We start from the raw sequence: 139,530 nt of genomic DNA, 5'->3' as shown, positions 1-139,530 counted from the left end.
GATCACAGAGCAGTGAGGGTCAGCAGAAGAGGTCAGACGTTGTTGAAAAAAAAAATTGTGACAGCATGCCAACCAGAAGAAATAACAACGACAAAAACAACAACTCTGAAATCAACGTGAGGAAGTCAGTCTTGTGGTAACACACACAGCCGACGCTTCCTGAACAAATTGATAACATCGAGGTTCGATTAAATTAATTTAAATGAAGTATTCCTGTTTAATAACAGCATATTTAACCAAAAATGAAGTACAAAGCACATACAACATGAAGATTACATAAGTTGTATGTGTCTACATCTGGTCTATTGATTTATGTGAGGCTACTGTTAATCTTATTGCTCATCGAGTAAGAAAGTAATAATACAATTAACTTTTTTATTTATTTGTATAGCGCTTTAAAAAGTGCTCAAGGCACTTTACATGGTGAAAACAGAAACAATAGAAGCAATAACAATATACACAAGAGAGAATAGAAGTAGGATTGTGGTAGCCTATAGAATAGTATAGTATAGCATATAATTACTACAGGCTATATTAGCCGATGCTAAACTAGCTAAAGCCTTGTGGAAGTACTCCTTCCTAGTGAACTGTTGCCTAGCAACGGCAGGGATTCTGAGGTACAGTAAGACAGTAAGTAACATTAAATTATATTTCCTGATATTTAAAACATTAAATTAGCTATTTGGGATAATTAAACGAACAATTGACATATTTATATATATATATATTTTAGTGACATATTATGTGTCCAGCGGTATATCAATTAACGACCCGTCTGAATTCGGGGCAAGCAACACGTCAAGTGACGTTGACTTTAACGCGAGATCAGTGAAAAGGTGAGACAGGAGGTGAGCCTCCGCTCAAACTACTTTTACTCATTATGTAATTAAAAACGTGGTAAATTAGTGTAATTATTCCAACAACATAACGTCGGTGAAACGAGGCAGTGACGTCAGCTAGTTAGCATAAACCACGGGACAAAACTTCGGTTTACGAGCTGAGCGCAGCCGCAACGTTTAGGACGCCTTTGAGTCACACGTAAACACCGAGATAAAGTGTAATATGAACTATGACTAATCAAGATATAGTTTATATTCTCAAACAAACTGTTGGTTGCCACTCCCTGAAGATGTATTAACAGGCAGAGTGCACTGTGTTTGTTAGGTACGACAGATTCTATGGCAATGTCGTAAAACCATAAGCCTAAAAGGCCTAACATTGTGGCATTATATGGTCTTTGCGTGTTATGCAGTTTTTTCCGGCCAGCCTGTAAACTTAAAAACACTTTTACCAACGTCACTGCATCTGCAGTCGCTGCTCTCACCCTTTGTAGGCCAGCAGAGTACAATTTAGTATGGTAGAGTGCACAGTATTGGTCCGACCGTGACTGATCCGGAGTCTGTTTTAAACGCAGTCCCAGTGCATGAAACACTTGTCCCTTCAGCCCAGAGTTGTTCATCATGGTGGCTGCAATGTCCTCCTGTCCCTGTTGCCACTTCACTGCCCTTTCTGTGGGGATCTCACCCACACACAGCTGCTGCAGTGATGATGACAGGCCCGGGTCTTGAAATACCAGGCCTGAAATAGGCCGCCTTGTTTATAATTATGCTGAACATGCAGGATGGTGGCCCTGAGCGGGGAAATCACACGCAACGTAGGCACACGGTGTATCCAGAACACACGCCTCCGTCCCAACCTAGGTTAATCAGCAGGCTAATGAGGGGTGCTGCTATATAATGAGTGAGTACTCAAAAAGCACATGAAGTATTTGGGGATGAAGGGCATATGTGCTCGCCAACCTTGAGGGGTAATTGCTGGGTGGAAGGATAACATTGCAGGAGCAAAAGGGTGGAGCTGAAGAATGAAAATAACGTCTTCGCTTCCACATTCGGATGTCTTTTCTCAAGCAAGCAGGCCCGCTGTGTCTTTCAGGTGTTGCTGCGCGAGTTCTGTCAACGAAATGGACACGAGAATGAGATTTGACTTCTTGGTGCAGAATAGTTTTCAGAAGGTGTGGGCCAAACTGCAGACTCTCCCACAGGCCAGTTCCCTGGAGCTGGGGGCCTTCTTTGTGATCCTCCTGTTTATTGGTGAGTTTTTTGTCTAATCAGCAAAAAGTGTTTGACGAAGATGCATTTCGCAAATGTTTAATGAAAGAAGCTAAAATATTTGAAGGGGGTGGACTGCAGGGTCATTTGATATTTCTCTGTGGGTTCGTTTCACATCGGACATTTGCAGTTGACCCCCTCCTCTTGTCTCCCCTCTCAGCCACGTTCCTGTTCTTTATCATCATGTCCTGCGCCCACTGCTACTTCTATAGAAAGCCAAAATACCAGGCCTCCAGAGTACAGCCCGTCTGAGGATGAGACAGAGAGCAGACTCCCCAAGTAAATTCAACCTCGGTCCTTTTCCCCCCTTTCTTTCGTGTAACCATCCCACACGCACAGTTACAAAACTGGAAATGCTCTTTCACAGGTTGTTTCTTGGAGGAGAAGGTTGGGGACATGACGTTTCCAGCAACCTGGGATGAAGACTTGGATCCTCATCCGGAGAGCCATGCCACGAGGAATCCTTATAAATCAGCAGAGTGGCATTACTCATCAACATTCATCTCAGACCAGGACAATGAAATACTGTGTGGTGGCCTTTTCCCCAACAACAACAAAAATCTTCCAGTGGAGCGGTGGATCGAGAAGATGCGGCGAGAGAGCGGAGTTGGGTCTGAATGTCGCAGTAACTCAGTGAGCTATTACAAATGAACCGGTTTGCTATCCTGTTAATATTCGAAGGGAATGTGAAAGACAACATGTAAAATGTACAGACATTCCAACTTGTGTATATATAGAAACTTGCCAGTGTAAAAAAGACAGAGCGCCCTCTGCTGGCCAAAATAAGAGCTTATCTTTCTTTTTGGGGGGGTATATGAGCTGTTCATTGTTTGACATACAACTGTTACAGATGTTTTCTTGTTTTATTACATAGTTGTTGATTTTTCTTTGTCTGTTTTTTTTACTGAGGCATTGCAATATTGCATTTGTGGATATAGCTGAAATGTAAAAAAATTTCAATTTATATAAAAAACAAACAAATTTAATACGGACTTCTTTCTTATTACACCATCAACTGTAAAGATTGAACTGTCTGCCAAAGCATCTACTTTGCTCCAAGACGAGCGTTGATCTAAATCCCACCAGTAAAACACTGCACTATTGTATGTATATCTTATCACCAGTCAGTATATTTAGAGTAAACATTAACCCGGGGCAGCTGCTTTTACTTTGCCCTGCCCACACAAAGGCACCGAAGGTGTCAGAAGAGTTGGAGCCACTGGAGTTTTTTACGGAATGCCTCAGCGGTGCACAAACCGGTGGTAAACTGTAATGTTCGGGACGGTTCCAGTGGATCGGAAACCATAGCTAAAACCACCTGCTGTGACACATAGTGCACTCGAGCACTCTCAGGTGTCACCGAGCCTTAAGAGCACCACTCAGCGGGACATGGCCGTGGAGAGGTGAGTTCCCAAACAGGAACTGTGATTAACTTCCGCAGATTTCTGAGGAGCACGCCAATAAAAACATGTCAGCTTTTGAAAAGGAAAGTCAAAAGGAGCTCAGACATTTTATCAGCAGCATATGAAATGGGTTCTCTAACAGCATTGTTAGTGGGCAGTTGATGGCATCCAACAACATTACCTCATCGGTCTAATGTCCAGATTCTCGATTTGAGCTATTATTTTGGTTTCCCTGCGCAGCGTTTCAGAGCAGCGGATCCCCGCAGGGTCGCCCGAGGCCTGGGCGGAATGGTTCCTGCACCGAGTGCACCAGGAGCCGTGGGCGCTGGGCGGTGTGGTGGTAATCGGTGTGTTTGTGCTGGGGATTCTGTTACTGGTCGTCTTCGCTCTGCTATACGGATGCTGCTGCGGCCCAGAGGAGAGACAGAAGAAGAAGAAACAGAAGAAGCGGAAGAAGAAGGGTGGGGTGATCTAACGCTTTGAAGAGAACTGACTCACGCTGTTAAATGACCGTTTGCCAAAATGTATCTTGTCCACTTTTGTTGTTTTGTTTTTTGAGATGTATTGGAGATGGGATCGATTTCTCCGCTGTTTTCCATTTCTGTATTTGTGCCGGGTGACACTATAAAGAGAGTGGGAGCGCGTCAGTGTGATGAAGTCTTCTTATCGTTTAATTTCACATGAATTTACAGTATGTGTTGTCAGTTAGCTTCATCATGAGCTCTTCAGCCACCAGGCTTCAGTATTATGTGGTAGCTCCAAACAATGGCAAGAAGTGATATATCAAAAGGGTCTAGATTTGACTAAAGTATATGAAACAATATTACTTTCCTATAGGCCCATAGTAAAATAACTCTTTATGTCAAATCTATTTTTCAAATAGAATAGTTTGACTTGTTGCACTTGATATGAATTTACTCATTCTCAGTCAAACACTTAAAGTCACACACAATATCAATGATTGTTTATTGTTTCTTTTAATTTGCCTACATAATATATACTCCATGACCTTCAGACAACCTTCTGGAACTTTAGAAAAAGCATACAAATCACTGATTACATGCATTCCAGGGCCACTATATTGCCATGTAGTTACTGCGGCCTGCTTCACACTGAAATGCAGTCAAATGCTGCAGTTAAAACAAAGGTTATAACATACTCCAGCATACAGTCATCAAATCAGTGTCTGCTCAACAGGAAGATGATATGAAAGGCCAAAGTGAAGCAGAAGATGAGGCTGGGTTGGTGCATGGATGGATGTATGGATTTATTTATAAATATGTAACAACAGAAACTGGACAAACAAAGCTAAGCTCAACCAATGGTAACCAATTTGAGAAATTGGTACATATTATTGTCCTTTGGCAACCACTTTTAACATATATAAATAGGGACAGAAAACAGCTAAACATACACCTTACAATAATAAAAATATACAGATATTTGTTACATTAATGATATGGAAAAAATAACCCCAAAATGCTCCTTGTGAGTTGGTGCATTCACGTGAAGAGTTCAACAATCTGTCAACATCAAAATACAAATATGGGAATTAGATCGACAAACAGCCAGGTGATACTGAGAGAAGAACAACAAGGACATGTGTAAAGTCTTGGGAGGAGTATAAGTCCAGCATCTTTGAGCTGGGTGGAACAATATACTGCAAACAAAGCATTTAAAATCCATACACATGACACCTATATGTGTCACGTTTTCATTATTAAGCTGACGTATAACTGCATAGCATCTTAATTACTCAAAATACAAGTAGACTGAAAGTGGCAACTACTTTCAAAGGTAATGTTGACACCTGCAGAACAACTGCGTATTTTATAAAGATATGAGAGTTGTGAGCACGTGTTTTCCTATCAAGTTAATTCTGAGGAGCTTTGGAGCTTCTGAAAAGATGAGTTTTCTCCTCTTGTGTACTCTTTTGAGTGGTTCCTCCCCACACACACATAGAATTTTTTTATTTTGTTTGCGGAGGCTAATTGCGGTGCTTTGGTTGTTTCGGAGAAAATTTAATGCTTAAATGTTGCTCATTTATCAACAACATTAACATTAAAAGAACATTGATGTGTCAAGCTTAACACTTCCCCTTGGTTAGCCACACACGAGGTTTTCAGAGTCGTTTTCAGCGTCGCCAAATAAACTCGAGGACTACATCTCCCAGTGCCGCGCCGTCTCTTACGCGGTACGCTATCACTGACGTGTTTACTCTGCGACCGGGGGTTTATGCGACGCACAAGGCGACGCAGCAATGGCGAGCGGCAAAAAGAGTGCTCTGCTTTCCTCTTTGGCAGACTATGGAGACGATTCGGAGCCCGACTCGGGGTCCGACTCGGAAGAGACGGGTATGTTATATGAAGTGTAATAGTCTCGTTGGTCCTATGTGGCTACGAAACGCTGTGTTATGTTGCTATGCGAGGCTTACCCCGGATGTTCATGTGGGAGCTAACGTTAGCTTCGAGCTAACTTAGCTAGTTTAGAGACAAAGTGTCGAATATATTCAAGATTTCTTTGTAAAAAACAAACAAACATTAACATACGAAGTCCAACAATACAAAGTTATTTCAACGAGGCCTTGTTGGTTTTGTTTTGGTCTTGTTGATGTTACCTGTAACGTAATAATAAGCTTTGAACAACATAACTTAGGTCTTTTGTTTTCCCGTAAAGTTACTGGTTTCACTTCTGGACTCCAAGGCTCACAAAAAGCGTGTAATGTTAGGATTTATTTGTATTATGTGTATTATATATTACTGCCAGATTTATCAATGGAGTATGCTTCGTGGTGTCTTCCTGTGGCCCCGATGAACTGCGAGCTAATGCCTTTTGTAGTTCTCTGACATTTTCTGTCTCCCTCTCTCTCCCGCCCCTCTATATCTCTATCTCACCAGGGGCGCGTGGAAGTGGCCTGGTGTACAGCTACGGGGACGATGACCTGAACCGGACCGAGAATGCAGATACAGATATAAAGGTGTCAGATGAAGAAAGCAGAGAGAGCCACTCGGTCAGTACTTGAGTTCCCCATGTTTTGTGTTGACTATTCAGTTGTATTACACTGATGTTTTGGTTGAACGTTTTATTTAAGTTACAGAACAAGCAGAGCACTGGGTGTATGGTGAAAGAGAATATGATGCTTGTTGACATTGTTCATTATTAGCGGGATGTAATGCTACACATTTGAATCTTCACTGAACTCTGGGAGGAATGAAAAACTTGAGAGGATCGCACCAACCCTGTTTTGAGATCGGCGTGCTTTTGCAAAGAATGTGTAATCATCAACTTGTCTGTGCTCCTAGGGCTGGGCGGAATGGCCAAAAATTCATATCATGGTATTTTGTAAGATTCTGAAACCGGTCTACCGGTTGAACATAGGGCTGTGCGCTATACCGGTTGAACCGGTTTACCGCACAGCCCCTTGACGTTAAACACAGCTGGTACGAGTGCTGCAAAGTATTTAGAAAATCATACAGGTTGGATTTTTTTTCCCATGGTGGTCTTAATCGTAGCAGTCTGTTATTGCATATGACCAGGGCTGTACTTTGTTTTAAAATCAGGGCTATTTTGTTCCACATTGATATTTTTGATTTATTATTGCATTTATAATTGTTAGAGTTGGCTCTCTAGACACACATATCCGAGTTTAATTAAACTTGGACACCAATATCTTTTAACTGTGCCTACATTGAAGGGCAACCTCATTTTCCGATATTTAAGATATAATCAGTGATCCAACTGTAAACAAAGGGGTCCCCTCACTAGAAGTCTAATTCTAGGTTTTTTTATATTAACTCTATTAATCCCCAAAATTTGACAATAATTTAAGTCTAGCAGAAACACAATGCATTTTCTGTGTTTATATATTTGTAATGTGTATATCTTTTGGTTTTGGATTGTTGGTCAGAGAAAACAATACAGGTTTTTAAGGATATCCTCTTGGAAATTACACATGCAGTGACTATTATGACAGAGGACCTACATTTCATGTCATATTTACTTGTAGATCATAACTCTCATATCCTACTTGTACTTTTAAACGCATATAGGTTAACTATAACATGGTTGGTACGGCCTAAGTACCATGTGCCCTCTCTGCATGCCTGCTGAACTGTACACAGAGTGGCCAGACAAATGAAAACCTCACTGTGACGTAATGCCCTGCATTAGTCTTGCAGTAAATACTGCCTTTATGTTGAAGTTGTTTGTGTATTAACTCAATTTATTTATAGCTGAGTCTTTCATGTGTAATTTTTTGTATTGGACTATTATATAGACAGATGTTTTTATATTCAGTCCTTGTCATTTACATATATAAAGTGGCAAAAATATTAGAAACACCATGCAATATAATGTATCAATCCAAAACAACAACAACAACAGCATAACTTTCTCCTCAAGAAAGAAACATATAATTGCAACTCTGACACAGTTGTACAACGCTGGGTTTGAATCTTTCTGGTTGCTTAGTATTGACGGTCCACTTTTACCACGATGTGCAAAGCACCAGTCTTGTTACAGTGCCACTGTAATGCTGTTCAAAAGCTTTGTTTACAGGCGGTTTAGTATTGACCTTTTGTTCCAAGTATGGGGCATGCTCCAAAAGCACAGACTCCTGCCTTAACCTTAATGCAACTCAAGTCTCCTAAATACTAAACACTGTCAAACCCCTTGTGTCCGCGGTTGGTTACACAGGCCTGCTGCTAAAAAAAGTGAGGTCTCAAGTCAAGATGACAGTCAAGACATCTTCAGTGTTATTTTTCAGACTCCAGAAAGCTCCTCCCAGAGTCCTAAGATATTATACAATTGACTATCTGACTAAATTGGTGGACTGCCTTTTTTCACTTTACTTTTGAGCATTCCAAATAAGCATTTGTGGCTTTTTGTGAAAATACTTAAAAGCATCAAAACCCCAGGTGTTTGTAATGTTCCTTTAACTAATACTTTGTAGGATTGGAATCAGTATAAATCATCAAATGGGTTGGACAGTTTTGCAGCCTGTTGCTCGGTGTCATCTGGTCTGTACTGCTTGGCCCCCCCTGCTCTGATCTCATTTTGATCCTTTACTGCATTTTTAACCTTCTGCATTTTTTTTTTTTTTTTTCCAGGAACTGGAAGACTCCGACGAGGGGAGGGACGCAGATGATGTTGAGGTATTTGAACACCCACCTGTTGTGGGATGGATTGGATTTGGGCAAGGGTCCCATTTGTTTTGTGAAGGGGTGGCACATGTAACGCTGTCCTCTCGTGCTATGGGGCGACTGTGGCTAAGTGGTTAGCATGCCCTTCTTTCTTGTCAGAGGGTTGGAGGTTCAGGCCCTGGCTCTGCTAGTCCATGTCGTTGTGTCAAGACACTTAACCCCTAATTGCTCCCTGTTGCTGTGTCTGTGGTGTATAGAGCAACAATGTAAGTCGCTTTGGATAAAAGTGTCAGCTAAATGAAATGTAATGTTATGTAATGAAGGAGCATGGTCACCAGGTGGCGCTGTGGGTTTATGTAATTCAGATGAACGCTCTAATATCAAATAAGTGTAACCAGGTAGCATAATAAAACCAGGTCATGTGCTTAATCTGAGTGTTAAACCTCTTCTTCTGAAGTGAAGGGCTTGAACCTGCACACCATACTAACCACACCCTGTTTGTGCATGGAGCTTCCTGCAAGCACTGTTTGTTACACATCAGTGAGAGTGAGTCACAAACCGGACAAGGAGAAACAATACAAATCGGACAATGTCTACTTTGTCTGAGGCTTTGCTTTACAACCTGTCTTTGATTGATCATAATCTGATAGGCTGTGGTTTTGGGAGAGTTTTATCTTTTCAATATGCCGTGGTGTGAAGCAAAGATTACCGCGCTGGTACTGTATGGGTTTTGTGATATTAAAATTGTGATGCTGCGTGTCATAATGTGATTTCACAATAATACGTGATCGCATATGTGGAGCTTTATTCTCATGAAAGAGAAACAACATTTTAAGGAAAGAACAATGTGGTTTAATTTGAAGAAATCTTATTCAACAATTTATATATTTACGAGGTTGTCATTCAACTGACTGACATCTGTGATATGTATTGTAGCTAGGGCTTGGTGATATGGCAAAAATCTCCTATCTAGACATCGGTAATTTCCGTCACAAGACTCAGGCAATGCAGAGACATTAGGTAATGTTATTAACAAAGCCAAAGAGTACATTTCATTCCTTGTTTTGGTTACAAAGATTTATTCTGCTTTCCGTTTAACTTCTTTCGCTCTCTGGGTAAACTTGCATTATGCTATTTTATCACTAGTATCAGTGGCATAAATGGTCTTAAATTGACAGGCCAAAACCGCATTTGTTAAATGAGAATACATGCTATATCATGATATCATTATCAAAATAGGTAGAGGAAAACGCTGCTGTTTATTCTGGCATCATCTTGGCGAAAGTGTTAGTGACATTCTTATGTCAGCACAATGGGCAATATCAAGATCAGCAAAAATATTCAAGGTCCTATCCATATATCGTACAATAAGTAGATAACATAAACATGATTGAGGTCATCATGTCCATATATCGTACAATAAGTAGATAACATGATTGAGGTCATCATGTCCATATATCGTACAATAAGTAGATAACATGATTGAGGTCATCATGTCCATATATCGTACAATAAGTTGAAAATGGTCAGATTCTGATGTATTAGTTGACAAAATGAGAGTGTGTATATTAGCTCTCATCCTGTCCTCCCACTTTATCTCCCCTTGCCGTTATCTGCTGCTTGTGAATGGCAGTTGGTGTTTTAATACAGTTCTAGCTAACTGTAGATAAGAAGGTCACCACACAATACCTGGATCTTCTTCAACCGGAACGAATGGATTCTCGGCAAATCTCCAACATATTTCTATGGCCTTCTGCCCGGTTACTTTGGGAAAGAGCTTTGTTGCTCATATATTATTTACGGGGGTGTTTGGAAGCGTTTTAGTTTTCTTAGTTAAAATATTGATGCTGAGGGAGTTCTCTGCTGGATTGCGGATAGTGGTTTGTTCTCGGGGCCCTTTGTGAAGTATTTGTCTTGTTGATATAGTTGCCGTTGTATTGTAGTTGGGCATCATAGTGAGCACTAGGGACATCTCCCTTTTAAGCTGAGTCTCGGAGTTCCTGTGTCCAAATGGCCAAGCATCCGCCTCTATGGACGGCAGTATCAGTCCGTCGGTCCACAACTTTGATCCAGATTAGATTTCTGCCAGCAGGCTCTGCTGTCTTTCTGTCTACCCCTCCTCCTCCTCTTCCTCCTTGTGATTTGGCCAACTTCAGGACAATTCTTTGATGTGCCCGGCAGTTGCTAAGTGACGACAAGTGAATACCAGTGCTGTTCCTTTGTGCTGAACCTGTGTTTTGCCCACAGAGCTGGCACAACATGTAGCATATTTCAGAGGCTGTACAAGACTCCTTCTCCTCCTCCTCCTGCAGAGCTCAGGCATTCCCTGGAAGCTGCCTAGATTTACTATTCTGGTTTATATTACGTCTTCAAAACTATTTCAGCGTCCATTCGGTGCAGTCTATTGCATTTAGCATCTGTGATTTGTAGCTTTCAGGTACTTGTGGAATGGGCTTTTGTTTCCAGCTCCACATCTTTCACAAGAACGGGCAGTTCACCCCACCAACCCACTTGTGACCCACTATGTCCAAGCTGGGAACATGGTTTGATAAGATCTTCTACTGGTGCTGTTGATGGTCACATTCTCCTGTCCAAAGATTTTTCTAATATCCCACGTGTCTCACGTCTTCCCCTCTCTTCCCTCCTCTTTTTTTACAGATCCTAGAAGTAGAAAGAAAGGACCCCAATGAGTTAGTTGGTGAGTTAACACACACACACACACACACACACACACACACACACACACACACACACACACACACACACACACACACACACACACACACACACACACACACACACACACACACACATTTGACCAACTCCCCATGTGTTATTGTTTGTGTATCAAAGCACAAATTCCTCTGTGCCACAAAGCTCCATTGTTGTCTGAACATTATAATAATATATAATAATATTATAATATATATATATATATATATATATATATATATATATTACATTACACCATAACCAGCTAATCGTATAGTTAAGGCATATCTATAACCGTATGGAATGACACCCGCTTCTGGATCCGTACGTATGTATAATAAAAAAAAAAGTAGTGCGCGGCGTATTTTATTGTGTCGGTTGGGTGTTGGTGCACTGTGAACATATGACTCACTAACTAGACCAGGGTGAGTTATAAAAGCCTCTTTGTCCACTGGCTGACATGTGGGTTATGACCCAGGAAGCCGGCAGCGGTTAGTGAGTAACGCCTGACCTGCACAGGTGTGTAAGCGGGCGTCCGATCAGACAGGATGTGAGCAATGCAGGGAGCAGCACTTTTTTCCGCACACCGCTCCGAGAGACGCCGCAAACAGCTCCCACTGCCGTTTGTTTATTACAAATGCCCGTATATGCCAGCTGTGCAGATTACGTAACGTTGCACTCCACCTCATCCAAAAATACCACCAGGAAGCGATACAGTAATAGTAGTAAGAGTAGTAATGTGTTTCAGTGAGGAGGGAGCGCTGATGACAATAATCCAAATGAACCTCACAGAGAAATGGTTTTATTTTGAAAGGGAATGCCTCAATGATGTTGGAGATGATGTACTACTACACCCTGTGTAGTAAGTCCATCCATAAAGTGTACTTAAGTAAGAAGCCTTTCTTTTTGGAGGGACAGCACTTGGTGGCTTCGGCCCACGGATCATCACCACTTTTGCAGCCATAGAAAAGAGAGAAGTCTCATAGAAAATGCTCCAGAGCAATGTTTAGTTTTGAAAAAACAGTCCCCCGTTGGCTGTGACTCACAGCCCGGCTTGGCTCCTCTGTGCCGCCTGTCAGTAAATGTCACAGTGGCTCTGGCAAAATGCCGCCCGTCAGCAGGCTGAAGACGGCCCTTTGTCCGCTCACTGAAGACATTGTCCGTCTGTCTGAAAAGTGCCCTGCGGGGCACAGACTGTGACTTTCTGTCTGTTTTTCCTCGAGCACAGATGGTCATTCTACATAATCTTTTCTCTGTCTGTTTAATTGCTCCCCGTCACTGCACGCTTCCTGACGTTCCCCTCGCACTGATCTGAAATTAGAAACAGGGATATTTATCACACTTCGCTGTGATTTATTCCCACTTCTTTTGCTACTGCGGAGGCTGCAGACTTTATTTAGGTGTTTTTAAACGAGAGTTTGTCTTTATATTATCATCTAAATCTCCCGATGTCTGGAGTAGATTAGCGGGCTTCAACGTCGCTGAGCTCCCTGTTGCAGCCACAGCGCGTAATTGTCTGTTCCATGAGAGAGTTCAGTGAAATACCAACCTCACACCTAATGCCTCTGACTCAGCAGACTTGCAATGTCAAGCTTTTTATTGTTAGAGGCTGTGTTATATTCTGCGTTTTTAAAATATGGGTCGTTTAGACCACTTGAATGTATGGAACATTCATCTCCATGTAACTGTATAGCTGCTCATTTTTTCTATTGACTGTTACATGACTGAAAGGGCATGCTGGGTACAGCTCTTAGCTGTGTCACCACATAGGCGCTAAACTAGTTCTCATAAAAGGTCACATTTTACAGGCTTCTTGTTAAAAAAAAAAATCCAATTCTCAATTATTGATATCAATATCTGCCTAAAAATATGTAATTGTTCTACCTAAAAACAACCTACTGGCCACTTTCCACCACAGATTGCTGATCCTCCACAGCGTAAGAGGAGCTGACTCAAATTTTCCTCTTGTGTTTTCTAAGATGGAGTGTTCATCAAGGCTAAGCTAAAAGACAGAAAATGATCTTCTCGTGGCCCCGTCAAGTTTTGACTTGTCGACGATCTGCCAAAGAAAACCAGCAGAGCCAAGCTCCTACACACACACACACACAAACCTACACACAAACCTACACGCACACACAAACCTACACGCACACACAAACCTACACACACACACAAACCTACACACACACACAAACCTACACACACACACAAACCTACACGCACACACAAACCTACACACACAAACGGCACACAGCTTGCAGCACTTATTCAGAGCGTGATTGACGGCTGCTGAATGACTGTAAAGACTATGTGTCTGATTGGGATGTCGGGTGACACTGAAGAATGCCTGGCCCGCAGTCAGAGAAAGCAGAGTGAGGCAAGTCAAGCAGGGAGAGGAAAACAAGGGTTTAAAGGGAGGGATGGAGGAGAGCCTCCCTTCTCCTCACAAGCCCAAACAACTGCCACTCCCTGGCCTGTGAACGTGCACTCCTCATACTGCACTGTAGGGGTGGGAATCACCAGGGGCTGGTATTTCAAAACTTGTAATCCAGATCAGAATGATCCGGATAAACAAATCCCCCTGTCCTCAGCCACGGATCAACCTGATCTATCCCGGTATTTCAAAACTTTGCCGGATTGGATCAGAGTGATCCTGATACCGACAGATTGGGATGCCCAAATCCGTCCTGCCCCCTGGATCACAGACAGGAAACAGGAAATGGAGCGAACATTTTACTGAAAAAAAGGAGAAGCTAGCACAACTATTGTCTCTAAATGTTAGTATAATCTTGGTCAGTGTTGATGCGTCCTAAGACTAGATGAAAGGCAATAATTATATTGAGTTAACAAATTACGTAAATTAGCACAAAGTTGAAAAGAAAAATACGCGTTGATGAAACAGCAGTGAAGCGTAGCTATATCTGTATCAAACAAGGAACTTTGGGAGCAGTTACACTTAGGCTGTTCAAACCTTTACATGTAATCCTGATTTTTAGGATCAAACTGATCCAGATTTCCCACTAAAGTTTTGAAATACTCAACAGCAGTTTTTTTTATCTGGATCAAAGGCAGGATTGGATTCCCGAATCTGAATCTTCAGGATCAGATTTGATTTGAAATACCAGTTTTGGGGATCTGATCAGGATTTAATCCAATCCAGAAGGATTAATCCTGTGGGATCATTTTGAAATACCGGCTTCAGAGGTCCCACGATACGATATTATCACGATACTTAAGTCCCGATACGATATTATCACGATACTGCGATACATTGAGTATTGTGATATATTGCGATTTAATACCTTTTTTCAACCGCAAATTATACTTGGCTTCCGTGTACCGATACAATATCGCCACGCAAACTATCGCGATAATATGCTGTGTTGATATTTCCCCCCACCCTTACCGCACTGCCCTATCAAACCACTGGCATACACATAATGAACAACAAGGATGCTCAGGAATTCGTCAGCAATGTTTATGCCCCTCGTCTGATCAACTGAGTCTGCTCTCTCCAGTGCATAGCCACATCCCCCCTTCCGTTGATTCAGATGCTCAAAACAGGAGTACAGCGAAGTGAAAACACACAAGTCCTCACTTTTTTTTGTCTTTTCTGTCTCCCTGGCCAGCTCTTTTCTCGGAGAAGGTGAGGAACATGTCACCCGACGCCATCAGGATCCCCCCCGAGCCCCCTGGACGCTGCTCTAGCGCACTGCAGGTAGACACGCCTCCACCCACTGTTGTTACGGTTACTCAAACACTTTCACATTGCCACAACGGTCCTCTTGAAGGCTACACTGTTGTATTACACTGCTGGCTTTCACAACGCCACCAAAAGGCCACAGTTGTGTCTGCTCATCAGACCAGAGGGGAGAGTGAGGGTGTGTGAGCGTAGCTCAGGGTGTGTGGGTTTTTCTGCGAGCTTGCTGGAATGGTCCTGGTTGTGTTTTAACATGTCTGCAGGCTTGTTTTGTGTGCTCGAGAACCACTTTCCAGGTAGTACATTTATATTACCAAAGGGTGACGACTGGTTTCATAAGACACACAGTAAACACTCTCTCCTCCCTTTTTGGAGTCGGGAGTTCACCACCACGAGTTCAAGTTTAGAGCTTTTTTTCGGTATTGATGCACTCAAAATAACTCGTTCCTTCACGGCAAGTGAGCAATCTAGTCCCCCCCCACCCCCATTGCTCCTTCCAAGGGGTTTGAAACGCATTCTGGTGGCAACATAAATTCTGAGTCTCTCCCCTGTCATTAAAGCAGCACCCAGTGTCATGTTCTGTCGACTAAGCGTCACCCAGCGCTGCTCTCGGCCCGTCTCACTGCAACCGGGTTTGTCGTTCCTCCGAGGAGCGGAGGCAGGTCGAGACACACAGCTGACTTGGCAAGCGCACAGCTCGGATGAGCAGCTAATGATTCACCTTCACCTGAGCAGCCTGGATATCCCTGCCCCGAGGGACATGGGGGAAACGTGTGCTTCGAAATATGTTTCTCGCAGGTTTATTTTTCTACACTAACGTAAACCACCACTGTTTTTGCGACCGTGCCCCGACCTTGAGGTAGCATTTCCCTTAAAAAAAAAAGAAAACAAACCAAAGTTGCCGCATGAAGAAGTTGAAGTGACGTGGTGCCTCCTAGGACGGAAGTTCAGGGAGATGGTTGGGGTAACAAAGCGTGTTCACTTCCCACCAAAACCTTTTGTTGCTGGTTTTTGTTTCAATAAGCGGGTAAATCCTTGAAGTCCTTGTCTCTCATTGGACACTGATGGGATGGTAAAGTAAGATATAAGGAAACAATGGCCACGAGTCAAAGGAAGCACAACAACAGAAAAAAAAAAAAGATTCTCGACGTACACCTGACTTGAGATCTGTTTTCTTTTATTGACGCTCATAAAGAGAAAAGTGTAATATTTCTCACTGACTCTTCAAAGCCCCCAAACATGGTGACGGTGCCTAAACCTGAGCAGATCGCTATCGCAGTGGTGGCAGATTTAATAACAAGCATCAATCTTCTTTTTTTGTCTTAAACCTCATCATTTGGGTAACAGCAGTCATAGCCTCTACTACGAGCCACATTCCCGCCTTCCATCTAGTTCCATGTTGGCCCTCATTTATCAGCCCTGGCCGCACCTGCCAGCTCCTTGTGGCTCAGCGGAACCTGGTTGTCAAATATTTCCCGACGGTATCAGAAAACCCTTCGACACAATAGCTCCATTCACACTGACGATCATGTACAGCTCTGTTTATTCTGTGACACTGACGGCCAAGTGTTCGGGTGTGGAGGAAACGGCGATCTGCAGTCTGCTCACGTCCTTTGTTGATTCGTTTATTTATTTATTGCAACAGGACAAGATCCATAAGCTGTACGAGAGGAAGCTCCATGGAGATTTTGACACAAACAACCACATCCAGAAAAAGAAAGAATTTAGAAACCCGAGGTACGCACACACGGAGTGCTACATACACCTGATGTCAGAAACACTTTCTGGTGTAAACACTTAAACAGTATATCTACCTACAAACACAACAATGTACCACAAAGTGTCTTATCAGCTTTTTCTTTTTCCTTTTTTTTTAAAAAGCATTTACGAAAAGCTCATTCAGTTCTGCAGCATCGATGAACTGGGAACAAACTACCCGAAGGATATGTTCAATCCTCACGGCTGGTCAGAGGACTCTTACTATGAAGCTCTAGGTAAGCTGCTTTTACTTTGACTTCTCCCTTGCAGCTCAGTTGGAATAAAACTTGACGTGTGTGCGTGTGTGTTCCTTCCAGCCAAAGCCCAGAAAGTGGAGATGGACAAACTGGAGAAAGCCAAGAGGGAGAGGACCAAGGTGAGTCTGACAATCCCAAGAAAAAGCTGTCCGATCTCTTCTCAGTTGCGTCGAGGGCAAGTCTCCACCAGCTTCACTTAATTTCTACTGAACCTCCTACACCAGACACGCGCAGAAAACTGCATTGCCAAGTTCACTGCAGCTCAGGCCCAAACCCGGCAGAGCTTTACAGCTGAGCCGTGCCCATTCGTGTTTTTCACAGTTTTTCTGTCGGAGTGCACTTTAAAAAAAAACAACAACCAAAAAAATCACCTGAGTGTGTCTTTCTTTGCCAGCTATTTTTGCTTTTGGTAGTTATGCTGAATAATCACTCCGGGGTGATACATGCTGCTACGATCAGCAGCATCGTTCCAGCAGCTGCGCCCTAGTTCAGAAACCGGACTTGAACGAACACGTACCCCACAGGAGCTGCTTGATTATTCTCACGGAGACGGAGGGAACGAGTCACCCCACCCCCGCTCTCCCCTTCGTTTGCAAATACTGTCGCCGCCGATGTGCCCCCTTGAGTTGACGAGCAGCAACAGGCTGCGGTTGTTGGGTTTTAAAGGAACATCCAACAGCGCCGGTAAACCGTCTAACGTTCTGTGCGTTTTCACAGATTGAGTTTGTCACAGGGACTAAGAAGGGCGCCATCCCCTCAAGCACAGCCACCTCCACCACCAGCAGCACCGCCACCACCACGGCCACAGGTAAACGTCCGCCCCAGGCGGGGGGCAGGAACTTCTAGTGGGTCATAAGTGAGGATGATTTATACTCCGTTTTTACACCGTTTTTGGGGGGAAATTCTAAAATAATTCTATTCCCCCTTAATGCTAAGGCTATTTGATATTTTTTGTTATTCATATAAACACCACTTGATCATTGCAACTCCTATCCGTAATAATCCTGTCATGATTAAATAGTTCTTATGCTACATTTAAGGAACAGAGATCTATGTTTGACTGTTAAAAAGCAATTTCTCAAACAGACCTTAGGCCCTGTGGAGTTAACTTGATTTTATTAACAATGTAAATAATAATAATTGCATGTTTGCTAGCTAGCGGTCTTTATTTACACTGCCTTGTTGGGGCATAGCTACCTTTCCTACCCCAATTGACCCTTCGCTAAGCCGACCTCTCCAGGTCATGAGTACCGATATTACACAACGTTCCCCCGCGAGCAGCTCCAAATCCACAAAATCAGCCGGACGATGCAGACAATCTGAAACCGTTGCGTGAGAGCCTGTGGAGCGGAGCCGGATAGTTGTCGGACCCTGCTTTTGAGCTTGCTTCCAGGTACGCTATGATTGGCCAACCTGGGTTTGAGGGGCGGGGACTTAGAGAAGGGTCAATCCCGGCGGAATAGTGTGGAAGCCTGACATCGGGATTGGCTCGCCACGTGTCCACGATAATGTGCGTGCACGGCAGAAACTAAACTAAAACGCACAAATGCTCCACAGCGCTCCTAGTGGTCCAAACTCCACTGGGGGCCTTTAACTCGGCATTTTCTCACCGTCGCCCTGTTTACCCTCCTCAGCAGAGGCCCAGAAGCGGAAAAGCAAGTGGGACTCGGCAATCCCCGTGACCCTGGCCCAGCCTGCCCTCATCACCACCACGGCCACCCTGCCGGCCGTAGTCTCCGTGACGACCACCGCCAGCGGCACCAAGACCACCGTCATCTCCGCCGTGGGCACCATCCTGAAGAAGGCGAAGCAGTGATCCGTCTGCCTTTACGTCCGTCAATGAGAGCAAGTGAAGCGATGACCGCGCACGCAGCTGGAAGACCTGTGCTGACCTGTGCTCATTATATATATATATATATATATATATATATATATATATATATATATATATATATATATATATATATATATATATATATATATATATATATATATATATATATATATATATATATATATATGTACCCCCCTCTGCTACACATGGACTGACCTAAAGACTTCACTGCCGTCTTATCTCGGGATTACATCTGCACTGTTGCCTCATGACGCCAAATTTGCAGTTGAGCAAAAAAGATCCTCTATAAAAAAAAAAAAAAACTGAAAGTGTGGCACACGCAGATCTCATGCTTATAAAACATTCATTACTTTTTTCTTTTTTTGTATATATTTGTTGGAAACAGTTGTTCGTTTGTTGAAGAGAACAATGTTTGCATAAAGAAAAAGGGTCCCAAACAGACCTGGTAGATAATATCTGAAAACGTGTATATATTTTCCCATCCATAGTTTTGGTTCTGTATTTCATGCATCCTGCAGCAGTTGTATGTTCTCGGTCGACATTTTAACTTTTTTTCCCATCATTGGCAAATTTACCGACTATAAGGCAAGATATGTTTTACACTTGTAAATATGTATTGATGATAAGGGGAATAAATGGATCAGATGTCTTTTCAGTTGGCCAGATTTTTCATGCCAGATGAGGACCCTAAAAAATCTCCTGTTTCACCGTTTTTATTAAAGGTTTACGTGAAATGAAGACTGCAGGCGGACTGAAGAATCTCTCTCGCTCTCTCTCTCACACTCTCGCTCTCTCACTCACTCACTCACACACACACACACACACGTTGGTCTTTCCTCTACAGGGAATGCATGTGTGCACCAGGTGGAGTTTTGACTTGTGCGCTTCCTCACCTCTCCAGTCTCCACATCTGACTTCTATTGGGTGGAGAGGGGGGGGGGGGGCGGTAAGAAGTCGGCGTACTTCTGAAGCAGCACTCACTCTACAGGGTTAAAGTCCACAGTGCGAGTCGGCCAAAGTTCCCCACCGAGTTATCTAAAACTAAGAGCTTGACCCACTTGTTTACTGTAGCCGTGAATATTTCTTTCGTGACCCTTTCACACCGTCAGATAGGGAATGTGGGTGCAGCCTTTTGATTAAACGCAGAAATAAAATCGCAAAGATGACTTATGAGATGAAGAAGGTTGCAACAAAGAAAAAGGGATCCAAATTCTCTAGTGAGATTTGGGGTGTGGCACTGCACCCTCCAGGGTTAAGGAGGGTTTAGAGAACAGATTGTGGCATCGCCCTGAGTAATTGATGACTGAGCTGAATCATACCGCCGCTGAGCCACGAGGTAGTCGTGCGTTTGGTGCAGGAGACGAACAAAATACCTGTGTTGTTGTTCCTTGACATGTTTCTGCAGAGCCCCGGAATTCAAGAAGAGAAACGCAGCGCCGCTTCAAGACCCCGTCTGATGCGTTGGGCCTCAGGTGCCGTCCACATCGGCAGGTTTAGGATTTCCCTCCCAGCTGGATTGATTTGAGGATGGAAAAAATACAACGCGGATCAGAGTGTGCTTGATCATTGAAGGTCAATCACAACGCACACATGTAGAATTCTTACAAACCACAAAAATAAACAATAAAAAAGTGACATGTATAATATACTGGTGTCTGGAAAACAGATGTTTATTCTCCATATATTATTAACGCCTGTCTGGTTGCATTGATGTGAAGCTATGAAACGATTAATACATTCACGAAGATGTAGAAACTACTGCATATCATTCTGTATACTATTCAGGTTTGTTTGGTATTTTTTTTTATACATTTTTAAATAAGTCCACAAATTGAAGTGTATAAGTTCCAGTAGAATATGATATTATGAGCCTATACGGTGTGACAAGATGATTCACCGTTATGACATCTGCAACACTGCAAGGTTGTTTGTGTGTTTAATTCAATTCCTGTGAGCGTGCGCACCTTTGCAGGTGAGCCCACGAGACACGCCCAAATGTACAACTTGTACTGAACAGGTCGCAACTTTCCCCTCAACGAGCTGCCCATCTATCCGCTGACGTCACGCAGAGTTGACTCAGGTGTTTATGCAAGACTTATCCAAAATATATTTTAAAGTATTGTTAACCTTTACGGTAACTAGGTAGGCCAACTTAATAAATAAGCCATCTTGCAGGCCTAGTTAGCCCTGCATTATGCTACTCTGGTCTTTTCATACGCAGCCCACTAACTACACAAACACTTTGCTTTGTCCATTTGTGACACTTTTTTCTTCTTCATATTAGGCTTTAGTTGGCACGTTATTCTTTTCCAGACATTTCTTTACGATTTGCAATACTGTATCTTTTTTCTTTTTTTTCACCCTGAAATGGCGCTGGTGTTCCTCCGTACTGTGTCTCTACACTGGGACAGATTTATTGGAGGGGGGGAAGAAGAAAAAAAAGGGGGAGACTCCATTATATGCAGTGAATGAACTCACTGATCCAAAAAAATGTGCACTTTTTGTCATGTAGATGGGCGAGGAGTTGGGCACAGACTGGACTGTGGAAGAGAGAAGGGAAGACTTTCTTTCAGGGATTTTACTCTGCATCCCAAAACATACAATATATACAATTCTTCTTTATTTACTTTTTTTTTTTATTCTTATGGTTTGCCAACAGCTTGTGTGTCGACCGTCATTTGTGCTGACGAGGTCCGGTTCCCCGCTGCAGAACCTTGTTCACAGTAAGTGAAGTAATCCCACAGCTGTGGCTACTGTCTGTGTGTCAGGTGGTAAATAACCAATCTAATTTCACAAAAATGTCTATGGCCTGAACTGAATCTTTTATTTTGGGTAATTACACAGTGAGGAGTTCCCTGTGGTCGGGTGTTGGCTCTATGGGGATTCTTAACACTGCACTGATGTTCCAGATTGTAAAAATCATTCATTCAACGTCGACGTTGCTCTATGTTTGAGGTTGGAAATAAAATGTGGATATTTACAGCAGCGATGGCTTTTATGTTGAAACAAAAAGCCATTGAATTTGCATTGTTTAAGGGTCACGTTTCACTATTGAAACATGTCATCAACATTGTCTCAATGGGCCCATTTCCCACCAAATATTTTAGATCAATTGAGGACTGGGTAACGTGCTTGCGTGCGTGCATGCACAACGCAGGAGAGAGAGAGAGAATCAGTATTGATTCATTGTCAGTGCATGATTAAACATAACGAGCACTTTCAATCTGGTTTCAACGTGGCCTCATCATCATACAATGGTTTAAAATCTATTTTACGAAAAGTTATTTTTCATGTTTCGTCCGTCCATCAGAACACCCCTGCAGTGCAGAACTTGTTGTTTAGGCAACAAAACTTATTGGTGAGGTTCAGGGAAAGATGTGGTTTGGCTTCGGATGGAGTATGTTTATTACGCTACCAAAGAGTGTGAAAATAAGTTTACACCAACCTTTGCTTTTACGGGGGACACAACCGTCTCCTGGGTGGAAGTCCTGTGTTTGTTCGACCCGTTCACCCATCGTCCCTGTGCCGCCCTTTATACTACGTCACCTCAGTTACGCGGGTTGGATAGAAATGTCAGTGCGGTTTAAGTGTAAAATAGTGAGTCTGTAATATTTCGGCCTGACAATAATTTACTGTTCATTCAATCATATTTTGCTTTCTGGAGGTAGAAACCTGTGTGGTATGATGCATTTTATATTATTATAAAGTACAGGTACAGATTTAATTATTTTTTCCTACATTTACAGATAAGACATTTAGAATATGTTTCCCATATTGCTCGTACTAACTGCTGGGAGTCATTATGTTTACTGAACGCTCAAGTCCAGCCTGAAAAGTGCAGGATCTCTTCCTCGGACTAGAAAAATAATAAAGTAGGTGGGCCGCTCCCTTCGGCTCCTCCTTCAACAAGTGAAAGGGCTGTTTAGACTGGCATCACTGCCAAAGTGTCAGCCAAGAAAGCAAGAGAGAGGGGGAGGGGGGGAGTTGTCTGCAGAGGTTTTGTGTCCCCCCACCCCCTCCTCGAGAGAAGTTAGCCATTGTGTCAAACCAGATCTGGTTGCTAGGAGCTTGACTGTGTACGTCTCCCGTTGGTATGTACAGTGAAGAGGGAAAAGGGTTGTTTTCCACTCTGAGTCACGTTAACTCCTTAAGTCCCACATTAGTGTCACTTGTTCACCACAGGGTCTGTGTGTGTGTGTGTGAGTCCAGTTATGAGGTGTGCGATGGGGTGTTGCGCGACCTTTTAACACCCGATGTGTGGTCTGCTGGAGACGGGAGGAAAGGCCTTTCCAGAGAAATAACTGGAACCGCTCACACTTGCCCTCCATCTGGAACTCCTACTGCTTCCCTCCGAGGTTGCAACACAAAGAAATGATCCAACAACCAAAATAGATTAAGGTTTTACTTCCAGGAAAAGGCTGGATTAAAAGAAGGCGATTACCGAGAGCAAACAACGGGAATTTCGTTTTTAGATCGGTCGGGTCATTTATGTGAATCCTTACCGAAACCCCCAAAAAGACCAAAAATAAAACACGTTACCCCTTGTGCTCAGCGGGTAAAGGAATCTGTGCTAAGTTGATTAAATGATAATTAATTAAGGGATAATGTGAGCAGGAAAATGATGTTGTATCATCCACACGTGTTGTATAATCAACGCACTGAACCAATTCACTAATGGGTCTGAGTTCACCAGTGGGTGGTGAAGACATGCACATCTGGGTGTCATCTGCATAGAGATGAGTATCAGCTGGGTAGACCAAACCGCCCTCCCATGGATGGATCCACGAGGAGGTTTCACAATAGCAGTTATCAATGCCTGAGGGAAATCACAAATGATTCACCAAAGCTCTGTTTCGACACATAATGAAGAGGAATGTGGCTCGTCAAATAATTACTTTGAGTTTTGGGGCAATAAAAAAGGCTATGTTCATGGTTTGGAGTTGAAATTTGGGAAATATCTGTTTATGATTGGTATCATTTGAACAATAAGTGTGTGTAAGTATCTAACTTTGATGGAGGGCACTGTGGTTCACATCGCATCTCCAATCAACAGTTACATTCTAACCGTGACCTCAATCTAGAATGGTCTTGCATGGTTAAAACTGCATGGTTATAACCATGCAGTTTTAGTTATTTTCTAACTTTAGTTACTCTCCAGATTCAGATCGAGAATACAAAATATTATAAAAATACTAATCAACAAATACATTATTTGGATCAATAATAGGTTATTGATTCCTGAGTGGATATCTAATTTAAATTAGCCAGCTGCAATATTGAATATTAAAGTGTAAAGTAGTACATCAGACATATTAGCTATTTATAATCCAATGATACAAAATGTGTACTTTTACTTTGGATACTTAAAGTATATTTAGATTTTATAGTAATTTTACATTGCGACATTACTACTTTTACTTCAGTAGAATATCGGAGTCCCTCTACCGAAGCTTCCTAAACCCAACCTGTGGTCCTTTTAGTTGTGGGCTGGTCTCCGCAAGCTTGCAAGTGTCTTTACTTCCATAATGCGGGAGAAAAGATATGTGGCAATCATGATGTTCAAACTGAAATATTTGACGAGCAGAAAACGTGCCCGCCACTGAGAGCATGCGATTGTGTGAACGCAAGAGTCACAAAGCCGTTTCCCATAGCCTGCAGGCAGTGTTCTGCTCTGCGTGCCACTCCCAAGGGGAGGAGGCCACGGGGAGGCGGGGTATGCCAACCCGGCCTCAAGCCCACACAGGTGAACTCCTGTTGGGGTGGAATGCAGCAGGGAGGGAGGGGGGGCTGACACACAGAGGTGTGGAGCTTTTTTAAATTTCTAACAGGGTGGGGAAGAGATAGCGGTACAGGAAGGGAGTTAACCCTCTCCGTCACAGCCGCTCACCTGGAAAAGTAGGGAGAGAGAGAGTGTGTGTGTGTGTGTGTGTGTGTGTGTGTGTGTGTGTGTGTGTGTGTGTGTGTGTAGAAGCTAAAGGAGGGATTAAGTCACAGCACACACAGTCATTTTCACTCGCTTGCTCCGGGTCTCACTGTCTCTCATATCTCTCTCCCGTACACATAACAACTCTTGCAGAGAGACACACACACACACACACACACACTTGACTCAGCTCGGCTTAAGGAAAAGTAAGTCAATATTTTTACTAGACTTCAACGGACTGTACAGGAACAAAACCATCTCCTCTTTTTGGAACTTTGAACCTGAGCACGAGGACTTGGAGAAAACGTTTTTTTCTTTTTTTCTACAGGTGGATACAAATTTTACAGGAAACTCTTGGGTCAAACAAAGCAACAAGGAATTAGTTATTCTTTTCTTATTTATTGTTGGACTCTTGGACTTGGACTGGACGAGAGAGAGAGAGAGGGAGGGAGCGCAGTAACAGGTTTGTTTGCTCAGTAATCTCTTTGTGTCCAGTTGTACATTTCCTAATGGCGCCATTGTTTTCAATTCCCTTTACCTTAAATGTCTTCTTCTCATTCTCGTGAACCTGTTCTGATTATTCTGCCGGCTCACATTTGTTCAACTTTCGAGCAAGGTGGTTGGCTGTAAAGAGCGCCTTGTGCCACTTTATGTCTCACCATGTGGTTTTAGAATTGCATGACCGAAGGCTCTGGACAGATTTATTTACATTTTTGATTCACATCAAAGTGCAGTCTTCAATGCAACACAGGTGAAAGAAAACTGGACCTGAACAAACAAGGAGAGAAAACGGTGTTCGCGTGAGCCAGTTTGCTGACGTCTACAGATTTATAGTTTGCTTTGTGTTATTTGTGTCTGTTGAGGTGGGAAGAAGCAACCGCTTCAAAGGCTAGGATGTGTCTGCAGAGACAACATCTACGACTTTGAACTCAGGAAGAATGTCCTCTGTCTGTCTGTCTGTCTGTCTGTCTGTCTGTCTGTCTGTCTGTCTATCAGTCTGACAGACCAAAAAGACAAAAAAACTGCATGAATGACTCAGTTCTATTTTCTGTCTCTTGGTTGCTGTAATTTGTGTCTCCCACGTTATTGTCGGAGTCATAAACGCCTGCGTGCCTATGATGATTTTTGTCTGGAGAAGTGAGGGCAAAATTACAAAGTGCTTTTTTCTTTCTTTCTCCACTCAGCTCATTTATTTCGTGACTGGCGGTCAAGTTGTAGTGGATAGGAGCTGCTCTGTTCTAGTCCACACACACACACACACACACACACACACACACACACGCACACACACACACACACACACACACACACACACACACACACACACACACACACACACACACACACACACCTGTAGTCAGCTCACAGCGAGGTGCTATGGTGCCTTTCCCATGTGTTGACAGACTGTGTTTTTAAACCATTCTCTCGCCTCGAGTTGAAATTCCTCCACCGCTGTTGTAAACACAGCACAAATCATCCTTATTCTGTTATCTGCCCACTGAGACAATTACTGAGACATTTCCATGCCACATAGTGCCCTCTGTTCACTTACACCTTCAGTCTATAGTGGAGATCTTTTTTTTGTAGCTCCCTTATTTTCAGATTGCTTTCTCACCGAGATTCTAACACAACAATCTAACGTGGTTTTATTGTGGAGAGTCAACACAGCGTGCTGCCCAGAATATCTCCAGGTCCCACCCTGCATTGGTCTCTTCATGTCTTTATACATTTTTTCATTATGTCTCAACAGGCTCTTTATAGTTGGGCTCTATCTGAAATGAGCTCTAGCAGATGCACCACCAAATACAAAACTATATTTAAATTAAAAAGCGCTACTTATAGCACTTATATCCAGACATAGAGAGCACGGTCATATATATTTTTTTAAAGGTCTGGCGCGACCCTGTTACTGTGTTATTGACAGACGGTGATGTTGAACAGTTTTCAAACAAGTTTACTTTCATTGTACTGTAGGCAGAAATCTCAACAGATGTATATATCTCAAAATTTGAGAACCAAACCTGTCCATACGGCTGGATAGACCCTTTAAAATGGTATGTAGGTCACTATTCATGCCTCTACATAGTATATATATATATATATGTATGGTATGCAAATAATATTTATGTATTTGAGAATAGAATTGGCATATTATCGACGAGGGAAAGTGTTTGAAAAGGTTTCCCGGAGTGTTATTTTTTCTGAGAGTGTCTGAGTGTCTTTCTGGACTTCACCACTCTGTGTGGAAGGTAGAGGGGGAGTGTTTGGGCCTGTTCACTTTCTCCAGGGCTTGACTGAGGGAAAGTACAGGTGGTTCAAGTTACACCTTTAGTCTGCAGAGATATGTCATGGGGAGAAAGGTCCTCTCTCTCTCTCTCTCTCTCTCTCTCTCTCTCTCTCTCTCTCTCTCTCTCTCTCTCTCTCTCTCTCTCTCTCTCTCTCTGCACCAGTGGGTTTTATCTGTACACATGTGCGAATGAGAATGTGTGTGTTTGTGTTTGCGTCAGCAGGATGGAGATGGGGAGATGGACGCTACATCTCTCAGTGGGGCTCGGGCTTCTCGCCGTCTTGTTGACCTGCTGTGATGCTGAAGGTGAGTAATTTGATGTCACTACAAGCTATTTATCCACACGATATTTTGCATCCAAGCAGGTGCCTGAACCCACCATATTTTTTTGCTTTAGGTTTAGAGAGTGAAAGTTAAGACGGTGGTTTGTAGGAAGCGGGTCATGAATGATTACTTTAAGTAATTTATCAGAGAAGGTTCCTGAAGTCTGTGAAATGGTCACTGTTTATACAATTTGAAGACTTCACCTTGACCTCGGGGGAGATAATGTTAATGGGTTTTGTCACTAGCTTCTGGAATTATGTAGACTAAATTATTGATTGACCCCCCAAATATAATAAACTTAAACTTTATTATGTTCGTCATATTACATATTTTTACATACATACATGAAATTTGGTCTCTGCTTTTAACCCATCCATATCATATCTCTTTTGTATCAGTGAAAGATCCTCTCGATTGTAGTTGTGTGTCTTATGTACGGTCTTGTTTATACTGTATCACTGTTGATTTAGTCTGTAACACTATTGAGAAACAACCAGTCTGTTTAGTGTTACTGCAGGTGTTCTAGCTATGCTGCGTGAGATTGATTCTCACTTTGAACCCCCCCCAGTGAACCACTGCTTCGCTGCCAGGGCCAAGACCTGCTCAGAATGCCTGCAGTCGGGTGTAGGCTGTGCCTACTGCATCAATGAGGTGAGAACACAAAACAGCTGGAGTTTCGCTGCCATTTTCAAGTCCCAAAATTCATTTTAATTTTGCATAAAACGAGCAGGATTGTCATATGAAAACTCTTCACGTTAGTGTCATGAAAGCAGAATTCTGATCAAACTTTCCGTTTGCTCAGAACTTTAATGGCCCTCGCTGTGACCTGTTCGAGAACATAATAGCCCACGGCTGCAGGAAAGCAGACATTCTCCGAGCTTGGAGCGCAGCGACGAAAGAAATTGTAAGTCTTCGGCACTTTCATTTCTCTCCCAATCGTTCCCTCATTCTCAAATCCCAACATATAAAGTCGTGAGTCGTGACCCCTTTCCCCTCTCCCCTCTTTGTGCTTCCTCTCCCTTCTCGCTACTCAGAAGAGAACCATCAACACGAATATTCAGCAGTCTCAGGTGTCTCCAGAGCAGATCAGCATGAGCTTTCTCCCAGGAGAGCAGAAGGAGGCGAATGTGGAGGTGTTCGCTCCAACCAAAGGCCCCCTGGACCTTTATATTCTGATGGACTTCTCCAACTCCATGGCGGACGATTTGGACAACTTGAAGAAGATGGGCTCGCAGCTGGGTGAGCCTCTTTGTATTGGCGACTTGTTGTGCCGACCGCCGAGTGACTTGTCGCGGCAAAGCTGATGGTGAATGTATTTCCAGCTACGTTGGTTAACGACCTGTCAGATGACCCCACCATCGGGTTTGGAAAGTTTGTGGACAAAGTGACCGACCCCCAGACGGACATGAGACGTTCCAAGTAAGCGTCAAATAAACACGTTGAATACAGTTGAGCACATCCATACCATAGATGAACCTAAATGCCATTTCCTCTTTTCTTTCTACTTTTTTGTCCATCCTCCTTCCACCTTCTCAGACTTGAAACGCCGTGGCCCAACAGCGACCCGCCGTTCTCTTTCCAAAACGTCATCCCGTTGACCAGCGACACCAATTCCTTCACCAAAGAGCTCCAGAAGGAGAAAATATCTGGCAACCTGGATGCTCCTGAAGGAGGTTTTGATGCCATACTGCAGGCTGCAGTTTGTGGGGTTAGTAAGAATGTTGCTCTGGGGGCAAACACATTTTCTTAATAGTGTTACTTTTGGCCACAATGGCTTCTGCTCAGCGAAGGTTGCATCTCTTTTTTAATCACCCATCTCTCCGCTCTCGTTTTATTGGTATTCTTACTGTAGGATAAGATCGGCTGGCGTAACTATAGCACACATCTCCTGGTTTTCTCCACGGAGTCAGCCTTCCACTACGAGTCCGACGGCGCCAACGTGCTTGCGGGCATCATGGCCCGCAACGACGAGGGCTGCCACCTCGATGGAGCAGGCAAATATACAAAGGATGTAGAGCAGGATTACCCTTCAATACCCACACTGGTCCGCCTGCTGGCCAAACACAACATCATCCCCATCTTCGCGGTCACCAACCACTCCTACTCGTATTACGAGGTCGGTGGGCTTTCATTGAAACAAGGAGTCAGGTTTGAGGTCAGAGTTGAGGTCCATGGATTCATTTTTGTGTTGTGCGTGATTATCTGTATAGAAACTCCAAACGTACTTCCCCATTGCGGAAATCGGTCGGCTGGAAGAAGACTCAAAGAACATGCTGACCCTCATGAGGACTGCCTTCGAGGTAAAACGTCACCTCATCTGACAATTATCCGTCGGAAGAGGAAGTTTTTTCGTGTTTTTTTTGGCGTAGACAATTGAGTCAAATGGCTGTGCAAACTTCTGCTTGCTGATGTTTTAATTTGTCCTCACAGAGTATCCAAAGTAAGATGAGCATCCGTGCAGAGGACAAACCCAAGGCTTTCGAGGCAGAGTTCTTTCACACCAATGGAAGCCTTGCGCAATACGGGGCCTTTGATTTCAAGCCTGGCGCAATAGTAAGAATTAATAACTGAAAAACACAAACATACATGGAGTTAGAAAACCAATTGTTGTTGTTTTAAACCGATGGTCCTTACTTAGATTGATATTTTGTGCTGACATCCAATATATTAATTATTTTCTGACGGCAAATAAATTTTACATACGTTTTTCATGCACTGGTCAATTTTGATCTTTGGGCCTCAAAAAAAAGAAAGAAAGAAAACATCCAAATATACATATTTAGGAGTTTTCTTTCTACTTTGTCTAGTTGTGTCTCCAAAGTACAACTGTACTCAAATAGTGTTGGATTTGGAGAAATTTTGAAATATAAATCATATGTTCCATCAAATTTAGTAATTATTGTCTGTCTATACAAAACAGCCATCAAATGAATAATTAGTTCACACAAAATGTTGCCCAATTAAACTAATGATTGAAATTAGTTGTTATGTCAGCTTTTACAGGCTCTTTGATTTTATTCACAATAGTCCAATTTTGTCCTAACAATTGTTGTGTTTGCTCGCTCGCTCGCCAGGGCAAGTTCAAGATGCAACTCAAAGCCCAGCGAACGATCGATGGGCAACCCGTCTGTGAGACGGCTTCGAACAACAAAGAGGGGACAATCAGAGTCAAATCTACAACCTTCAGCACTGCCGTCAAAGTCAAGGCCTCGGTTTTGTGTAAAACCTGCGAGTGTGAGAAGGTAAACACACACATTGACACCGATGCGAACAAAAAGTTGACGCACCTGTTTGTACAGCGGACTTATCCCAGTGTCTTTTACCTTTCCCTCCAGTCGGCCCTACCTAATGCAGACAGGTGCTTTAACAAGGGAGACCTTGTGTGTGGGAAGTGTCACTGCTATGATGGCTGGTGAGACTTTAACTATCATTTCTTCCAAATAATATTTCTCCTGAGGGACTGTGCCAGGCCTCTGGGGTTCAATGAGGTCTTTGTTTGTCTCTGCGTCCCCTTTAGGGTGGGCACCTTCTGTAACTGCTCAGCAAGTTCTTCAGCTCTGTACAAGAGTCAGTGTATGGGCCCAGGAGTAAAGGAAGCATGTTCAGGCAATGGGGAGTGCTTGGAGTGTGGAACCTGTCTGTGCTACAACCCGGATCAGTTTGAGGGGCAATACTGTCAGTACGACAAGACCCAATGTCAAAGATACGGTGGCTTCCTCTGCAACGGTACGTCAGTGTGTGTTTGTTTACCTGGTGATGTCTGTGTATGGTGTCACTTTCACCGCCCCATGTGTGTTCTGTTTCTTTGCATAACCTCAAGGGCATGGGGTTGGTTTCAGAAGTGAATGTATGACTTGTTTCTGCTGCCCACAAGTGGCAAAAAATGACTTTAAACATGATAAGATCCTTTTTGTGTTTTGAATTCTCTTGTGACGGTTCGTTCTCTTTTTTCCCCCCCAAAATAGTTTTAAACGAATCATATAACACACATTATAATAACTTGATAAGCGGTGTCAATTTATAACAAGTTCCATAACTGTTAAAATAAAGTTTTCTTTCAAAAGCTTTTATTGTAAAGCATTATTTTAACAATAACAATGCATGGTATTCCTTGCTCCTTTCCCCCCCAAAAAAGTTAAAAGACCCAAGAAGAAAAAAAAAGAAAAAGAAAAAGAAAAAAAAGATAAAGAAAATTGGAAAACATGAATGACTTAAAAATAATAATAATTACAATAATTAATTAATTAAAAACATGCAAACAACATTACTAATAATACAGTTTTCATCATGCTGCTTTTGTTTTATTTTAATTTTCTGGATACTATTAGTAATTTATGGTTGGACAACTTACCAACCCCCATTTGTCCACACGTCACTTACCGCTGGGAAAATACAGTTCAATATGATTCTTCCTTCTCCTCAGACCGCGGCTCTTGCATCATGGGTCGGTGTGCGTGCACTCAGGGCTGGACGGGGAATGCCTGCGAGTGTCCCAAGAGCAACCAGACCTGTCTGGACAGCAAGGGCGTGAGTAGAGTCAACCGTTTGTGTGAGCGGATGATGTTATCATGTCACCTTCAGGAGCCTGACCGTGTCTTTGTCTGCGCCAGGGGGTCTGCAATGGGCGAGGTAAATGTGTCTGCGGCCGCTGTGAGTGTCCCAGCACTGATATCACAATGACTGCAACCTGTCAGCCCAATTTCCAGGTGAGTGGATGTAATGCAAAACGTCGGCTCCAACGCTATTTCTCATCGTGTCTTTGCTTTTTCAACTTCACCCAGTGCCTCATTCATTGAGTCTTCTTTTGGTGTGTATGTGTGTGTCTAGGCCCAGTTGGGCGCCTGCGAGGGGACGAGGTCTTGCGTCCAGTGTCAGGCCTGGAAGACAGGAGAAAAGAAAGACAAGGAGGAATGTGCCAAGTGCTCCTTTAAAATTGTCTTGGTGGATGAGCTCAAAGAAGGTGCGCACATCTCAGTGTTTTTATTGAATGTTAAGTTATCCACCATACTGTGCACATCATCGTCTTCAAGGTTGGGTGTTGTGTGTTTTCAGCGAAGAAGGTGCTTGATTCGTGCAGTTTCCGCGACGAGGATGACGACTGTACGTACTACTACACTGTCGAAAACCCCAAGGATCCCAGCGTTAACAACCTAGAGGTCCAGGTGCTCAAAAAGAAAGGTGAGCTGCATGTATATGTCTCACATATGCTCCGTGCTCCCATTTCAGCAGCTGATGTGTCGTTAATTGAAACACTTGACACAGTATCATTTTGTGCTCTGGAAGGAGTTTTCTCTGAATCAAGCTTTATTGCTCAAAGTGGATCTCAATACTTCCACTCCCCCGTCTTACCACAAGCAATAGAGTCTTACATGGACACACAATGCTGGGTTTATTTCTGTGTTCAAAAGGTGATTTCAAAGGGACATTTGAATCAAAATTGTGGGGTTGTTTACTTACATTTTGAGTGTTAAACTCTCAATAGACATGTAGCTTGGTTTTCTTTCTCAATTTGATTGAGGCTCATTAAGGTGTGTATATTAACGATACAGAGAAAAATCCAACACGTGAAATCATGTGTTTGGGAGCTTTAAAATAATGTCCCTGCAGTACATTGGTGTGAGCAATGGGACGTGTACGGCCTTGTGCACCTCCATTGTATTGGTGGTGAAGGATAGATATCTTAAAACCTGAACAATTAACACTCAAACTATACACATAGTGAGACACAACCGGGAGTGAATAGCGGCGGCAACAACTCGCTGCCTGAAAGCAGCCGAGCTGGAAGCTGCACAATTGAGAACAGGAGCGATGTAAGCCGTACTCTTTGTGCCCCACCTTCAGATTGCCCCGCCGCCAGCCTTCTGTGGCTGCTCCCACTCCTCTTGTTCCTCTTGTTGCTACTGGCTCTTCTGCTGCTCTGCTGCTGGAAATACTGCGCCTGCTGCAAAACCTGCTGCCAGGTATAAACACTCACATTTACACCCATCGATGATGAGTTCTCATGAAGTCTCAGTGGAAGTAACACCTTCCGTCTTCTCTTGCCACAGAGCTGTCTTGCCCTGCTGCCTTGCTGCCGGAGAGGTAGGACTCACACGTGATGCTTCATCCTCCCATCTGGGCCCGCGTTGAATTCTAGTCACCCTTTTCTTGTGTTCTCTCCAGGTCGCATGGTTGGCTTCAAGGAAGATGAGTATTTGCTCCGCCAGTCTCTGCTCACCTCAGACCATCTGGATACGCCAATGGTGAGGACCGGCCCACCCAAAGGAACCGATGTGGTTCGCTGGAAGGTCACAGATAACGTACATCGATCGCCCAATCACCCCCAGGCTCTGATAAAGCCCAACCCGAAAGAGACCAGTGAGTGCTCAGCAACTATAAATGTACCTGCTGCATGTGAAACAAAAAGAAGTTAGGGGCAAGGATGATGCTGGATTTAAAAATTATTGTTTTCATGGTTCCTCTCTCGCCTTGTAGTCCAGTTCCCGATGTCTCTCCGGCTGAACAGGCTGTTCTCTGAGAACCTATCTCGTCCCGAATCCAGAGATGCCGAACAGCTCCGCAAGGAAGTTGCCGATAACGTGAGTGTGTTTTCATTTATCTGTGGCCACATGATAGTGTATGAATGATGACTGCATCACTGAGTACTTCATTTGTTCTTCTGTCCAGCTAAATGAGGTGTACAAGCAGATTCCCGGCGCCCAGAAGGTGCAAAAAACCTCTTTCAGGTAAGATGTGTGAAACTACGTGTCTTGTTACGAACAGTATGTTCCATAAAAATAAACCTTTTGATGTGGATGATAAATATTGTGAGATATTGCGAGACAGCTGAAACTAAAATGGAACTTAAACGTCTGTTCTGCACTCATCAACACCTGTCTTTGATTCTTGCAGAATGCAGAGAAATGCCGGGAAAAGGTAACATTCTGATTGATACAATACAGGGCATCACCAGAGTTCAGTGTCTTCTGAAGGACGCAGAGGTCATGCATGTATAACCTCTCTGCCCCCTCCTCAGGCAGGACTACGCCATCATGGACACCATTCTATCTGCTCCTCGCAGCAGCTACCCTGATATCGTCAAACTTACAGAGAAAAATGTCCAGTCTGGAAACGTACATAATCTCAAAGTGGTGCCCGGCTACTACACTGTGGCCACAGACAGAGGTGATTGTTAACTATTTCCGTGTGGGGATGAAATAAAAAATTCAAATGTTCAGTTTGTGGCGAAGTTAAGTGAAACGATTCCCGATCTCTTGTGATAAATCTCGTCGTCCCATCTGCTCTTCGCTCTGCAGAGGCTGCAGGAGCCATAGAGTTCAATGAAGGTGTGGAGTCGGTAGACGTCCACGTGCCGCTCTTTGTCAAGGAAGAAGACGATGACAAGAAACAGCTGCTGGTGGAGGCCATTGATGTGCCACTGGGCATTGCTAAGATTGGAAAACGTCTGGTCAACATCACCATCATCAAAGAGCATGGTGAGAGCACTCAGACTTCGTACATTTGCACTTGAATATCCAACTTTGTGTGTCAGAAGAAGTGCATAGTCTTCACTGTTGATTGCTCTAATGGCGTCTCCTCGTCCTCTTTCCCAGCCACCAGTGTCTTCTCGTTCCTCCAGCCGGCCTACACCTACAGCAGGCAGGACGGAGTAGCCAACATCCCGATCAGCAGAGAGATCATAGAAGATGGACGCACACAGGTCACCTACCGCACACGGGACCTCACAGCCAAGGATAAGAAGGTGAACCGATATCCTGCCCTACATCTAGCGTTGAATCCTCATACCTACAAGAACATTTGGGCTTGCGATCTATAGTTGGCATTTGTGAAGTGAAAGGGATGAAGCCAGTTTGTGATGACTTGGATTGCATTCCTCATCTGTTCTTTTTGTGTATTTCAGGACTACGTTGCTATGGAAGGAGACCTGACCTATGGTCCTGATGAGACCCAGAAAATGGTGCCTGTTCGTCTGCTGGAGATGAGTGAGAAAGATGGCCTCCTGGAAGACAAACCGGTCAAGCAGTTTGTCATGGATCTCAGCAACCCGCGGCAGGGCGCCAAGCTGGGACGCTACCCGAGAACTACTGTCACCATCACAGACCAGCCAGGTGAAAAAAAAACGCAAGAGGCTTTACATCAGCGCTGCATACCCTTGTTCCAACCCAAAGCACTGATTGCTAAGGTTTCTTATCTTCCTTTACATGATCTTGTTTCACCCAGAGCCCAGTGTGATGATGTTCAAAAAGGGTGCCCAGAACTTCAGCACATCTGACCCAACCTACACCATCCCGGTGGTCCGCACTCGCAACCAGGACAGCCCCGCCACAGTAAAATGGCGCACCAAGAAGGCCCAGCGCTTTGAATTGTCCGGCCCTCTGAAGTTTAGTCCTGGAGAGACGGAGAAGAACATAGTGATCGACCCGAGGGCCCACCCTAGCCCAGTCCAGCCAGAGACCATCCAACTGGAGCTGTTTGACCCAAGTAGCAACGCTACTATTGGAGACAGGAAGACCACCCTTGTCAATGTCACTGACAGAGGAGGTAAGCATTCGTTGCAAAAACATGGCAATTTGTGGAGTTTCTGGCGTTGTGGTGTTTCATATTTCATATAACGAGAGAACATTCTAAAGAAGAGTATCTGGTAAATGTTTGATTCATCCTGTCACTTCTTCTACTTCTTTCCTATCCCAAATCTCCAGAGATAGCCCAGATGCAGAAGATGGGCTTCGTAAACCCGAAAGCCATGTCCCCTGGCGGTCGCCTTCCTGCCCCAGCAAACCTTAAGGCCAAAGCAACTGGACCCAAAAACATCCGCCTCAACTGGGACCCAGCATCTGGTAACCCCATGGGGTACAAGGTACAAATCCAATCCAATCTACATGTTGAGAAGCTTCAACTCAGGCTCACAACCATCATTCACAATTGGCACTGTATTCTTCAAACGCTGAATCTTATCTTTCCTTGTTTGTTTTAGGTAAAGTATTGGATCTATGGCGACCCAGAGAAAGATGCCCAGATATTAGATGCGAAGACTCCTCAAGCTGAGTTGATCAACCTGTACCCCTATTGTGACTACGAGATGAAAGTGTGCAGCTACAACACAATGGGAGATGGCCACGATTCAGACATTGTTACCTGTCAAACTCTTGAGGATGGTAATTACTGACAATTCAGTGAACTGCTATAGTTTAATGTTGCTATCTTTTAGTTAAATATGTTTACCCTATTCACCTGTAGTGTCTTAAAAATGTATCCTTAGTATCCTAGGCTCTCTAAATCTATTTTTATTCTCAGACTCTGAGCCAGACATTTCGACATCAGTAGCACCTACAAACACCAAACTTTTAAGTTGCATTCCTATCTATATTCTGAAGGTTTTTATTGAGGGATTTGGTCATATATCATTCATAGCCTGATATATAAAGCCTTTTATGACTAAAAGTATGGCAAAAAATTTTTTTAGGACTGTTGACAGTATTTTTTATTAAGGAGTGATACAAAGACATATCCAAAATTCCCTCAGTATAAAACTAAATGAAACAAGAAATTTGAACCCGGCTTTATCCAATGTTCAGATTTGTGTTCTGAAAAGTTAGCAAATTAGCACATAACTAATAACACAATGCTTCTCATGCATATTTAAACACCTGTAGTGTCTCGTTTTAAAAGCTACTGTTGGAAAGACGTTGGTCTAAATCTGTTGCTTGGAAACTTGTGTGAGTGTAGTGCTTACTATGTAGACATGAAGTCAATGCATCACAATCAGTAGTAGCATTACTAGCATAACTTCCACAAATTGCAACTTTTGGGAAACAAATATTATATTAAAGTGAACTGCCAATCCTTTGGAATACTGTTACATCCATACATCCAAAAGTTACACCTGGCAGTTACCCCATGGTAATGTTTAGTAGCTCGTATCTACATGATAACTAGTTTGTGTGCTGCCACCTGTTAGAATTCAGTGACGAGTGAAACTCCTCTTCGTAAACACTTCCGTTATACCGAGGCTAAAAATCGCTCCCTGTTCCGTTTTTCCTCCAGTGCCTGGTGAACCTGGACGTCTGGCCTTTAATGTCATCAGTCCGACTGTCACTCAGGTCAGCTGGGGAGAGCCTGCAGAGACCAATGGCAACATTACGGCTTACGAGGTCATCTACACACCCATCGATGACGAACTGAGTAAGTCCGCCTGAAAAAAAAAGGAACCGCTGCACAGATGTTTGCTTGATGTCATTTTCACCCTCTCGTAACGCTCTCCTCACAGAGCCGGAGGGCGCTGCGAAGAAAGTAAAGATCGACAACCCCAAGAAGCGGATGCTGTTGATCGAGAACCTACAGCGCGCTCAGACCTACCAGTATAAGGTCCGTGCCATGAACAGCATAGGCTGGGGCCCCTTCAGAGATGCCACCATCAACCTGGCATCACAGCCTACGAGACCTCTGTCCAGTAAGTCAGGGAGGAGCAAACACTCCTCTGGAACACTTCCAGTCAATATGTAGTTCCCTGCAAAGTTAGTAATTGTCCTATCTTTCTGCCTCTGCAGTTCCCATCATTCCAGATATCCCTATTGTGGATGCCGAGGCAGGAGACGAGTATGACAGCTACCTGATGTACAGCAGTGAGGTGATGAAGTCCCCCGCAGGCTCCAAGACACCCAGCGTCTCTGGTGATGGTGGGTACCCAGAGCCAAAACCACAAGCTACTTATAACAGCTGACGGTGTGAACTCATTGTTCTAGTGCTCGATATTTAGTCGCTCTGGAAAGATGGATGTCAGACTGAGTGTGGGCTATCACGACAATACGGATCCAATTGTTTCAATCCACATTCTAAGTGCTCTCGGGCATCTTGGTTAGTTCTTGTGGCCAAGTGCCCACATGTTTATGCAGTTTGCGCTGTGGTGCTGTTGCTTTGGCAGAAGGAGAGGGAAGGAAATGTTGGCCACAGCTCGTGAGACTAATTTTTGAAAACCTCAGGACTTCTGGCTCTTTCTCATTTCTCAGTGTTTTCTCTGTGACATTAATATTCTACTCAGGGCCAGTCTCATTCTCGCGTCATCTGGCGGGCATTTTTGCCCCCAAGCAACGCTCCCGCCAGACAGCAACAAAATGTGCTTCCAATATATCCCCCCAATATATTCCCTCGTCAAATCTGCTGTCACCCTCCGCTTTCTCCAGCCGTTTTGTTGTGCTCTTTTCTCTGGAAGTTAATGCAAAGACAGGTTGGACTTCTGTGACATAAACCAACCTATATACTACCATAGTGTATCATGCAATCCCATTCATGTGTTTGATAGCTTTTTCTTTAAAGTAATGTACAGTAAAGCCAACCCTTGACACTTCTCCGCTGCAAATCTATCCTCCGCCTGCTTGCTTCTCCCCTATGACCCCGAACACAAGGCTGGAAATATGTCAAGTTGGTGGGGTCCAACCTGGATCTCCGTCAGGTGTCGTGGAAAAAGCGGGTGGACGTCATCTCCAGTCGACTCAGCACAGACACAGAGACGAGCTCTGAAGAGGCCCCCCACCCCAGCTACGCCCAAACGCCCCTGCCAGGTGAAGACCATTCCATCAGAGCCAGAGATAGACAGACAGGCAGCTAGCATGCCAGCTAGCATGCCAGCTATGGTGCACGGCCAGTCAGGTGCCCGGCAAGCCAACCCGGCGTTTCTCTCTGCCTTTTCGTGATTTGATCCTGTCAGAAATATCAACATTTGTCTAATCATGTCAATTTCGGGCTTCAGTCCTTGTCCCCCTTGCCCCCTGCTGGCACCTATCCCCGTCTATATTCCCACCACCTGCCCAGAGAGGAGCACTGGCATCAACTGCCTCACCTCCAGTTGATGATCGGGGAAGGCGGGGCAGGCTTTTCCAGGTCTCGCTGTCTGTCCTGTCTCCATCCCACTGGGGAGGTAGTGATCTGGAGGCATTTTGTCGGGTGTGTGTGAAGGCTTAGTTGCTGTGCGGCTGTATGGAGCTAACGGCTTCTTACTCAAATACAGTCTCATCACTGCAGCGCAGTTTCAATGATGGCGCCTTTCCTCGCAGCTGTTAATTGTTTTTCCTTGCAGCTATATTCATATTCATTTTGTCATGCACAGCACCATATGAAACTGGTTTGTAAAAACATCCTGATCCTCATGCCAAAGTAATAGCAGCAACTGCTTAGATCTGTGGATTAAGACACGTCGATGTCGCCACCTACATGCTATGAAGGTTTAAACTTTTTTCAAATGTTATCACTTGGGCCACCCACAGAGTAGCAGCTGCTTTTTAGCGACACTGGAGGCGTGGTTTAAGGGATGGCAATGCCAGTTGGTAAACCACTTTAGTGCAAACTGAAAAATCTGTATGGACAGAAAATCTTGGTCTCAAGTGGATGAATCCTAATGACTTTGGTTATTTTTTCCTCTCGTGTCATCATGAGGTTTACATTTGTGAGGTATCAACATCTGTTAGGTGGATTATTGTTCAATTCCAGACAGATATCCATGGCATTCATGGTGATCTCCTAACTTTTCAATTAGCGCCATCACCAGGTCAAACTCATCCAGTCAAACATTAAATGCGGTACAGCTTTTGCTCAGACATTACCATCAGTGTTAATGGTGGGACAACTGACACAATTCCAGAAGCTAACTACTTTCCTTGCCTGTAGTCTAAAATGTTGCTGCTGTTTCCGTGAGTGGCAGTAGGACCGGAGCTGCAGGTCTCAAACTGCTGGTGCTTCCTCTATAGATTGGCCGAGCCTGGTTTTGGGTGCTTGGCATCAATGTCTCTGTTTTGTTCCAATTAGTGTCAGAATGCTCGAATGCTAACTGCTAAATTGCCTGTATTCCATCTGTTGAATCTTCTGGCTCTTACTGTGGTGTTTCACAGATTACACCATTAATGGGAAATGGGACCAGAACTTCCTCTTTCCGGGGGGATCAGGGACGCGCAACTTGTCTTCATCGTCCTCTCCGATGTCCACCCTGAGCTCAAACTACAGAGGTGGGGCAGGCAGCTCCTTCCTCACTGACACATCCACCACCTACATGTCGGGATCAGGTAGGAAGGATGGCAGCGATGGCGTCGAGGGGGGAAAAAATGTGGACAAAAGGTCAAGATTTTATTCGTCTTTACCTTTGATCCGTCTCTGTTTCTAGTAGGAGGCTCTCGCAGAACCGACATGATCGGAGGAGGGGTACAAACATCGGAGGTCATCATGAGGAAGCGCTCAGAGGTTCAGGGTTACGGGGACGAAAACATCCGAGATTCTATCGTCATGGGAGACATTTCAAGCACGTTCCCAGATCTAGGTAAGCATCGGACCTTAGCGAGGGGTTTGAATGTATTCCAAAGTAAACATTAGATGACCCATGTCTCTCTGGCCGAAGAGAGATGCTACTCCACAGTGCAATATTTGAGATGCCTCGGCAGGTAAACTGCTAGCGCATGGAGGCCGACGGCTTGGACATCTGTTAGCGGGGTCGGGGCTGTTGGCTGCACAGCAGGCTTATCCACACAGACTTTGCAGGAGCTATGCTGACTATCGCTGTTTTTCCCTCCCTCCCTCCCCCTGTCTCAACTCTGCTCTATTTGTTTTATTTTACCTCTTTCTCCACTTCACTCCCGAACCTGCCCACCTCTCCCTCCTACTGGGCCCCTCCTGTTCGTCTCCTGTGCCTCTTCTCCTCTCCACCCCTTGGCCCTCCACCCTTTGCCCTCTCCCCTGCTCAATGCGCTATCAGGTGGGTTCGGCTACACTGGGACGCAGAGCAGCTCTCAGAGCCAGTTCAGCTACAACCTGTCTACGGGCCCGAGGGCCAGGACCGAGTCTTCAGACGTCAATGACGCCCTATACAATCTGGACAGGGTGCTCCAGGGTGAGTCCGTGGCATACAAGCATGGAAGCAGTGGATGTGTTTGTTGGGTGTGACGCCTAATGCAACCCCCCTCCTCGTTCATCTTTGTTCCCGCCTCTGTGTTGGTCTCATACTTTGTCTTCCTCTCTGATCTCCTCCGTAAAGATCTCACCTGCTGTTTTATGTGTCTTTGACACCACAAATCACTCATATTTACAATACCGGCAACCATTTTATAGACCAAACCATATGTTGTTAGTTGATTTTATGCTTTTTAGATAGTCTTTTGTTTTCTTTCAGTCCTGTACCCGATGAAAATTAAAGTTTTTTTAATCCATGTTGGGTTACATTACATGGTAATGCAGTGGGGTAGAAAACATCTATGATGTGACATCAGAGATTTGAGAGTTGATTATGAAAGCAATGTGTTCACAAGATATGCCGTTGACAAACTAAACCCAAAACAGTAGGCGAACATGGTTGTTGTCCAAAAGCATTATGTTAATATTAAAGCTGAGAGCACAGTTTAGCCTCTTTCAGCTCCTTGTTACGGAAGCCCTGAGGAGATGGGGAAAAATAATCCTGGTGATCCCTTTTCTAAATCCAATCTAAATTGTTTTCCCACCTGTGTTTATGAATTAAAACAGGCGATTTGGTATTGTAATATTCATTTTGGCCACACAAGGCTGAGGTGCACCGCTACTGGAGAACTAAAAGCATTCATGTTTTCTTCCAGGTGAATTTGTATTCCTACCTGCACACACAAAATCACTCAGATCAGATTTTGAAAATGGATCAACAGCATTATTATTCATTGTTTTCTTTCCTGCCCCCCAGGGCTTCCACACATTGTTCAAAGAATCAAAGAATATGTTCTGCATTGGAAGATGGTTCAGAAGTATTGCAAAGTGCAATTTGTATGAATAGGCTCAATATAAACTTATCTGTCTTCTCACCCTTTGTATTCAGAGTCTAAACAGAGATAGACCATAGTTCATAGTGATCATGTCCAACAATATTATTACTCTGCTCTGTCCGTGTCACCCATTAGATGCTCGGCTGTCTCCGGGTGTACCAGACACCCCTAGCAGACTGGTGTTTTCTGCTCTCGGCCCCACTGCCCTGAAAGTCAGCTGGCAGGAGCCCCGCTGTGACAAAGACATCCTGGGCTACTGTGTTCTCTACCAGCTGCTCAATGGAGGTAAATGCAAGGACCTTTTGTTTTTAATCGTTTCTGTAACATATTTTTGGGATTGTTTAATGCCGATGCTAAACAGCCTGTGTCCTCTCCTGTAGGTGAGGGGAAACGTATTAATGTGACAAACCCAGCGGAGAACTCTGTGATCATCCAGGACCTGCTGCCCAACCACTCCTACCTGTTTAAGGTGAAGGCTCAGAGCCAGGAGGGCTGGGGCCCAGAGAGAGAGGGGGTCATCACCATCGAGTCCGCTGTCGACCCCAAGAGTCCCCTCAGCCCGATGCCAGGTACTGATTCTGTGGGTTTTTTGTCTCACAAACGTCTCGACACAATGTTTTTTATGTCTTTTCTGATCTACAGTGTCTCTCTTTTTATTCTGTTCTCTTGTTTTGTCTTTCACCGTAAGGCTCGCCGTTTACTCTGAGCACTCCCAGTGCCCCGGGTCCCCTGGTCTTCACTGCACTGAGCCCCGAATCCCTGCAGCTCAGCTGGGAGAAGCCCCGAAAACCCAACGGAGACATCCTGGGATATGTAGTCACCTGCGAACAGCTGCACGGTGGAGGTGAGGCCTCTTTTAGAAAGAAACAATCTATGTTTGCATAGTTGGTTTGTGCATTTTCCGAGCTGTGTTTCTGTTTTCCCCCAGGAGACGTACGTTCCTTCGAGGTGAACGGGGACAGTGCCGAGACCAGTCTGACCGTCCCAAATCTGACTGAGAACGTTCCCTACAAGTTCAAAGTTCAGGCTCGAACCACACAGGGCTTCGGTCCTGAGAGGGAGGGCATCATCACCATCGAGTCTCAGGACGGAAGTAAGAAGAATCCTACCGACAAAGCATTTGATACCAATGAACCTAAAAGCCTCACGATGGCACTAGAAGAAAGACCACATGGTCCTAAAACAGGACTGTTTATCACATAGGAGCATGAATGTATTTAAACTATGGGAAAGGGACGCTAAAGCAGAGCTTGTAAAGTGTTGAAAATGGAAAGTGTTCATCCTCTCAAAGGCCTAAATGCGTTCTGTAAATTTCAAAGTAGTTGGAATTGTTAGCCTGACGTTGGCACCAGAAAAAACACCTTGGGGATTGTCAATATTTGCAGCAAGTTTTATGAAAATCTGTCCTATAGATTTTTTATATCCTGTGCAAAATAACTGGCAAAGTGACCTGAGCACGCTACTTAAAGGGACAGTGTGTAGGATTTAGTGGCATCTAGTGGCGTTACCGCAGTTTCACAAGTGTGTCTTAGAACTACCGCGGCCCCTCACTAATGTTATAACACGAAAGGTTCTCTCTGGAGTCGGTGGTTGGTTTGTCCGTTCTGGGCTACCGTAGAAACATTGCGGTGCGACACAGTAGACTCCGTGAAGAGGACCTGTTCCCTTTCTGGTCATGACGGGCTCATTCTAAGATCAAAAACACAACTTAGTTTCAGGTGTTCATACACTGATGAAAAGATAGTTATGGCTATTGTATTCCATTTTTGCAACAAACAAAAAAAGATCCCTCTAAATGCTGCAGCAAAACTCCAAGGTTCATCCTCTGGGAACCATGAATTTCAACAGTAAGTTGTTGTGGAAATATTTTTGTGATCATTTAGCTGACAATATTCAAGTATTCATCTCGTTTCTCTCTCCGCGTAGGCGCTTTGTCTCAGTACAACAGCCAAGCCATGTCGAGGAGGGAAGTTTTCCAAATGCCAGCAGAGGTTAGCACGCGGACCAACGTCTCCACCACCATGATCCAGGACCCCTTCTTCTCAGGTACAGATTAGGCTTCAGTTTCACTTCAATCATAAATACTATACATTCACACATTAATACCGATGGATTCTTCTAACAGATGGCACAATGATGACCACACAGCACACCGAGACCAGCGGCATGGTGACCCGTCAGATCACAAAGGAAGTGGTTCAGAGGAGCGTCATGGGAGGAACCACGGTCACAAAGAAGATGTTTTACGAATCGTAAAGGTCTCAATTTAACGACGTGCAAAAATGAACCGGCCACAGGTCCACCGCGACGACGAACCGTGCCCGAGATTCTCTTTTAAAAAGAGCCAGCTTTAGATTACTGTGTGTGTGTGTTTTGATATGCGCATGGGGATTCTGCAACCCACAAAAGATTTCACTTCATAAGTAGACGGAGAGGAGTGCGTTCGCTAATGTCTGTTACAAACCATGGCCACTTTCCCTCCATAGATAAGAGTCATTTTAACATTTACATTCATTTTTACGGTCGCTTTTGATGTATTTCATTACTTCACCCGGGGGCCACTTTTGCAAAAAGACAATATGTCAGGGGCCAGTTAAAAACTTTTTTTTGTCTATTTTTATGTTTTTTTTAATCCTCTCTGGCAACTTATTTCCATTTAAAGCACAACAAAACATCCCGTTGTTATTAATAATTAGAAAAATGGTCGTCTCTGTACTCGCGAGTCGTAAGCTGAGTATCACTGACTAAGCAAATACTTTGGTCTCAGACTCCGCCCCCCTGTCGGTGGAGGTCTGGTAACACTGCAACTTTAAATCACGGGCCAGTAATCTGACTGGTTCAGTAATCCAGCGTGACCTTGCCCCCTCGTCTCCTGTCCTCCACCTGGCTGACATGTTTGGTCTGTGTGCAAGGCGTTTCGACTGCTTCAGGCTGAACCCACCAAGTTTCAACTTCACCGTCTTCTTTAGACGTTGGAGAAATTGTCTTGAAATCGCTCCGGATGTTTCATAAGGTCCATCATATTATTTTTTACCCCAGTGATCAAGAGAAAATGTAAAAGTGGTGGATTTGGGACTTTTGTTCATAGATTTGTATTATATCAAAGAGTGATTTATGAAAAGAAAAGAAGAAAAAAAAAGTTCAAAGCATATTTAATACTTTTTAAGATTTTTACTTCAGAGAAACATACTGACGTTACATGTAATGCCAAATATAGAGGGATTGTCTCAAACACAGGATGGCGCTTGTGTTGCTCATTTATATGCATGTTTCCTTACTGACAAGCAGGATTTTACAACAGACACACTTACAAAAAAAACACTATTAGATGTAACATGTTTCTCATGTTTGTTTGTTTTTGCATTTTGTATTTTATACTCAACAATGTGGTACACGCAGCTTCAAGTTGATACTTTTCATTATGCTTCTTTACTCTGCAAGGCCAGAGATCAACATTAGAACAAAGAGATCTTAATATTTTAGAGAAATAAGACGGAAAGATTGTATTTGCTTCCATGCAAGTCCTATTGTATTTTGGCTCCACGTTTTATATAGTTAATGCTTATGTAAAACGTATTTGGAGAGGATATATGTTTGTCAGAAAAATCCTGATGTGGATAAGTGGATGAACCTCTCACCAAAAAACACTTGCAGTTAAGTATTCATGTGCTTTTTGCTCAGCATGTATCATATCAGTTGTATTGCAGAATAAAGATTTGGAATAAATACATTTGTACAACATTTGAATATTTCTCTAGATCTGCATCTGTGACCACTGACGACAAGTTGGAGCATTTGCAGATCATTTATTTATATGGTTTTTTTTGGGGGGGGGGGGCATCTTAATAATGCAGGAGACAACGAAGCAAACAGAGCGAGTCTTAACTCATCACATGCATCAACCCAGACTTTAATTACGTTACCAAGCCCACAGGTTCACTGCACTGGCGCTCTAAGTAGCTGGCTGCACATCCTTTCACTGTGCCTTGTTTTGTGAAGCTAGTTTGCAAGTTTCAACTCTAAGTAATTTAAAAAAGTTTTTTTTTAAAGACATCCATTTCTGCATTGTAGGTATGAGAACCTTTGCAAATACAGTTTTGATGTTGTGTTTTCGCTTAAAATTAAAAAACTGGTCTTTGGGCTGATGACTTCTAAATCCTCTTAAAGCTCATTGGACGGTGTGGAGAAGATATTCACTCTCACAATACAAATAGTCAAAAGTGTGTCTCCGTGAAGGCATAGAAACAGAAAGAGTACGGTAATGCAGAATGATGAAGGTTCTTGCCCCCCGTGGGACCTCACATGGCAACCCCTTGAGGGGGAGTCCGACTTTTGAGTCCAGAACCAGCACACAAGGTTAAAAAATCACTATGACAAACTTGAATGAAAAGCACAGACTCTCTGGGCGACTGAGGATCAGGTCTGAGGAGTGACTTGAGCAGTTCAGTTCCAGAGGCAGGGCCCGGGGCAGAGGCACGGCTGTCTGACATCTGCAGGTCTTATCACCAGGTCTTTGACCACCTCCACAGTCCCGAACACGGGGTACAGTTCCTCTGTGAACTTCTCGTTGTAGGTGTACAGGTGGGAGCGCTTCTCCACGTCGTAGAACGACAGCTGGCCCAGCTCGTAGTCCAGATACACGCCTACTTTCCTGGGCGCCAGGCTCTGCGGCAGCGGGGCGGCGGGCACCGTCAGGGCCTTCAGATCCACGCCCCTCTCCAGCCGTAGGGTCAGATAGCCCGTGTCGGTGGTGAGCGAGCGGAAGCCCTGCCTCACCGCAGATGCCTTGGCCACGCCAAGCCGCCAGTCCCGCTCGCCCACCTCCACCTCCCAGTAGTGGCGCCCGGAGGCGTAGCCCTCTCGGCCCGCCGCGCACCACCAGCCGTCGAAGCGCCGGCGGCACCGTGGGACCTCTCGCCGCTCCAGGCCGCAGCGCATGCGCTTTTCGTCGTCGGAGATGAGCAGGTCCGCGTTGGCCGAGTCCGAGTCCAGGTTGACCTCCTCTGCGGGGAGGGGAGTATATAACAAATCTGATAACGGATTGAAGCGCGGATAAGAGAGGGGTTTGATTGGGAACGGTTTGTCATACCTGCAGCTTCGCAAATCCAATTCCACACTGTAAAGAAGAAGAAAGAAAAGAAGTGAGCCAACACAAGTAAGGACATCCAATGCATTGGAGTATTTTATTAAAAAAAGGTTATAATCATGTTTATCATCAAGGTCAAATACAATATAGTGTCATGCATGGTCGTTTTTAGATCCTGTCACCAAAGATTGCTCACTAATCAAACTAATTGTTAGTTGCCACTGAATTGGTGATCTAAGTTCTACTCACCACTGTGGGGGATGTAGCGGACGGCGTCTAAAAGCAGAAAAAGGATTACTGTGATTACAAGGAGACAGACAACCAAGAGCTCCATTCATCGGCCGGATCCTCCCTCATGCTGCCCTCCCAGCTTGCTCAGTCACTATCCTTTAATCACGTATCGATCCTGATTAGTTCTAATGAAAGTGACTCATCAAGTTTCACTGCTGCTAAAGAGGCTGATTGAAGTTCACGCACGCACGCACACAGACACAGAAAGCAGTTCACACATAGTGGTCGGCTTTTCAGCATCGTCAGTGCTGACGGACTTCTTTAGAGCTTGGTTTTGTTTAATGCATCTTTTATCTTTTAACAGTTTCCCTGAGTTAACAAGAAGTTATTTGTAACAAACTCACCGATCTTCTGGCTCCTCTGCTTTCTCACCAGCCATTGCTTAGTCACGTCCTCCTGGAAGCGCACACGCATGAAGGCAGACAGACGACAAAGACAATGCAGGCCAAGGTGGGCACATAAACATTATACTGTTCACACCTCTTCTTTTTTTTAAAGTGAATTTGCACACCGCTCATCAATGGTACTAGATTCACGTGGAGGAAAGAATGTTCAACACCAATACACAACAATGGGTATGTTGAGACAGACATCCAGACCTTAACGGGGCTGTCGGCATTCATCACGGCCAGCATGACGAGCTCCACGGCCGGGAGCAGGTTGGGGAGATGGCCCCTCTTCCACTGGAACTCCAGGTCGTCCAGCATCATGAGCACGGGCTCGCCTGGCCAGACGGTGGGCTGGAGAGGGAGCAAGTTGGAGACAATGATCAGTGTTTACTCTCAGCTCCAGCACGCTCTTGAGTATGATGGGCAGATTGTCAAGGGCAAGGTTTAGCGTAATCATCTTTATCAGAACTGGGTCACACTTTAATCACCGACCAGCCTCGTAGTCGCAGCAGGGGGAAAGAGCTGTCGCACGTCACCCTCCACCCTCCACAGTCACCTGAGGTCTGCTCTTGATGCCCCGCGTCCAGTCCATGATGACTCTTTTGTGGGGCCCCATGTCGCATTCCCCCCCGGACTCCAGCATGCAGAGGAGGCGTCCCTTCCAGTCTTTCTTCCCTGCTTTCTCGTACTGGTATTCGGACAGGATGATCCTCGGCTGGACAAAGACATCGAAGCAGAGCCGCAGCGATTAGTGGATCGATTAGTGGCAATGAGTTTTGATCATCAATTAGAAGCATTTTGGGGCAAAAACGGCCCCACAAAAAAAGGCTGTTCAGCCTCACATTAAACTGAAAACATCCAGGAAGCATGTAGTTGGTCAACTTATTGATGACATAAACTGTGGACCACGCGTACCTGTACTCTCTTCTCCAACACAGCAGCCCACTGCACGATGAAATCCCGACACACACTGGCCGGCCAGATGTCCTCGCTGGTCCAGATGTGACCGAGGATGTTTGACCTCTTGGGGCACAGACACACAGCACACAATCAAGATGAGATTACCTGCAGATGCATGCTTGTCTGTGACCCGCAGAAAGGTTACGGGGGGTGGGGCTCATTAACGGCTCAACTGGGACGATATATATATCGTATATCGTCTGTATATATACAGAAAGATCTAACTGCTCTACTCCGTCATCTGTGACATAGATGTGTCTCTGTGGTGGAAGGGACTTGAAAAGAGGACCTGAAAAATACAGCACACGGAGCCTCCTCACACACTTTGAACCCACATGTATGGGTGCACTGTTTCCTGCTCTCAGATACACTTGCAACATGTCTTACCGCAACAAACTTAGCTCATTTTACAGGTCTTGCTTTATTTTACATCTTTCTGGCTGCTCTGTTAGCACACCATGGATTGTAGTTCTTATTTAAAAGATTGACAGAGCAATCATGCATTTATTTAATTATACAGCAAATCATTTTATTTTATTAAGTAGCTGTTTCTTATTTTACAAACGCTTAAAGGCCTTCTTCAGGATGGTATTTGTCTTTTTTTAGGGAATAGTTGCCAGTTGAGCAGGTGAAGACTTATGCATTGTACACATAAGGGGGAGGGGGGGATCACCTGGCAAATTTTGTTGAGTTCTCGGGCCAATTCCATGATGAATAACTGACTCTCCACCAGCGGCTCCTTCCGCTCAAGTTTCACTCGCTTACGAGACTCCTGGAGCAAAAAAACACGATATTCAGAAACGTAGCACTTGCAACAACAAATGTGCCATCAGAGGAGAACCCTACCTTGAGTCGGATCTTGAGTTTTTTGGCCGGCTCTATGAGGAACTGCAGGCAGTCCTTCATCATACTGGTTTAGCCAGAGAGGGAGACGGATGCTCTGTGGTACAAGAATAATAATAAAAGAATAATACAAAAAAAGAAAGCTTGAGTACGCTGGCACACACTCTGTCGAGACCCAGAGCTGAAGTGCAGCTGACTGGGCTTGCGTCGCCCAAACAAATCGATGAGGGAGCAGAAATCGGTAATTTATGAGAGGTGGCAAAAGGTAGAGAGAGAGAGAGAGAGAGAGAGAGAGAGAGAGAGAGAGAGAGAGAGAGAGAGAGAATCACTGCAGAACTGTCATCACAGCTCTGCACTGGCAGTCCTCAGAGAGCTCATTATTAGGCACTCTGAGCTATTGTTAGGTGAAGAGGATGGGAAGAGGACCAACACATTGGTAGGAGAGTGAAAAGAACAACCCACCCACTCAACCAGGGGGAGAAAACCAAAAAAAAATGTATTGCACAGTAACAGGATTCCCTGTTTGAATCCTGGTCAATGCATCTTGATCATGGCCTTGAATTTGGAAATGTATTCCCAAGGAGAGGCGAGACAGCAACGCAGAGCACTTTTTTATTTTTTTAATCACTGCGGAGGTTGCAGGAAGGGGGGGGGGGGGGGGGCGTTGGACCAGTTTGCTGTTGATTCAGCAGTCCACCCCTGAACGCCAGTTTGATGGCGCTGAGGGGATTTGCTGTTCCTTCTTGTGATGTAGGGGCGGCAGCTGAGCCAGAGGAGGGCCGGTGTCGACTTCTCAAGGACTGTAGAGAGAGTATGTGGGATGGAGAGTTTTGAGGACTTTGGCAGAGACAACATCACCAACCGGAGGACGGTCATGCAGGACTGAGTTTTTTTTTACCTTTTAGTGAGCAATACTACACCATGCTAGGTCCATATGAACTAAGGGCACGTGATGAGCCAACAAGATGTGCCACTGAGCCTGTTAACTGATTAAGTAGATACTGTAGGCCTATTGCTGGATTTGAAATCTCAGTCAATAAGAGGGGAATATACAAGGCTACCTTGATATTTGGCAATACATGCCCATCAAAAGTCTCCATAGTAACTCCTAGTTAGATTGAGGGTGTTTTGTTTCTTTTTTGGCAGTGAAGGGAGAGCGTGTAGAGAAGTTGGAAGATTTAGAGGAAATCCAGGATTACCTCCGGTGCTATTGCTGTGTAAAGCCAGGTACACACGTTCTATATTGGGACTGAAGGACCAGCATGCGGGTCGGCATCAAAACAAGACTGCATTACACCGCGCGCGACAAACAATAGGGAATATATTGTTCTATAATATCTGACAATGTTCAATGTTCCGTCGTCAAAATATGACATTTTCAAATGCTTGTGCTAAGAATAAAAGAAGCCCTCGTGCGCATGAGACATGTTTTCCAAAGATGTAACACATGCAGACAATTATTATTATATTTAATTACGCCTGCAGGCGGTAACGTTAAGCCGCGTTTTCTATGCTGAAATTAACGTTTTGTGAAGAAAGAATAAATACATAAAATAAAGGTTAAAGTCTGACCTTGTTATGGGGAGAATTCTTCTTTCCGCGGGCAACTTTTGCGCAGCTTCTCTGTGATGATTTTTTATCTCGCGAAACTCGGACTCCTCCGGCGCTCCTTCCCTTTCGGAGATGCACCGCTCGCGACCGCACTCGCCCACTGAGGCGCGAAAGACGGAGCGCGCGCGCTCTTATCTGCCGCCGAGCTTGCAGCTTGGTAGAAGAGCCGCGAGAGGCCGCCGTAGCTTCTCCCAACACGGATGTCTCTTACCCGGTGGTCCCACGATCTCTCCGTTGTATTCATTTTTTGGGGAGGTTATATTTGACTAAACTTAACACCATGGCCAGCTCTCAGTAAACAGTTTGCAGCGTCGTTAGCCAGTATTCATTGTCTATTTCGTGCTAACAATGTCTCGTGACTTGGCGGCTAGATAAAAGTTGATTAAGTAAGTGGGTTAGATCAAAGGCTCTTTTTTTAATTAGCTGTGAATGTGTAGTTAGTGGTGGTGGATAGTTTCTTCTTTTTTTTAACGGTCCTATATTTTTGTAAAAAGAACAAAAAACCCAAATCCTATACAATACTCTTACAACATGTAATAAGCCTATACGCGCTAATGTACGGCATTACAGACCCGAGTCTCTATATATTATACAGAGTCTCTATGGAAGCAGAACAGCAGTCACTATTCAGCTAGTAAACACTTCACATCTACTCAAAGTAAAGTGGTTTATCCAGCTTTCTGTGGCAGGTAGGCCTCCTGAGGAATGGGAGCGTGTCTCGGTATGTTCGGTGAACACGGAAGTGTGATCACAGCGCGCGTCGCCGCGCTTCAATGACAAGAGGCTTCGCGTGCATGTGGACAACGACAGGCAGCCTCTGCTCAACAGCTGGTCCCCATCAAACATGGCACCGAAAGACCCTCTACTCGGCACTCTCAAAGGTAAGGATCCGTCACAATAAAAACAATACTGGATGCACGTTTCAGAGGCAGGCGATTGCTTCATTTTCTCGCGTATTATCGCCAAAATACATGACATCTTCCAGGCCGTTTAATCTTTCGTCTTGCTGATGTGGGCAATGGCGATGGGTGCGCAGGTTGCATGCGGGCCGACAACAGATTGATAGTCAAATCGTATGTTTACCCCCCCACACACACAGTTTGCGTCCTGAACCTGCAGTCGCACGGAGGGGTCGTGTCGGACACCAACCCTCACCTCGCCTCCTGCTGTGAGCTTCTGGAGCTGGTCCTCAGAAAGGGGCTGCAACGTTAGTATTACTCATAATATGTGTACTTCTCAACGGAAAAAAAGAAGCCACATTTGTACATATTTATCTCAACACGATACATATCGCTGGGAACAAATTGCTGTTTTGCAAGCTTGTATATCTGCCGTGCATATTTTGGGATGTTAATAGTTTATGCGTTGGGTGGTTGTAATTGTTGCATACAAATACAATACTACGGGCAGCGTTTGATGTATATATATATATATATATATATATATATATATATATATATATATATATATATATATATATATATATATATATATATATATATATAATAAATCATCTGTGAAGTGCATGTTTGCTATCCTTCCAGAACCAGTTCTCAGTCTGGTACACAGAGACTACTGGCAGTGTTTTGAGCAGCTTACTCACCTAGATGCCTGTGGCAGGTAACAACATTCTGCTCAGATTAACTGGCTTTTAACTTTATACTTACACTGTAACATACATCCCTAATAAAACAAAAATAGCACTATTTCAACCTTGCTATTATCCGTTGTCTCTGCTGATCTGTGTGTGTGTGTGTGTGTGTGTGTGTGTGTGTGTGTGTGTGCGTGTGCGTGTGTGTGTGCGTGTGTAGGCTGTCTGCCCTGTCCTTGGCGGTGGAGCAGACCAGAGTTTGCAAGAAGCTGCTCTCAGCTCAGGGACGGGGCCGCTACCTGCTCAGGCTGGCCCTCAGCCGCAAGGCTCTGCCTCAGTTCATCACACACCTGCTGCACACACCCAGAGTCCTGGAGGTATGGATGCCGCCTTTTTATTTTTCCTGGCACTGTCAGAAGCCCATTGCTGCTGAGTCTCACTAATAAACTGTCTCACTAATAGAGTGACACCGCTTCAGTTCACACTGTCTCTCTCCTGCAGTGGTACAGCCCGGAAATGTCAATCCTCAGGAATGAAGAGTTTGTGGGTGAGGCTTTTTACTTGATTGCTTTCACGTAACGCTGAGCAAAGCTGAGGAAATTATTGTCAACAAAAAGATCAACGCCGCTGTTCTCTTCCTTCCAGAGCCTTTCATGTCGCTGCTGCTGGTCCTCTCTCACATGGAGTTCAAACTGCACATGGAGGTCAGTTCAGCTCCTTTTTGTTTATGCCATTAAAAATGTTCCTCCAAAATATAACATTAAATTGTCTTTCGACTCACTTTGATTTCAAATGGCTCTAAACTAATTACCAACTCTGGTCTCTACACAGAATTGCAGTTTTCTGGACGAGAGCTGGCTTCTACCGGTAAGAATAATAAAAAAAAAACAATGATTGTTTCGGAACACACAGTGTCACAACAATATTAAGAAGGTTTTTAGTCGCAATGAGAACTTTAAGAGATGATGTGATCAGCAGAATGCAAGAGACTGTCGGTCAATCATTTCTATACGTTTCCAGGTGTGTGAGACATATGAAGTGGTGCCCTGTCGGGAGGTGGGGATGGTGTTGAGGTGTGTATCGTCCACCCCACAAAGTACTTCCTATCCATCAAGTAAGTCTACTCAGTCATCTGCTCAACCCGCTGCATCACCCTCCCTCCGCCCCTAAGGTATCTCAGTGGGCGCGTCTTCGTCCTCGAGCTGATGCCCGGCAGTCAGGCTCACGTCGACAAGTTTATCTGTCCCGGTGACATCATTGATGAGATCAATGGAACCTCGCTGAGGAATTCCAAGAATAAACAGGTACCTTCACACTCTCTGCATTATATATTAAAGTCATAACCAGGGAGGTTCATAGACAGCAGCTTCACTATGGTGACACAGGGACGCGATATCAACAGAAGCCGCTACGTCCAATTTAGTTTTTTGAGAGAAATACAGAATACACAAGAAAATGCACACAGCGCCCACAAACGTGCTTTTCACTGCATGCTTGCTCAGAACTGTGTTGGTGTGTACTTATTGCTTGATAGTAGGGATGGACATTTTTAGTAATTCCCATTTTCAAGCAAAACCTAGCACAGTGAGGAAGTACACCAAAGGAACACTGGTAGAAGTAACTCACATGTATTGTCCTATTGATTGAACCCATGAGACACAGGCCAGGCACACCCTTTGACAAACCCTACAAGCATTTGCATAAATTAGGAATTAAAAATACCCGCTGCTCTCAAAATGTGTACATTTGCTGCTGGACAAGCCTTCAAAAGGTTGTTTGCCGAAAGAGATTGTCTGTTCCTCCCAGGCAGGCGTGGTTCTTTCCCGGCTGAAGGGCTGCCCTCTCGCCATCGGCATTCTGCGGTGGCGGGCTCAGGACGGGACGGTGTACCGGCCCCTCATCAAGCTCCTGCGGGCACTGAGGATGGAGAACCCCGCCCTGAAGCTCGGCCCTGCTCCCTCCCAGCAGCCAGACAGCAAGGACCAGATAACCTCTCCGTCAGAGTGTTTTAAAGAGGGAAGGCAAGTTGGTTATCAAATGTAGGGAACACTTGCTGGGTGCACTCTTGACAGACACTGACCTAGCTCTCCTCAAACAGGATTGTGTACATTGTGCAGTTATTGGGAAAAGCAAATATTGGAATGGTAAATAATCGCATTACAATTCAACCAATACTCAGTCTTCGTAGCTATGCCGGTGCTTTCTATAACTGCTGTGATATCTGCCATTATCCTTTCTTAGTTTGGAGGCAAAGAGGTGCTGCAGCACTCCATCACACAAGTGTTGCAGAAAAACATACCCAGCAAGGTAATGTGTTCTACTCGCCGCCTCGGGGCACATTGGGTTGCAACACATGTCAATAAACAGGCTCTGAACATTCTATCCCGCAGGACGTTCTCCTAGATTTGAAGGAAACACATTTGACATGCACAGACAGAAACAGTAAATTGGTAAGCATGCAATGCCTGTCAGTCACTTGTTCACCATGTTGCTTGACAGTGGTCATTATAAACAAACGTCCCCCCACCAGGAGCTGTTTGAGCACCACTACCCAGAGATTTCATGTGTAGGGAGATTTGGTCAACCAGATTACACAACATTTGCATTCTGCACAGCGTAAGTAGTATTTATGCCACTATTGTTTAATTTGCAGTCTCTCTTCCACATAGCCCTATTAGTCATAGGTCTCTTTAGAATGAGTGCTACAACACAAGTCAGTGGTCATTGTTTAGTGATCTCATTCGCACATGTGATTGCGCACACAGAGACTCTCCAGAAAATCCTCAGTCCACAGGCTTCTGCTGCATTGCACTCAAAGCAAGCACCACAAGAGAGTGTGAAGAGATTGTCTATCGTATTGGTAAGGAATAGCAGTTGTGCATCAGAAAGGCAATTTGTTATCCTTTTTTTTTAGACAATAAATGTATTTTTCTTCTTACAGCTACTGGCTTCAAGCATACAGAGTGGTTTGTATGACAACTCTGAAAGAAAACTCTTGTTTTATGTGTAGTTGTGAATAAATGTAATGTGTAAAAAATCCACACTACATTACTGACTTATTATCCAAACATGTCAATCAACTACAGAACACATGGCTTTCTACTCAAAGACCTTTAATAGAAAGACACGCAACAACATGTTCATAAATAGTATTAAATGTAGCTGCCAAGGTTTATGTTGAAAAACATGTAAAAAGCAGTCCAGAAAAATACAGGAGGGGGTGCCATGCTCCCAGTCAGAGAGTGTAGAGTATCAACTGTCACAGCAAATACCAACACTGCAGTGAGACCGGCTGAGCAGGACATGCTGGCATTTTTTGATGAGTGGTAGGTGGGCAAAGAGACCCTGGACCCCCTCCCCAAAGAAGATGTGAAGAATTTATCCCTTAGACAACTCCCATCCCAGGTGGAGCCTGATGTCCACAATGAGCGTGAAGGGTGATACGATGGCCGTAGTAATGACCCCATGATGAACACTAGGCAAGATACTCTTACTGCACAACATTTCCAACTACCTTAAGTGTACTCAGACTTGCGGAATGATTGATCTCGATCTAAAATCCAAAAGAACTTGTAAAAAAAAAAAAAAAAAAAAACCCAAGAAATAACATGTCCACAAAAATGGTTAAGTACGATAAATAGGATAATTTGCCACAATGTCGCTGCTTAGGCCCTCTCTCCCCTTATCCTACGAGCCAGCTGGATGTCTTTGGGCATGATGGTGACACGTTTGGCGTGGATGGCGCACAGGTTGGTGTCCTCAAACAGACCCACCAGGTAAGCCTCACTGGCTTCCTGTTAAAAGGAGAAGAAAGTTTTAGGTTCAGCATAACTACTCCCGTCCCACACTAGTAAATGCACAGAGACACGGTATTTACCTGAAGAGCTCCAATAGCTGCACTCTGGAAGCGCAGATCTGTCTTGAAATCCTGTGCGATTTCCCTCACCAGACGCTGGAAGGGAAGCTTGCGGATGAGCAACTCTGTTGACTTCTGGTAACGACGGATCTCCCTCAGAGCCACAGTTCCAGGTCTACAGAAAGGATGTTAGCGCAATATTAACAATATGCACCAAGGCCAAAAACAAATGGGCAAACATGGGACAGAAGGAAACTATCAAATTAGAGTTTCCAACTTAATGTTACGACAACATACCGGTAACGATGGGGCTTCTTCACTCCTCCCGTGGACGGTGCGCTCTTCCTGGCTGCCTTGGTAGCGAGCTGCTTCCTTGGCGCCTTTCCTCCAGTGGATTTACGAGCAGTCTGCTTGGTACGTGCCATCTCGTCGTACTTGCTAAAAATGTCACATAAACAGTCGAATTAAAAATTGAGACGCAAATACGTTCGTCAACTACGTAGCAGTACCAAACCGTAAGGGCTCGGCATTAATCAACAAGCTAAGCTGCTAGCCCCGCCTAGCACACAGGCTAACACGGTTCCCCTCCCCCTCCCCCAGGTTGCGCCACTGGGAGGCGTTGTGTTCGGTAACGTTACGCGCTACCGCCATAATCAGTGCCACAGCAAGTAAGGCCGTAATGACAAAAACACAATAAACATGGTCGGCGTTAGTTACATATCAGTTAAGAAGAACGTTTTTTTTTTTTTTTTTTTTACACGCAACTGGCGCCATGGTTAATTAACGTTACAACGACCTCCACCACCGCCAACAGCAGCGTCCAAAAAACAACCTCGGTCTCTGAAACGTTAAAGGTTCAGCCAGCGAGCCTTCTCGACCTCGCCATTTTATCATTTTCTCATTTCACCCTCAGTCGACATTGCCTCGCGCCAGCTCGGGGAACATTAGCTCGCACATAATTAGCATATCAGCACGCTTTTGTATGAGATTTCTATTTGACGGTTTAGTCTAGACATACACGTTGTTCACCGGGTCTAGTTTCATTTCATGAGCTAAATATGACGTTTAGTTCAAAACGTCTACTGAAAGATAACCCATTGTTCCGTTTCTAGCTAAAGCTAACGTTAGCATGCTGCCATGTTAGCCAAACAATAACTGTGAACACAAACTCAATCTGCAAAAACACATCACATTATCGACACCGACTTCGCGCAACGTTACAATAACGACACAGCAAACCACTACGATAATTACCTTTAGGCCGTCGGGTCACTGTGAGACAATCGCCGTAGCGTATAATCGGTAGCTGAAAACGATATGTGACGGAAGCGACTCGAGGCCGAGTATAAATACTTTGTCGTGACGTCATGTTGTAAAACACCGCACGTTCATTGGTTCACATTCCACAACAATTACCATAAAGGAAACGATAAACCACAGTTTTGTCCAATAGATTAAAAATAAATCCAGTTTTCTGCATTATAGACACAATACTATTATTGAGATGATGTGAGTTTTTTCTCTCTAACATATTGTAAATACTAGACCCCGTACCAGTTAGTGGCGCTAACGTTTGCCCTCCGCCAAAAAAAAACTGAAAGAAGAAGAACCCACACAAGTGAACATTGCTATTTTCCCATGATTCTGTTTTCTACAACCCATGTGTATGTTATTAATTGTCACGGTGAATGATCTCATATTGTGCGTGTCTTCAAGATCTCCACAAACATTAGTTAAGTTGCGATTTAACTCCTGTGTGTACACCCATGACTCCATGCCCCACAGTTCCGTGTTGTCTCCTTCTCTACTACTTCCGGTTGCCTTGCGCAAGCTCACATCGTTGCAGAATGCGGATTTAGAAGCTAGCAAGAATAGCTAGCCACTAAGCTAAAAACAAGGTTCTCGTTGTGAGGCTTCAAACGTGTAAAAATGTCCAAAACACACGCACAGCCACCGTCATTTTCGGCGGCGACGACGACCGGGGGCCCCTCCTCGTCCTCTTCGTCTTCGCCCGCTGGGGGCTCGACATCTCCCGCAACCGTGTTGAACGTGCAGCCCGAGAAACCTCAACATTACACGTACGTAGCTAGTTTAGCTGGATTAGCTTGCCAAATGTACACAACCTCACGTGTAGCTGCAGCCGCCAAAAGCCCACAGCTAAATTGTGTTTGTGTGTGAGTGACTTATGGACTTCATATTATTTGACGTGGCTGAACCAAGCCTATCGAGCGATAGTGTGCTTATTAACTGCAGTAGGTCTCGAGAAAAGAGGCCTAACGTGTACGTACTCACTGAGAGTAGCGGTTTCTTACGAAGCTGTGTGCCAACAGCACCCTTTTAAGTTCTGAATTTGTGAACGTGCATAAACTTGCGCGTTTAGTGTCATTGCATGTGAGCTTTCCGAAGGAAAACACGTTTGTCACAGTAGCAGAGACATAAGATGAAGAAGAACCAGGGTAAGACAGATAGGATCACTGGATAGATCCCCACTCAGAATGTCAACACTCTATAGAATAGAGTGCTGTAAATACATATTAAGACACTATTACTTGCTAAAGAAACTTTAAAAGGTGGTTACACTTTCTAGAAATATTTTTTTGTAACTCTTCTTCCTCTCCTCTTCCCCTAGATATCTGAAGGAGTTCCGAACTGAACAGTGCCCCCTGTTCGTACAGCACAAATGTACACAACATAGGCCTTTTTCCTGTTTCCACTGGCACTTCCTGAACCAGCGGCGGCGCAGACCCATCCGCAGGCGGGACGGCACCTTCAACTACAGCCCAGATGTGTACTGTACTAAATATGATGAGGGGACGGGCACCTGCCTGGATGGAGATGAGTGAGTGCAATGTACTCGGGCTGCTTGATGTCAACACCGGTTTTGCTTATCAAGATAGGCCTCTCAACAGAGCCTAGCATTCAGTATAAACAAGCTGTGTTTGTGTGTGTGTGTGTGTGTGTGTGTGTGTGTGTGTGTGTGTGTGTGTGTGTGTGTGTGTGTGTACTTTTTTTCACCAGACTGGGTGTAAAATTGCATGTCAAAGGACCGTTTGGGGGGAGGGAGAGACTGTGAAGTGGTGACTGAGGATACACCCTGTCCTCGATTATACTTCATGTTGGAGGACAATCTTCACCTTGAGCATTTAGCATCTGAACAAAGCCATTATCCCACTCTGGGTGATTTTTTTTTTTTTTAGACTGAAACGTGCGGGGCCGTTCTGATCTGTTCGACACCTTGTTGGTGACGAACGCAGACAAGAGGAATGTAAATACAGCGTGAAGGGAACTGGGATGTCTTAGATACGTGCTAACGAACCACTTGGTGGAGCGCTAAGTGAACATTTGAAACAATTCCTCTTTACCATCTGACAGAGTTGAGAATTGTACCCATAGACTCTAATGAAGGAACAGTTAAGCTACTAAAATAGTACTCTGTTTAAAAAAAAAAAATCTGATTCTGGCAAGAACCATACTTTATTTTGTGTTTGTGTACTGTAAATAATTTGCCTCAAAACATCTGTGTGTCTTTATGTTTGTGTCCCAGATGCCCATTTCTACATCGGACAGCCGGTGACACAGAGCGACGATACCACCTCCGCTACTACAAGACGGGATCGTGTATTCACGAAACAGATGCAAAAGGCCACTGTAGCAAAAATGGCTCCCACTGTGCCTTTGCCCACGGATCACACGACCTGCGCAGCCCTGTTTATGACATCAGGTGCCAAAATAACTAAATTTTTCCGCGTAAACAATGAACCTTTGACCTATCAGTTTCTGTTTGCTTGTGTTTGGTGGCGTAGTGGTTTACGGAGTCTCTTCACGCTGCACATTTTCACAGAGAAGTGCAGGTGATGGAGTCTCAGGGAGGCTCGGGGCCCACGGAGGGAGGTGGAGGAGACGGACAGTCGGGACAGGCAGCAAGCACAGCCCTCATCGAGAAGATACTGAGTGAGGAACCACGCTGGCAAGGTAAATCTGTGAGGCAGCACTTTAACGCTCAAATGGGAGAGAAAAAGCCCTGTGTTTAATCAATGCAAAGGGGACATGTTGCTTACGGGTACCGGCGACACATGAAATATGATTCAGGGAGTCGAGTTTGAGTAACTGATCCATGAGTTTGAAGGCTTATCTGATGCTTAAGAACGACACAGATATCTAATACTCTTGAGAACAGTAAAACTATGGCGTTCATGCTACAAATTAATTTACCAGGAATGCGAAAGGTTGAGTCAGCTTTTTTGGGGTTTGTTGTTTTTACTGGAGCCCTCTGTGTTGGCATTTGTTTACCACCGTGGTCTGAGACAGTCCACAATTATTAGTAGACATGAACAACTCTCTACTAAAGTGTGTTGTCATGAATGTGAAGTGTGGGACTGCTCCATGGACGAGGATTTTAAAGATGACACTGAGAGCGTCCGGGCGGAATGTTCTCAGTATATGGTACATTTTCTGTTTCTCACTTTAATAGAATAAAGCTCATATATATATATATATATATATATATATATATATATATATATATATATATATATATATATATATATATATATATAAAAATAGAAGGAAAAAAAATCAAACATTCTGGTTGTCCCATTCATCGTCCATGGAGCAGCTCCACACTTGTACTTGGTGGTCTCACACAAGTTTGAAACTTGAGAGAGAGTAGCTCACAACTGTTGATGGAACCTTTGTAGGCCATGAAATTACACTGTAATCATTAATTGAGGTGATCTTCCCTAGTAACCCTTTAAATGCTGTAACTCCCCCGTCCCCCTTTTTACTGTCACTTATCTTGACCTGGTGGCTCTTGACAAACTGCTCGCCTCATTGTCTCCTTCTGCGTCTCTTGTGTTTCAACTCTTTAGATAACAACTACGTGCTGTCCCACTACAAGACGGAACTCTGTAAGAAACCACCTCGCCTGTGCCGCCAGGGCTACGCCTGTCCGTACTACCACAACAGCAAAGACAGGAGGCGCAGCCCGCACAAGCACAAATACAGGTGCTCCCTTAGAACATCGTGGTGGTTGTGGTGTTATTTTTGCCCAATTGTGGATGGGTTTAACCAAAAAAACAATGTGTTGTTTGCCCTTCCCCGACGCAGAGCGTTGCCATGTCCAGCCGTGAAACAGAGTGAGGAGTGGGGCGATCCCAGTAAATGTGAGGGAGCAGAGGGATGTCAGTATTGCCACACAAGAACAGAACAGCAGTTCCACCCAGAGGTTTGTCTTGTTTTTTTTTAGCCCCAGAAGTCGCGGTGGATGTGTCTCGACGTGTGTTGATTTTGACGTGTGTTGACTTGCCACTGTTTGTCCCAGATCTATAAATCCACCAAGTGTAATGACATGCAGCAGTGCGGCAGCTGTCCCAGAGGGCCCTTCTGTGCCTTTGCTCACATTGAAAGTAAGTCCTCATAATGCGTCTGATTCATTTTGTTCAATTCCCCGTTCTATTTTGATTGATATCGTTGCTTTTAAACCCCCTCTCCCTCCCCTCCAGGGCCCTTCGTTCCAGAGGAGCCACCGTTCCCCACACCAAGCTCCCCTCCACCCCCCAGACCTCCAGACCCTCTTCCTGCCCAGGAAGCGTGTTCAAGCCCCATCAGACACAACATGGGGCACGGTCCGGGTTCCGTCTCGGACCCCTTCTCCCCGCCTGCGGGGTTGTGCGTGGCGGAGCGCGGCCTGCTGGGTAGTGTTCTGTCTCTGTGCGAGGAAATGAGTGAAAGAGCGGAGCCTCTGTCTCCTTGGGCCGGGGAGGGAGGCTACGGCAGGGCACCGGGGTTCGAGAGGGAGGATCAGGTGAGAAAGACAGACGGAAAAATGAGGTCATGTAAAATGACACGGAAAGAAAAATTCAGCCTTTGAATGATGTCAAAGTTCCTATAAAATGGCAATTCATTCCCTCTATTGCTTGTGGTTTTAGGCGAAGCAAAGAAGTTTTGCTCTCGAGCAGCGCAACCGGGAATTTGCAACAGTACAAAGCAAACAGGTAAAATGACAATCTCAAACTTAAAAAAAGAAGTATGCTGTCTAAAAGGTCTGCATACTTTCTGCTTGTTAATAACAATCTTGCAGAAAGGACGTATGAATAGAATTTAGCACTCATTACTCCGAAAAACCACATTGAATATTTAATCCCCCCTCAGGACTTGTTAGTGTTTCTGCCCGTGGGGAGCCCCTTGAGTCTGTCCTCCAGCATCCCTTCCAGTCTGGCCGCCACCCCACCCAGCCCCGCCCCTCTCGGACCCCCAGGATCCGGCATCTCCTCGGGCATGAACGCCAACGCCTTGCCCTTTTACCCCACCAGTGAGACCGTGGAGTCAGTTGTTGGTAGGTGAAGATGGACAGAAACAGTTGTGACAATGCAGATCTAAAATAACTGAATTTGTGTGTGTGTGTGTGTGTGTGTGTGTGTGTGTGTGTGTGTGTGTGTGTGTGTGTGTGTGTGTGTGTGTGTGTGTGTGTAGAGTCAGCCCTGGACGATCTGGACCTGAACGATTTTGGCGTGTCAGTGTTGGAGAGGAGCTTGGAGAGCAGCGCTGCTCTGCCTGGTGAGTTATGCTGGGTATTTAAAGGACACGAGAATGAAAATATGAACGCAACATTTCACAGTGTCCTCCTGTACATCAACATAACGTAATTATTTGTCTCCATTTACAGGAGGAAGCCAGTTTCAGAGTTCTGCCCCAGTCAACATCCCCGGCTCCTTCAGCAGCTCTGCTCCTTTTAGCTCCCCGTCTCCGTCTCCCCCAATCAGGCCGCACACGTCACCGTTCTTTTCTAGTCACCTGTCGCAACCTGGCCAATCAGAAAGCACCTTCCTGGGACCATCTCACAGCTCTTTAGGTTGGTGGAATTTGATTTATCACAAGAGTGGTGTAGTGAGGGATAGTATGATTGTACTTATTGTTCTTTTCTTTGCAGGTCTGAATGGTATGAGCACTAATATCTGGGAGCACTTTCCATCGGGCCAGGGTTCCCCTGGTACACCCCCCACCCTCCTGCCTTCTGGCCCCGGCGCAGAGACCTCCAGGCTCAAGCAGGAGCTGGAGGAAGCTCACAGGGCACTGAAGCAGTGGGGCCACAGCTGGAGACACACAGCTCAGGTAGGTAGGTAGCGGGGTTATGTGTGCACCCGTGTCTGTGACAGTGCAGTTAAGCGTTAGACCCCCGCATGTTCGCACGCGTTGCAATGACTGGGGTAGAACAGATTTATAGTTTTGAATATTCCGATTAACGCTCCGTCTCTTGCAGTCGTGGGCCGCGCTGAAAGCCGACGCAGAGGAGTCGCGAGCCCACGCGGCGCGGTTAACCGCGGAGGCGGAGAGAGCCCGGCAGGCCGAGGAGGAGGCACAGAGACAGGCGTCTCTCCTGCAGGAGGCGCTGGAGAGCCTACGGAGCGGAGACAACCCCCATCTAGCGCTGCATCAACTCCAGCTGCTCCACCGGCTGCCCTTGGAGTCAGTCCTCAGTTTGCAGGCTCAGCTCTGCAGCTGCTTACACGCTGTGGAACAGGTAATATTACAGACGCACATGGACTCCAGACCCCAAGCATTTCTGGCCTCAACATGTCGCATTCCGAAATCCGTTGTTTCCTCGTCCGTCCATAGCATGTGTCCACGGTGGTTATGTAGCTAATCGGTGCTTGCTAGCTTGTTTAAATGATACACAGCAACTCCTAAATCTCCCGTGATCCCCCTCAATATGTTTTCTGGTATATTTGGTATATTTATATTATCTATCTAGCATACTTTTTCTTTTCTTTTTTTTACAGTGAAGTGTCAAAGCTAATTCCAGAACGCCCACGTGTTGCATTCAAGTCGTTGACTTGATTTTTGCTGTGAAAAGGAAAACTTTGTAGCCTCTTAGCGCAGCCTCGCTGGCAGAACTTCTTATTGTCACACTAGCACACAAATTCCTTATTCTATTTTTTCCCCGTAGCTATATTCATTGGTCATTAGTGACTTGGATTGTTAGATTTCCTTTACTTTGTGCGTGACCCCCTAAATCGTCCAACGTTCTTCAAGTCAAGAGGTCTAAATGTTTTGCTCTGCGCTTTTCCAAGGTGGTGTTCAGGAAACAGAGACAGTGCTGTGTAACGTGTGGCGAGCCGGGCTCAGTGTCCCTGCCCTGTGGCCACGGACTGCAGTGTGAGAGCTGCTCCGCCTCGACAGAGTGCCCGCTCTGCCCCGAACAGACTCTGGAGCAGCAGCTCTCCTGACCCCCGACCCACTCGGACCCCCACAGATTCCAAACCAGTCGATCCTGATTCCACAGACACCAGCTTTGGATCTCAACCGCCATTCAAAATCATTTCGAGGTCATTTTATATTGTGGTGACGACACAGGCGCTGATTTGGTATTTGGTATTTTTAAGATGACGTTTACTGATGAATGACCGGCGCACGGCACAGGTCGCTAAGTGAAAGCTCTTAATGTGGAATTTAGAATTAATAATTTTTCTATTGGTTACCCGTGGAACACTAGTACTTTTTTTACTAATGCTCTTGACCAGCAACACTGTTCTTTACCCCTGTTCTGGATTTGCGAAAATAACTTCAAAGATCTGCTGTTATTTCTCCTCCAACCCTATCTATAAATAATTTACAGACATTGTTCTGAATCATATTTTGATACGTATGAAAGTATAAGCTCACCCTAATGGATATTTCCAGAGTGTTATCGAGCTTCTGGATAGCTTCAGTGTGATTTTCTGAGGATTAAAGATGTTTGCTGTCACCTTGTTACAACAATACGCATTTGGTTTTTGGCACTCAAAACTATTTTATATAGCATTTTTCTTTTTGCTGAAATCATGACAGCTACTCGTGATAATTCACAGTCCTTATTAACCGCAGTCCTCATAAACCACAATAATCATAATCCAGAGTTTGGAGCAATCCAAATCACACAAGCTATTTTCTACTGGAGTAAGCCCACTAACTGCATGCCATATAGAATGATGTAAACCAGTACCCATGGATGAGATGATTATCCTTGTGAAAACACACATGAATGTAGAACTCGGTGGCCAGGCTGTATCACTGTGGCACTCTGCTGTGTGTTTACATCCTATTTAGGGCACCATGAGCAACTGTGTTATGATTTCTGAAAAGAGGCAAATTTAGTTGTGTGACAGCAAAGATCTCAAAATGTTCTAGATGGATGGATGACATGGCGGATTAGCAGTCAGCAGGGTTATGAGCGGTTTTCACAAAAATCAAGAAGTCAGACTGAAAACACTGAAAGTGCATATTCAGCAACATCCAGACAATGATCTTATATTGCTACAGCCAAAAGAGGGGCCGCCATACCAGTCTGCTGGAAACGCTCGTCGAGGTTGTAATCATCATTTCTTGTTTAATTTCATTCTTTTCCAACGTTTTTTTTCTATAAAAATAAATCAAACATGGTCAATTACTTTTGAAATACAGAAAATATTTAAAAACGTAGTAATGTTTGTTTAAATATACAACAGATGGCCTCTTTTAAAACTCTCAGGTTTTCTCTGATATTCCTCGACAAACTGGGAGAGGAAAGCATGTTAACACAATCAAAGCAAATGTATTCAGTCAACTTGTGTAGTCTTTGAAATTATTTTTAACATTTTTACTTAAAAGCTTTTCATTTCAACTCAGACATTAAAATTTTTGTTAAAACCCATTTTCTGTTTAAAATCAATGTCACGTTTTTTTTTTTTTACATTTGTAGCAATCTTTGACATTTCTCACTGTCAAATGTGTCATATATATATATATATATATATATATATGTGTATATATATATATATATATATATATATATATGTGTATATATATATATGTGTATATATATATATGTATATGTATTACACACACACACAGACAGTTAAGTGATGCCATACTTATCTCTTGCACTGATTCGACCAAGCATCAGGAAACTAAAGATGTGTGAGGCGCATGAGGTTTATATGCAGGTGTGAAAGTGTTCATGGTCCACACACACAACTCATAACTCATCCGACACCAGTGTTTCTTTCTGAGTGGATATTTCTTTGTTTTTGGTACAGATCATTAAAAAATAAATTGTATATTTTTGGAAGGAAGGAGTTGTCCATGTGTTCGTTAGGGTTGAATCCCGTCCAGGGACTGTTTCTCCCTCTGTCTTCGCTTCTTCACGTAGGCCTGAGCCTCTCGCTCTCCTCTCCTGGACTCCAGTAACGTCAGAATGCTGTCCTCTGGGAAATGAGAAACCGGTTCAAGATTAGGTTGTGTCTTTATCTTTAAAAATGTTTTTTTTTTTTACCACAGCAATTATCTCACATCTAAAGGTCAGATGGAGTTAAATAAGGTCCCGGCATGACGTTTTTTTGGTTAATAGGTTGATCAATTGAAAACCTGCTTCAGTGGTCTAAACTCACTGATGGATCATACCATTAGGTTTAGGATGCATGAGAGGCAGGCGGATCTGAGCAGGGACGGCATCTGGCTGTGAGCTGAGTCCATCTCCTTTGCGTTCACCGGCGACTCCCGGTATGGCCTTGAGGGCCAGGAAGGCCTCGCCTTCAAAGTCATCTGTCATCAAGGTGTCGTGGTCCAGAACTGTCACCACCAGGCAAGCCCCCGTAGCCTGGCACTGACCCAGGGACACCAAACTGATATGGGGGAAGCAGAGATCAGAGGATCGGGGGATGAGGGAGGTAAAACACAACAACATCCGTATGGCGTACGCGCTCACAGAGACCGACAGCTTACAATTCGAAGGCCTCCTCAAAAAGCGGATTGAGATCGCAGCTCTTGATGCGCGTACATCGAGGCTCCACCTCGGGAAAAGTGTGGCTCGGCTCCAGACACAGCTGCACAAACGGATCGCTGAGACCTGTCAAAAGCACTGAGAGCGTTAGGCCTCCACGGGAGAGGTTGCACAGCAATGAACGTTAACCTGTAATGGATCTGCGTGGCCTCACCGTTGGAGTCCATTGGTAGGAGGTTGACCGCGTTCAACACCTCAACTCTGAGCCTTTGGTCTGATCTGCTGTAGGACACCAGGAGGGTGACTGCACCGTACTTCTCCGAGCTGTTCACGTTCTGTCTCGCACACGGGGAGAAACGGAGAAAGCGGGTGAACAACCATCATGGGGTTTTACCGCAGCCGGAGAAGAGGCTAGGATCTCACCTGCTCCCATATTTTCCTCTCGAGGAACTTCTCCACAAGCTGCCAGCTGCTCAGAGAGTTGTGAGTCAGGTGGGCTTTGAGAGCCTAGACACATGAAGAAATGGGAAGGGGGGAAAAAAAGTATAATATCACACAGTTTTCAATTAACACAAAAAACACATACGGCTGATTGAAATGTGGCCAATAGTTCCTCACCTTGTACTCATCAGAGTGGAGCGTGTTCGACGGGAGCCCGTTTCCCTCAGCGAGGAAGCACTGCTCCAGACACTGAAATACACACCAAAAATAAAATGTACCATGAGGCTATTGCAACATGTTGTCTTTGCACAGATTCGATAAATAAGATATATACAATGTTAATCTCTGAGTTTCAGACAACCACATTGCCGAGGACCGACCTGCAGCGTATAGAGCAGTCTCTGGCAGAACACCATGAGCCCTCCTTGCTGTGGATGATGAGTAGCCACCTGGTAGAGGATCTTCACAGAGTTATTCCACAGAGGAGTCAGGAGACTAGACACGAGAAGTAGGAAATAAATAAAAATTAACACAATTTCATGAGGCGGTGCAGAGGGAGAAACTGGATTGCATCAACAAGGCTGAAGACAAAATTGTGACACGTGTAGCCTGAGCACCTGTTAAAGTTCTCCTGAACCAGGTTCTCGTTCATATAGTGCAGCTCCTGCTCCAGGTAGCGCATCAGAGGGTCTGCGGCCTAAGAAAAGAGAAGAGGCTGGACATCAGGCATCCATCAAAGGGCCTCTGTATTTGTGTTGCACTGGCAGTAATGGCTGCCTACATCCTCTGTGGACTTGGAGGGAATTCTCCGCCTGGTGGACATGTTCCGGACATGAGTCTCGATGTCTATGTTTAACTGGAAAGAGGAAGAGAGGAAGGCAGATCACATAGGTCATGTTGAAGGGGTTTCTTTCTACTCTATATCACCATTTCGTTACCACGTGGTCAATGTTGTACCTTTTTCCCGAGCGTGTCTAAAGCGGAGCGAATCTCTCGGCCGAGGACGCCCTGGGCCTGCTGCAGCTGTGAGGGCAGAGTGTTGTGGAACTGGCTCTCCCCGATCACAGTCTGGGTCCGATCCCGAAGCCCTGCCCAGTTCAGCTGTGTAGGAAGCCGGCTCAGCACCGACCGCAAGTGCTCAAGGTCATTCACCACCACGCACAACTACGGAGAGAAGGGAATGATTATAGATGCGTATCATTCATACCATGCTAAATGTTTCTTTTTCTTTTCTTCTTATCCTGGCCTGCCCCTTTTTTACCATGTTGATGGCCCTGCCGTGGTCGGAGTTCTCGGACAGCACCCTGACCCTCTCCTTCAGGGTGTGACAGTAGTTCACCACAATCTTGCACACATCCTGGAAACACAGAAAACAAAGATTCCCACGCTCGGATAATCTGACAGGACTAGCACGTGATTAGGACCCCGGAGGGGGCTGCGTGCTGTACCTCGGTGAGTTTGACCATGAGCATGAAGGCCTCCTCGGGGTCAGGCCAGGACAGCTGCTCCCACAGCTGGCAGACTGGTTGGATGCATGCCACCAGGTCCACTGCCGAGGAGCTGTGTTTTATGGGCACCGCGCCAGACTGCAGGGGCTGGAGCTGAGAGGAGAGTTTGAAACACATCATGAGGATATTGCCTGTGGATGAAATAAACTATGGGGGTCATTTAGTTATTTTAGGCCTCTTTTTTTTGCTGTTTTGTGTTTCTTTTAGGTCATTTGTTGTCTCCCTGTAGTAATTTTGAGTCTCCTTGTTTTTTCTCTCCCTGTGGCTATTTTGTGTGACAAATAAACTATATGTTCATCATAACAGGAAAGCATCAACATCCCGAGTGTTACCTGATCCACCTGCACAGCCCTCTCCACCCGGTCCTGAGTTGTGCTGAACGCCTGGTTTAGCCAGTAGGGCAGAGCCTCCCTGAAGCCCTCTTGGAAGTTTGTCAACTCAAGCAATCCCCTGAAACAACAGTGAGAACGCCAGACATTTTGATGTTTGTCCGGTTTGAAACTCTGGCAGCTTTGTCTGGCCAAAGGGAGACGGGCCTACAGGAGTGGAGACAGCATCCCGTACAACCAGCCCCAAAAAAGAAAGTTCAGAACACGACAGGTAGTGCCAATGCAAGGGGTGCTGATCACATCTGTCACAGATGTCAGGAAAGAAAAAGGTAGGGAATAAGTGCTCTAGATTAGGGTGTGCGTATGATGGCTGACCTCTTCTGTAAGAAGGCCTTGTCTTTGTGGATGGCCTGCAGGCTCAGGTACACAGGGAACAGGCTGTTGGCGAGAGCCTGCTCCATCTGACCCTCGATCAGGGATAAGGTTTCCCTCACTTCTTTTGCGAGCTGTGGAGGAGAGAAAAGGAGCCGAGCGGATATGAGACAAGACCAACTGACTGAAAGGGAGTTTGTCAAGAAGAGCAGCAGTTGAGGGGACTCAGGCGGCTCTGTCCGCCACGTACCAGGGAGTCAAACCGCTTGTAGGCGACCGTGAACACGTCCACTTGCACGGCACTACAGCGATGAGAGAAAAACACATTAATGACATTTCAAACATATACTTAAAAAACATACCTTGGTTTGCTTGTTTGTTTGTTTTGGAAGAAGATTTAAAAAATACCATTAAACTAAACGGGATTTAACAGGATTTTGTTTAGGTTAACTAATAAAATTAAAGATGGCCTCATTCCATTTCAGTGCTCCAGTGAGTCACTCCGGGCCGGCATACACAAAACGGGGACCCTGGAACTGGCCGACCTGAATGGAACGCAGCCATGACTGATTAGTCACACTGAGTCTAAAAATGTCCATCTAATGATGGAGAAAAGTCAACGCCGGTACTTCCAGTAGTTCAATTGCCCCCCTCACCTGACAAACACCCGATTCCAGGCGACCTTGTTGTGTTTTACGTCTTCCTGCACCTCCCCAATCAACCTGGAGAGGGCACTTACGATCTCTGACAGGTCCTGTGTGTCCCCATGGTGCAAAAACAACTTTTAGTGCCGTGAAATACAAGAGAGACCACATCGCCCTCCATGATGTGTCCTCACCTTAGTCATTGGCTGATGCAAACCCTTTTTGATGGTGAACCACTCCTTTGTACCTGTCTGATATAGAAGCCATATTATTACAAGTAATGAAAGACTTCTGATACCCACACGGATATAATGGTCTCATTAGTGTTGTTACTGACCTCTATGGCATCACTGACCTCGTCGTGTAACTCAAACTGAGCCGGGTTCAGTTTCTGAAACGCCTGAGTCTTGCAGATCTGGACCAAGATTCTGAGACCAAAAGCACATCCCTCACGTTGCTGAATCTGCATTTAATCACGACCGCCATGTCGGCTATGACAACTTGAACGTAAACCACGTGTACCTGAGCAGTGTGTGGAGTTTTGAAGTGGCGCTGGGAGTCGGGGGGAAGATGTCTCTGTATTTGGCCACTAGACACAGTCCGTACTGCAGGAAGCCATGAAGAGAGTCCCTGAGTTCCTGTTTCTGGTAACAGAGTGGAACACCTTCATCAAACCCTCACGTGTGCTTCGATATCAACTCCTGGTTTCTGTTGTGTTTTTTTTTACGTTTTAGTAAAAGGAACTAGGAAAGTGTGATTTGAAAGAGCTGTCAAAAAGTTACAAAAATGTAAAATATATGTCATATACAAGTATTAGCAGCATAACATGTTCAGGAATTCAAAATAAAAGTACTCTTCATGGCCACCACATATCTATTGAGTATTAGTGAAACAGTATATGTACGCTTCATTGTAATGTTACTGAGGGTCAAGGTCATATTTGAGCTAATCTGAGTCATGTAAAATGTATCAAGGATCCTATTTTAATCTGCTAAGTGACCAGTAATTATAGATGTCAAATGAATGTAGGAGAGTACAACATTTGCACCTCTGTCGGGGAAGTGAGCGCTCATACCTGCTGGTACGGCAGCTCCTGCTGATGCCAGTGGTACTCTACACTGGTCAGCTGCTGGAACAGCACAGACGAGTCCACCTCCAGGCTCTGGTACAGCTTGCTGTAAGCCACCCACTTCCTGTCGAGGTGCACACATCCACACACGTACTAAGAAGTGCCACAGAAAGACAACACGGCATGCACAAGACTAGAAAGATATATTCATATATATATATATATATATATATATATATATATATATATATATATATATATATATATATATATATATATACTTATATACTGCGTTCGCCTGTTGTGCTTTACATCAAGCATAACTCCTCAAATGTGTAAAAACAACAACTCAAGCTTAAAGCTTTAGTGACAATAAAGTTTTGTCATATTTGCTCAAACTGTCTTTATATCCTCCCAGCAGAACTCGAGACAGAGAATTGGTGAAAAAAATCACGTTTCTCTGTTTCCTTTCGGTGCTCTCAATGATACTTTGCAAGATTCCACAGCACCCAGAGAAAAACAGCCAATCAGAGCTGAGGGTGTCTCTAACGCAGCTGTCAATCACCGCTAGTGAATGCTGGTCAAACGCTCAAACAAGGCGACCATCAGCTCTGATTGGCTGTTTTTTTCGGGAGAGGTGGATTCTTGCAAAATTAGTAGCTTTAATTCATTGAATTTGTTCGTTTTTGTCTATGATGTGTGTGTTGAAATTCACTTAGGACTTATGGACTTATGTTATATCACCTCATACAAAACCACTGAAAGCTGATCAATTATAATACTGTACAGTGAAAAGCAATATAAAGCCTGTTTACATTGCATTTGAGATGTTTTCAATCTGGCTCACAGACTGGTCTTAGGTTCCAGTCTAAACACTGGTATAGTCTCCCGTAGTCTGTTATAAATCTGCGAGATGTAAACGTGGAGCTTACGCCAGGTCCTGGAGAAAAGGTGAGAGGTCATTCTGCGTGGCATAGAGCTCCAGCAGAGTTTGAGCCTCGCCACACAGGGCCCCTTTCCACGGAGCGGAGCTCTGGAAGAGTTGGTTGAGGAGAGAGAACGAAAAGTGAGCGGTTCGAATGGGATTCTTTGGAAAAAGAAAGAGTGTGCTCGTCCTTTACCTGTTGCTTGGCGATGTATGCCTGAACAAACTGCTGCAGAATCCCACAGTAGTTGATGTAAGCACTACGACCGGCGCTCAGCGTCCCGTCTCTCTGTCAATCACGAAACACACAAATCCACTTTCAGTATCGCGCCAGACTGGATTTGTCCCTTAAACACTGGTGTCGTTAACTTCACTAGAGGTCATACGTTTCAGTTCCTCCTCCAGCTGCCCACAGTTCACCAGCATGACATTTCATTGGTGCGCTTTTCCTTGTTTATTCTACCAAATGTTTTCATGCCTAAGTGTTCTACATGTATACATAAAACCAACAAAGCATTACAGGACGGTAATGCACTTTATTAATTGCTAAAAAATGCAAATTTTACCGCTTTCTGGATGAACTTGAGGTTCAGGTGGCACTGGCCGCGGTCGGGATACGTCTCTGTTCTGGGCTCCAGATTGTACCAGTTGTCTTCGGTACAGTGGAGATCCTAAAGTGAGACGGTTGCAAGTAAGCATTGGACTGGGAAGAACGTGAAAAATAAAAAAGCAGATGTAGAAATGTGAATGTTTACTACCTGTAGTTTTATGACCACCTTTCCCAAAAAGTCATCTGTGCCTTTTTCCTTTTTGGCCTCCTTGATCATCCTAAACAGACACAAGTGGAAAAGTTCACCTGCTTCGCTTGCTCATCTGTGTGTGTGTGTGTGTGTGTGTGTGTGTGTGTGTGTGTGTGCATGCGTGCGTGTGTGTGTGTATGTGTGTGTGTGTGTCACAGAGATAGTGTAGCTCATACCTTTTCAAACTACTAAAGTTGGTTTTGATCTCCTCCAGTTTCTGAGTGAGGGAAACCTCTTCATCCTTGTCCCTGAAATGGAAAGAGCACTGTGAGGGTCATAGGCGGATTATGAGACAATGGAGCCTTGGGCACAGACATGCAAAAGGCCCCCCACCTCCATGTTATTGTTGTTCAGCCTGTTTGTGTTGCTGTTTTCTGTCTCTTTGTATTCTTTAAGTCCATTTGTGGTCTTCTTTTTTTCTGTCGTAGTTGTTATTTTGTGCCACTTTCTAATTGTTTTGGCAATGTTTTTTGCCGTGAGAGGTTTTGCCCAATTTGAGTCTCTTTGTCTTTCTTTTGTATATCTTTTATGTCTCTTTGTAGCTGTTTTGTGTTTCCTTGTGGTCATTGTGTGTTTCTCTGTAGTCAAACAGAGAAACACACAATGACCACAAGGCATTTTGAGTCTATTTGTAGTTGCATTGTGATCATTTTGTGTGTTTTTGTAGTTTTGTTAGACTTCATAATTGTTTTGGTCTTTTGTAGTTTTATTTGCCTGTAGTTGTTTTTGTCCCTTTCTGTAGTTGTTGTGTCTCTTTATTGATGTTCTGTGCTTCTTTGTGGTTGTTTTTCATCTTTTTGTTGTTGATTCTTTGTGCTCATTTTGAGTCTCTTCCCGGTTGGTGAGTGTCTCTTTGATTGACATTTTGAAGGTGACGGTCAGGGTGGCCCCGATGAAGGCGAATGCAATGAAGAGGAAGCTTTCAAAGCAGAATAATTACAGCTCTGGTTGTTTTCCTCACCACATCTCAAGATGGAAACTAGCACCGGCAATGTCTTCGAACTCTCTAAAACCAAAAAGAAAAACACGATGAGAAAATCCAACTTCAACCCGGTTCACCGGGCAAACAGCAAATACACACATTTAGACTCACAGTATGAAGGTTTGGTTCCAGATGGGGTTCAGAGTCTGCTTCTTTATGTCTGACTGGTAGATTTTGTCATTGGATACTGCATCCTTTACAATAGATTTAGAGGGTTTGGCTCTGGACCGGCGGGTTCGACTCTCCTCCTCGTCCTCCATTATGGTCAGCAGGCAGTATGGGTCACTGAAACCTGTTCAATACACCAAAGAATCAGCAGTAGACTGAAGTCAGAGTGTGGTGGCTTGCACCATGACAGTATTTTATAATTCCGAGATAGCAAGAGACTGCTCCCCATGGACCACACAGAAGATACACATCTAGATAGAGTCATTCTATTAAGGTACGGGAATATTTTAAGCACTTACATTTCAACGCCAGAGTCACTTTCAAAATGGGATCTTGAGAGACAATCTACGTGCTATACGTTAATTTCATTATTCTAAATGCTTGCAAGGACAATGCTAACATGATTATGCTCAGCAGGTGCAATCTTTACTCACATTTTAGTTTTACGTGGTAGCATGCTAACATTTGCTAGTTAGCACTGAACACAAGGTTTCAGCTGAATGTGGATGGGATTGTCATTAGTTCTGCAGGTATAGGACAGATAGGACAATTTTGGTCTCGCGATGGCGTGAGAGGAAACATCAGTACTCATCAATTGTGACAGTTCATCCTAAGGGGAACATGAATGTCTGCTACAAAGCTTGTTGGCAGTCCATCTGAAGGTTATCGCAACATCTCACAGTGGAGCAAAACATTTAAATCGGGTGGCGCTAGATGCCAAATTAGCGGGTCACTAAAGTCATCGGGGTACATCATCAGGGAACCATGAACGTCTGCACCCCGATGTTGTGCCGATCCACTGAGTAGATGTTGACGTAATTGTGACTGAGTGACAACTTTGGTACTTTGGTGACAACTTTGGTACTCAGTGTATCACCAAGGTCATTAGGAGTCATCCTCACCACTGATGTCTTTTCCCAGGATTTCCTTGGCTTCCTTTACAGTGGCCATGAGGCAGTGTACTGGAGGCTGTAAGGGTCAGATAGTTATTTAGACACGTTGGCACTCAGGCAGCCACTTATTGAGGCCTCAAACATGCAGATGACAAGATGGTGGAAAGTGAAGATGCACGGTATGAATGCAGATAGATATTAGGGGTCGTTGGAGGCGCAGCAATTGGAACAAACACGCTGACATGCTTTTCTCACCTCCGTGCTCTGCACTCTCTCTGTCAGGCTGCTGTGTTCTGACTCCGTCATAGTGAAAGCCTGGTAGATAGGACAGATGGAGCGAGAGAATTTGTGCAAACAATCATACAAACAGCACAGCAGCGGTGTTGTGTGCTATGTGTGAAGCCAAAGTGTTAACCTCCTGGATGTACTGGTGGAGCTGGCTATCTATGAAGACCTCAGTTGATGACGGTTTACCCATCTTATGAGCGATGGTGTACAGCAGCTCTCGGTACATCGGCTTCAGCTTGAAACAGAAATAAACAGATTGAGAACTCGGTTCGGGGAAAAAAACAAAACAAGTACAACACACGGATGGTGATACCTTCAGCTCCTTGTGTCTCCGTGCCTTCTCTTCTGGGTTTTCATCTGCCTTGAAATCCTAACGGAGAAGAACAGAACCTTTTCTACACCATCTGTCAGATGCAACAGACACTTTCGAGATATTCTGAGGAATGTGAAGGTCACGTTGTGTCACCTACCCTCCTTTCTTTCGTTTTCCTCGTCAACCCCAGTTTACGTACATGGCCAGGCGACAACTGACAAGAGAAATATGAAGAAAAATCAAAGTCAGCCGGGACAAACCACTTACTTAAAAGGACCATACCATTCACTATGAATGATTACTGTGGACTATTTTCCAAACCACACTAGTTTGAATGCATTTCCCCTTTTTTTTGTTTTTTTACAAACAGCCAGTGGTTTACATTTATTTCCATACAGAATTCAATTTTGTTCATAGACTATATTTGTTAGTTGGGTAACCTATTATATGATCACACACTCTACCAATTAGTGTTGCAATTCGGTACATTTTGGGGATTTATTCATAAAAAGTATTAATTAAAATCAAAACACTAGAGGCTGAGGTATCCTGACTTTTGACCCCCAGTCCCAAAAAAAAACGTTGGATTTTACATTTCCCATAATGCAACTCATTAGTGTCTTTTGGTCGACCCTTCCCTGCAACAATGGTACATCTTCTGTAAGACACACAGACAAAAATCACTGCATGAAAAGCAATGCTGATGTGTTTTACCTGTCGGAGTCTTGACAAGCCATGTTCCTGGAAGACAGACGATAACAGATGCTTATGTTTAAAACACAGGGAGTCGAATCATGATGTCAAAGTGCATTGTTGAGTGAAACAGGTATTTAAAGGGCACCTCATTCTCATCCTCAGCTATTTATAATGCAAGAAACCTTAAAATACCTCCACTTGCAACAAACAAATAGAAAAAGCACCACTAGGTTTTGATTGCAGATAAGGCCTCTCTCTGTAAGGCACTTCCTCTCTTGCTGATAATAAAAGTGACTTAGAAGCAACAACCTACCTAATATCAAACCAGAGAAATTCACCTTAAAGAAAATTACAGTCACCCATCCTACACATAGAAATACACCTGTACCCAACCACATCGCACACATGACAAGTTCCATAATGTTTGTATATAGCGGCAAAACTACTGTGTGCTCACGGACTACGTACGCTATCTTCCATGATGAAATCCTTGTGATCTAAGGCGGTTATGAATCATAGTCACAGTATCTTGAAATAGCCATTTGGAAAACATGACTCAGTGTCTCTGTGTGATTTTAACTTTGCTGCAGCTCATCCGACAAGTTTAGGTTTTTAGGATCTCACAACGAAGACAAGAAAATGATCGTCTGAAAGCGTGAAATACACAAAACCCATCGAGAAACACACAAAACACCTTGAGGACAAAAGAAGTTCACAATCGAATATATATTTGACAGCATCGTCAGTTGGCCCGCATAAACGAATTAGCAACTGGCAGTCAGGGAGCCAAAAATGAAACAAAAATGTTCTATAATTCATACAAATCAATACAAGTGCACTGTAGTCCATACCTGTTCTGGTGTTTGCAGTAGATTGTCTCCTGTGCTGTTGGGCTCGCTTTGACTCGACATGATGATGCTAATATCTAACAGCCAGACTCCTGCCTGCCGTGCTCTGTGTGTGCGAGTGTGTGTGTGATATGGGGAAGCTGCGTGCTCAATGTGTTTCGATGAACTATCACACAGCAGCCGGAAGCCATCGCTTCCTGTAAAGGTGGTAACGTCAATAACTGTGACTTTTGTGGCTTTTTCTTCATCTAGGTGCCCGAAAAAGTGTGTGTATGGATGCAAGATAACAGACGTCAAAAGCTGATGCACAAACCTTTTTATTGTCATGGATCCCATGGTAAATCTAAGTCCACGGTGGACGTATCACATGACACATGATCAACTGCAGCTGAGTGAGGTTATGAAACAGCATGTAACATGAGACAGTCCGCAGCAATCCATCTGCGGGTTGTGCATTGTTTGCCGTGTTCCAAAGTTTGTTTACACCATTGAACTGTTATGGTCACTGCACCGAGAGTTAATGTCTGTCAATACTCCAATATGTATTTACAGACACATATATCTACACACACATCTTTATCTGAAGGCTTTCATTCGTTTTTCTTCATTTATTTACTGACCAACCACATATATTATACTCATTTCAATACACTCTTACACTAACCCTTCACCATTTTAACAAACACAATGCAGTGTGAGTCTATTGATGTAAATTAGAAGTAGAAGATATATGATGCTCTGTTTTACTGTTGTTTATATCGTTTATGCTTATCTTTTACCCTATATTATTTTATTGTAATTGTAAGGTGACCTTGGGTGCTTTGAAAGGCGCCTCCAAATGTAATGTATTATTATTATTATTATTAATATTATTATATACTGCAAATGTAAAGTGGGAATTATTAGCTGTATAGAGCAGGACAATAAATAAATTGTTCAGGGATCTTTACTTGAAAATGACAATAAAAAGATTTTTATTTATTTTTATGTTTGGCGCCAATTAGCGATTTTCATCATTCATTAATCTGTTGATTATTTTCTTGATTCATTGTTTGATCTATACATTTTTGTTTGTTTGTTTGTTTGTGTGTTCTATTCAGTCAATCATTACAACACAAAACAATATTCTATATAATATACAAAACAGAAAGACTGAAAAGGTATAGGTATAAGCAAAAAATGCTTATATATTAATATCCTAAATTATTATTATCAATTAAATCAGCTATGTATTGAAAATGCATGAGTGTAAATATATGTAAATAAATAGACACAACACCAAAGACAAAACAAGCCGTTTATAATATTCAAATGGCTTGTTTTGTCTGGCCATCAGTCCAAAACCCACTGAAAGTCAAATAAAACAAAACCAGCAAATATTTGCATTCACAACCAATTAGTACATTTTTTAAATAATTCCTTGTGTATTTCCAACCAAACTAACATTTTCAGCTCTAATTTTGAGCACCACTCAACCTATCTATAGTGCAATGATACTAAAGGGTATGATGTCATCATTGAGACGTCCTCCTCTACTTTGGCCTTATCCACAGTTGCATCACTTCCTGTGTATGATCACATCGAAGTGAAGAGGTTCCACATTTGATCCAGCGATTTGAGCAAAATTTGACAATTTTGACATTTTTTCACATAATTTTACACTAAAAAGAGGACAGTTCCATTCAGTCCCACTTTGTGGTTGGGACCGTGTGTGTGTGTGTGTGTGTGTGTGTGTGTGTGTGTGTGTGTGTGTGTGTGTGTGTGTGTGCGTGTGTGTGTGTGTGTGTGTGTGTGTGTGTGTGTGTGACCTCCACTATTGCCAACCCATACCACGAAGTTTCATCTTCTTGCATCTTTCACAAGCATGCGGGTACTTTTGCAACCTGACCGCTCTTCTTTCCTCGACTCATTCCGAGAAGAGTTGTTTCTTACTGTAAGAAGGTACAGGCGTTAGACTGGATATGCACAAAACATCATATCTACAGTAAATAACTGTTCTGCACCGATTTTATTCCAACTACAAACAGATGCGTTTACACACACATACAGCATAGAAACGTTTGGTAGATACAAATCTATGTATTCAGCAATAGAAGAAACCATTTTGTGAAATAATTGAATGTGTTTACATGAAATGTAAGTGAACACAGTATCATACAATTGGCCTCTCTTTTTTCCTGTTTGATTAACAGAATGTAGAGCACATGTGTACAGTCAACATACTGTGAGTACAAATTACAAAGTACTTTTCATGCTTAAAAAAAACATCTGACTGCGGTGTCACAGACAATCAATTCTTCTTAGTAGTGTGGATTTAAAAAATCGTATTCTTATTTCCATTATCCTTACTAATAATAATATTTGTTTTAATAATATTTATCCAGGATAGTCCCATCCTAAACTAGTAGCAGTAGTAGTAGTCTTAGCAACAGCACAAAAATAGATACATAAAATTGTCCATATCTGTCTGTAAAATGTTCAAAATATCCCTGTAAGTGTATCTGTAAAGATTACTGGTATATTCGGTGTAGAACGCTCAGAAACTTCTCTGACTATAACTCACCTTATTGTTGCATTATTTCTCACCATTCATTCAATAAATGTTGTACTGACTCAGTATTTATCCTATAAACCTGATATGCACTTTTTCAGAAACATAAATAAAAATAAATCCTCCCATTAAACAACATAGACTGTAACCCCAACCCAAAAAAAGGTTTTTAAAGGACGCGTGACGTCACATTGTGGGCGTTTCAACTCGAATGGCGGAAGAGCAGGTGCAACATCCAAACCGAGCAGCAATTTCCCCAAACAACCGTTATCAACGCGCACAGGGAGAGGACAGACAAGGCCCGGAGATACGTTTGCCCGGCAGAGGGACACGAGCGTTCGTCTTTTAGCTGTCGGAGAGTCCGGAGGCCGGTCGACATGACTCTGAACCAGAACCAATCGGAGTCCGGCGGAGTCATCATCAACAACAGTGAAAGGTAGCGGCGGCGGCGGCGGCGGCGGGCGCAGCGGGCTAGCTAGCGGTTACCTACCGTTAACTAGACGGACAAGTTTCACGCGCTCTCCAGAGGGAGAAACGTCACACTCATTTAGAAATAAAGACCAAAACGTGCCTCTGCTAACTTCAATGGAGCGAGATGCTTTAACGTTATAACGTGACATGCCAGCCAGCAGCTTGCGAATTGGACATTTAACACCCAGTGACGTTGAAACAACAGACATGGCAACTTTTAGCTTCGGCTAGCTTGTGTTTCACACACAAGCTCGTATAATTCTGTCAAACACCGGTTGTTTTCCGACAGTGAAGCGAGTCACTGGACTTCATCTTAACAAAGTGCTTTACGATGACACAAACCGAATTAAAGAGTGCGAAAACCCCACACCAAATACACACGATATGTGTGACCTTATATGTTACGTTAATTGTTACAGCGCCTTGTTTGTTAATAGATTATTTGGGTTGCGGCTGACGGAACCGGGTCTCGGACTCGGAGTCCGAACCATGGCCTTCAACCTGCTCTCTCCTCGCCGCAGTGAACCGGTGAAGGCTCCGCGTGATTGCGTGCATGTTTGCTTGTATTCAAAACGTTATATTTAGACACTCATCGAGGGCTTTTCATCGCTCTATAACTGTAAGGCAGCGTTGCTGACCGTGGTCGCCATCTGGCTGCGCTACTATAAAACGTTTGTTTTTGTTTTGCACCATCCGGGATCCAGTCACAGCGATGTGCATGAATTAACAACATCAGTGACAGGTTCTTCTCGAACATACTGGAGCGCAACGATAAACTCATTACAGCTAAACCCAGAACCAGTAAGCCTAATCCTTTTACTGTAGTTCTGTTTACTGAATCCAACCGGTGGGCCATGTTTAGTAACTGGACAGTTGCACAATAACCCAATGATCTCATTTTTTATTTTATTTTAAAAGCTGTTTAAAGTGAACGATGATGGTAGTGTGGTTTGAGTCGTACTGTTTTAAAAAAAAATCATAAAATCATTCTGTCATGTGATCGGCTGATTGTGTCTATTTCTGTCATCAGTGTGTTGATGAACTATGATAACGTGGAGCTTGTCTTCTGCGACGCGGACAGTCTGCCCGAAGCCTTCAGAAAGAGCAAGAAGGGCAGCATCTACCTAACTCCGTACAGGGTGAGAGACATGACCGAGATGGCTTACTTGTTATTCAGCCACAGCCTCATGCTAACATAATACTGTCGGCACTGACGGCGAGTACACAACAACCTGTAGAACTCTGATGTTGCTAATAAGAGGTATTTGATTGAGCTTTCCCAAGGCTCATACGGGAGTAGGGCTCATGATTTCATGCGAGTGCCCAGGTGATGTTAGCTGCTTTGGTTTTCTCCCAGGTGATCTTTCTGGCCAAAGGGCGGGACGCACTGCAGTCCTTCATGATGCCCTTCTACCTAATAAAGGGCTGTGAGATCAAGCAACCTGTATTGGGAGCCAATTACATCAAGGGTACCGTCAACTCGGAGCCCGGAGGTGCGTGCGTGTGTGTGTGTGTGTGTGTGTGCGTGCGTGCGTACGTACGTACGTTTCACTTTGCTTACACATGGTTGCAGGGTATTCTGTGGCTGTTAATTTGTTGGGCACACAGTAACTCCAGGGATCCCTCCTTGTGTTATTGCTTCCAGGCGGCTGGGAGGGCAGTGCTATGTTCAAGCTCGTCTTTGCTGCTGGAGGAGCTATAGAGTTCGGCCAGTACATGCTGCAGGTCGCGGCTCAGGGTATGGTTACAAAGCCACATGACTAGCATTGTAAAATTTTCGTTATAGCGCCGGTGGCCGATTGCCCCCCCCATTGTTTCTTCATTGCTTGCGCTCTCTTCCTGCTTTGTGTCCTGCAGCGTCAAGAGGTCAACCAGTGACTGCTGGGTTTGGTGGATGCCCCTACATGGCCAACGGGGCCTATGCTTACCCTCCTCCACCTGCTAACGGGATATACCCTGCTGGACCTCCACCCGGCTACTCCTACCCCAACCCTCCTCCACCAGGTAGGGCGGTTGTAATAATCGCACCCCGATTATCACCTGGATTTTTTCAATTTGAAAAATATTCCTCAACTCTTGCTAGAGTTGTCCACCGTACAGCTGGTCTGACCTGCAGCTCTGTGCGTCTGCTATCCAGGTGGATTCTACCCCAACCCTCCAGCGTTTGATGCGTCTGCGGCCTACATACCTCCGCCTCCTTATTCTGCTCCTCTGGGCCAGCAACCCCCACATGACCCTGACCTCCCCTCCTCAGAAGCAGGTAAGGCTCTCTGGCAAATGGTCTCTGACTGAGTTGTTGCTCGGTGGTGACCGCTCCAATTCCCTCCAGGTGTTAATGCATTATTCAGCCAATGATCAATGAAAATAAAGTGATGGCTCCGAGTTGCTGTAGAAGACTTACATTGGGAATGGATTACCTTTGACTTGTCATTGTAAGTGACTTTTATGTTAAGTATATCGGTGGAATACAGTTAAGTGAGACTTTATTCTTGAACTTGAAAACAGTCAAATAAAATAACTGTCAACCACATATCTTGTGGTCTTCATCCATGGATAAAGTATCAGTTGTCATGGAGTTGACAAATTCCCTCAATAAAGGTGTGAGAGAGTGGAAACCACCTTTTTTAAAAGTGTGGACCTTTTAGTATTGGCTTGTTTGCATATTTAAAGAACTTCCGAAGGAAATGTCTTCCCCTCACATTGGAACAGGTTTATTAGCTAAATGTTTACATCCTGCCCCTGACATTATATCACCCTTTGCACCTCAGGCTTGATCAGCTTCACTCAGCTCACATATCCCAGCTATTAATCACAAACCCTTTATCTCGCTCTCTCAATATCCGTCTCTGTCCCAGCGGAGGCCAAAGCAGCCGAGGCAGCAGCGAGCGCGAGCGGTGCCGCACTGCCTCCCACACATGTGTACCTGCCACAGGTAGGTCCTCCATCACTCTGATACACGTCTGATGTTGCATTGATTGGGAGCTAGTGAGCGTCACTCACCTTTTGTACAGGATCTGTTGAATTGCCACTTGTGAGTAACCAGTATTTATATTTCTTCGTTTAGTTATTTAGGTTTTCCTTTAACTTGTTAATTGGCTGCATGTAGCGATTGTTCATATTTTCGTCCAGTGTTTTGGTCATTATTACAGATATCGGAGTAGAACAGGGATTTTTATTTGCTTTTTGTATCTAACTATTTAAGCGTTCTACTTTTAAGAGCTACGTTTTTTTAGCTGAAACAGTTCGTCAAATAATTGAACAACTACTTGGGTAAACAATTAATCCTATTTTGTTTCACGCAAACAATGTTTTGTTTACAGCTTCAAATATGTGAGGATTTTAGGCTTTTCTTTTATATGCAACAGTAAACTGAATAACTTTTGGTGTTTTGTACTTTTGCTCAGCTAAAACAAAACATTTTAAGATGTCAACTTGTTCTCTGGGAAATTATAGTTTTTCACTACACCCTGAAGCATATCATCTATTTTATTCTGAATGGGACCATAACTTACTAAATTAACATCATGCTCATAGATTTCTATACAGTTGAACTTCTTTTTGCAACTAAAGCCGTCGCCCTCTACTGGCTTATTGGAAACAATGCAAATTTTAAGAACTTCCGCATTGGCTTCACTTTTAACCCGGAGGTTGCCGCCTGATTGAGAAGAAAGCGCCATACTAATATGGATGAGTTATCTATTGTAATGGAGTGATGCGAGGATATTATTGAGCTTTTTTCCCCTGTCGTTATTCAAGAGGGTGCTCTTTCAATTTAAGAGTAGGACTCATTCATTTCAAGATTTTGTAACGCTTTCCTTCAAAACCCTGTCCTCACATTAAATAGCCCCTATTGTGCTTAAACTTTCTCAAACTGAATGCTTGCACTCAAATATATCATTGCTTGCATCGATCTCCTGCGCTCCGGGCATCAGCCCTTCTCCTCGCACTCGGATAGATATTACATTATGCAATGCCTGTTAAGAATTTTGGTCTAAAATAATTATTTTAATAGGGCTGAATGTAGTTTTTTACATTCAAAGCTTTGGTGGATTAGTTGTTGCAATGAAGCTTTGAATGTCCTCATATTTAGTGAAGTTATCACCCAAAAATGGGGAAAATATGATTGTTTGTTACTTTGGTTGGGTAAATGTAATTTAATTAAAGACAGGTGTGTTACACTTTTGACTGCAATGGAAAAAAATGCCAATGAATATAGATTGAAGCAGAATATTTAGTTGGATAAAAACATGTTGTTCATTTTGGAAATGATTACACCTATCCAGTGTTTCCCCTACAATTCTATTCGGGGGGGGTCCCTCCGCCCCCTAATAGAATGGTAGGGCATAGCACCAGATCACAACAGAAGTAATTTAAGGTTCTCTTTTCTATAGAACCTCGTTCTTTTATTAAACAAACTAAAAGACCGTATGTTTTTGGTCTTATCTACACGACGGCATGCCATTTCTGTCTACATGGTCGCACGTTTACATCTCTTTACAACTGCTCTCTGTATAGCGCATAGCGGACTTCCACCCCGATGTGCACAGACACGTGTGTGCGCGCACACACAGGTGGGCACTGAGCACTCTCCCACCAGCGGACAGAGAGAGTCGAAAAATATGTCACGTGAAAAGCAGAGCGTTTTTTAAACGCTCCTAGGGTGAAGACTGCAACACTTGCTCTCCTGCGAGTAGCACCCGGAGTAGCTCTCCTGCTCCGGTGCTACTGCAGAAACGAGCCAAAGTGCTTGTGTCTTGTACCATACAAGGAGCATAATGGCTACGTGTGCGCATGAGCGAAAGTGATTTATAATATGTGCAATTACAAGTTGGGAATTGGAAACACCAAAAGTCTCGACCATCTTAAAACTCACTACACGCACTCAAAAATAAATATGTGTGTGTGTGAGATATATGACACACTGATGGGGGAAATTTGAGAGCAGATGTTTTCACTAGCACACAGAGGCAGCCTTAGTGTGAGAAGGGCTGAATCTGTACAATAAATAATATATCTGACTGCAAGCATACAGTTTGACTAGAAGAGGAGCAAATCTAAGTGCCAGCATGGGCTCTTTGAGTGCGAGGACAGGGTTTTTGAGAGAAACCACGGCGAAGTGTTAACGTAAAATCAACGAGTAATGCTCTCGTGAAAGACCGACCCCCTTTTAATCGAATTCAATTCAAAAGGGATTTGTCAAATTAATCTATTCTCAAGTCGTTGAGCTTCGCAGTCACTGTTTACCACAAGGCTTGTTGAATGACGGCTGGGGAATGTTCTCAAGCTGCACAGGATAAGTGAAGCTGTAATGTTAAAGCGTTACTGCAGATGGCGCCAGAAATAAAAGGATGGTGTCCGCTCAGGTGCTCTTTGTGAAGGATCCTTGTGCCCTAAAATGTTGTTGCAAAAATTTAGTGAACTAACGTTGGGGTCTTAAATTTGAACTGCAGTTGATGTAAATACTTTTGATGGATTACTGGACAGCACATTGTCTCAAACCATACCGCTCCTCTCTCCACAGGACAAGCCTCCTCCCTACTCCCCTCCAGAAGACAAGAAGAACCAGTAGACCTGCTCGATCTCGGTCTCTATCCTACTGGATCACCGTGTTTTTCATTCCATTAACCGGACATCAGGAAGGCCGACGTTTTCCTTTTTAACATGGATCCCTCTCTCGTCTTCCTAATCCCCTTCTAACTCATTCCTCGTGGTTTCACCTCATCATTCCGTTGCCTTCCCACCTCAGCCTAAACCTTTCACATTCTTTTGAATTACTCCTATATTGTAATTGGTTTCATTCTCTTCAGAAGCCCCTTTGCTTGATGGAAATAAGAAGTATTGGTCACAATCTTCAAAGGGAAACAAGAAGATTGTTAAGTTGTGACCCTCACTTATAATTTTTCTATGACCGTCTATCAAACTGGTATGAATCTGATGACGTTAATCATTTTGCTACTCTACTCAGAGGCAAGTTGAATGCAGTTTTATTTTTCTATTATTTGTGTGTACAGGCTTTTAATATGTAGACTTTTAAAAATTAGATATTTTCTCAAGAACACTAACCTAGAGAAAAATGAACTTTTTGTAAAGGGAGCGGACTGCAGTGAGGCCTGGTCGGCTTGGCTTGTTTTAGAGGACCACACAGATTAGAGCAGCGTCGAGCCCCCGCAGTGGATCCTGATCCTGGATTAGAGCAGAGAGAGTGAGGGCGAACCAGGGCCTGTAGGGACGTACTGCCAGAAGGGATTATCTCTACAATGGGCAAGAGCAGAGCAGTTATGTCATTTCCTGTTTTGTCATGCCCCTGAACATTCGAGAAAACAAATGGTCGGACGTCCGGCCTGCTTCACCTTTCATTCCCTTTCCCTTTGTGCGCCGCCCCCCCCCCCCGACCCGACCCTCAGTTTCTACTTTCTGTGGTCATGACCTTGACTCCCCAGTTTAGGGTCGGCCTTTAAATCTGATCTGAGCACCTCGGTATCCGAGTCTCTACTCGGCCTTCCTCTGTAGTCACTTATCTATATTCTGTATCTGTGGCACATCCGTGGCTGATTCTTTGCACTCTCAGAATGCTATGCATCGGGCTCCTATTCGCTCTGTCATGGTTGTGTGTATTATAATAATAATAATAATAATAAAAAAGCTCTGTATTTATTTCAAACTAATTTATTGAATAATTCATGTACAAGTAAGGAAAACAAAGCATGATCTCAACTGATGCATGTATGCATTGGATTGGATTTTATTAAATGGATCTTAATTCATGTGGAAAAACTACTTTCTTTGCCTTTTATTCCTACACCGAGTATCGCTCACAAATTGATGGGTATTCCACTTAAAACGCAGCATAGTGCATGAGCGTACTTGACATACACTTATTCTAGAGTCTGCGCAAAGGATCATGTTGTTTCATGTCATGAGGCTAGAACAGCCCTGGAAAAGTGCTTTTCCCTTTCTCAGAGTCGGTCTGTGTTCTTGGACAACTTGTGCAAATCCAATGCAGCTTCCCAAATACTGATGCATGATATCCTGAGCCTCAAGGTCATAGCGATTCACTCTTAAGTGCTCATGATTCTTTTTTTTTTAAGGCCAAAAGCCCATTTAAAAAAAAAACATTTGTACAGTACAGCAGATTCCGTCACAACAGTCAGCATCAAAGGTTTAAATCTGTACGGCCGATTGTGTGTGCATTCATGCTAAAATCCCAAGAGGAGATAAACAGTTATTCCCTTTTTCAGTTCTGTAGTCTCAGTAGTAATGTACAGCCCATGGTTTGGTGGCACCTACGGTGCTCATGGTACCACAGAGGGACAGTGCCTAAAAAATAAAATAATAATTACATTCCCTACACCCGGCAGTGGCTTATTGTCTCGTACGCACAACACGATGAACTGGCTCATATCCTACCGTGGGTGAATTCTGCCCAGAAACCAAAGTTGTTAGAGAAAAGAAAAAAGACGGTTTGTGCACCTATGAGCATCTTTTTCTTCCACTTGAAGCCTAGTTCTTGAACATAACATTTTCAAAATTCAAGTATAACCAGAATTTCCAGACGGCAAGCGCGATGTATTAAATTATTATTTGTTATCAACAAATGGCTTCTAACGGCAATGCAAAGAAAGGTTTCTGGCTTTTTCTTATACTGCTATGACGGTTTGTCCACCCAGCATAAATGAACAGCAATCAGACGTCAGCTTATTTTATCTTGAAGACTGGAAACAGCCTCGCTGTCCAAACAGGCCCTCTAAAGCTCAAAAATTTAATCCATGGGGATTTTTTTTTTTAAACTACAGGTTGTAGTTTCATGGAAGGTTGTGGACTATTTATTATACTTCCTGTAGTCCCCACTGGTTGCCAGGTAACATGTTAATTAGTGGGCTTTATAGGCGCTGGTATGCAGATTTCATTCCCTTTGAGCAGAGTCAGCGTGGCCGTTTCCAGTCTTTATGCTAAACTAGGCTAAACGGCTACTGGCTGTAGCTTCTTGTCCATCTAGTCTTGATCTTCTCTTCCAACTCCCAGCAAGAAAGCGGATCTCCCAAAACGTAAGTACTTCTTCCGAGGTGACCAGAGTCAGGCACAGTAGAATCGGACGTAAGTGCAACACAAGTCACCCGGTCACGGTTATGTATTTGAAAGACGAGCCAAATATCACTTGGTCAACAGTTCAGGGTTTAAGGAGACTAACGCGTAGTTGGTTTAGTTGAAGTCCAGCACTCTAAAAAGCAACACAAAGGATAAACTGATCCCACTGTACTCATCGGCTCCTCAGAGACTCTTTGTATGGAATATACTCGCACAAAAAATGTGCTTTGTGTTTGGTGTGAACGCAGCATTAGGCTCTTTCGAACCCTTGCTATTATTGGTGTGTGGTAAGTAATTGTGGAATAAATCAAAGCCAGGTGGACAGTTTTTAAGAAGACGGACGATTAGAGTCAGTTCTTCTGCTCAAAGCATTGGAGGAAGGCGGTCATTGTAAAGAGAGGAAAAAAGGAAAATAAAAACAATTAAAAACCTAAATGTTTAAGGGGGATCCTCTGTCGAGTCAGCTAGTGCCTTTGTTTGATAGTGCGTTGTATTACCAAGCTCCCTTTTTCACGTTCCCTTTTGTGAGTCCGCTCATGTGGAGCAGAGGGTGACGCTGACCCCCTCACCTATCCAGCAGGCGGGGAACAGCTCCCGGCTGAAGGCACAGTGGAACGCGTGGAGCCGGGTCTGCCCGTCGCCGTAGTAGGTGAGCGTGCCCGCCTCGTAGTCCAGCAGCATGCCGATGCGGCTGTGCTGCGAGGATCCGGCCAGAGTCTCCCGCCGGCCGTTGTGCCAAGCGCTGAGCTGATGCTCGTCCAGCTGCAGGCTCCAGGATAGTTCGTTCATACCCACCATGCACCTCTTGCCCTTCTCCTTCCTGGGGATGGTCTCGTAGGTCACCTGATGAGAAGCACAGGGGAAGGGAGGCGAGAGGAGAGTGAATTGTGTGCCGTGCGAAGGAAGTCAGAGGATCACCAAAGTTATTTATCTGTATTTAACAGTACATTTTAACTGGAATAATGTTGTTTTGTCAGACTTTCCCCTGTTCATCCGCCATGACCATTAGCCAGTCAAATCAAAACGGGTGGCTCTAGAAAAAGTAAGAGCGACGTCCGCAAACTCAAACGTGTTTCTATGTGGACTGTATGCACGTAGGGATTTTTGCAAGTTCATACTCGTTGCTCGTCCTGTGAACATTAACGGCAGTCCACCTAACGCGTGGATGCACGCTTCCTTCAGCACAGCGATACGGTGGGCAGGTTTGGTTCGGTAGAAAGAAAATAGTTCTGCATGAAACTGCTCACAACGAGGTCTCTGGATTATCTTGATTAATCCGGCTATGATTTCTGGAAAGAGACATTGCTTTCGAGTTTTTAAAATGTATTTTGTGCCGTATAGTCCCATTATGTTTCATAGAGACGGTGGACATTTTTACGGACACACTTGGCAACTCACGCCGAGACAATCTAGATTGATACATGGCACTACAGGTAAGAGACATTAGATTTTGGGGTGAACTGTCCTTTTAAGATCACATCGTGATTCCTATTCTCCTTTGCTGGTTTTCCTGAATATCGGAACTTTAATGACCCCTCTCAAAAGAACAGCGTACAGCTGCGACATGCAGCGGTTCTTTACCCCGAGGTAGGCCCAGGGCTTGGACACCTCCAGCTCCCAGTAGTGCTGTCCACGAGTGAAGCCCTGAAAGCAGAGCACCTGCCACGTGTGATCGAAGCGCGCTTCATGGGCTGGGACGGGGCGTGGCCCGGAGGTCAGGTGCTCCGCCCTCTGGTTTTCCTGGGACAGAAACAGGTGCCCGTTGGCCGTGCGGGGGTCAAAAGTCAGAGAGCACCGGTCTGTTATGCGGAAGAAAGAAGTACAGAGATCCACAGTTTTAGCATCCGCTTCTGTGCCCTTTGCTCTTACAAATTACATTCAGAAGAACCAGAGAATCACGTTAAATACTTTGAACAAAGGACTTACAAGCACTGAGGCCCTCCTTCCCACCCGGATGGCACGGAGCTGCTGGACTGGGAACCACAGCTAGGATCGGCCTCTTATCCTGAGGAGAACCTGGAGACCAATGACAAGCTTGAGAACACAGAGCAAAGAAAAGGGGGGGAACAAACTGCTGGCAATTCAAGCTAAACTGCCACCGAGGGAGACGCCACTCTCAAAAGGCATATTACCTTCTTCGTCCGGACCCACAGCGGCGCTCACAGCTTTCTCCAGGTCCTCAAACACCACCTTAGAGACTCGGGAGAGGATGTCGGTGACACCGTTCAGTCGATCTTGAAGGTTCGGCGTGACGTCTGTTGGAATATCTTTGAAACGTGGCACTTTTAGGACCATTGCTTCCTGTGTGAATAGATGATATTCTTCTATTTTTGGAGATAGGGGGCATCTCACTGTTTCTTTCTGAGTGCAATATAGTTGTTACATCACAGTATTTCCGTTCGAGCCAAACAATCGTGTAAAATGTACAAACCTTGATGAGATCTGTATCAGAAAGGTCAAGCACAGCTGCTATCTGTCCCTGGCTCTCTCGGAGAATCTGGGAGCGCTCCTCGAGTTCAGCAAGCCGCGCCTCCGCCTCGGCAACGGTAGCTTCTCTCTGCTCCTCAATAAAGAGCTCTGTAGCCTCCTGCTTCTCAGCCAGTATTTTAATCAGGGAGGAGAACTTGACACTGACCCAGGTGGAAGTCTGCTGAAGAGTCACCTGTTGATGGAAAGTGTAAAATCATTCCTCAAGCCTGCTTTTTTCTTCTTCATCTACAATATTAAGCTGCACCTGCAGCTGTGTCACTTAAGACCTAAACATTTCATATTTTACTTCCAAGTCTTGTGGGCGCGCAAGGAGAATAAGCGGTTTCCCTATTCTCGTTTAAATGTGTGTGAGAGACAGCGGCAGAAGGTGCTGAGCGACACACGCCAGCGCGTGATTAGCTAACGAGAGTTGACAGCGCTTTAAAAACATATGATTAAATGTGACGGTAGGATCACTAAAACACAGCAAGAGTCGGATTAAGTCATCTTTCTGACAGGTTGGGGGGGGGGGCGTGTTTGTCTGAAGCACAGTACCGACTTTCACAGAGGGAAGTTTGTGGTTTTACCTTAGCTTGGTCGATATTCTCAGCCAAGTCCACAATACTTTTTTGCGTCTCCTCGGTGAGTTTCCCCACCTCCTTACTCTTCCTTTCCAGCAGCAGCTGCAAAGAACACACATCAACATGAGACCGAACACTTCACAGTCACAATCACAGTCCGCCCCCCACCAGTTTGATCCATGTCACAACACCAGTGGTGTCATCGCATCAATTTACCTCTTGGTTTTCCCTTTCTGCCTCGAGCAGGACCTTCTCGTGGTTCACACATTCAGATATGCCACACTCGCAGCACACAGACATCTTGTCCTTCCTGCAGTAATAAACCAGAGGCTTTTTATGGCGGTCGCACAGCAGCATGGGTCGCGCCCCTTCGCCCCCCCTCATGAGCGACTCTCGACAGAAGGGGCCCGTGCTGTTCGTAGCCTCGGTCAGGACAGACATGGACACGTTGCGCTTGAGAACGGGTCGGATGGCAAACTTCTCATTGCAGATCGGGCACTGGGGTCCGATGTCGGACTTGCTCTTGGTGTCCCAGTGGGTAGTGATGCACCCTTGACAGAAGGTGTGGCCGCAGGGGATGGTCACCGGGATCCGGAAACGCTCCAGGCATATGATGCAGCTCAGAGTCAAATTCTGGGACTCCATCTCTGAAGACAGAGCAGACATCTCTGGCGGACAAGAGGGAGGGCAGAAGCAGGAGGTTGGTCAGGATGTGACAGAACTGTATCATATTCACCATGACGATAATGTCACATGACTATTTATTAGATCTGTATTAAGAGGTTAGCATCACATTTAAGCCCTTTATATAGAAACAGTTTCCCAAAAGGGCGAAAAACAAACAAACAAAAAAACAAATTATACAACCTCAATTTTTGCTAGTGCCAGTTATCAGACCGAGCCGCGGTCCAGCAGCGGCACCAGGCTCAGTCCAAACGGTGACGTTAACTACCACACATGAACTTAGCCAAGTGGAAGAGGAAAAATAAGCTAACGTCTGCTAACATTAGCCTGGATTCAAGTCAGTTGACGTTAGCTGCTGTAGGACGTCGGGACAAATAATAGCAGTCAACATATCACAACAGTCTGGTGACTTGACTCTAAAGAAGCGCTCACTTTTAAGCCCGACCCGATATAAAACATAAAATGACACAATGTGATGTCTTACCCACTCAGCGGATAAATACATTCGTGCACGGCATCTGTGTGAGTGCTGGATATCGTCAGACGAAGCTTCCCCGATGACGACAGACGCAAACAACAATGATGCCTTCATGTACAGTTGGGACAAATGTAGGAATTGCTTATAATTAAAGTCTAACGCCAACTAAATCGTTACTACCATGTAATACACGGAGATACATGTTTTAACACTTCTACTGCCATTCATTTGCTGCATTGCAACATCGCAGAAGAATCCTGTTTGGTGTCACAGCAACTGATGCTACTCACAAACCAAAAAATGTAACGCTCAGTTTTTCATTCCGGACGCTAAAATATAATAATATTAATCATTATTTATTTATATATATATATACATATATATATATCATTATAATACATTCTATGTTTGAATATGGTATATTAATGTCTATCAGTAGACGGTTAGTCAATACTACAGAAAACCACTAAAGCTAAATATGCACGAACTCGTTTTTTGCTCCTCTCGGCCACCGTATCTTTAAGAAAAAAATCACTCCAAGATGGCGCTGCGCGCTGTTTGCAGCGCTGCTTTGCGAACTGTGACAGATTTAGGGGTCAATAATGCCAGGACGTTTGTCTCGACAGGTATTGTAACGACATTGCAAACTTCTATTGTGTTCACATTCAGATATTCGTGCCCAGGCATCATTCAGTATTACGTGTATATGACGCTCTCTTAGACGTTTCGCTAAATTAGAAGAATGTGACAACGTAATGTGGTCTAATGTTCGGAAAGAGAAACGTAAGGAGAATATACGAGAATAATACGTGTCAGTAAGGATAGGGTTACAAATCTCACCAACAAGAAGCATCCTATTGTAGTACAGTGATAACTGTGTGCGTGTGTGTGTGTGTGTGTTCGCGTCGTGCGTGTGTGTGCGTGTGTATGTGTGTGTGTGTGTGTGCGTGCGTGCGCGCGCGTCCACACGACAGCGTTCCTCTGCAGACGGACAGCACCTATGGGTGCGATGCCGAACGACGAGATTGACGTCCAAAGCCTGGAGTCAGTCGAGACGTATCGCAGCTACACTCGTTACGTGAGACAAGCGGAGGAGGCAAAGAACCAACCCGCCTGGTGGAAGACCTACAGGGGCTACGTGGAAAGTAGTGACCCCGAGCACGGTGAGACACGTGAAGGAGGATTCTCTAGTGGTGTGCACTGTCCTGGCAAAAAAAAACAAAAAAAACATCGGTTTTAAGAATTGTATTTGGTCCCAGATGAAACCTTTTTGTTGTGTTGTTGCAGATGCAGAGAAAGTGGACATTGGACTTCCGTACTGTCGACCCGGCAGGACCAAAGAGGCGAGGGAGAGGAGGCAGGTGACGAAGGAGAACAAAAAGAACGTCGAGCTGGAGAGAGCTTGTCGCCTGCGCACTTGTGAGCGGACACACTTTCACTGTTAACTGTCAAGTGAATATATTATATATTAACTATGTTCCCTCCGTTTTCAGTTAAGATCTCCCTGGATCAAGTGCGGGAAACCTGGGAGAAGAGCAGCGGCCCGTTTCATATAAGGAGACTGGCCGACCACTACGGGGTCTTCAGGGACCTCTTCCCCATGGCATATTTCCTACCTCAGGTCTCCCTCCGGATTGGCTATAGCCAAGACAGTGGTCAAGTGCATTATGGGAATCAGCTGACGCCAACGGAAGTACGTAAAAGGACTGGAGGTTTTCCAGTGCCCTAATTTAGCCTTTTGATTGATAAAGGTTAAGGTCATCCGAAGTTAAACCTTTAACTTTTTTCTTTTCCCCCTCCCCGCATTCTGTATATGTATCTCATTCTATTCACTTTTCTGCTCTGCATCCACCTTTTGCATATGTCTTCTCTGACTGTGTCCTTTGCCTTGCATGTGCTGTACCTTTCTGTTTAGGCAGCTTCTGTCCCTCAGATCGGCTTTGACGCGGAGGAGGGCTCCCTGTGGACCCTTCTGCTCACCTGTCCAGGTCAGCATCCGCTCCCACAGGAGGCCTTTTTGGAATGAGTGAACACAGTTAATTAATGGATTCTCAGCATTTGCGGACCACCCTCAAAAAAATGAAATGTATCGTCTTTTTTCAGATGAGCATCTTCTGGACAATGAGGCAGAATACGTCCACTGGCTAGTGTGAGTACTTAAAGTCAACTGTGCTTTAATTTGTGCGGCACAAGTTTCAGGCAGATTTACAGATAAACTTAAATAATTGAGGACAAACAGAAATGACAGTTGCCATTAATTTAACTTTTTTTCAATTCATGTCTAATTGTGGATTTCAGTTCAAATAAAAGTCCCCCTCCACTTAAACATGTTTTGAGTTTATTCTTACTTCACTATTTGAGCTTCACTGTGAAGAATGATTTAAGTGCCGAAGGTTCAAGGTTCTTATTTGGCCATTTGTGCCTAGACCAACAGTCCAGACTCATTGGATTTTTTTCCCGCAGAGCTCTCAGAGTCAACAGTTTTGGGAGAAAGAAAATTAAGAAAAAAACACACTATACAGGAAAGAGAAAAAATATAAAATATGAAAATACTGTACATGTGCAAATGTGGTCGTATTTACAAGGAGGTTATTAGATACAGTTTTTTTTATTTTTATTACAGGGATAAATAAATAAATAGGCTGGTCATGAGTGCTGTTCCGATTCACAGTTTTGTTTTGCCATCAGTCTGACTGTGGCAGGGAAGAAGCTGTTGTAGAAACGTGTTCTGTGGGTGATGATGCTGTCCGCTCTGCTGTGTCTCAGGTTGTACGTGCATTGTTTGTGTCTGAGCAGAGAGTGAGCTGGGTGGAGTGAGTCTCTGGTGATTCCCTCTGCTCTTTTCCGACAGCGCTGCACATATATGGAGTCCATGGAGGGAAGTTTTGTCCCTGTAATCCTCTCTGCAGTCTTTATGACTCTTTGCAGAGCCTTCCTCTGTGCCTGTGTGGTGTTCCCATACCAGACAGTGATGCCTGCAGTGAGGAGGCTCTCTATCAGTCCTCTGTAGCCTTTTTTCACAGTGGCTGAGGTGTTACGGGTCCAGCTCAGGTCAGATGTAACCTGCAGTCCCAGGAATCTGTAGTTGTCGGCCCTCTCAACCTCAGTCCCTTTGATGACGAGGCTGTAGAGAATAATACTGAAGTCCAGTATTATTTCTTTGGTCTTGTCAGTGTTGAGGATGAGGTCGTTCTCCTCTCCATAGACCAGAGTGTTGTTTATCTGGGTCCTGTGCCCTGACTCGTTGTCCCCCTTGATGAGCCCCAGGATGGTGGTGTCATCTGCGTATTTGATGAGGATGGTGTTGTCTTGGGTGGAGACACAGTCATGGGTGTACAGGGTGAAGTGTTTTGAGCTAAGGCAGCAGCATACGTTCTGCTGCTTTCCAGGTGTTGCAGAGTGTGATGTAGAGCTATTGCTACCGCGTCGTCCACTGATCGGTTGGAGCAGTAGGCAAACTAGAGGGGGTCGACGTTGTCCGTGATCGTGTGGTTGATGTGTGTGAGGACTAGTTTTTCCAGGCACTTCATGGCGACTGGTGTGAGTGCCACTGGCAGGGTGTGTCTGGTCTTTTGGGGACTGGTATGATGCTGGTGGATTTGAAGATACTGTGTGTGTGTGTGTGTGTGTGCGCGTGTGCGTGTGTGTGCGTGCGTGCGTGCGTGTGCGTGCCGACCCTGATGTTGCTGTAGCAGTGATCCAATGTATTATTTCCCCCTAGTGGGGAAGGTCACAAACTGATGCAGTTTAGGCATGTTTGAAACTAGAAGGCTGTTTTTCACAGTCCTCTGTGGAAGGTGTGAACTTCACCGTGCTCACCTTCCATCTCCGCTTAACATGCAGGCGTGAAAGCGGGATTCTGTGACATCACAGCTAGTTTGGAGCCAATCGTGGTCCGGAGTGACGTGGAGACTTGAAACCTCCGGTGCACAGGCACCAAGAGTCAACTTTTCAGTGAAGCAGGAGACAACTTTTGTCCAGCAGTGAAACTGTTTCATTGATTTAAAAACTTTTTTCTTTAAGGAGTAAATGCAATTTAAAGAATTTTCAACAGCCTTACACGACCTGTGTTTCTGTAGAGGGAACATACCGGGCGGAGCAGTGCAGGCCGGGGAAGAGCTGTGCCACTACCTGCCCCCCTTCCCTGCCAGAGGAACGGGCTTCCACCGCTACATTTATGTCCTTTTCAAGCAAGAGAGGCCCATCAACTTCCAGGAGGATGTCAGGCCGTCGCCATGGTGAGCAACACGAAAACATATGAAATATAGCCACATCACTCGCATAGGCTTGTGCACTCATTTGCTGCATAGGATTAGAAATTGAGATTTTCCTTTTCTAGTCGTACAAATATCTACCTTTTTTATTTTTAAGGAATAGGTCCCCCACAAAATATCTGTCAATCACTCAGCCCGTGTTTTCCTTAAACTTTCCCCCGCATGCCTCCACGGGGGAATCAAAGATCAAAGATCGGCCGCGTTTAACAACAGCAAAACTATATCAAGACGTCCGCACAACTCGTGTTGTATAATTTCAAGTCTCATTTCTCCGTGCTTTCATATAAGTGCATACATATACATATAGTTTTGCTGTTGTTAAACGTGGCACTCATGTACTTCAATTGGAGGCATGGATGAACAACACAAATTTCCTTGGGGTTATGTATTTGATACACAAATGGTTACTTTGTGGGTAAAGTATTGCTTTAATACACTTTGCTGTCGCCCCGTAGCCATTCTCTGGTGGATCGCTCATTTAAGACGACGGATTTCTACAGGAAGCACCAGGACAACATGACACCTGCAGGTTTGGCCTTCTTCCAGTGCCAGTGGGACGAGTCTGTCACCGACACCTTTCACACCACACTCGGTGAGTCACGTCAACACTCACAGATGCAAGCGCAACTTTTGGGCTTGTGACGTTTTCCTTTTCTTTCCTGAGGTTTTGGGGCAACAAAGATTGTGTGTGTGTGTGCTCATCGAGTAACCATTAAGCCCGTCTGCTGTTTGTTCTCCCCGTAGACATGAGGGAGCCAGTGTTTGAGTTTATCCGGCCTCCAGTGTACCACCCTCCACAGGTCAAATACCCTCATCGACAGCCCCTACGCTACCTGGACAGATACAGGGATGGAAAGAAGCACAGCTATGGGATATATTGACAAGTTGAGGAAACACATTTCCTTTGGCATATTTATGTGAAAAATAAATAAAGGTTTTTTCATTTTCCAATTGTGCCGAGATTGAATTCTGTTAAAAGCTGCCATGGAGGTTATATTTTTTTGTCCTTTTGGATCTTCTGTCTGTTTTTTAGTTGGAAACTGACAACAGATATTTTGGGTTTCACAAGAATGTCCAGTTGTTCCCCTGATGTTCATGAGCTCATCTCTGGTGAAAGAGCTCTGGGAATCGCAGCAGAAAGCAGCATTTAACACAAACAACAAGAAACAATGAGCACCAACACACCACTTGTGTGGCCCACTTGTACTTGGGCAATGCAACCCTTCTTGATACTTCAAAGTTAGGCCAACATGCCTGCTCCTGTACACCTTTGAAACCCAAAACATGGCAAGTTTTCTTTTGTGAATTTTAATTAATTATCTTTTCATGAGGATTCTACAGTATTATCACAGTCAACATTTTCATGTAAATTGCCTGGCTCATTGATGAGTGTGTACCATTGTTGTATGGACTGACTGAGTATAACTTGTGGTTTTTGGTGTCTGATTCATGCTAGTTTTTCATCATACAGTCCTTGAATGTATAACATAAGACACAATCATGCAGTATGGTAAGCTGTCAGGACAATCACAATCTAAGATTGAGTCTCTGGTGCAGTCTGCATTGACAATTATAGAGGTCAAAAGTTAACCACCTTGTCAACATTTAAGTGTTGTAGTTTGGCTCCAGTCCTGGGCCCTATTTCTCGTACCTGGCTTACTGAGTTAGCGGGCTAATTGTCAGGATAAGATGACGTAGGTCAGGCTTTCTCGGTTTCTCGAAGCAAGCTGAGATAAATCACCATAGCAACACATCCAAAAATTTAAACCTGCTCCTGGGCAAGTTTACTGAAATTCACTGGATAAGCTGGACACTCCCACGGACAAAAAAGGCAGCTCCCTTCCTCATTGATGAAGGAGCAATATTAGTTATATTAGTTTTATAGGGAGAGAGTTCTTTCAGATCGCCAGGATCCATCCTTTACATCATCATGACTTCCTGTACGCGGCGATATAGATTTTGCCGGCAAGAAATAATTTATTTACGAGAGCTTCTCGAGCCGCGGACATTGATCACCACAGGTGCAGCTGATCGCCCGTCTCAGACACAGACTATCATCCGCTGCATGCCGCTGTTCTTAAGTTTATTTAGCTCTTAAGAAACTTATGGATGTGTTGAAAGCACTCATAATTATATGACAGTATTATTAGTACACCATACATATCATTATTGTAGAACATGATTAAAGTGATCGTGATGAGAATACAGAGAATCACACACAATTTATTTTCACTGCTTCAATTGATTGAATTTCTGATTATGAATAATACATACATACTGATCCGCCCATACACATATTCAAACTCATATACACATATATGATACACGATTCATACGTGTATACAGTACATATATCCTTATAAGTATATATGTATTCGTAAATATAATCTGATTGATTTGGGTGATGAAACACTTCAAATTAGCCGTTACATTTTCCCAACACTGACGCATTTAACTTGTCTGATATATTTGCGACGCTTATGTCTCGCAGCCGGGGCGATGTTAAAGTTGCGTTCACGGCAACAATGTAGCAAAAACGTTGGAATATTCGCAACGCGTTTGCTGTAAATGACTACGGTATTGACTTAAAGAACTGCCGCTTCAATTCTTCATTTCAGCACAAACAGAAAGAAAGCCTCAAAGCTTCGTCCAACCATGACTGCACATTAGTAAATGGAGGTTGGTGACCTCACATGAATCACAGAATAGCTTTGTGCTAACTATTTCAGCTGAATACATGTTGTAGAGTAAAAGTGCAAGATTGGAAGTTCTTTAAATCAGATTATAATACGGGTAGATCAAATCAAGCATTCTGATTGGTTGAGAGTGAGTCACGGGGTATACTTTATTCAGCCATAAAGTACTGTACAGCCTATTTACATTTAGAGCGTTCCATATCAGTGCGCACTTAAAAAAACAGGTAGATTTAAATTGCGCGACCGTTAGTTGTCATTTCAAGCTGCGCGTCGGGCCTAACAACACCCTTGAACAGTACATTATTGACGATACAGCACTGCCTCGAGTACCTTATTGCTTAAATAAATTGTTTTGTACAAAATCGTCAGTGTGTGTTGGGTTGGAAGTTGTTTATCTTTTGTAGTTATCCTCCCAAATACAACCTTTATTGCTCCTAGCTTTCTGAAGAGGAGATTATCGTTAAATTCTTCTTCTATTTTCCCCATTTATGGAGCTTTAAGTGATACAACTCAAAAACACAACATTCTCAGAGTTTTATGATTGGGTAGATTGTACAACATTTGTCACAGGAAGGAATGAATCTCAACGAGCACAACTCTCTGAAGAGAGAGCCAATTAGAGCTGATGAGCAACAGCTGTGACACCTGCTCAATGGGGTTATTAACCTGCAATGTGGCTCATGCAACATTTTCTGTTGGTGACTGAAGCCATGGCAGCATTTTGGGCCTTGCTTGTTTGTGCGCTGACTGTCTTGCTTACCAAAGGTATTTATCTTCATTATGTTTGAAGCTTGTAGTGGAGTACAGGGAATGTTAGGGAGGTTAATTACTTAATTTCTGTATTGCTTATTTAGCTGCAACAAGTTTGTCTCATGTGCCATCAAACAGAAGAACAAATTGATTGAATGCAACCGCTCTGTCCATAGGCTCTTGTTTGCCTGCTGGTGGCACAAATGAAAGAAGCAATGTGCTGCTGAGGAGAATCAGAGGTAAGAATATTAGTGTTAATGTTTCCTGAGCTTGTTCCCAGCACTACATTTCTTTTCTACTATAGAGCTGTCTCCCAATGAGATCTCCATAAAGAAGGCCCTTACACTTCTCCAATCACATGAGTCTATGTTGCTGCAAGCTTATAGAGAAGGTGAGCTGTTTCTTTTGAACCCTACTGAAAAAATGCAAGTTTGTGGACGGCTCAGGTTCTTAACGTCATAATGTGGTTAATTAAATGTTCAATAATTCCTTGTCTGGCTTTTGGTACTTGGATTTCAAAAGACTGTCTGAGTGACTTAATCATATGTTGTGTTGTCGTCAAACTACTTTTATTTGAATTTTTAGTGCATCCAAAACGGGACAATAAGTCTTTGAGGCTAAATTAAGTCAAAGCAATTTATGCAGTTTTTGCTTTTAAGCCTTTTAAAACAATTCTCACCGCCTTGTCAGAGTCTATAGATGAAAATCGCTCACTTTCTCCGATTTTTAATTGATCAGTAATGTCGTCATTTCAGTGCAACTGGAAACCAATGAAGTGGAAGTTGATGCATCAAGTGTAAACCTGAAAGTTGGAGAAAAGCCCGAGAAGGATGACTATGATCTACATGTGGGCATGAGCAACCAGACATCCGCCACGCTCTCCGACAGCCTCCCCGGTGCCGGCGTCAACGCCACGCTCTCCGACAGCCTCCCCGGTGCCGGCGTCAACGCCACGCTCTCCGACAGCCTCCCCGGTGCCGGCGTCAACGCCACGCTCTCCGACAGCCTCCCCGGTGCCGGCGTCAACGCCACGCTCTCCGACAGCCTCCCCGGTGCCGGCGTCAACGCCACGCTCTCCGACAGCCTCCCCGGTGCCGGCGGCAACGCCACGGCCTCCGACAGCGTCAACGCCACGCTCTCCGACGGCCTCCCCAGTGCCGGCGGCAACGCCACGGCCTCCGACAGCGTCAACGCCACGCTCTCCGACGGCCTCCCCAGTGCCGGCGGCAACGCCACGGCCTCCGACAGCGTCAACGCCACGCTCTCCGACGGCCTCCCCAGTGCCGGCGTCAACGCCACGGCCTCCGACAGCGTCAACGCCACGCTCTCCGACGGCCTCCCCAGTGCCGGCGCCACGGCCTCCGACAGCGTCAACGCCACGGCCTCCGACAGCGTCAACGCCACGCTCTCCGACGGCCTCCCCAGTGCCGGCGCCACGGCCTCCGACAGCGTCAACGCCACGGCCTCCGACGGCCTCCCCAGTGCCGGCGGCAACGCCACGGCCTCCGACAGCGTCAACGCCACGCTCTCCGACGGCCTCCCCAGTGCCGGCGGCAACGCCACGGCCTCCGACAGCGTCAACGCCACGCTCTCCGACGGCCTCCCCAGTGCCGGCGGCAACGCCACGCTCTCCGACAGCCTCCCCAGTGTCGACGCCACGGCCTCCGACAGCGTCAACGTCACGCTCTCCGACGGCCTCCCCAGTGCCGGCGTCAACGCCACACTCTCCGCCGGCGGCAACGTCACGGCCTCCGACGCGCTCCAGGTCCAATAATTAATAGGAATAGGTGTGAGGGACCGTGCAGGCGTTGCATTTTACTTTCTGTGTCAACCGACTTCTGTTTTAAATAAAACCGTTAACTGATATTTTGGCTTCCTTATTTTCTGTTTTGGGAGGGAGAAGAGTGGGTATGAAGTCTGTCGGAAGATGTGCAGGGTTTCTGGCCGGTTCGTGTCGCCTGCAGCATTAATACTGTGTATTGACTTGATTAGAGTATCAACTTCTACTTAACTGAAACTGCGTTCCAGCTATAAGTTGAAATATCGTAATTATTGACTTAAATGCAGCATAATTGAAGTAAAGTACAGGCACAAATCGACAAATTCTTGCGTTTTAAGATGCCCGAGGTAGTGAAAAACACAACCTTTTCATGTTTGTCCGGCTAACTTTATACTGCATGATAGTTCTGAAATGGATTTGTTAAAGGTGTACCAGGTTGGACCCTCTTTTTCCTTCAGAACTGCCTTCATTCTTCGTAGCATAGATTCAACAAGGTTGAACATTGCCCAGATATTTTCATCCACATTAACATGATGGCATCACGCAGTTGCAGCACATCCATGATGCAAATCTCCTGTTCCGCCACATCCCAAAAGTGCTCTATTGGGATCTGGAGGCTGTTGACTCAAGTAAACGTATTGTAATTTCCAAGAAACCAGTTTGAGATTTTAGTTTTGTAACATGGTGCATTATCCTACTGGAAGTAGCCATCAGAAGATGGGTACACTGTTCATAAAGGGATGGACATGGTCAACAACAATACTCAGGAAGGCCATGGCGTTTAAACAATGCACAATTGGTCCTAAGGGGCCCAAAGTGTGCCAAGAAAATAACCATTACACCACCCTGAACCATTGATACAAGACGGGATGGATCCATACGTTAATTATGCCAAATTCTGACCCTACCATCTGGATGTTGCAGCTGAAATGGACTCATCTGACCAGGCAAAGCTGATGGGAGTGGCACCCGGTGTGGTCTTCTGCTGCTGTAGCCGGTCTTTAAGGTTCCATGTTTTGTATGTTCAGAGATGGTATTCTGCATACCTTGGTTGTAATGAGTGGTTATTTGATCATCACCAACCACTCTGCCCCCACTCCTCTGACATTAAGGCATTTTCGTCCACACAACTGCCGCTCACTGGATATTTTTATTTATAAGTTTAAAGGGCATCCCTGTAGCAAACATTCTGATTGCCCAGTTTGTCCTGAAAAAGTACATGGAAGTAACAAGTAAAAGAAAAAATTGATTTTCCTCCTCACACAATTTTGCTTCCCTTCTACTACGGACTCTGTCGCCGGCGACAAGAAGCAACATGCAAATATGATGCAAAACTAAAATTACCGTAACTCCTCGAATATTTACCCCATCGACGTAATTCCAACGGATTCTGAACTCTAAGAAGCGTAGCCATGCAGCACTTTGCGGTCCATTACGGTAATGGTAAATTTTAAAAAACGGCAGCAGAGAGCAGGGAAGAGACTTTGACTGTCTTTTTCACTGCCTTTCACTGGCTTTTTGAGTGGTGTTTTCTTTGTAAATAATAATAATCTGCCACTTGCTGGCCCACCCAAACCCCGCCACTTTCCTGTCCCCACAAACACAAAGGACAGTGGGAAAAGGACAGACAGAAGGCCATTCTGGGGAGGAAAACAGTGTAAAAGCTGCCTGTAAAAGGCTGCCTGGATGTGTGAGTAGTGCAATAATGGGTTCTGTATTCGGCTGGACAGCAACTGCTTCAGGGAAATAAACAAATCTCTAAAACGCCTGGACATGGTCACATATAAAAGCCTATAACATGGACACTAAATGCTTTATGCAAACAAAACAGTTTGAGAAGATGTAAAATAGGTTAAATTTCATTTCCGTAATCTCAAAAGCTTTGGTCATGTTCATTTTCAATCGTTTAGAATAGATATGATGAAAATTCAAATACGTTTCTTTACTTTTTAGTTTGGCCACAGTGTTTTAACACTTTTTATAACATGACAAATACTTGCCAGATTTTGAAAGTTACATTTCTCCTGAAAAAGAGCAAAATAATTTTGCCAAAAGGACATTTTACATATTTATTGATAAAGACAAAAAAGACCAGGCGGACGGTTCATCATTACAGGTCTAAAAGGGTAAAATCACCTTTTATTTTTATGTATCTTTATCAATGTGATGGCCTTGACTGTGCAAACATACCATCATATATTATGTTAAGCAAAAGTAACTTTGTATGTATATGCTCTAGTTTTAAAATGAATACCTTTTTGTACACCATCTTCAAAGTGGGTATATTCTGCAACATTTTGCCTATGTGGTGAATCAATATATTGATAAATTTGTTCATTTCAGGATCAATGAGCTGATTGAAAAAAAAAAGAAAACCCTCGTGACACTTTCATGGCTTAACCATATAAAAAGGTGCTCTGTGTTTAAATATCCCCATCACAAAAAGTTGAATAATTGTGATCCACAATAATTCATGTCTTAAAACCCACCTACTCCAAGACAGGAATAAAAGGATGAACAAATAAAAGTCACATTTTATTTAGTAAAAAAGATATTCAAATATACTTATATTAAATGCGAGTGAAAAACCCATTTCAGCCACCACATCGTTTTTAATTTTTAACACATACAGTATAATACAGGCATGAAAACGGGTCAGGGGTAAAAAAGGTGAGAAGGATATTACTCATATTACTTCAGCCATGAGTCAAAAATGATTATGGCCTCCTTACTAAGTATTATGCAAGCCATTTGATGCCAGCCTGTCACTGGGTCTAACATTTACAGGCAGACCTGCAAACTCATGAGGGGTGAAAAAGGTGACACCAGCGGGGCGGGGGGGCAGTGACGGGTGAGTCAGTGCCGAACAGTGTCACACGTCGAGAAGCTGACAAACTATGATCATTATGGGTTTGAATTCTTCTTTTGTCAATACCCAAGTACGTACACACACACACACACACCAAAAGTTTGGGGTCACCCAGACAAATGTTGAGTTTCTTCGCAATTTCGGAATAGCCTTCATTTCTAAGAACAAGAACAGACTGGCGAGTTTCACATGAAAGTTCTCTTTTTCTGGCCATTTTGAGAGTATAATGAACCCACAATGTGATGCTATGCATAGGAAGGCCAGTTGTAAAGCTTCTCTCACCGGCATAACTGTTTTAAGTTGTGCTAACATAATTGCACAAGGGTTTTCTAATCATCTATTAGTCTTCTATGCGATGAGCAAACACAATGTACCATTAGAACACTGAGTGATAGTTGCTGGAAATGGGCCTCTATACACCTATGTAGATATTTCATTAAAAACCAGACGTTTCCACCTAAAATAGTCATTTACCACATTAACAATGTATAGTGTATTGATTAATTTAATGTAATCTTCATTGAAAAAAACAGTGCTTTTCTTTGAAAAATAAGGACATTTCTAAGTGACCCCAAACGTTTGAACGGTAGTGTGTGTGTGTGTGTGTATATATATTTTGTAGACTTAATACGTACAATATGCAACTGCTATACTATACTGAATATTGTTTTGCTACTACTACATTTCGCTTCATAATATAACACTTATATGCCATTATATGTATAATGTACCAGCCTTTTTATTTGACCATATTATGTCATACTGTTATACCACTTTACTTTGAGGAGACGTCACTGTTAGTCTAGAACACTGAATAATGTTTCCACCAGTAAACCTGAACATGCACACCTCTCTCTGTGTGACAGCGATTATAACCGCATAACTATATAGATTATAATTAACTAGAGGATACACTTTTTCCTACACGTAGATCTTAAACCCCTCTCCGCTGTTAGTAATCTCACTCGCTGTCTCTTCAACAACGTTAGCTAACGTGTTAGCTAGCGGACTAGCTTTCCATTAAAAACTGGTGGGAGGGAAATGAAGCCGCTGTAGACATCTTAACGCTGATTGGCCAAGACTCCACACGTCAAAGATCTTCTATTGCTAAAATGATCAAAACCCAAGTTTTTTTCCATGTCCCACTCCAATCTCAGAAACGGCGGACAGTGACCCCCCTCCCTTCCAAAAAAATCTATCGGATCTACACGCTTCACGTAGGTTACCTATTTTGGTTTCAAAACGGCGAATTTCGCCGAAAGGTGAGGGATTTTCATGTCTGATAATACAATGCACAAGAGCTCATTATCAATAGCATACATTAGAGAATGCTGTTTGTTTTAAAATGTTGCCACAATAAAACACAGCTCAGTCTGTCAGTGCCTTAGATCGACACACTTGGGGTAAACCACAGCACCTGTCCGCTTTTAAAGTGTACAAAATCCATTAAGTCCATGTTGAGTGCTTATGCCATTTATTGTATGTCCCCATTGTGGTCCGTCACTGATGATGGTCACTGTTGTGTTATACTGCAACAGTCAGTCAAGAGTAGTGTTCACCTGTGAACAGTGTACTGTGTTAACAGTGTTAACTTCGAGCCAACTGCAGCATTTCCTCCACAGTCAGCAGTTTTTCTCTGGGTTTCCCAATGGCTTCCCCCCGCCTCATCTCCACACCGTCAATCTTCTCCCACTCTGAGAAAGTCACTGGTTTCACTCCTGCAGGCGAGAAAATACAAAATCGGAACACGGGGTCCATTATGAAGACAGACATATTGTGTGGTTTCATGCAGGCACGCTGCAAATTCATTTTGACCTATTTTAGACCCGTGATGATGTAAACCTCCAGGTCAGACAACAGAAAGTAGTGAAAGTGAAACGTGGAGTACCTCTCTTTGCCAGCAAAGCGCCGACGCTTTGCGAGCCGGGCTTTGCAGCGGACACGTCCAACGTTCCCGACTCCATGTCCTCCACCAAGGATCGAGCGGTGTCAAAACTATTGTTCATAGTGGTGGCGATCACCCCAGTGGGGCCCGTTTTCAGCCAGCCACTACAATACAGACCTAGACGGAGAGAGGAATTCACTACAGAGGCCGTTGCCTCCTAAGTAGTCTTGCTCTTCGTGGTATTTGATACTGAGTACCTTTGGCTCGTTGAACGCGACCCATGTTGTTCGGGATGATGGCTTTGCGGGAGTCAAACGGCAGCGATGGATGGATGGGGAGGCTCTTGTAGCCTATACTGCTAATGACCAGGCCACAGGTCACATCCTCCACCTCTCCAGTGAGCACGGCCCGGGCTCCCTCGCCTGAGCCCTGGTCGTACAGAGGAAGCCACCTTTAACCCAGGCAACAAACTACACGGCCACAGGAGGGACTTCTTGATTTAAAAAAACAAAAATGACAATCCCGTTTTACCTCCAGCCTGTTAACCGCCAGTCGGATGCCAGCTGTCCTGCTGCGTTCAGAGTCGGCCAGGATTTCGACGGGGCTCCGGAAGAATCGGAAGCCCCAGGCGTGAGAGGCCCCGTTCCGCCTCTGCTGCTCCTTCTCTCCCGGGACCTCCAGGGCCGTCTTCAACATCAGCTCCGTCAGTCGCTTCCTGGGCCTCGGCAAATCTGACACAGCACAAGAGAGCTTAAAATGGACGTATGTCATTTGGGTTCTTCCTTACGTGTAAGTAAATAAATTACTGTCTGTACTCACCAGTCTGTTCTTGTTCTTAGAAATGAAGGCTATTCCATGCGAGAAATTGCGAAGAAACTGAACATTTGTCTGGGTGACCCCAAACTTTTGAACGGTACTGTGTGTGTGTGTGTGTGTGTGTGTCGACCAGTATTGACAGGAAGAACAATCAGTCCTATGAGTACCGTTTTAAGACAAACTTGAGGGAGAGACAAAATTGTTAGTTTGACCCTTTTTGGGGGCTTTCATTAGACTAAAATGAGAGTACAATGTATTAGTGACTAAGATATGTAAAGACCGCAGACTGAAATCAATCAAAAGATCAGACTAATATTTACACAGACTTCTGATCTCGGGGCTAAGACTAAATCTAGAGAGTCGTTGGTAAAAATGAACACTAGCATACATATGTATGTGGGCGTGCATATGTGCGTTTTCATCTGCGTACGTTTGCACGATTTACTGTAAATACGTGCACAGTCGTGTGGCCCTTTCTGAAAACATGGAAAGTGTGCAGGTGTGTCTGAGAAAAGGTGTTGTCAACACATTCACATGCGAGACGCCTGCAGAAACTAATTGAGCTTCATACATTTCTTGTCAGGGTTGTGGTAACCACGAACCAGCCGCCCACCGCAGCGCTGCTAATATTACTGCTGGCGTGTGCAGCAAGACGGAAGGACACAGACCACCAGTTCTCACAGCGTCCTTCACTTGCTGCTTATCACGGTCGACACACATGGGATCAAGGTTGTCACAATAACAGGAAGCCGTTGCTCGATGCAACCTCACTACCCTGGCGAGGACGAAGACCGGCTGAAGGGCCAAGGACGGCGTGTGGCGTTGGACAATTTCTGCAGCTTCTTACTTAAGCAAAAAATAATAACAGAGGAACCACAGAGCACCGACCACCAGCTCTCTTTACTGGTTACCAGGTTCTATTCACCTCTATGGGCTGCAGGCCTCCGCAAGGTGTGTTGTGGCTACAAACCACAGCACACGTTCCTCCTTTGTGACATGTTCAGCAGCCCCTGCATTAGTCAAGTCACATTTCTCTTGAACACATACTTTCAGCACAAACACTACCATACCTGATCTGTACTGCTAATTTGGTAAAAAAAAAAAAGAAGAAGCATACTTTGACTTCCTCTTCTTCTTGTATTCTGTTGTATTGCATAAGATAAATATGTTACAGCGTGTGTCAGTGGTAGTGTTGTGAGAATATGCTCATTCTTCAGAATAGAGCAGACTGATGGCAAGGCAGTCAAAAGGAAGTGCTGTTCTCAAAAAAGAAAAGGGGATTGGGGGCAGGGGGGTGGATATATTAAGGTACAGTTTATTTTTTTACCTTTGAGAGCCTCTGCGACGCCCTCAAAATCTGCCGCCATCATCTCAGGTCTGGTGTTTGGCAGCTTCACCATTTCTCTAACCTCCTGTACACAAGGAGAACATCTCAGGGTTGGCTGGGCTGCACGAGGAAATCACTTAAAGCTGAATTTCTTCACCCGGGAACCTATGTTCATGTTTTCGTGTCTAAATGACTAATGGGTACAAGATCTTTTTAAAATCGGTCATGTACTGAGTGAGCACTCTGCAAATCAACATCATCAATGTTTATTAATAAATGTCTGACAACATTATGGAAAGACCCCACGGAGAAAATACCCTGCTCTCTAACAAACTGCCTTCTGAAGCACACCTTGATTGTGCAAGCGACCTGCATGGGTCCTCTCCTGCCAACAATCAACACCCTGCGGACCTGGCTCTCTGCCAGGGCCTCCAGGGCAGGCTGGGTGATGTCAGTCTTCTGCGTAAAAAACATGACAAAGAACAGTGATTCCTCTATGAGACAATTTTTTTCGCTTCTTCTATATGTTCCATCTGATGCCGTGTATCCACAGTTATGTTAAGTTTAGTTCTGTAAGTTCTGGGGATGGGGGGGAATATTAAGTAGAGCTTAGATGAACTTTATACATAATAAATCATGCTGAGAGGTTGATTTTCTTTTGTATTTATTTCACTATACTCTTTATTTAATGTTCAGCCAATAGAAGGCGGTGTACTTTCTCACCTTTAGAAAGTCAAGCGGGGACAACAGGACTCTCGCTACATCCAAGGCCACGTTGCCTTGTCCCAGAATGACTGCCGTTTCACAGCTCAGGTCTGGTCGCAGCTTTCATGGGAAAGATGACAGAGAAACTGAAACGTCGATGACAAAAAGGAGTGACTTTTCTCGTGATCACACTTCCCAGCAGCATTCACTGGACCGATTAGGAACGCTCACTCTGGATCGACGCAGTGTGCGAGGCGTACCTGTCGACATTTGGGCAGCCCGTTGTACCAGCCCACAAAGTCTTTGGCGGCGTGTACCCCGGCCAAGTCTTCTCCCGGCACTCCCATAGTCCTGTTTCCCTCGGCCCCGTAACTCTACCATAAAATACATAATGCACCCACATCACAAGAAGAACTTTTATTTAAAAGGTGATTTTTTTTGTGTGTGCCTTTTTTCCCGCTCTTACCAGTACGACTGCGTGATAGGCTTGCCGCAGCTCTTCAACGCTCACGTCCGTCCCCACGTCCACGTTACCGTAGAAACTACAGCGCGACTGTCTGGCTGTCTGTGTGAACGTGTTGATGACGTTCTGAGGAGAGGAAATGGTCCAGAATTATTCAAACAGAAAAGACTAAGAAGGGTTATTGCACCAATAAGAACAGACCACATAAGCTTTTAGCAATACTTACAATGTGGCCATCAAAATTACTTTGATGTTGAAGAAAACGCAGAAGCATGGTGCTTCTTCGGCAAGTTCTGAAGTTAGAATGATTTGTGTGTGAGTCAAAGTATTTGGACTGCTGGCTCAGTGAGAGCACAGTTTGTCCTCATTCCCTTCACAAGCGGTTGAAACCAACTTATTTAGACTTCTACCATAATGTCCGTCTCAGTTTGAGTCAGACTTTGTATTAAATTACATCGTTATATAAGGGTGTAATGATCCTTCCTTTCCTCTGCTGACATTACTGGTACCGTACTTTTCCTGTCTGAAGACTTCCTGCTATTGTGTGTGGTGGTGTCTGTATCAGCAGAGACCCCCCCAGTCCTCTGCCCGGACTTCCTTATTTTTGGTGTATTCAGGATATTTTGGGGCCAACACCAAAAACAAGCCGAACGCAGCAAAATCAGACGAAAGCAAGAAACTACAGGCGGCCGGCAGGGTGCCTGACACCCAGAGGTGTCAAAAGTATTCACATTCATTACTCAAGTAGAAGTATAGATACTAGGGTTTAAAAATACTTCTGTAAAAGTTGAAGTATCAACTCAAGCTTTTTACTTAAGTAAAAGTGTAAAAGTACTGGTTTAAAAACTACTTAAAAGTATAAAAGTAAAAGTAATGTAAGGGGAATGTTTTTATTTCCATTAAGGACAAACTCTTAAGCCGCGTCTCAGGGGCCTATAGTGCACTACCCCACCTCCCCCAAAACAATCATTTTTATAAAGCCCATAATGACTATAATGTTTTAAAATGTTATGTTGAAAAATGTGGGATGCACTAGGCTACCCGTTTCAGCTGCATATATGCCCATTTAAAATGATCCCATTTTATTACAATGCAAATACATTAAAGTACCATATGTGTACTACTGAGCATTAACATGCGTTTCATGGAGCGGAATACATGATAACTAGTTGCCTATAAGTATTGTAGTAGTTCAAAATAGGCGGCGGCGACTCCGACACAAACACTTAAAGCTGTGGTTCTCAAACTTTTTCTGTAAATAACATAATTGTGTGACTCATCTGTTCTTTTATAAATAACAGAATAAAGAAAATTGCAATTACTTTCAAGTAAATCAGATTGCCCCATCAGACAATGTTTTGTGCAAGTTCTATCTGTGCAAAAGATTACTCATAACCTGTTAACGGCGTACCGTAACCATTTACCCGAAAGTACAGGCATTTGTCCATGTATTTATTAATGACTTAGTTTTATATCCGTGTACTTTGTACTTTTGTAATATGTGAAGCCAGCAGCTCATTGTTGGTAGAAGACACGAGCACTTTGGCTCGTTTCACCTGGAGCAGGAGAGATGCTCCGGGTTCAGAGAGCTGCTCCGGTGCTCCTCACAGGAGAGCTGCTGTTGCATCTTCACCCTGGGAGCGTTTAAAACGCAGATATAGCTTTATATACTTTTCACGCGACATATTTTTCGACGCTTTCTGTCCGCTGGTGTGTGCTCAGCGCTCACCTGTGTGCGCGCGCACGTATCTGTGGGCAACGGGGCGGAGAGGTTTTTTGTGTGTGTTTTTGAACGATGACAAGCCGGAGTGAAAACAAACCAAAATGAAATAGTAACAAGGCTATTTTTAAAATGTAGGGAGTAGAAAGTACAGATATTTGCGTGTAAATGTAAGGAGTAGAAGTAAAAAGTCGTCTGAAAAATAAATACTCCAGTAAAGTATAGATACCCAAAATTTCTACTTAAGTAAGGTAACGAAGTATTTGTACTTCGTTACTTGACACCTCTGCTGACACCGCCACGTTCTTCTAGTTGGTCATAAGTGATAATTGAGATTGAATTACTCCTTGCGTCACCGGGCTTAGATTGTTTTGTTGCTCAATTTCATGCCATCGCCTGCGGGATACAATTACTGCAGGTGTTTTCCGAGCTGAACGAACCGCCACCGTACTTGCATCTAACTTTCCAGAGGATGTGCCAGGCGAAATGATTGGGGCGAAGCTGCCTTTGAAAGAGTGAAACTGAGCTTTCATCGTTTCACGGCTACGAGGACTGAAGCAAACTGGTTCGTCTGGGGCACTCGCAGAGTTACGCTCTGTCCAATTATTGTCACAGACGAGTCTGGAACCGGAAGCACAGTCAGTTTCTTTATTTTGTAGTAGTTCCCCCCGTCATAACCTGCCTAGAGCCCTGTTCTTATGCCGAAACAGTGTAGGACAACTATCTGTTCTTTCACACGTCCATTTAGGATCACGTACCTTGACTTCAGGGTGATCAGGGGCCACCCCGAACCGGACCAGGCCGAAGGGGACGGGCAGCCGCTCATAGATGTCCACCTCAACATCTTGACGTGCCTGGGAGGACGGAAAGGGAAAAGAGACACAACGAGAAGGGAAATTACACTTACACAGAAATATGCTGTGCTTTTAAAGAGAAGTCTCCTTATAAAGACTGGGGCCCTTTAGGAGTAGTAGCAGGATTTCACTGTATTTGAGGCCAATGCTGGAAGTGTGGCTCGATCAATGGACATCAGGGAAAGTATGGTGGTGAAGTCCAGGTGCTCAGTTTAATGCAGCAGGCACATTTACAAAGTAAACAATAATATACAGGTATTATTCGGCATCACTTACACTGTAAACAAGTAATGTTGGAGGAGTAAAACAAATAAAGTAGATTCTTTCCTTTATTTGTCTTGAATATCATATTTGAATGAGCTAATCCATGAGCCCGGATTCGCTCTGTTCTTTACCGATTCAAATGTTTTGTTTTGTGTTACATTTAGTCCTTTACGCACTGGGAAAGTTAAACAAAAGAAAAAGTCAAAGAACTACCCAGCTGCAACAAACATGGCTGGAAACAACAGCAGCTAGCGCTTTAGAATAAATAGCTCTACAGAACTGAGTGCAGCGTGTACTAGCCTGGTGACATCAGCTTTGGTCTTAACACAAAGCGGTCTGCAACTTGTTTCCTGGCCTACTTATAACCCGGCCGTGAGCACCTAGTTTTTTAAAAGCACCCGCTGAAGTAAACAGTTCAATTAGTTGAGTATGAAGGGGGTGAGCTGGGAGGTGCACACCCCTTTCCCTTTCAGTTATTTGTTCACCAATGTAGAAACTACATTCAGATCATGTTTTGTGCCCCACCTTTTACAAATAAACCCTTTGTGCCTGGAATATCAAAACGCCAGAATGCACGATCATGCTTCACTGGCTAAATAAATAGCATTTGAAGCATAGAAATAAAGAAGAAGTGCACTGCCACAGACTAAAGAGGGTTTTTGATCTTCATCCACAAAAAAATAACAATGACAATTTTAGTAGATAACACTGTGCAATACTTATTTTTTACCAATAAACTCTACAATTATGAATGTTAAGGTATCAAATATATATTTAAACAAACACACACACACACACGATATATTTGTAGCAATGCATAGTGCACTTTATACACTCAGTGAAACTGATTGTGCAATACTGTAGTCATATTTTTGTGCCTCATTTTATATACACTACCGTTCACAATTTTCAGTTTCTTCGCAATTTCCTGCATGGAATAGTCTTCATTTCTAAGAACAAAAACAGACTGGCGAGTTTCACATGAAAGTTCTCTTTTTCTGGCCATTTTGAGAGTATAATCAAACCCACAAATGTGATGCTCAAGATACTCAACTAGCTCAAAGGAAGGCCAGTTTTATAGCTTCTCTCACCAGCATAACTGTTTTAAGCTAACATAATTGAACAAGGGTTTTCTAATCATCCATCAGTTTTCTATGCGATGAGGAAACACAATGCACCATTAGAACACTGAGTGATAGTTGCTGGAAACGGGCCTCTATACACCTATGTAGATAGTTCATTAAAAAACAGATATTTCCACCTAGAATAGTAATTTGCCACATTAACAATGTATAGTGTATTTCTGCTAGAAGAAAAACGTATTTACTCTTAAATCAACTACTGTTTCACAGTTATAATATTAATCATATACTGTGTAAAGGCTTGTGGCTTCGCATTGGACCTACTCTCCTGTTAAAACATACATATGCTTTAACAGTGACCTTCTGATAGTCTTGAGACTGTGGATGCCTACATGTCTCTGTTTGAAGAACGTGGTGTTCCTTGTTATCATATGACCATGCCGATGCAAGCGAATCTAAAGACGTCATGAGAGCTTCTGTGATTGTGTCATTAATGTATTTAAGAGGTAACTCTCTGCTCATACGCAATTGACATATCATGTTGTGATTCTGACCCTGTTCCTTCTTCGAAGAATAAATGTTCCTGATCAATGATTTTATCTCCAGGTGTCGAGTACATTTTTCTATCATAATTGGTCCTTCGAGCCGGACTCAACATCTCCCCTCCCCTCCAAAGTGTCTTTCCTGAAACCGTACACGGGGGAGTCCAGGACTCTCACAGAAAGCCCTCCGCCCTACAACTCGCAAGAGTGTAGTTTGGTGTTTTTGTGAGGCCAGGTTTGACTGGAGGAGAGAGGAGTGACGAGAGATCCGTTTTGTTTCTTTTTGACCGACCCGGTGAGGAAATCATTTCAGGTGTGTATGTCTTAATTGTTTGTTTGTCTGAAAAGAAGGATTATCTCCCAGAACTGTGAAGTAGATTTTAAAGAATTTACATTCCTCATCAATTAAAAGGCTTACATTTAATTACTACGTCAGAAAGAGAAGGGGGTGATGTGGTCCGTTAAATCATGCGATAAGTATCATTGAGTAGGACTGCTACCACCCTGAGACGGGAAGTAAGAATTATGTTACAGTAAATGTTAGGTCACCCAAGAGTAAAGAGAAATCGAGGTGGGGTTAGTACAGGCCCAAAGGCGGGGAGTGATTTAAATGATAAGCAAGCAATTGATGAGATTAGGCCAATCCAGAAGAGAATGATAAGGAATCTAGAGCCAGTCATAAGGGAATAAAATAAAACAAGATATATCCAGAAGACAAAGAAATAAAAAGAATATAAATAAGTATTAAAATAAAATAAAAGCGCTGAGTAAAGAAATAAAATTAAAATAAAGACATGGGGGCTAATGCTAGCAAAGGGTGTAAAGAAGAGACTTTAGAAAGGGAGATAGCATATATGAAAATAAAGCATGAGAGAAGCATTAAAATCCTAAAAAGATGGGGAGAGCCGAAAGAACAATAAAATGCCAAGAAGTGTGAACAAAACATGACTAATTTTTCTAATCTGTATCCAAGAGATAATGAATGGGTGTGCGGGAGGGGAGGCAAACTCTTCCGCGTTCTTGCCCAATGCGCCTCTATACTGGAAACGGGCCTCTATACACCTATGTAGATATTTCATTAAAAAACAGATATTTCCACCTAGAATAGTAATTTGCCACATTAACAATGTATAGTGTATTTCTGTTAGAAGAAAAACTTATCTACTCTTAAATCAACTACTGTTTCACAGTTATATTATTAATCATATACTGTGTAAAGGCTTGTAGCTTCGCATTGGACCTACTCTCCTGTTACAACATACATATGCGTTAACAGTGACCTTCTGATAGTTTTGAGACTGTGGATGCCTACATGTCTCTGTTTGAAGAGCGTGGTGTTCCTTGTTATCATATGACCATGCCGATGCAAGCGAATCTAAAGATGTCATGAGAGCTTCTGTGATTGTGCCATTAATGTATTTAAGAGGTAACTCTCTGCTCATACGCAATTAACATATCATGCTGTGATTCTGACCCTGTTCCTTCTTCGAAGAATAAATGTTCCTGATCAATGATTTTATCTCCAGGTGTCGAGTACATTTTTCTATCAATTTCTGATTCATTTAATGTTATCTTCATTGAAAATTTTCTTTGAAAAATAAGGAAATGTCTAAGTGACCCCAAACGGTAGTGTATTTTCTTAAAATGTAGTATTACATTTTTTTTTACCAGAAGTTTATTGTAACTGTGTGTAAGGAGGCCAGAGCAAAATAAGCTTTTCATTCTATGGAGTAACTGTCTGTTATCTGTGCATATGACAAAACAAATATCTTGAAAATAAATTAAACGTAGGGCAAAATGCAGGTATGCGACCATGATGCCGGTGTTAGACCCCAACTGGTTTTCAAACCTACTGGTTTCCCTACGCGTGCGTGCGTTGTCTTCACTTCACAGCTACAGCGTTTTTCTGTCTGGTCACCAGATTTGTCACACATTCACTAACATATTGCTGGAGATCTTCAAGCCACATTTCATATCCATTGCAGCGATCGTGATTGTGTAAGTGAGCACTGCATCACAACCACATATGAAGAAACACGTTGAAGAAAGACAAATGTAAAGATCGCAACGACCTGGATTCGATCTCTGTAGAGCAAAAATGACAACGTGTTGTCATGCGGTGGCGATACGCGGTGCGCCACTAATCATTAAGCAAACTTAAGTCATTCGGGAATTTACTGATTACGTCATATCTGCCTCCAGGGAACCTTTTGGTCTGGTGATCTGAAACAACTTGTTTCGGGCGGATATTAAAACACTGCCGTGAAACTCCACAAATATGTTGTTGCCTCTTCTGCAGTCAGCACTCCTTTTGCAAGATGATGCTGCTGCACATCTTGCTTCCTTCGGCACTCGTAATAAAGCTCCCCATCAAGGGATTACATTGACAGCTTTTTAGATGACATTTAAAAACTTGGTTAGGAAAAGATTATGTGCACAGTGTTGTGCAGCTTGTTGATTAGCTACTAACTCTCTGCCATCGTAAGCCTGCTCGTAGTCAAGTAGTGCTGACTGCAGAAGAGGCAACAACATATTTGTGGAGTTCCACGACAATGTGTTAATATCCACCCAAGGTAACCAGTTGTTTCAGCTCACCTAGACCAAGAGGTTCCCTGGACACAGAGGAGATGTGGCATCATGAGTAATACCTTAAATGACTTAAGTTTTTTAAACAATTGGTGGCTCTATAGGTTGAGCCACCGTCTTTCAGTATGTTTTCATTTTGCTCAACAGGGATCGAATCCAGGTCGTTGCGATCTTTTTATAAATATATTTTCTTTAATGTGTTTCTTCATACGTGGTTATGATGCAGTGCTCACTTATACAATCACGATCGCTGCAATGGATATGAAATGTGGCTTGACGATCTCCAGCAATATGTTTGTGAATGTGTGACGAATCTGGTGACCAGAAAGAAAACAGCTGCAGCTGTGAAGTGAAGACAACGCACACAAGGGAAACCAGTAGGTTTGAAAAACAAGTTGGGGGGTGTAACACCGGTGGGCAGTATGCCAAAATATACCATGAAATACTGTCAAATTGACAACTCCCAGAGATTTCACAACGTGTGTGTCTTATTCATATATTTGGCTGTATTAGGCAATTGTAGGAAATGTTTAAATATACTCCAACATTACTAAAACAGGAAATACCTTGATCAACTGCTGTGCCGTGTAGAAACCTGCTGGACCGCTTCCGACTATGCACACCTTCGGGCTGCAACCTGCGGAATCAGTGAAGTAAAAAACACACACATCCACGTTATAACTGAAACAAACGAGAAAGCAGCGACGAGGGCACTGTGATAAAAGTTGAACATTATTTTGTACTGATAGACGACGAGCTGCTGGGTACAGTCGCTTTATGCCGAATTGCTAAGTTCAGACACATAGACAGAGGTGTCGCATGTTTTCAAGTGAGCACGTTGCTTAATCGAAATGCAACCTCAATAAAAAAAAAACAGTTGACTCGATTTTGCATTGGGGTTTGGTGCCTCACCGTCATGAAGTCGGCGCATCCATCGACTGCTTCCCGCAGTCCACAGCTTCAGCCCGGAAAACAGCATTTTATGGCCGTTCATTCTCTCCCTTCTGGCTTTCGAAACCGAGAAATAGTGAAGCTCACTGTTTTTGCGTTTTCCTGGTATTGTGTTAATCGGCTTCACGTGACTGCTTCTGCTCCGAGCTTTGGACAGTCAGCGGGACTGAGAGCAAAAGCCAAGGTGAACAACGTTTATCTTTCCTGGGCTGCGTGTTCCCAGTGAGCTAACTGGTACTAGTATGGTTAACTACATGTAGCTAACTGGCACTAATGGTTAACTACATGTAACTAACTAGTACTAATAGTTAACTACATGCACCAGTTTCTTTATTTCACAAATATGCACGTTATCAGATAGTTGCGACGTTAAAGTAAGAACAGACTGTATTCAAGGCTGCACCTTGTGTGTCACACTCACAGCGGTCCGTAGAACAACGACTACTCAGCGCGGAACGTTTGTACACCGGATACTTTATACATTTTTATACATTAATCGTCTCTTTTCCTCCCCGGGAACTATCATTGGCTGACAGTTTGCATTGCCGAAAAACATTTTTTTTTTCTAGATTTGTGTGTGAATTAATTTGTCATGTGATAATCCAGCCTATTTGACAAAACCTGGTGTTTCAGCCTACTCTTGAAAAGTTGTCACCTATCAGAGCATCAAGACAAGAAATCAGAATGGTGCAATAATAATAAATATATCGTGAATGCCATTTTGAGAAGGATTTTCTTCCACAATACAGAAGCAGTGGTGTTACACAAAAAGTATTAGTACTTAAACACTCTTCAAAACAAACAAAAGAAAATAAAAAAGTTTAGATTTAATGTACATATCGATTAAGACACATTCATTTGAAAGTTCAAAGGAAATCAATAGGAACCACATACAACAAGCATACTGCAAAAGTCAACAGAACAAGGCCACATTTTAAATTCAACACATGGTACAACAAAAATGCTTGCTCTGCAAATTTTGTATCCACGAAAACCCCGTTCACACGTGTCGGCACCTGTACACCCCACGCCGGCCAGGATGTGGGTAGCTCAATCGCTTTTCTGCAAACAAAATACAAATTTGGGCTTGAAAAGGAAACGGCAAGCAGCAGAGCAGCAGGACGTGAGACACCTTCCCTCGAGCTGAGCACGTCAGGCGAGCTGCTGACGCAAATGAGATCTCAATCATCTGTTACACAACATCTTTGCTCAATGCATCTACCACACAGTCGCAAATGAGTCGTCATCTCTTATCATCATCATGATCATGACCACCATCATCGATTCTCAGCATTACAGGATGCCTCTGAAGTTGACAGATGTGATTAAATACGGATCATGTTGGACTACCCGCTGAGGACAGACGTGCGGAGGCCTGTTGGGTCTGGGTGGTTTTGCAGCTCTGGCTGGTCTGAAGGTCCTCTTGAACTGTAGAAGCACAAGAAACCACATTCATTGGAGTATTGTCTTTGCACAAATGAGATGGATTGAGCGCGAGGGAAAGGTCCATCCGCTTCCGGTAGTGTACCCACTCGTTTGCACTTTACAATCAGCACTGCGATGCAGAGGCCCACTACGACGGAGAAGGCCGCCACGCTCAAGGCGATTAGGATGCAGTCCAAGACGTGGTGCCTGCATTGCTCATGGGGGTCTCTCTCTGCAAGGGTGGAAGGGGCAGGAGAAGAAGGTTCAGGCACAAAAGGCCGTTTTATTTGAACGTATGTTTTAACTCAATAGACTGGGACTTCTCACCTCTGACAATTATGACGGTGCCGGGGCTGGACGGGGTCTCGCGTGAAGACGCCTCCACGTTGAAGAACTCCCATCTGCAGAAATACAGGTTTGTGTCCCCCAATCCGAGCAGAGACAGCTGCAAGGTGAACGCGTGGGCCTGCCCGATCCGCTGGTGCGGGGCGACGTGGATCCGGCCTGCAAACTCGGAGGCTGACGAATTCTTGGTCACCAATCCGCCACCCAAGGCCAGGAACAAGATCTTACTTTCAGTGGGAAAGTGCCTGTGCAGGGACAAGCCCATCGGGTCAGGCCGCGACGTGGAGCAGGTGATCTCGGCGGAGGAGTTGACTCTCGTCAGAGAGATGGACGTGGGATCCTGGGAAACTGTCAGGCAGAGATTGGATTGTTACTGACCGCCTCACCTGAAGTCCCCATTTATGAAGAAAAAAAAACGCAAGCAGGTCATGGTATCAGGGAAAACATGAAAGAAGTCACTTGAGATGATCAATTTGTGAAGCAAAGCTATATTATAGATGGTTTCAGACAGTGGAAAGGTACTAAGTCCATGTACAGCTTTGAGGTTGAACTTTGTTCCATGTCATGCCACTCTACCTCATTTGAGAGGGAAAAGCCCGTACTATTTAGCTGCTGGTTACTCTTCAGGTTGATATTTCACAAACAAAATACCCCAGAATGAGCTGACAACATGCAATGCTTTGTTAAAGATACGTTGAGGTTGGGTACCCGTCGTGCCCAACCTTTTTTGGCTCGCAAAACAGTGTCTAGTTTCTTCTTTTTTTCTACATTTCAGATGGATATGCAATACCTCATACATGGTTTCCGTTTAATGAATTGTTCCAGGCCCAAGTAGACTTAATTATTCGATGTTTCACAAAAACCTAATATTAAAGAAAAGTTACAAATTTGCTTGCAGCAGAAACATATATCCTGTCACTGCCCCTCAGATTCATGTTGTGGCCCACTGGAGGCGCCCAACACCAAGGTGGGAACCTCGAGACGAAGCTACTTACAGTAAGAGTATATATAAAGTAGCAAAAAACAACTTCCCTGTGACCTGGTACAAAATACAAAATACTTTTATATATATAATATTGCAGAAATAGTACTCTTGATACCTGAAGTACATTTTGCTGAAAAATACTTTTAATTAAGTAGAATGATGAACGAAGGACTTTTACTTGTAATTTATTTGGTACCAAGTGCTGAAGCCGCTGCTTTCAGACATTGTAGAAACAGGATGAGGCTGCAAACAAACAGGAAAAGATGACTCCTTTCAAGACATCTTCATCGCTTTAAAACCAGAAAAACGCACATCCATCCTTTCTTCTTTCACACACACACTCACCTGTCGAGGTGCTGAGCATGACCCCAGCAGGCACGCAGAGTAATCCTAACACGCAGCACCACCAGTGGGCCTTCATCTCGCCAGCTGGGCTGCAGGCCGTCTACCGATGACTCGACCCGAGACGCAGCCGCCTGACTGACAAAGGAAATATGACACCGACTCGTCACTTGGTGCTCATCAAAGAGAGAGAGAGTGTGTGTGTGTGTGTGTGTGTGTGTGTGTGTGTGTGTGTGTGTGTGTGTGTGTGTGTGTGTGTGTGTGTGTGTGTGTGAGAGAGCCACATCAACTCAAAGCCGTGGAAGCACATGCAGACACATCTTTTTTTCATTATTTATTTATTTCATCACCCACAGCTGAGGCTGAGTTAAACTACATAATCTACACACACAGTATGTCCAGCATGTCAGTCACTATAATTACAAGTTTACACGTTTGATTCCCACTCTACTTGTTTTTAATGGACAATGAATCAAGCCTTTGTTTTATGAATTTCTATAAAATTGTACACAGATTTGTGTCTTTATTCCGCAAACAAAGAAATATGTTTTGAGAGCAAATTTCTGGTTTGTAACAACATTTCTGCCTACAATTAAAAAACCTTTGCTCTCAAAAAAAAATCTTTGCTCTCAAAATGAAAATCTTTGCTCTCAAAAAAAAAACCTTTGCTCTCAAAAAAAAACCTGCACGCTCAAAAAAAAACTTGCCAGCTTAATCCCAAAAATTACGAGTTGAGTTTTGGACGTAGGGGGCGGGGCATAAACTGCTGAATGAGGCAGGAGTTCCTATTGGTGGGCTCGACTGGGCTCTTGGTACACACACACACAAAGCCTAGTTTATGGTTCTCCGTCACGTCGACGGCGTTCCTACGCCGTCGACGTGACGCCGTCGTTGAGCATTCGAAGTTCTGCGTCGAGGGACGGTGTTGCTCTGCAATTAACCGCCATGCCGCCAGGGGTGTGTGCCTGTGTGGCTGTGTGGCTTCAGGGGTTATAGCCGAATTCCGGTCACAGTAAACAATGGCAACCAAGTTGGAGCGGCTGCATTAAAGTTGGAGCTCATCAATATTGAAGAGCAAATGCTTATATTGCAAATGTTGAAGCGCAGGCGACAGAGAAGACGTTTGCGGAGGTGGTCTGTACGACCACTAAACCGGTCGAGGCTGGGAAAAAGCAACTGCTGCGTGGGGTCTGCGTCGACGGCGTAGGTACGGCGTAGGTACGCCGTCGACCTGACGGAGAACCATAAACTAGGCTTTAATGGGACTGGAGGTTACGTGAGGAGGACACGGAGGTAAGTTGACATTATATAGCTCTGTTCGTCAACATTATTTTAAATGTAGCAGCACTTATCTTTGTTTTCATGTTGTTAATGTCGTGGAGTCTCTTTCTAGTTAATTGCTTAATTTGTTTCTATACTGTCTTAAAAACCTGAGAGCCCTGTTACATGCAGGCAGAACGTGGGGCTTCATGTCAACACAGCAGCTCCATGTCGCTCTTTAAAGAAAGAGACTCCACGACATTAACAACATGAAAACAAAGAGAAGTGCTGCTACATTTAAAATAATATTGACAAACAGAGCAAGTGTCCTCCTCACGTAACCTCCAGTCCCATTAGTGTGTGTGTACCAAGAGCCCAGTCGAACCCACCAATAGGAACTCCTGCCTCATTCAGCAGCGTATGCCCCGCCCCCTACGTCCAAAACTCAACTCATAACTTTTAGGATTGAGCTGGCAAGTTTTTTTTTTTGAGCGAGCAGGGGGAGTTTTTTGAGAGCAAAGGTTTTTATTTTGAGAGCAAAGGTTTTTATTTTGAGAGCAAAGATTTTTTAATTGTAGGCAGAAATTCTAGTTACAAACCAGAAATTTGCTCTCAAAACCAGAAATTTGCTCTCAAAACATGTTTCTTTGTTTATGGAATAAAGACACAAATCTAACTTCATACACTTGCGAGTGGCACCTGAAAAGAGCGGTTTGGTTCTCCTGATTTTTAATCCCTAGTTTTTAGTCAAGCTCCCTAAACACAATGGGGACTTGCATTCCCACAATGCAAGTCGCCAGCATCTTTTATTAGACTGATGAATGCCCAATGTTTGACAAAGCTTTGTCATGTTTGACCATGACAAAGCTTGTAACGCACGCTTTCCATAATAAATTTTTTTGTAGTCCCAAGCTGATGACATCATTGAGCGTTAATTCCCTCAAATTAAAATTACAAACACAGTACAAATACACACGGGACTCTTTTAATCAGATCTTTATATTTACATCTGTACCAAGGATTCAGGAAAAAAAAACATGACACACACATCAGACTGAGGCAGTCAGCGAGTCTTCGCTTCCCTGAGCAGCGTTCATGTCACTGCGGTCTCCATGAGTGTTTTCCTTCTTGATAGCGTTCATTATTGTTCTGCCTCTGTCAGTTCTGAACAGGAAGTACAAGATGCCCAACGCAATGACGGGGATGAAAATACACAATAAGAAGATGGCCGACTCAAGCTTGGTTGATGGCTTCGCTCCAACTGGTTCTGTATGAAATAGAGAATAAGAATGATAAGGCACACAAACATTAATTCCCATAATGCATTCAAGACTTCAAGACTCTGGAAGCTACTCACCATCACGCCGGATAACTTGTACTTTGATAGATGAGCTAGCACGACCACTGAATCCCATTATGCTAACGATGTAACGCTTCTCTTCCACAACATTTGAGATGGTCAACGACACATATGTCAGATTATCCCATTCGCAGTCAAATTTCGTCGATTTGCGACAGGTTATGTTCTTGAGTCGGCCTTCACGCCACACGTACTTTGACCCAATAAAGTTCCCATCTGTAGAACGTATAGAGCAGTTTAGTGCCACTGTTTCTCCAGCTGTAACTGCCACTGTTGTGTTGCACTCCATTGACACTGCTGGGTGACAAAAAAAACCCCAATACATTTACATTTTTGTTATTGTTTGCAATATACAGTACACCTTTTTGGTACAAGCAATGTCAATACTTGTACCTGCTGAGGCCCTGCTTTGTAGAAAAGTAGCAGCAAAGAGCAGACTCAACCACAGGCTGGACATACTGCAAGCGTCACTGTTTTCATAAAGAGAGAGAGTAAAAAATAAAGATATTAAAAACGGAGGGCCTCTGTTCTGTTCTGCCTCACTTGGTAGGCCTGAACAAGGCTCACCATCAACACACTGTTGAGGATTGGGAACACGGACCGGTAAAACAACCTGGACGGGTTGGTGCATGTTAATCTGTTTAATCTTGATTAACCTAAACTCAAATGAGTTAACCTTGTACCTTTCTGATCAAAGGGATTAAGGGAATACTTCCACATTTTTGGGACGTCAGGTAAGACAATTTTACCCAACAGGGCGATTGACTGCAGAGCAGTTTGGAAGAGGTCCGACTGAACTACCTTTTAGTTTCTGCATTTCCTTGTCACTGTTGGGTAACTCTTTCAATGAGGTCCAAATTTGTACTGAAATAAGAATATCCACTGACCGATGCTGCTTTAATGGGAGACGCCATAGGTGACATGGGAAAAAATTTTGACGAGCATTAAACCTCCCCAGTTTATTTATTTAACAGGGACGGTGCACATTAATACAAATGTTCAGTTTCCACTTCAGTGTAAATGTACCAGTTAGAGATTTCTTTTTCATCTGCAGGTTTTTACAAATGAAGTGGCTTAACATCTTTATAATGTTGACAATATGGTACAACACTGTACAGCACAACGCCACACCAAACAATAAAATGCTGGAAGTTTAATATCTGGCAGGAGTGGGAGCTTTTGGCTCACGCTTGTAGTGTCCATTTGATTAAGTAAATTATGTTTTGTATGACACGTTTTCTGAAATGTAATATTTCATTTTGAGGTTTTACCTTATCAAATATGTGCTAATGTGCACGTTTCCAGAATAGAAATCTGAATGTTGGATGAAGCCAGGTTCTAATTTTGTTGACATATTAGATTCAAAGGGTTTTACAGAGGGACTTATGTACATCTCTTTTTTATCACTACAACCAGAAAATACTGTCAACAGCCATAAAACAAAAATAATACATTTTTGACATTTTCTATGAAAACAATTTTCTATAAATTAGGCTATGAATGATGTATACACTGGAACACTTGTTTGGAAGTGCTACTAACTAATTAGTAAATACAGTAAAACAAGTATTGTGTTGTATTAGAAATGTTCTTTTAATAAGAAAATAAGCAAGTATTACTATTGCGCAACAATTAGCAGGTGAACTGTGTGTGTCGACCCTGAAACTAGAGATTCGCACACCGCAGACTCGACAAGGAGTCTGTTTCTAGGAATAACAGCCCGCTCTAATCCCAGCCGTCACGTCTTCTATTTGAACTTTTACGCATTGTTGTGTTGCTGTACTTTTACTCTTGTAAAAACACCTTCTGCAAACTGCATATTAACCAATTTGGATCGATAACTTGTTTACTCTCATAAAACCAAGCGAGAAACTTACCTCAAAGAGTGCTTCTTTCTGACGTGAGCGTCAGGAAAAGATTCTGGAAAAGAAAAAAGAATAAAAAAAAACAAACTGGCATACACACCCGTTTTCTCGCTTAAAAAAAAGTGACAAACCAAAACTGGTCTGTCTCCACACCTCATCTTTGTTGGCCGCCCGCCAATCCACACAGCAACAACAAGACTATGAGTCTGCAACTATTCCACAACACGACAAACCGAATGGCAAATTTGTTCGTGAGCTCTGAAAGTTTTGGTGAAACTTTGAACAACATGTAGTTGGCGCAGACGCCTGGAAGGCCAAATACCCCAAAAATACTCAGAAAAGAGGAAAGCAGCGAAGTGCTTGCAGGCCGCATGAGAAACTGGAGCCGGCATGTTTGGCAATTTTTAATCATTAAGAATTGGATTATAAAAAGTGTTAATTCAATTAGATTTTTTGATCAATGAATCAAGTGATTGTTTCAGCACCTTTGGTTACATCTGCTAAAGTTTTGAGGTATACAAATACAATGAAAATTAACAACATTCAGCATGAAAAACTGTGTGCGTTTTCTTTTTGTGAATTACCAGCAGCACAAATGTCAAAAACACGGAAAGGTTTTCACTCTGCGGGAGGCAGAGGCTGTTCAGTGAACAATGACGTCATCCACACTTCGTTTGTCAGAATATTTTAGTGCTTAACATGTCACACGTGAGCTTGAAGAACAAAAAACAAAACTAGACTGCAGAATGGGAATAAAGAGACAATACAAATTAATCGATCTTGTACCCGTTTTTAAAAAAAAAAAAAAAAAAAAAAAGGAACAAAGAATGATGCTTCACTGGGCTGGTGGCGACACGTACACAAACACTCGCTGTCAGGCTGTTGAGTGTCAACTTTAACACAAAGTAACACAACACGTTTCATATTGGGCGGATTACATCTGGAACTCGCATTAATGAGCACTCAGCATCAGCAGGTTCAGTTCATCAAGTGTACGTCTCCCCCGTGGCTTATTGCTCTGTGGATTGAAACGTAGTTTTCCTCGTTTCCCAGAGCAGCCGGCAGATTAGGTGACTTTTTTTGTAAGCCTACATCCTGCTCTAGTCTGCTGAAAAATGTGTGTGTTTTTTTTTCTGGACTTGGGTGGGCTCAGGTTTGGCAAAGGAGATCCACCAATGTCAAATGCCCCCTTGTGGCATCACGGAAGACATGCGCCCATTGAGACTCACTGGTCCGAAGTGTAGCCCTTCGGCTCGTCCGTCATGGTGCCGGCACGACCGCTGCAATGGTCCAAGCAGAATCGGACTCAACCAGAGGCGACGCTCGTTCAACTGCCGTTCGGTCTCGCCGTCAAAAACTCCCCTCGCCCCGTCCTCCTCACCACTGCATGTGTGGGGGCTGTGTGTGGCTCTGACTTCTGTACTGTGTGTGCAGGAGCGCGCCGGCCTGCGGGGAGTCCTGGCCCTGCAGCCAGTCTTGATAGAGGGTGTGCAGGGCTGGGTTGACCTCCGGCAGACGGACTGGCAGGCTGCTGTAGGCCTCCTCCATCTGCTGGACGAGGTCTTTATCCGCCCGGCCGCCCGCGTCGATCTCTGCCTGGCCGCGGCCGCTTAAGCACCCTGCAGCGTGGGAGACACAAGACGGGCTTAGAACAGCAGATCAGAGGTGAAAGGTAGGATTTCAAATCACGGTTCTCTCACTTTAAAGCTATTTTTTAAAATCATGACAATAGTTGTGCGTATTACCTCCTGGGCAGGACAGCACCTCCACCAGCTGGTAGGGCACGCGTCCCTTTCTCATTCGGTGGACCAGGGTCTGAATGTTCCTGAAGCCGTAGACGGCGGCAAACTGCAGCAGAGTTTCCCCATCCCGCTCTAGGGTCACTTCCTGGAAGTCCCGATTCCTGCAAAAACCGACGCGGAGGAGAGTTTTGAGACGGAAAAAAAATCACAGTCGGTGTCCCAGCTCAAAACGATGATACAAGTTCTCAGAACAGGCGCCTCTCTCACTTGAGGGTCTTGTACGTGACCTCGTGGACGTCCAGACCGAAGAGCTCCTTGGCGGCGCGTTTGAAGACGTGTTCCAGGAAGCCCTCGGACCCTCGGCCCTCGTGCCTCACCAGCGCCGCGTCTCCGGCCTCTCCCAGCCTGCAGTGACGATACAGCCCACTCAGACAACCACCCACTAAGCTGCACTGCGCTACCTGGACAGTAGCACAGTACCGTACAGCACTGGTATACAGCAACAGTTGGTCCTTGTGAAAGTATACAAAGTAATAGTTCAGTAGATAAAACCAGAATCAAATATATTGAATGTTTAAAGGAGGGTGATATCAATATAATAAATAACTACGCTACTTAGAATGTCGTTTTTCTGTTATTTTATCAGACTTGCTTACTGTTGACTTCAATACGTTAAATTGTTTTCTCACCCAAGACAACTGATAGGATGACTGATAGCCCCAACTACTCACACATGATCCAGTGTAACAGAGTCCAGCTCCTCCACTGAAACCTTCCTCTGCTCCATCAGGTAATAGATCTCACCTAAAATGTAGAACAAATACAAATAAAAATCACTGTTATTGTATGTTGCAGTGTGAGGAGCAGAACAATTTAAATTCTCGATGACGTCTAGGGACATGATGATGATATGCGTTTGACGATAACCCTCGACTGAGATGGAATATAATCTTGCCCCTGTATTTATGCCACTGGGGGTTTCAGCGACACACAATAACAGACAATAACAGCTGGAACCGACACAATCTTGGGGGCAAAAAAAACCTCATAATCGTTTGCAAATGTTGTTTGGCTCAAGGCTGCGGCGTGCGAGATAAAGAGGACTGAACCTGAGGTGAGGACACAGTCCACGTCTCTGGCCTCCAGCAGGCCGTTGTAAAACTCCTCTCTGACGGCCTCCAGCTTCTTATCAAAGCAGGGAGCCACCAGCACGTGGTAGACGTTCCCCGGAGTCAGCTTCTGTTCCGAGACAAGGAAGAAAGAAAAAGCAACATAATAAGGAAGTTGTTTTTTGTGTGTGTATGAAGCAAATGCACAACATTTTTATAGGATCAGAGTGGTTTAATATTGATTTCACTGATCGGCATGAAAAACATCCGTCTCACCGGATTATCAGTAAAGTTACACCGTGACGGCAAACTAGACATAACATCTCCAAGTCTCCAAGTGAGGGTAGGGAAAGCTATGAAGGGATATTAAACTCAGATTACGGTTCTGCACACTAAAGTTGCTTTGAGGCTGCTGAGTCTCAATCACAGATTTACCAGCTCACCGTTCTGCAATTGGTCCCAACCTTGTTTTCCGAATCCGTTACCTCCAGCTGTCACTGGTACAGCTGTTGGTGTTGCCGACAATTGTACCACAACAAACTAAACTGCTCACCTTCTGTTTGGAGAAGTAGTCTTTGACCAGGCAGCCCATGATCTGCTGAGGAGACCTGGCTGTGCAGATGTGAGGGGTGACCAGACTGCCCAGCACACGCTCCGAATAGCGGATCCACCCTGGAAACATAAACACACATTGTTACAGAAAACACGGACCCTCTGCAATACCCCTCTCCCCCCATTTCTGGTAGGTAAGCATTCCAAAAGACAACAGTCAAAATTGATGTACAGGCAGTAACACTCTCTGTAGTGTACATATGGTGTGAAACCAAAAAACAACAACTCAGGACTAATATTTGATTCCATATTGTTAATATAATAACTGGGTGAACATGACTGGTTTCCACTATAATTACAATTAGTCATCTTTAGTCAGCATTAGTAATCTACAGAAAATGAATAGAAAACTATTTTGTTAATTGATTATTTGTCAAGTCATTCATTAAGCAAAACCAATAACCAATGTACTGCCTCTCTTTGTTTTACATCATTACAAATGTAATATAATTATGGATTTTTGCAAAATGAGACATTTTAAAGATGTTATGTGCTTTTGTTCTTTTCTTCTTTGTTTTCTGCATTATTAATAAATTAGCAAAAAAAAAAAAAAGAGGAAAATATTCATTGATAATGAAAATAGTCATCCCTAAAATAATGGTAGAGTCCTGTAAAATGAATTAGTTAATTCCCATAAATATTTCTAATGATGCCACGTCCCTTATCTGGACAACTTGACCAGTGAAACCCCCACAAACTGAATGAATGGAAGTTGATATAAATGTGTTCCTATCGATGATGAAGGGAGTGGTGAAAGAAGAGCGTTCTATCTTTCCCCACCAGCACACCACTGCTATCTCTACTTCTAATCAATAAGCTCTGCCCCATTCAACACTGACGTGCAAAAAAACAGCCAGTTCAGTTGGAGAATAAGACAGAGGAGTGCAGATGAGGGTGGGGAGGAGAGAAGGGGAGTTTTACCCGGGCAGGAGGATGTGAACATGGGCAAGGCCTGGGAGTCGTGGTGCCTCCTGCGAAACCGCTGAATAAACTCCTTCTGGCTCTCCAAGATGCTGAAGCCTGCTGCCAGAGTAGTGTCGAACACATACTGCACTCCTGCAGAGAAAAGACAGCGATGCGTTAATTTCACTTGATATGGACGGAAAAACTGTAACATTCATGTACGCACAGCGACCAGATGCACTGCGCTTAGCGTTGGTGGCGAAAACACATGTCCACAGGAGAATAAAAAAAAAGACAAATAAAGTCAAATAGAAATGATTGAGAAAAATAAAAAGGAGACGCGTCAACATATAATTATTAAATACACAAAGATACGTCCCAAAATAAATATACAAAAACATACATAAGATACAAAAATACAGTGGTGTCTACAGGGGTGTTGGAACAGAGCAGAGGCTGTGGCACGGGGAGAGACAGAGGTGGTCGGAGAATGTTGAACATCTATGATAGATACCGATGAGCGGGGGGAAGTTTCTACACACCACCAGTCATAAGGAAATGTCTTTTCACGGCATCGAGAAGCCAAATTTCTTTTTTTTTTCTTCATTTGTATAAATACAAGAAGTGGAATTGTAAATAAAATAAAGCTGTTAAAACAAAAACAAATATAGTTTCCCTTGATGGCATTGCTCTGGCATCCACCACCACCGTAAGGAATCTCTGAGTTATCTTTGATCAAGACTTGTCCTCTAACTCTCATGTAAAACAAATCTCAAGGACCGCCTTTTTTCACCGACGTAACATTTAAAAACAAAACAAAAATCAGGTATATCTTGTCTCAAAGCGATGCAGAAAACTTTAGAAAATAGGTTTAATTTTGTGACACTTAAACAGCGACATATATGAATCCCACTTGCTCACCTAAACTCTTGAGGAAGCCACAGAGCTTGTGGGCGGCCTCGGTGACGTCCAGACCAAACTTGACGGCAAAGAAAGGCAGAGACTGCGGACACACCGACGCCACGAGCACCTTGTGCTTCGACACGTCGCACTTCTGATGGGGGGGGGGCAGAGAAACAAGGGGGACCAACGTAAAGGTCCTGCTCAAAAGTGCAACAGGGGGACGCTCCACAACCTTCCGTTAGGTTTTCAGGAGGCCGCGTTTTACCTTGTTGAGGGCCAGAACCCGCTCCACTTGCTCCAGGCTCTGCTGAGAGATCTTCAGGCTCTCCTCCTCAGACAGACAGCCGTCACAGGACAGACAGGCACTCAGCAGCAACTGGGATCCTTCGTGCACCTTGGGAGGAAATAAGAGAAGTGTTTGAAAAGAGACACATTTTACATATATTTAAAAAAAGGGGCACTTCAGTAATTAAGTTGTGGACATCCATGAAAGAGTCCACGACTCACATGAGATAGATTTAAAAAACAAACAGTCAGCAACAGAGGTCGAGATATATCCAGATCCTCCCCCCCCCCAAACAGGAGTGTTAAAATAACCCGGGGTTAGAAAGCTCCAGGAGAAATGACACAACCGGCTTTGGCGTTTTTAGCAGTAATCCACGTGATTTCTGATCTGCGAAATGGGACGAATCGTCCTTTAGGAAAACGAGACCAATCTGGAATAACTTTTAAAATCGGTGAGTAATCAAGACCTTACCTGCCCGTTGGCTTCATCTCGCTCCGCGTGCGAGTGGGCGCCATCGTCATTCTGTTTCTTGTTGCACTGCGCGTGTGTGGAGGAAGATCAATAAATATTAGCATGATTGAGAGCACGACACAGTTTTTCAAAATTCATCTTGTACAAGTGGAAAGCCAACGCAGAGATACTGATCCAGAATATTCACCTGTTTGGTGCAGTTCTCACACTTCTCCTTGCGCTTTGGTATGTGGACCCCTGACATTTTCCTCGGTAGGTTATCTGCAAATTGATAGACGGACAGCAGTGTTGATCATGTTCTCACAGCATGTGGAAACACTGGCATCATGACTGTCTGCAGCCGGCTGCCTGTGTGACGGCTCCTCAACTCCCCTCCTTCAGACTGTCTACCATCCTATCACAGGCAGCCCTCTTATCACTGAGACAGCAGCTCTGTAATGATGGAGGGGAACTAGTGAAACCTGTCATTACAACGTTTAATGGCTCGCGTTAATTACATACACAGTTGCCAAACAAAAACACTCACAAAAGCCATGACATCATCCAGTGAAATCCCTCACAATATGTCACACTGAGTGCAACATTAAAATGTCTACTCCTGTGGTGAACATGTTATTTCAGCCCCTAGCAGCTAGCCACCCACACACACACACACACACACACACACACACACACACACACACACACACACACACGATAATTTCTGACGCAATGTGTACAGTGAACGCAACTCACGTCACATTTGAGACAACTTTAAACAGTAGCTATTGCGTTACGGGCCTTTTCTCTTCTTTTTTCCCCTTTTTCTTTCTCTCTCGTGGCTAATCATTGAATCGGTGTGTTGAGTGAACAGCGTGACAGCAGGCCCCGAGCTGACACTAAGAGGTCGCATTTTAAAAAGGTAACTCACCGGTGTTTATTCCGCTGCTCTTTCGGACAAAGACGTGGGGGGCGCGGGGAGAAGAAACGCAGAGGACAGTCAGAAGAGCAGCCACTGCTCGAAGAAGACAGCACCAGACGGCAGGTGATACTCGGTACTTTATGGTTTCAAGTCAAGCCGCCTGTGGTCGATGTCACCGACGCTGCTCGCTCGAACCTGTGCGGTTATTTCATAACACAGGTGTTCAAACTAGCGCTTCTAGTATTCAGGCCACTCAGGTCTGTGTACGTCCGACTCCATTGTGCACCCCCGGTGAATCCACTGCACATGCGCACCGGAAGCCTTTGGGTTTTTGCCAAAGTGGATGGCTGGTCGGGGCATTTACAAAGAGGCGCTCTTGACTTTATAATGGTAGACAATTAACATTAGAAAATTAACAGTATCATTAAGTCGAGCGTTAAAGCCTTACAATTGGTCGGGAAGCGTCTGCGCGTGCATGTAGAGACATGGCCAGATTTCAAAGTATGTCCGGAAAGTTGTGCCAAGACATAAAGTACAAAACATACAAAAATAATAATATTTAATTGGGTTATATGTAATCAAAAGGCTTGCGTTGTACACGGGCTACACAGCCAAATCCTTTAAAATAAAAAAAAGCAGTTGAAGCTTTTATTTTGAAGGCGGGGAGAAACCGATCCCGTCCAATCAGCGCAGACGGATCCAGGAAGGAAGTGTCACCCATGCAGGACAGTTACTGCAATAATATGAAAAGAACTTCCTTATAATTCAGTCCATGTGTTTCCTCGTACAAGTGCTCTTTTGCTAAACCTGCGAGACGCACATTTACGGAAAGGAAGAAGAGTTTTAAGGTAAGCGGTAAAAAAATGTCGCAAAGTTGGTTTCTTTGTACAGTTCTGGTCAGACAGTTCTGTGGGGACTGCAGTTCCTTCCTCATATCCAAGCTATCATCTTTCATGTCTTTCATGTCAACAGCTATGTGTCTTTCCAGTGACAATGTGCTGGTTATTACTCTGGATATTCCTCTGAATATACGGTAAAAGGATCAAAGTTGTCCACAACATATCTGGATTATCCAAAGGGACATTGTTTCTAGTCACACAGTGGCTGGATCAACCTGCCTGGGGTTCCAGTCTCTGTGCATCGTATACAATTTTTCCTCGGTCAGAACACTACATGGGCCCAGTTAAAATTGTATTAAACTAATTTAGAAATACACAACACACAAGCTCAAAACTGAAATAATGAAGATCTAATAAAAACTAGATTTAGACACAGTGAGGCTCGATACGACTCACTGGCGATGAAACAGAACCCTCATTAAGGCCCTAAGCATGCCATTTATTGCTAATAAAAAGAAATAAATGGACATGTCCCAGTACACAATACAGTACATTCTGCTGAATGGTAGCTCACTGGTACACTTACACGGAACAGAGTCATTTGTGGTGTAATAGGAACACATCCTACTAACGATGGACAAGCGGGGCCTAGCTTGGTACAAAATTAAAGAAAACATGTTTTTGTCAGAATATAGAAAGTCCAAACAAAACACACAGCCAAAATACATCTTATCCAGTAAAATGGATGCATTTTTACTTTTGATTTTCATGGTATTTTGAAAATAAACCCACCCAATCCAATGTCTAGAAATGCCTCTTTAATGCATAAAATCCTATGCTTGTGCTCTTATATAACATTCAAAAAGGGTGCGGTGAAAAAAGCTTATTGAAATAGCACAAATATCAACCTGGAGTAGACTTTTTGTGATTTGGGTGAATGGGCCCTTTTAAGGTCGGGGTTATTATTTTAATAAGACATAGGCTTAATATTCCTGCCTCTGTTCAGATGGGATACATGACAGTAGAGGCGCACAGCGGCACCCTCCTGCACCTGAAGAGATCTCCGGGCATTCGTTCCTGGTCTCTTCTTGTCGGTAAGTGTGTGTGCGTGTGTGTGTGCGTGCAAATGTTCATACGGTGTACACAATTGAATATAAAACAAACATCTCCTCTGTCCTCTCTGTGCATTGTCTCTAATAATCCGCCTCTCGTTGTAATTCAGGTGTAGCGTCTGTTGGGTTGGCAGCTGCGTACTACAGCTCAGGTATACAAACTGAATTTACGTTCTTCTGTTAATCAATTTGCTCAACGTTGATTTGCATAACCTTCAGCACCTGCTCGCTGCAAACTCACGCCGCTTTCCGTTATTTTTTCTCTTTTTTCTATTCCTATGGTTCGCGTGGATCCCTCAGACAGCATCCTGTGGAAGCTTTTCTACGTGGCAGGCTGCCTGTTTGTAGCCATGCAGAACATGGAGGAATGGGAGGAGGCTGTGTTTGACAAAACCAAGAACCTGATTGAGCTCAAGACGTTTAGCCTGTACGCTTTAGTCTTGACATTATGGAAGAAGGGCCAAGAGAAAGGTCAGTAGCACCCCAGAGCGAAAGAAATGGTAGTCTCTACAGAAAATGAGAGAAGAATCTTAGATCTTGAGCATCCCCCCCACCCCCCAACCTTCTCTCTCTCTCTACCGCTCTACCTCTCTCTCTCTCTATCTCTCTCTCTCTCTCTCTCTCAGTTGTGTTGGATCTGACACAGCTGTGTGACATCTGCGTCCAGGAAGAGAAGGTTCGTTATTTGGGAAAAGGCTACCTGCTGATGCTGCGGCTGGCTGCCGGCTTCTCCTACCCTCTGACTCAGAGTGCCACACTGGGGGGACGCAAGTAAGTGTCTGCAGCCGACAGCTCTACGACATGAAAGTCAGTTATCCAGCATCACCACAGGCCAGAATGACATCGGCTATAGCCATGCAATGTATTTACATTTTGGTAATTACCTGTTTATGGGCAAGCTTTTGTCGCTAATGCGTACAACACTCGATCATACCCTTGATATCTCGCTGTGGCCATGACACAGTGACCGCTCACTTTATTAAAAGAACATCACTTTATTAAAACATGATGTGATTACTCCTTGAAGACCGTTGTTAATGTGCACTAATTATTGGATGCCTGGTGTAGCGTCCAGAAGAACTTAGTCAAACAACTTCTTTCATTCTCTGAATTTATTTTCTTTGATCACAAGTAGAGTAACAAATGCTGCAATCGCGATAGCAGGGAGTCGTCCAGTCAACACGCAGGTTGACCGTCCAAAAACACCCCGAACATCCGGAAGTTCGGTTCTTTAATACGCGGTTTTCCGTCATGAACCCCTAACATTTCTATTGGCTCTAACATTTCTAAGAGGAGGAGAATCATGTTCTCATCTTTTCTCACAAGGCTGGAACGTGCAACAACCAGTCTGCTTCTCCAATGTCAATATACTGATAAACAGGTGTGAGTGTTGTGGTGCAAAGCGTGGAACCTTGAGGAACAGACAACCAGACTGTTCTCACATAAACTTCTCACAGAAAGTATTTGTTAAACTGACCTTGCACAACCTGAACTCTAATAGACATAAGAATAATGAAATGCAGAATATCTACAGAATATACAATTTATATTATCACTGTGGTGTGGTAAACTGATGTAGAAGGTGCTCGCGTTCTGTTGCATTTCTTCTTCTTTTTTGCTGTCCCCACTGTCGAGGAAAAATACTAGATATATCATTATTATAAATACATATCGTTAACAGTGAGTTAACCTACCCACCTAACTCAGCTGTATGGAGCATTTTAGCCTCTTCAAGCTCATCAGTTTTACTACACACAACAAACCTTCTACACACAAAAAAATATTATATTTTTAACAGTAAATTTCCTGCAGAAGTCATTCTGACTTAATCTGACTGCTATTAATGTCTTTTTATCGTCTGATTATTAAGTTATTATTACTAAAGCCAAGTAATATTATGGAGGAAAATAGAACAAATTGCACAAGATGATGCAGAATATTCCTGTTCTCCATCCAGTGACGTGGAGGCGGTGGCTGCGTTGCTGAAGCGCTTCCTGGGCCTGGAGGAGATGCAGCAATGCAAGCAGCAGCAGGAGGAAGAGGCAGAGTATGGAGAAGAGGAGGAGCAGGAGGAAGATTCTTTGGACAACAGCAGTGATTCAGATGGTGAGGCAGACAAACTCTGATCTGTCTGTGACCTGCAACCCTGCTGCGACTTTGGGTGGATTGATTTAGGGGCATTACGGCTTTGCCACGGCATTACAGAAGGGGCAGTTTAAGCGATACCCTCCCGACACGTTATACTGTTAGCATGTGCATAAAACACCAAGGGTATAGCCTTGCATGCCTCCTTCCTTAGGAGACTATAGTAACATATTTCTTTATTTTCATGTGAACTGGGATTGAAAGATTACCAAATTAAATCGTCTTGCAAATGTTTTTGAAAACAGCCCCAGGAAATATGGAGAGACTTTTTTGTCTTTTATTGTACTTTTAGATGCAGCTCTCTACAAGTGAATATCATGCCTTCGCTCTTTTGATCTAATTACTATTTAGAAATACACTCCAGATTACAGTTTTTCCATGCCTTCCTGATGAACTCTAATATGTGTTTATGTGCAAGTCAATGGAAAGTGCTTTTCCCACCATCTCCTGGACCACCCAGTTGATAATCACCTTTTGGTTTCATGTGTATTCATTCCCTGTCCGCAATCCGGATGAACGCGTGTGCAAACTGTAATCGGGCACGACTGATTCTTGTGGCTCAATGGAGAGTTAATTACATGTGAAACGCTTTAGCCTGTTGTTGTTACTCTGTCTTAACATTGATGTACTTTTTGTGAACCAAAGACTGAATCTCAGGCAAACACTTTGGTGCTTTGGACAAACTTTTTGGGATCATGGCTGTTGATGTCGGTGTGCTGGAAAGAAAATGGAGACTTTTTTTGGGGTTGATTTTATTGTCTATGTTTACTTTGATACATTTGGAGGAATTATATAAAGTTATTTTAATTGTAAACTCAAAGTTTCCTTTTAACATGATTTCCTTTTCTTTGTTATAATCGGTGCAATTAGCGCAAATGTACACGTACAGGTCACTCCTGTTAATTCAAGTGCTGGTTGCAAAAAAATGAATGGCGCAGTTTGATTCTAAACTGGCAACACATTCTACGGCACCATCTCGTTGACACAGGCTTCGATGTCCTCCGTTATCCTCTGTAAAGGCGCCATTACGGGGCTGACGTGTTCCTCGATCCACTCCTGGGCTGTTGACTCTGGGTAAAGACGCACCATCTCCTCTCTCACTGCCGCCACCTTCTCTTGTAACGTCGTCCAATACCTGAGGAGACGTGATCAGATCGGGTTTCCGTTAAATGCGTTAAAAAGAGTACTTGAGTCATTTCAGGACGCAGTGAGTGTGGCTGCAGTAGATCGGGTTATTCTCACGTTGATGCTTGGCTGTGAATCTGCATGGCGATGAGAGGGCTGACCATCTTCCTCTGTTGGTGGTAGGGGCTGAACCAACCTCTGACATACCTATAGTAGCACGGGCATACAGTTATTCAGCTGTCGTTTACATTTTTTCGCAAAGGTTAAAGGAACAGTTGGACATTTTAAAACATATTCTTATTTTGCTGAGAGTAAGATAGGAAGATTGATACCACTCATGCCTGTATGCTAAATATGACGCTGCAGCCGGATAGCTTAGCTTAGCATAAAGAGTGGACAAACGGAACGGTTAGCTGGGTTCTGTCTAAAGTTAACAAAAAGGGGCTAAACATCCAACTTCAGAGGATATTTAAGATTGAGGAATTGCCCCACACAGCTCTTAAAATGGCGATGGCGGGGCCAGTGGCTAGTAGCTAACGGTGCTAAAAGCTCGTACAGAGCTAACAGTGTTCACCTGAGGGGAGGGCGGGCACTGCGCTTCTGAAATGATGCCGCGGGTCGGAACGGCGTTATCAGCAGTAACTGCCGTATGAGTGCAGTGCAGAGTTGCAGCGATTAGCAAGCCACTGGGACTGGCCGTAGATTGTATAGACGTCTATGGGGAAATTAATTTATGGTCTAAATTGCTTCAAGTCTTCTTCAATACAGCATGATGTTGATTAAATTATGGTCCCCTTTCGAGTAAAATAGACAATAAAACAGGGTATGCTTTAGGACGTGGCTACCTTGTGATTGACAGGTTCCTTCCACTGCGTTGTCCTTTTTTTAACTACACGTCATGTAGTACTTAGTGTTTTCAATTAATGAAAGGCAATCGTAAGGGTCGTACTTAGCTTAATTCTCTCATGTCACTTATGAATGCAAAAAAACAGCATGGGGAATGAAAAAAAAGAAAACACGCTGGTGACCGCCAAAATGCCGAACTG

At 44.0% G+C, this 139,530-nt stretch overlaps 15 protein-coding genes and 1 long non-coding RNA gene across 16 annotated transcripts in view; 9 read left to right on the top strand and 7 right to left on the bottom strand.

Annotated features, from left to right (window-relative positions):
- Positions 1-3,088, top strand: part of LOC306733067 — a 3,906-nt gene extending 818 nt beyond the window's left edge. Inside the window, exons 2-4 of the long non-coding RNA XR_013770937.1 lie at positions 1,933-2,090; positions 2,269-2,387; positions 2,476-3,088. This is a non-coding gene — a long non-coding RNA (uncharacterized lncRNA). The remainder of the gene's footprint in view (positions 1-1,932; positions 2,091-2,268; positions 2,388-2,475) is intronic.
- Positions 3,089-5,761: 2,673 nt separating this feature from the next.
- Positions 5,762-18,973, top strand: sap30bp (SAP30 binding protein). The gene is made up of 10 exons (XM_079236329.1): positions 5,762-5,865; positions 6,409-6,521; positions 8,620-8,664; positions 11,311-11,350; positions 14,994-15,082; positions 16,710-16,801; positions 16,946-17,058; positions 17,140-17,198; positions 17,797-17,887; positions 18,714-18,973. The coding sequence occupies exons 1-10, from the start codon at positions 5,772-5,774 to the stop codon at positions 18,893-18,895; spliced, it is 918 nt and encodes a 305-aa protein (XP_079092455.1). The 5' UTR covers positions 5,762-5,771; the 3' UTR covers positions 18,896-18,973.
- An 8,399-nt stretch (positions 18,974-27,372) lies between these two features.
- On the top strand, positions 27,373-45,974 carry itgb4 (integrin, beta 4). The gene is made up of 41 exons (XM_079213958.1): positions 27,373-27,450; positions 28,037-28,119; positions 28,271-28,372; positions 28,503-28,707; positions 28,791-28,887; positions 29,005-29,176; positions 29,321-29,584; positions 29,679-29,768; positions 29,899-30,021; positions 30,543-30,710; positions 30,804-30,880; positions 30,986-31,194; positions 31,892-31,995; positions 32,079-32,174; positions 32,296-32,428; positions 32,521-32,646; positions 33,310-33,428; positions 33,516-33,549; positions 33,631-33,825; positions 33,943-34,046; positions 34,135-34,193; positions 34,360-34,383; positions 34,484-34,632; positions 34,764-34,943; positions 35,061-35,209; positions 35,369-35,576; positions 35,689-36,009; positions 36,168-36,325; positions 36,443-36,623; positions 37,513-37,650; positions 37,736-37,918; positions 38,016-38,144; positions 40,350-40,520; positions 40,619-40,771; positions 41,204-41,338; positions 42,369-42,518; positions 42,614-42,802; positions 42,922-43,077; positions 43,162-43,326; positions 44,160-44,279; positions 44,359-45,974. The coding sequence occupies exons 1-41, from the start codon at positions 27,375-27,377 to the stop codon at positions 44,487-44,489; spliced, it is 5,826 nt and encodes a 1,941-aa protein (XP_079070084.1). The 5' UTR covers positions 27,373-27,374; the 3' UTR covers positions 44,490-45,974.
- Positions 45,975-46,676: 702 nt separating this feature from the next.
- LOC306753860 (butyrophilin subfamily 1 member A1) lies at positions 46,677-49,868 on the bottom strand (the record flags this gene model as incomplete). Its single annotated transcript, XM_079237777.1, has 9 exons — positions 46,677-47,236; positions 47,323-47,349; positions 47,569-47,595; positions 47,955-48,006; positions 48,210-48,350; positions 48,556-48,714; positions 48,915-49,022; positions 49,633-49,731; positions 49,806-49,868. The coding sequence occupies 9 exons, from the start codon at positions 49,866-49,868 to the stop codon at positions 46,677-46,679; spliced, it is 1,236 nt and encodes a 411-aa protein (XP_079093903.1).
- Positions 49,869-50,622: 754 nt separating this feature from the next.
- Positions 50,623-55,161, top strand: LOC306753858 (uncharacterized protein; the record flags this gene model as incomplete). The annotated part of the gene is made up of 11 exons (XM_079237775.1): positions 50,623-50,673; positions 52,168-52,294; positions 52,513-52,620; positions 52,958-53,033; positions 53,225-53,381; positions 53,506-53,551; positions 53,650-53,708; positions 53,836-53,871; positions 54,025-54,077; positions 54,176-54,308; positions 54,811-55,161. The coding sequence occupies 11 exons, from the start codon at positions 50,623-50,625 to the stop codon at positions 55,045-55,047; spliced, it is 1,083 nt and encodes a 360-aa protein (XP_079093901.1). The 3' UTR covers positions 55,048-55,161.
- LOC306753618 (uncharacterized protein) lies at positions 55,117-56,020 on the top strand. The gene is made up of 6 exons (XM_079237506.1): positions 55,117-55,148; positions 55,246-55,311; positions 55,395-55,454; positions 55,535-55,620; positions 55,770-55,864; positions 55,946-56,020. Exons 1-6 carry the CDS (start codon positions 55,146-55,148, stop codon positions 55,978-55,980), a joined length of 345 nt encoding a protein of 114 aa, XP_079093632.1. The 5' UTR covers positions 55,117-55,145; the 3' UTR covers positions 55,981-56,020.
- An 86-nt stretch (positions 56,021-56,106) lies between these two features.
- LOC306733229 (histone H3.3A) lies at positions 56,107-58,172 on the bottom strand. Its single transcript, XM_079214436.1, has 4 exons — positions 58,115-58,172; positions 57,158-57,298; positions 56,882-57,035; positions 56,107-56,798 (listed from the first exon to the last, which is right to left on the bottom strand). Exons 2-4 carry the CDS (start codon positions 57,283-57,285, stop codon positions 56,670-56,672), a joined length of 411 nt encoding a protein of 136 aa, XP_079070562.1. The 5' UTR covers positions 57,286-57,298; positions 58,115-58,172; the 3' UTR covers positions 56,107-56,669.
- A 617-nt stretch (positions 58,173-58,789) lies between these two features.
- Positions 58,790-66,545, top strand: unk (unk zinc finger; the record flags this gene model as incomplete). The annotated part of the gene is made up of 15 exons (XM_079214540.1): positions 58,790-58,938; positions 59,490-59,699; positions 60,405-60,581; positions 60,702-60,832; positions 61,729-61,864; positions 61,967-62,084; positions 62,181-62,265; positions 62,362-62,663; positions 62,788-62,853; positions 63,011-63,194; positions 63,332-63,415; positions 63,525-63,710; positions 63,789-63,970; positions 64,119-64,379; positions 64,930-66,545. The coding sequence occupies 15 exons, from the start codon at positions 58,790-58,792 to the stop codon at positions 65,083-65,085; spliced, it is 2,427 nt and encodes an 808-aa protein (XP_079070666.1). The 3' UTR covers positions 65,086-66,545.
- Positions 66,546-66,874: 329 nt separating this feature from the next.
- Positions 66,875-77,934, bottom strand: unc13d (unc-13 homolog D (C. elegans); the record flags this gene model as incomplete). The annotated part of the gene is made up of 34 exons (XM_079237774.1): positions 66,875-67,080; positions 67,277-67,497; positions 67,598-67,721; positions 67,810-67,930; positions 68,019-68,102; positions 68,214-68,285; positions 68,417-68,531; positions 68,654-68,733; positions 68,818-68,892; positions 68,994-69,200; positions 69,298-69,393; positions 69,485-69,637; positions 69,877-69,994; positions 70,249-70,379; positions 70,496-70,547; positions 70,902-70,999; positions 71,084-71,140; positions 71,227-71,317; positions 71,412-71,533; positions 71,965-72,082; positions 72,891-72,991; positions 73,080-73,172; positions 73,450-73,554; positions 73,642-73,711; positions 73,860-73,931; positions 74,645-74,689; positions 74,777-74,957; positions 75,736-75,802; positions 75,982-76,041; positions 76,142-76,249; positions 76,328-76,384; positions 76,485-76,541; positions 77,042-77,068; positions 77,875-77,934. The coding sequence occupies 34 exons, from the start codon at positions 77,932-77,934 to the stop codon at positions 66,968-66,970; spliced, it is 3,351 nt and encodes a 1,116-aa protein (XP_079093900.1). The 3' UTR covers positions 66,875-66,967.
- Positions 77,935-80,799: 2,865 nt separating this feature from the next.
- wbp2 (WW domain binding protein 2) lies at positions 80,800-87,112 on the top strand (the record flags this gene model as incomplete). Its single annotated transcript, XM_079237425.1, has 8 exons — positions 80,800-80,858; positions 81,924-82,032; positions 82,251-82,386; positions 82,539-82,631; positions 82,751-82,897; positions 83,031-83,153; positions 83,749-83,825; positions 86,415-87,112. 8 exons carry the CDS (start codon positions 80,800-80,802, stop codon positions 86,460-86,462), a joined length of 792 nt encoding a protein of 263 aa, XP_079093551.1. The 3' UTR covers positions 86,463-87,112.
- A 2,194-nt stretch (positions 87,113-89,306) lies between these two features.
- Positions 89,307-93,222, bottom strand: trim65 (tripartite motif containing 65). Its single transcript, XM_079237473.1, has 8 exons — positions 93,197-93,222; positions 92,245-92,696; positions 92,035-92,130; positions 91,410-91,640; positions 91,111-91,279; positions 90,905-90,994; positions 90,560-90,777; positions 89,307-89,821 (listed from the first exon to the last, which is right to left on the bottom strand). The coding sequence occupies exons 2-8, from the start codon at positions 92,692-92,694 to the stop codon at positions 89,513-89,515; spliced, it is 1,563 nt and encodes a 520-aa protein (XP_079093599.1). The 5' UTR covers positions 92,695-92,696; positions 93,197-93,222; the 3' UTR covers positions 89,307-89,512.
- Positions 93,223-93,731: 509 nt separating this feature from the next.
- mrpl38 (mitochondrial ribosomal protein L38) lies at positions 93,732-98,415 on the top strand (the record flags this gene model as incomplete). Its single annotated transcript, XM_079234010.1, has 9 exons — positions 93,732-93,816; positions 94,165-94,353; positions 94,478-94,609; positions 94,684-94,883; positions 95,106-95,178; positions 95,294-95,339; positions 97,270-97,428; positions 97,920-98,056; positions 98,209-98,415. The coding sequence occupies 9 exons, from the start codon at positions 93,732-93,734 to the stop codon at positions 98,343-98,345; spliced, it is 1,158 nt and encodes a 385-aa protein (XP_079090136.1). The 3' UTR covers positions 98,346-98,415.
- Positions 98,416-107,023: 8,608 nt separating this feature from the next.
- fdxr (ferredoxin reductase) lies at positions 107,024-118,797 on the bottom strand (the record flags this gene model as incomplete). Its single annotated transcript, XM_079237773.1, has 12 exons — positions 107,024-107,277; positions 107,448-107,621; positions 107,702-107,873; positions 107,976-108,175; positions 109,588-109,672; positions 109,939-110,046; positions 110,311-110,412; positions 110,553-110,666; positions 110,759-110,881; positions 113,234-113,329; positions 118,370-118,440; positions 118,716-118,797. The coding sequence occupies 12 exons, from the start codon at positions 118,795-118,797 to the stop codon at positions 107,147-107,149; spliced, it is 1,458 nt and encodes a 485-aa protein (XP_079093899.1). The 3' UTR covers positions 107,024-107,146.
- Positions 118,798-127,185: 8,388 nt separating this feature from the next.
- On the bottom strand, positions 127,186-132,606 carry narf (nuclear prelamin A recognition factor; the record flags this gene model as incomplete). The annotated part of the gene is made up of 11 exons (XM_079237646.1): positions 127,186-127,955; positions 128,082-128,239; positions 128,346-128,483; positions 128,810-128,882; positions 129,188-129,317; positions 129,741-129,859; positions 130,721-130,855; positions 131,624-131,756; positions 131,871-131,999; positions 132,363-132,428; positions 132,550-132,606. The coding sequence occupies 11 exons, from the start codon at positions 132,604-132,606 to the stop codon at positions 127,714-127,716; spliced, it is 1,380 nt and encodes a 459-aa protein (XP_079093772.1). The 3' UTR covers positions 127,186-127,713.
- Positions 132,607-133,999: 1,393 nt separating this feature from the next.
- cybc1 (cytochrome b-245 chaperone 1) lies at positions 134,000-137,341 on the top strand. The gene is made up of 6 exons (XM_079237221.1): positions 134,000-134,111; positions 135,109-135,196; positions 135,325-135,366; positions 135,515-135,685; positions 135,841-135,985; positions 137,172-137,341. The coding sequence occupies exons 2-6, from the start codon at positions 135,109-135,111 to the stop codon at positions 137,338-137,340; spliced, it is 615 nt and encodes a 204-aa protein (XP_079093347.1). The 5' UTR covers positions 134,000-134,111; the 3' UTR covers position 137,341.
- A 981-nt stretch (positions 137,342-138,322) lies between these two features.
- hexd (hexosaminidase d) overlaps positions 138,323-139,530 on the bottom strand; it is a gene marked incomplete at its 3' end in the record, with an annotated part of 4,348 nt that continues 3,140 nt past the window's right edge. The window contains exons 11-12 of the mRNA XM_079237220.1: positions 138,602-138,691; positions 138,323-138,494 (exon numbers count right to left, since the gene is read on the bottom strand). Of these exons, the coding sequence (XP_079093346.1) occupies positions 138,323-138,494; positions 138,602-138,691 (262 nt within the window). The remainder of the gene's footprint in view (positions 138,495-138,601; positions 138,692-139,530) is intronic.

Source organism: Taurulus bubalis (genome assembly GCF_910589615.1).
Source record: "Taurulus bubalis genome assembly, chromosome: 2".
Lineage (NCBI taxonomy): Eukaryota > Metazoa > Chordata > Actinopteri > Perciformes > Cottidae > Taurulus > Taurulus bubalis.
Note: the sequence above shows the minus strand (reverse complement) of the source record. Positions and strands in the feature narration are given on the sequence as shown.

Excerpts from the sequence above, each read along its gene's own strand:
- sap30bp (XM_079236329.1), top strand. The coding sequence starts at position 5,772 with ATGGCGAGCGGCAAAAAGAGTGCTCTGCTTTCCTCTTTGGCAGACTAT. Across the intron at positions 15,083-16,709 it reads GCTGCTCTAGCGCACTGCAG|GACAAGATCCATAAGCTGTA; the intron begins GTAGACACGCCT and ends TTATTGCAACAG. Across the intron at positions 17,199-17,796 it reads CCAAGAGGGAGAGGACCAAG|ATTGAGTTTGTCACAGGGAC; the intron begins GTGAGTCTGACA and ends GCGTTTTCACAG.
- itgb4 (XM_079213958.1), top strand. The coding sequence starts at position 27,375 with ATGGGGAGATGGACGCTACATCTCTCAGTGGGGCTCGGGCTTCTCGCC. Across the intron at positions 29,769-29,898 it reads TCATGAGGACTGCCTTCGAG|AGTATCCAAAGTAAGATGAG; the intron begins GTAAAACGTCAC and ends TTGTCCTCACAG. Across the intron at positions 38,145-40,349 it reads ACCCAGCGTCTCTGGTGATG|ATTACACCATTAATGGGAAA; the intron begins GTGGGTACCCAG and ends GGTGTTTCACAG.
- LOC306753618 (XM_079237506.1), top strand. Across the intron at positions 55,312-55,394 it reads AGAAAAACATACCCAGCAAG|GACGTTCTCCTAGATTTGAA; the intron begins GTAATGTGTTCT and ends TCTATCCCGCAG. Across the intron at positions 55,621-55,769 it reads ACATTTGCATTCTGCACAGC|AGACTCTCCAGAAAATCCTC; the intron begins GTAAGTAGTATT and ends TTGCGCACACAG.
- LOC306733229 (XM_079214436.1), bottom strand. The coding sequence starts at position 57,285 with ATGGCACGTACCAAGCAGACTGCTCGTAAATCCACTGGAGGAAAGGCG. Across the intron at positions 57,036-57,157 it reads AAGAAGCCCCATCGTTACCG|ACCTGGAACTGTGGCTCTGA; the intron begins GTATGTTGTCGT and ends TCCTTTCTGTAG. Across the intron at positions 56,799-56,881 it reads CAGCTATTGGAGCTCTTCAG|GAAGCCAGTGAGGCTTACCT; the intron begins GTAAATACCGTG and ends TCCTTTTAACAG.
- trim65 (XM_079237473.1), bottom strand. The coding sequence starts at position 92,694 with ATGTCTGCTCTGTCTTCAGAGATGGAGTCCCAGAATTTGACTCTGAGC. Across the intron at positions 92,131-92,244 it reads CAGAAAGGGAAAACCAAGAG|CTGCTGCTGGAAAGGAAGAG; the intron begins GTAAATTGATGC and ends TGTTCTTTGCAG. Across the intron at positions 90,995-91,110 it reads TGTGGGTCCGGACGAAGAAG|GTTCTCCTCAGGATAAGAGG; the intron begins GTAATATGCCTT and ends ATTGGTCTCCAG.
- cybc1 (XM_079237221.1), top strand. The coding sequence starts at position 135,109 with ATGGGATACATGACAGTAGAGGCGCACAGCGGCACCCTCCTGCACCTG. Across the intron at positions 135,197-135,324 it reads TTCCTGGTCTCTTCTTGTCG|GTGTAGCGTCTGTTGGGTTG; the intron begins GTAAGTGTGTGT and ends GTTGTAATTCAG. Across the intron at positions 135,686-135,840 it reads GAAGAAGGGCCAAGAGAAAG|TTGTGTTGGATCTGACACAG; the intron begins GTCAGTAGCACC and ends TCTCTCTCTCAG.